This window comes from Lutra lutra, chromosome 7 (genome assembly GCF_902655055.1).
Source record: "Lutra lutra chromosome 7, mLutLut1.2, whole genome shotgun sequence".
Lineage (NCBI taxonomy): Eukaryota > Metazoa > Chordata > Mammalia > Carnivora > Mustelidae > Lutra > Lutra lutra.
Genome location: NC_062284.1, coordinates 137,324,234 through 137,468,412, shown reverse-complemented (window position 1 = coordinate 137,468,412; position 144,179 = coordinate 137,324,234). Strand labels below are relative to the sequence as shown.

General features: G+C 40.0%; 2 protein-coding genes across 7 annotated transcripts; one reads left to right on the top strand and one right to left on the bottom strand.

The window, feature by feature from the left end:
• Positions 1-6,513: 6,513 nt before the first annotated feature.
• On the top strand, positions 6,514-18,835 carry SERPINA6 (serpin family A member 6). Of its 3 annotated transcripts, none has more exons than XM_047737722.1 (5): positions 6,514-6,612; positions 10,866-11,266; positions 13,995-14,265; positions 16,504-16,654; positions 17,999-18,835. In XM_047737722.1, the coding sequence occupies exons 2-5, from the start codon at positions 10,885-10,887 to the stop codon at positions 18,182-18,184; spliced, it is 990 nt and encodes a 329-aa protein (XP_047593678.1). In that variant the 5' UTR covers positions 6,514-6,612; positions 10,866-10,884; the 3' UTR covers positions 18,185-18,835. The 3 variants fall into 3 exon arrangements, with proteins under 3 accessions (XP_047593678.1, XP_047593676.1, XP_047593675.1); XM_047737720.1 differs by having other exon boundaries at positions 10,866-11,497; positions 16,507-16,654; XM_047737719.1 differs by having other exon boundaries at positions 10,866-11,497.
• A 14,457-nt stretch (positions 18,836-33,292) lies between these two features.
• PPP4R4 (protein phosphatase 4 regulatory subunit 4) lies at positions 33,293-137,147 on the bottom strand. 4 transcript variants are annotated; one of them, XM_047738737.1, is made up of 25 exons: positions 136,873-137,147; positions 135,369-135,442; positions 101,708-101,810; positions 82,487-82,634; positions 81,911-81,984; positions 80,335-80,441; positions 79,438-79,545; positions 72,295-72,416; positions 70,539-70,661; positions 69,305-69,474; positions 68,853-68,972; positions 66,242-66,319; positions 65,292-65,375; positions 64,514-64,696; positions 59,705-59,810; positions 57,558-57,705; positions 53,725-53,869; positions 51,161-51,202; positions 50,991-51,065; positions 44,327-44,396; positions 43,806-43,892; positions 43,417-43,510; positions 41,873-41,943; positions 36,819-36,963; positions 33,293-34,342 (listed from the first exon to the last, which is right to left on the bottom strand). In XM_047738737.1, the coding sequence occupies exons 1-25, from the start codon at positions 136,990-136,992 to the stop codon at positions 34,318-34,320; spliced, it is 2,622 nt and encodes an 873-aa protein (XP_047594693.1). In that variant the 5' UTR covers positions 136,993-137,147; the 3' UTR covers positions 33,293-34,317. The 4 variants fall into 4 exon arrangements, with proteins under 4 accessions (XP_047594693.1, XP_047594694.1, XP_047594695.1 ...); XM_047738738.1 differs by lacking the exon at positions 50,991-51,065; XM_047738739.1 differs by lacking the exons at positions 101,708-101,810; positions 135,369-135,442; positions 136,873-137,147 and adding an exon at positions 86,265-86,365.
• Between the last annotated feature and the right edge of the window lie 7,032 nt (positions 137,148-144,179).

Below are 144,179 nucleotides of genomic sequence, written 5' to 3'. Positions count from 1 at the left end.
GCCAGCCCCCCAGCGAGAGCTGCGTAAAGGCTGGCTGCTGTCCTCGCTGGGCGCCAGACCCCATGCTTGGTGTTTTACACTCAGCGGTGAAATCAGAGCAGAGCAGGAATTGACAGGTAGAAAATCTAAAGGGAAATAAAAAGGAGCCAGCCGATGCAGAAGCTTACCAATGAATTAATGGCCACCCCTCTGGGCTGAATTCCTGCCTATCCAGGAGAAGGTGGCTCCAGAGAGGGTGAAAGTCCTGCTTGGTCCAGGAAAAGCCTGAAGGCTGAGCCTACAGGTGGAACAGGTGGGTCCTGCCATGGGGGCCAGCGGGGCTGTAAGACGGAGAGTCAGGCAGAGCCTCTGAGCTACCACAGTCAAAAGGCAGGCTCTGGGACCAGCCAGGGCATCTCAGGTTAGCCTGCAAAACCTGAGGTTTGGCCCATGTCACCACAACACTGGCCATCAGTGCAGGCTGACATCCTGCTTTGCCAACACAGCTCATGATTCCTTCGGTAAACAACCAGCGAGAGCTCAGCAAAGGCCAGCCAAGACTCCTGCCTAGTGATTCTGATCACCACAGGTCCCTGGGTTGACATGGCCTGTCCCACACCAGGCCGAGGTCCTGTTTACCTGGAGATGGGATTCCAGGAAGCACTGCCTTATCCACAAAGCTACAGAAGTTAGAAGGCCCTGAGCAATCCTGCCAGTTCCAGCCTTAGTGGTTGGCAGTGTTGGACAAGAGGAACCCAAGCTACACATCTGTGATGGGGTGATTTCAGTAGGGGGAGATGGTCGTTCTTAGAGGACCCCAGCCAGAAGCTCCTTCTAGGATTTGGGGTGAACCCTGGAAGACCAGCAGCTCTTTCCCAAATGAGACCCAGATGCATCAATGCTGAACCAAACCTCCTGGTAAGCAGGGAATGGGTCTCACTCACCCGAAGGCCACAAGCCAGGGTCTGGTGCACACAGACGAGCAGTTCAGGGAACACATGACTAGCAAATGGACATCTGACTCGAAAGTGCCTAAGAGAAATGTTCGTTTAGAAAATCGGTTTTCTTCATTAAGGGGCTCAGGTTTATGGTTAAAGACAACGTCTTCTTGTCAGTCACTAATAGTAGCCAGTCCTTGATAGGCACCAGTCACTAAGGAGATAAAATAACAATTTCAGCTCTGGCTCTCTTGATCGAGGTCTGACCATGCCCTCAGGGCTGTGCTAGGCTCACAGAGGCATCCAGCCTTCACCGCATATGATATATATGTACATGTATTTCCAGAATGCTTTCAGGGGTCCACTTTATATACCACGACACTTTACTCTTAAATACTTCCATGTCTATTTTCTAAGCATGAGGGGTACTATTTTTCAGTAAAACTCTCAACTTCAGGAAAGTCACCACTCCTATAAAACTTCTCCTCTAACATACTGTTCATATTCTAATCTTGTCGATCATCTCAGTAACATCCTTCGTAGCACGCATTCCCACAGTTAAGGAGGATGCATTAAGGAAACCATCAGGGATGACTTGCTGGTCTTTCTGGGGTCACCCCAAATGCGGGGAGAAGCTTCTTGATGAATCACTACTTCTGCCTCTGGAATCACACCGTTGCAGATGTTACGGCTCTCCGGTGTCCTCCAAGAGGTAACACATTTCGTCCTTCATGAGACAGACACTTTAACGAATGCAATCCTTCTTGTCACTAAATGGCACAGACATATGGGAAAAGATGAACTTGATGCCCACTTCACACCATACACGCAAATCAGATATAGATAGACTGCAGATCTAAATGTGAAAAATAAGGCGATCAAAGCTTCTAAAAAGAAAATATAGGAAGATAGGTTTCATGACATCAGGGGAGGCAAAGATCTCGAAACCAGACAGAAGCAGCACTGACCGCAGAATTAATAGGAGGATTGGGCTCCTCTGGAACGCTGCACTCTGTTCACCAAAAGATTCCGTACCGACAACAAAAAGTCAGGCACACACTTTGAGAAGCGTTTTCGCAATTTATTTACCTCTCTTCCCGGCACTCCTACCAATCAATAAGAAAAAGACAATCTGACAGAAACAGTCACTTCTCTTCCATCTTACTTAAATAAGGTACTTCTCAAAAAGATAATATCTTTAGCTTAAGAGGGAGAAACTTTATTATCTTTTTAACCCAGAAAGTTTAACAAAATGTTAAAAATGTTTAACATTTTTAGCAAAATGTTAAACACAAATGTTTAAGCTTATCTGGCACCTCCCACAGTTTACTCTAAGTAGTATGAATAAACCAGACCATATTTTCTCCAGTCCACCTTGAAATCTCATCAGCTACCAGCTCATTTGTGACATTTTCCACACTCATGTTACCGCAGGTGACAGTGTTGTGAAACTTTCTGCCTCTTCGTGGTAAAAGTCCTCTTCCTCCTTCCTATAGCCCAGTCCCCACTTTCCATTAACAACCTCTTCAAGGGTCACAGGTGTCAACTAACTGTCATTGTAAAGACCTTTCCAATTTGTCAGCTGACCCCAGGACTGTTGCCTCATTCCATCTCCATTATGCAGCACCCCACCCACTCCCAGGTACCTAAATCTGTTCTAGGTACTATGCCCTAATAATAAATTACCTAAAATTTTAATAGCTAGAAACAACCATTTATTATGCTCTTGTATTCTGAGAACGGGAATTCAGATGGGGCACGATGGGAGTGGCTTGTCTCTGCCCCAATGATGGCTAGGTCCTTCACTGAAGGTTTTTCAGTAAAGGGCAACCACCATAATACCAAAAACAGAACAAATATCTTTTGAACCAATAGGAGAAAATTCTGTCTTTTCAATGCAAATAAATAAAGGACACAAAAAGGAAAAAAAATAGATAGTAAATGGAATATATGAAATAAAATTGTATGTCAGTCCTAATACAATAATAATTAAAAATAAATGTAAAGAGGTTAATTTTGCCAATTAAAAGAGAATGTCATTTGGGCTAATAAAAATAAACTCAACTTGGGACACCTGGGTGGCTCAGTTGGTTAAGCAGCTGCCTTCGGCTCAGGTCATGATCCCAGCGTCCTGGGATCGAGTCCCACATCGGGCTCCTTGCTCGGCAGGGAGCCTGCTTCTCCCTCTGCCTCTGCCTGCCATTCTGTCTGCCTGTGCTTGCTCACTCTCTCTCTCCCTCTGTCTCTGACAAATAAATAAATAAAATCTTTAAATTCAACTAAATGTTGTAGACGTGAGACACTTTTAAAACAAGAAAGCATAATTTGGAAATGAGAGGATGGGATAGATCAGGCAAGTATGAACCAAAACAAAGTTAGGAAAATAATCTTCTCAAAGTAGAATTGAAGGCAAAATGTGTCACATGAAACAGAGATAAGAGTAAATTAGGCAATAGGGCAAGAGGATATAATGATCAAAATATACCTGCTTTAACAGCCTCAAAGTACATCAACCAAGAACCAAGAGATAAGTGGATGAACAATCAGGACTGGAGACTTTGACATTCCCCACTGAGAGACAGAAAGCTCAAGTGAATAGAGAATCAGCACAGATGCCAAACAAAAGAATAAGCTCAAGCAATTATACATACGCACATATGGACACACAGTTATGCATACCGAACAGACACTACCCACTGGTTTTTAAGAAAACATGGAACATTCATAAAGATAAAGCACATAGGATTGAAAAGCATCCTCAGTCAGTTCTACGCGTTCAATGTCATACACGGGCATCCTTGTTTTACTGTGTTTCACTCCATCCGGCTCCACAGGTACTGTCTTTTTTCAAATTAAATGTTTCTGGCAACCCTGCCTGCATCAAGTCCGTTGGCTCATTTTTCTGACAGCCATTTGCTCATTTCATGTCTCGGGGTCATGTTTTGGTAATTCTTGCTGTATTTCCAACTTGTTCATTACTATTACATTTGTTACGGTCATCTCTGATCAGTTATTATGATCTGCAGAAAGCTCAGAGGATGTTTGGCATTTTTTTTAGCAATAAAGTATTTTTGATTTAAGGTATATACATTTTTTTAGACATGATGCTGTCAGACACTTAGGAGATGGCTGTGTAGTGTAAACATGACTTTTATATACAGTGGGAAGCCAAAAATTTCATTGGAATTACCTTATTGTGAAATGCATTTTATTGTGGTGGTCTGGAGCCAAAGGAACAGTATCTGTTGGGTGTGCCTTGTAGATAACATTTGTTGACCAAAGTGAAATAAAAGTAAATAATATAAGGGGCGCCTGGGTGGCTCAGTCGTTAAGCATCTGCTTTTGGCTCAGGACATGATTTTGAGGTCCTGGGATCGAGCCTTGTCTTTGGCTCCCTACTCAGCGGGGAGTCTGTTTCTCCTTCTCCTTCTGCCTCTCCCCCTGCTTGTGCGTGCTCTCTCTCTCAAATAAATAAATAAATAAATAATCTTTTTTTTTTTTTAAGTAAATAGCAAAAGAGTATCCCAAGGTTCTAAATACACTAAATGACATATTACTGAAGACCCTGGGGTTAAAAATAAAACCATAAAGCGAACTAGAAACACATCAAAATATGACAATGAAAATAGTCAATATCAAAACTTTGGGGGGGCATCACACAGTCAGAAGTTAGATGAAGGCTTTTAACTTTAAATACATTTATATGGAGACTCAAAATGTTAAGAAGTAGGAAAGCTAGCTAAGCCTTTAACTCAAGAAAATAGAAAAAGAACAATATTTGAAAATGTAGGAATTTCAAAGGATGGTAAAAAATAAAAATAAAAGAAGAAATCAATTTTTTTAAAAGGTTTAAAAAACAGTAAGGATTAAGAAAACTAAAAACTAAAAACTGATCCTTTGAAAAGATTAATTAACTAGGCAGATTTCCCTAATAAGACTCATCGAGGGGAAAAGAAGGAGAGGAAATATGTAAATAAAATACAGAAAGAAAAAAATTACTGATATGACAAGATTGAAAAATAATAGATTCCTAGGTATAAATTCCAAAATTGCATTAATAAATTAAAAAAAAACTTTTTAAAAAAAGACCAATAAGTATTAATAAAACTGAAGTGCCCCCAGATTTCTAGAACCGGCCCTGGGTACAACTTTTCCTTTTTACTCCTAGAAACAGCTCCGCTCATCCCTGGAGGGAAGTAATAATGTTATCAACCAGCAGAGGGCACAAGACCCTGCCTAGGCTTAGCAGGCCATATTCTGTGTGCTGTGATCAAGCCAATGATGACTGATCATGCCCTGAGTCCTTTCAGGGACTGATATGAACAGGGAGAAAAAGTGAGTCTCTCTCTTTCTGATCACAAATAACCAGTTAGAAACAAACAACTTAGAGCTGCAATGGCCACCTTTGTCCTCACCATACAGGGTAAAGCATGAAAACTGAATAAAGAAGAGCTCAGAAAGAATTTTTTTTTAATTTTTTTAATTTACTTGACAGACAGAGATCACAAGTAGGCAGAGAGGCAGGCAGAGAGAGGGGGGAAAGCAGGCTCCCCGCTGAGTGGAGAGCCCGATTCGGGGCTTGATCCCAGGACTCTGGGATCATGAGCCAAGCTGAAGGCAGAGGCTTTAACCCACTGAGCCACCCAGGTGCCCCAAGAATTTTTTTTTAAAAAGAGACAGATATGATACCCAACTTGGAATCCCTGGATCCAGCCAAGCCTGAAGCCCTCCCCACTCTTCAGAACTCTCATTCATGAGATCCAATTTATATTCCTTTTTTTTTTTTTGCTTTAAAGAAATTTGTTATCTGTCACTTCCAACCAATAGAGAACTAATAAATAAAAATGCAGAGAATATGGAAGGAGCTAGACTTTTGAGTGGAATGTTCTTGGATATGAATCTCTTTTTTTTTTTAATATTTTCTTTATTTGTCAGAGAGAGAGGAGCAAGAGTGAGCGCAGGCAGAGGCAGAGGGAGAAGCAGGCTCCCCGCCAAGCAAGGAGCCCGATGCGGGACTCGATTCCAGGACGCTGGGATCATGATCCGAGCTGAAGGCAGCTGCTTAACCAACTGAGACACCCAGGCGTCCCTCTTGGATATGAATCTCAAGGGGAGCTTTACTTAAGCTCCATGGGCCTCAGTTTCCTTATCCAAACAAAAGCGAGAATAACAGCCTCTAATTCGTAATGTCTTTGGAAGATTACATGAGACAATCTGTGGGAAGCACTTGGCTGCTTTTCTTCCATGTCTCTTTCCTGCCAGACGGAGGTCCCGTTGAAAGCGGGACCTCATTAGATTCATCCCCTGTCCTAAGCTTAGCACTTGGTTCTTCACAGGAGTCTGCACCATTGGGCTAATTAAGGGCCAGCATTCACCTGGCAACCACAGGCGGTGATGCAACTCCAGCCTCTTTTTGATATTAAAAAGAAAACGTCAGAGAACTGAACGCAGAGGAAAGTTAACTTGCAGCATTGCTGTGTTTGCTCAAATATCCTGGAAAAAAACCCATTGGTTAATGTCCGGGGGGAGGGGACCACCGAATGGCAAAGGCCACTGGACCCCCTCTAACCATTAACCAGCAGGGAAGCTGGCAAACAAGATTTAGCCGTGGTGCCCCGCAGGCTTACTGTACACATACTAGGGCCCAGGACAGCCAGGTCCAGCCAGTGGTTGCAGCCTGAGCCCTCGGCAAACTGTGAGTAGCACCTGAACCGTGTCCATCCCTCCCGCTCCTGCCCAGCCGCCAGAATGAAGCCATGCGCACCTTGCTTGTTTAATTTTTGTAATGGACTTTGAGCATTAGGGCAGCCAGCAGTGATCTGAGGCCAGGTGTTTGAGCGGTGTTATGGGGAGGGTTTTGCAGTTGGTGGGTCACCCATGGGGGCTCGATTTGCCCCTGCCTCCAGCCTTGAAGGGGTTGACACTAAGCCAAGAGCCATTCCCATCTGTCATTCCACGGATGTCCCTAAGTCCAGCCAAGTAACACAAGGGAGTCTGACAGCTGGGCTGGACGGGCACAATGTAGCGCCCCTGCTGGGCAATCTTGTGGGAACTGAGCCCTTAACCCAGGGGGTCTGACATTATCTCCAGGAGGACAGTGTCAGAATTGAGTTACACTGTAGGACTGTAGATCCATTGTGGAATTGAGTGGCATTACCCCTCAGCTGGGGGCAAATTGATTGGTGTGTGGGAAACCCATATCTCTGGCGTCAGAGTAAAGCATGCAGTTATGTGTGAGGAAAGGAGAAACACAGGGAAGGTTTTCCTTATACAACCACCTTTTATTATCCATTCATCTACTGATGGACATTTGAAGTGTTTCCGGTTCTTTGGCTATTATGAACAACGCAATCGTGAACACTAGGTTGTACAAATATCTGTTCAAGTCCCTGTTTCCAATTCCTCAGAAGAAGAATCTCTGGATCACATGGTAATTCTATATTTAATTTTTTGAGGACCTGTCATACCCTTTATTTCCACCAGAAAGATACAGAGTTTCCAGCTCCTCCACATCCGGGCCAACACCTGTTTTATGTTTTGCTGTTTGTGGTTTGACTTGGTTTAGTTTTTGAAACAGCCATGCAAATGGGTATAAATTGTATCTCATTGAGGTTTTGATTTGTGTTTCCCTGAGGACTCTAATGTGAACATCTTTTCATGTGCCTGTTGGCCATCAGTATATCTTCTTTTGAAGAAATGCCTACTCAACAACTTTGCCCATTCTTTGCATTAGATATTTTTAAAATTTTTTAACTTGAGTTTTATGTAATCTGGATATTAACCCTTTATCAGATATGGGATTTTCAAATATTACCTCTCATTTTGTGGGTCGCCTCTCAACTCTATTGATAGTGTCCTTGGGTGATCAAAAGTTTTTGATTTTAGAAAATCCAATGTGTCTAATTTTCCTTTTGTTGTTTGTGCCTTTATTTTTTTTTAAGATTTTATTTATTTATTTGACAGAGATTACAAGTAGGCAGAGAGTCAGGCAGAGAAAGAGAGGAAGAAGCAGGCTCCCTGCTGAGCAGAGAGCCGGATGTGGGGCTCCATCCCAGAACTCTGGGATCACGACCAGAGCCGAAGGCAGAGGCTTTAACCCACTGAGCCACCCAGGCGCCCCTTGTTTGTGCCTTTAATGTCATGTCCAAGAAATCGTTCTTTTTTTTATTTTATTGTAAATAGCATAATTGTTAATTTCCTTTTCAGTTCGTTCATTGTTAGTATGAGAACTGATGTGTGGTGTGTATGTGTGTGTGTGTGTGTGTGTGTGTGTGTGTGTGTGTGTTCTGGTTTTGTAGCCTGCTGCTTTGTTGAATTCATTTCTTAGTTCCAGCAGGGTTTTTATGGAATCTTCAAGGTTTTCTACATGTGGCTATGATGTTGATCAGGTTGCCTATGGGCGGAGATCATTTTACTCCTTCCTTTCAAACATGGATATCTTTTATTTCTTTTTCTTGCCTAATTTCTCTGGCTAGGACTTCCAGTCCTGTGTTAAACAGAAGAGGCAAAAGTAAGCATCCTTCCTTGCTCTGGGAATCTTAGATAAAAAGCTTTCAATCTTTCACCATGAGCTGTGGCTTTTTACAATTTTTTTTTATATTGAAGTAGTTTCCCTTTAGCCTTAGTTTGTTGAGTGTTTTTATCTTGAAAGGATGTGTTGAATTATGCCAAATGCTTTTTCTGCATCAAGTGAGATGATCATAGTCTTTTTTTTTCTTCATTCTGTTATAGCATGTTAGTTGAGTTTTGTATGTAGAACCATCCTTGCATTCTAGAAATAAACCCCACTTGGCCATGCTGTATGTTGCTGAATTCTATTTGCTAGTTTTTTGTTGAGGATTTTTGCATCAGTGTTCATGGGCATTATTCATCTGTACTTTTCTGTCCTTACAGCATCTTTATCTGGCTTTGGTATCAGGGCAATGAACGAGTTAGGAAATGTTCCCTCCACTCTGGTTTTTTTGGAAGGAGGATTCATGTGATTTCTTTAATGTTTGGTAGCATTCAGTGGTTAAGCCATTTGGTCCAGGGCTTTCTTTTTTGGGTTTTCAATTCTGATTCAATTTTCTTACTACATACAGGTCTATTCAGATTTTCCATTTCTTGTGATCCAGTCTTGGTAAGTTTTGCATTTCCAGAATTTATTTCATTTTATCTAGGCTATCCAGTTGGTTGGTGTTTATTTTTTTTTGTAATATTTTCTTATAATTCTTTTTAAAATTTATTTATTTTTATTTTAGAGAGAGAGGGGGTAGAGGGGTGACAGAGAGAAAGAATCTCAAGCACACTCCCCACTGAGCATGGAGCCTGATGCAGGGCTCAATCCCAGGGCGCTGAGATCAAAACCTGAACCAAAATCAAGAGTCAGACACTTAACTAACTGAGCCACCCAGCAGCCTCTCTTATAATTATTTTTGTTTCTGTAAGAATTGGCAGTAAAGTCCCCATTTTCATTTCTGATTTTAGTAATTTGAGACTTCTCTTTTTTTCTTACTCAGTTAGCTAAAGGTTTGTCAATTTTGTTCACCTTTTTGAAGACCATATTATATTAATTCTATATCATCATAGTATATTATACTATATCAATTAGATATATTATATCCTGGTTTCATCGATTTTCTCTAGTTTTCCTATTCTCTATTTTACATATCTGTGCTCTAATCTTTATTGTTTCCTTCCTTCTCCTACCCCACTCTCTTTTGGTAACTATTTATTTGTATTATCTTTTTCCATCCTTCCACTTTCATAATGATGTCTTTGGATCTAAAATGTGTCTCTTGTAGTCAGTGCATAGTTGGATCATTTTTTAAATCCATCTGCCAATCTCTGTCTTTCGGTTGGGGAATTTTATCCATTTATATTTAGAGTAATTGCTAATAAAGAAGGACTTCTGCCATTTCCTATTTGTTTTCTAAATGCCTTATGGATTTTTTTTGTCCCTCGTTTCCTTCATTACTATCTTCTTTTATGTTTAATTGATTTTTTTGTAGTGAAACATTTTAATTCCCTTCTCATGTCCTTTTGTGCATACTCTGTTGCTATTTTCTTCCTGGTTCCCATGGAAATTATATTTAACATCCTAAAGTTATAACACTCTCATTTGAATTTACGCCAGCTTCACTTTCATAGCATACAAAAGCCCCACACCTATGTAGCTCGATCCCCATATTCTTTCAGTTATTTAAGTCACAAATTACATCTTTATTCATTGTGTATCCAAAAAACATAGACTAATAATTGCTTTTCATAGATTAGTCTTTTAAATCATATCAAAAATAAAAAGTGAAGTTACCAAGCAAGATTACAATAATATGAGTTTTTCTAATTGCTCATATATTTACCTTTACCAGAGATTTTTATTTCTTCCTATAGATTATATTTACTCTCTAGTGTCCTTTCATTTTAGCCAGAAGGACTCCCATTAGCATCTCTTGCAGGAGAGGCCTAGTGGTAATAAACTCCTTCAGCTTTTGCTTATCTGGGAATGTCTAGATTTCTCTCTCATTTTTGAAGGATGGTTTTGCCAGATCCAGGATTCTTGGTTGAGAGTTTTTTCCTTTCAGTTCTTTGAATATATCAATTGGTAGGATATTTCACCCCTCTGGGCTTCCATTTCTACCTACCTCAAATCATAATAATAATAGCTATTTTATTAGTTTGTTAGTGAGGGTTAGTTGAGAAAATATAAGTAAAACACATAGGTCAGTGTTGGGTATCTTGATACCTGGTGTTGGGTAGGTACTTGAAAAATCATAGCAGGCATCATCATACTTTCAGGTGAGGAATTTGAGTCCCAGAGTCCTGAGCTGTCCCAGGTCACACAGCCAATGTGGAGAAAGGAAGTGAGGCTTGAGTAGGGTGTTTCACAGGGTCTTCTGCCCACCATTTCACCATGCCTCACTGCCTTGGAGACCCTACATTATCTAATGAGAATTCCTGATTTTGCAGGGCCTGACCATCTTGGACAATGCTGCTTTCCCTGTGCACCTATTTCCTCTGGCTGTCCACCAGTGACCTCTGGACCGTCCAGGCTAAGGACCCAGATACTGATGTGAGCAAGAGGAGCCCTCACCGGGACTTGGCTCCAAACAATGTTGACTTTGCCTTTATCCTATATAGGCATCTTGTGGCTTCAGCTCCTGGAAAGAATGTCTTCATCTCCCCTGTGAGCATCTCCATGGCCTTAGCTATGCTGTCTCTGGGATCCTGTGGCCACACACGGGTCCAACTCCTCCAAGGCCTGGGCTTCAACCTCACCAATATATCTGAAGCTGAGATTCACCAGGGCTTTAAGCACCTCCACCACCTCTTCGAGAAGGAGTCAGACACCATGTTGGAAATGGTTATGGGTAATGCTTTGTTCCTTGACCGCAGCCTGGAACTTCTGGAGTCATTCTCAGCAGACACCAAGCACTACTATGAGTTGGAGGCTTTGGCTACAGATTTCAAGGATGGGGCTGGAGCCAGCAGACAAATCAATGAGTATATCAAAAATAAGACACAAGGGAAAATTGTGGACTTGATATCAAAGCTGGATAGTTCAGCCATGCTCATCCTGGTCAACTACATTTTCTTCAAAGGTACCCCCCTACTCACCCCATTGCCAAGAATAGTAAGAGCCATCAAAACCCAGGCTGCATTCTTGGACAAGGCCTTTGATCTTACAAAGCACACTTTCAACTGTAAATCTCCATCCTCACCATAATCCTATTAGGAAAGTAGAATATCTCATCTTATAAGCAATCAAAATGACACCCAAAAGAATTGAGCAACTTGCCCAAGCTCTTACAGGTTTTTTTGAGGCCAAACATGTAATCATGAACAGACTGGCTGACTCATGGTCAAAAAATATTGGCTGAGTGCTGGCTGTGCATCAGGCACTGGGCCAAGAGCTGGAAACACAGCCTATGACCAGACAGACATAGCCTCTGCCCCCCAGGAACTCCCCCCAGATGGACCCTATATCACACACTTCCCCAGCACTCACAGCCAGCTCTGACCAAGTCCCATCTTAGCCAAACTTCAACTTGTCCTCATCAATTTGAAGCAGGGTTTTCCAAAGTTCTTGTGTGTAAAAATCACCATGGCAACTTGTTAAAATTATAGATTCCAGAGACCATGCCAGACCCACTGAAGCAAAGTTTCTGCAAGAAAGTCCTAGAATTTGTGTTTTTAACAAGGCCCACCCCCAATCATTTTTATGAACACACAATTTGGGGATACATTGTCCTTGAGAAGAAAATCTCTGCTCCTTAGTTGATAGCACTGGTTCTCAACCCTGGGTGATCTTCAACCCCCTTCAGGGACGCTTGACCACGTCTAGAGATATTTTGGGTTGTCACAGTTGAGGGTGGGGTGGGGTGGGGTGTGTTCCTGGCATCTAGCAAGTAGAGGCCAGGGAGTGCTGCAAAACAGGACAACTCCCACAATAATATCTGCTCCAGAATGGCCATTGTCCCAAGGCTGAGAAACCCTGGCCTAAAGTCATCTAGTTCTCTGTCCTTTCCAGTCTCATATCTGGAGTGATATCCTCGTATCAGGAATCTTCTTTGCTCTCTCCAATTTGCCCCCATAAATTCTTAAGTTTCCCTACCACAAGGCCTTCTGGCTTGAGAATTTTCAAGAAGAACCTCTTAAAGTAGAGGTTAGACCCCATTCTGTATTTTGTTTTGTGCCCAACTGGATATGCTACATTTTCTTCTAGAAAAGATATACTCAGGAAAAAACAATAGCAAACGTTTAAGGATGAAAAACCTAACACTGAAAAATACTCACCTTTTTTTTTTTTTTTTTTTTTCTGTGAGTTGGACAAGTTAGTCACAAAACACCACCACCTTCGGCCCAGACAGCCAGACTGTGACATCACACTCAGTCATGGTGTGGAACAGGCACAGCCTCAGGGTCTCCAACTCCACATCCACAGCCCTTTCCCTCCATCCTCCCATCTCTCCCTACTGCCTCCCTTAGCAGCCCCTACAGGGAGGGTTGAGGCTGGGTCAGAACAAGAGTTCTGGCCTTGGGGTCCACAGACCCTGCAGGCAGTGGGATGGAGAAGGGTCTGCCTGGAGCTCAGCACTGGCCACCCTCAGGCAGCCTCAGCTGGGAAACAGAGACCTCATAAGGACTCCCAGGGACAGCCAAGACACCTGGGACCCCCAGGGGGTCCTCCAGACCTGGGGAGTTAACTTAGAGCATTGGAGGCCCTGGTGAGGTCCACCCATGTCTTTAAACATCCAGAATTCTGTCATCTGTGAGAAAACTCATAGTTGCTTAGAATAAGCCCAGAAGGGCCAAAGAGGCTCTGCAAACGGGCCTCACAATCAGGCAGGCTTTGGCTCTAAGGAACAATCGACCTTCCATGAAAGATGACCAGTAATGAAAGCCTGGTCTGTGAAAGTAGTGAGTTCCCCATCACCAGGAAGACAAAGAGGCTGTGTGATGTCATTGTGGAGCATGGGGGAAGGATTCAAGTCCAACTGTGGGTTGGAGCGTGGGAGCTTGAAGGCATCGTCTCATCCTGACTTTGCCTTGGGGCCACATAGAAGGTAAGGAGCCTCCCTCAAGGCAGTGGACACAATCTGCTGGGCAGCCAGGCTGCCTGATGGGCTTCTGTGGCCAGACGTCAAGCGTGGGCATGGAATGGGTGGTCCGTTTCTCCAAACCTCTCCCACCCCGACCTTGAATTTGCAGCCCAAGTTCCATCTGGCACCATTTCCAGAACCCTCCTGTCTAGGATCCACCCTAGGCTCGGGGGCGGGGGGGGGGAGGGCAGCCAGGCAAAGTCTGGCTTACTAAATTCTACCCCCAATTCCAAGGGTATTCTCGTTTGTCTCCCTCCTTCCATTTTTTAGAGGCTCAGAAACAGAGTTAATAATCCTCAACCCAGCTCAAGAAGTAGAGGACAGAATAGGCTTTAAATTTCTGGGCATTTCACAACTTACCAGAAAATTCTAGCCACTCTGGCGGGGACCTTCCAGGGAGCGGCTGCCATGACACCTGCTTAGTGTTCTGTGGCCACCCAAACTGTGTTTTCCTCCGGTTCTCACAGACCTGTCTCCTTTCTCCCTTCCTTCCCAGGCACATGGGAACGGCCCTTCAACCTGGAGAGCACCAGGGAGGAAAACTTCTACGTGAACAAGACCACCGTGGTGAGAGTGCCCATGATGGTCCAGTCGGGCCCCATCAAGTACTTTCAAGACCCAGTGCTCCCCTGTCAGCTGGTCCAACTGGAGTACATGGGCAATGAGACTGTCTTCTTTGTCCTCCCAGAAGAGGGAAAGATGGACACAGTCATCACCGCGCTGAGCAGGGGCACCATTCAGAGGTGGTCTGAGTCCCTGACCACGGGGTAAGCCCTTATCCTTCTCCCCCAGAAAGTGGGCATTTGGATCTGGAGTGAATCAGGAAGGTTTCCAGAGCAGGTGCCCTTCCTTTCCTTTCCTTTCCTTTCCTTTCCTTTCCTTTCCTTTCCTTTCCTTTCCTTTCCTTCCTTCCTTCCTACACAAATGGAACCGCCTGCTGTATACCATGTGCTAGGCTAACCAGAAAGGATAGAAGGTGAATATGACTTCAAAGACATGCAATCTAGAGCAGAGGAAAGGCTTCTGGTAGAAGCCATAGTGCACAATGACATCGGTTTTTTCATAGCAGGAGAGGAAAGGAGATAGGTGTGAAGCTGGGGGAAGGTGGAAATGCCTGGCTGCCCCAGGGGACGGGGGAAGGAGCTGCAGAACAGTCACTTTCCATTCAGACTGTGTGTTAAGCCTGAGTGGGAGTGGAAGGCGTTCCAAGAGCGTGCATGGAGGAAGGATGGGCACAAGCCAAATCCAGGGGGCCATGCCCAGGGCACCCGCAGAGTCAGACAGCAGCTGCAAAGAAGGAGACAAATTCTACTCGAATGAAATATGTAAATCAAGAGCTCTGAAGGCAGAAAATCTGGAAAGAAGCCCTCTACTTTAATATATACGTAGGTTTTTGTGTTTTGTGGTTTTGAGTTATTTTTATTTTGAGTTGTAGCCTCAGAGCACTGCTCAATCCTGGACCTTCTGGAAAGGTTAGTCCAGTTCCTCGAGTAGACGTGGAAGTGCCTGGGAGTTTGACCTCCTGTGGGGAAGAGCTGCGGAGGCTGCTCCGTGTTTCCAAGAAATCCCTTATAGCGACGTGGGGAGACCCAGAAGTGTTCTCAGAGTCCTGGACCCATTGCACCTGACCTTGAGCATGGGGTTGGGGATGAGGTGGGTAGGCGTGCATGTGAGCCTGTGTTTGGGTGACCTGAGGGGTCCCGTGGCTGGCTTCTCACCATTTCACTTGCCCCCACGCCTTCCAAGGGAGCCAGTAGTTCAGGAACCCTGTCGCCAGCTGGTGATTACACACCCGGGTTCACACCAATTTTGGCTCCTAGTCTGTGGAAAATGAGAAGGATGATCTTTCTTTTTACACCAAAAATAATCTCTTCACCAAAACACTTTAGCTTAAAACATATCAATAACACATGCCATTTTCTTCTAGATTTTTTTAAAAATAAACCTCCAAGGCAGACTCTTGCACATTTAAGCGACATATGTGATCGGGCACGAATTCTCTACTCCATCCCAGTGATGCCCCCTTAGCCCTAGAAGGCAGACATTATGGTTCCTCACCTCTAGACTTGTGTTACTCAACCCTTCTCCCACCTCACCCCTCCTGGGATCACCTACCCCCCCTCACTGGAGTGCCGCCCCTCAGGGTCGGGCTGCTGCCTACCGTCTGTGGAAGCCTCCTTGCCCCACGCAGAGCTTGTGGGCACCCTTTCTTCCTTTCTCCTCCCTCCCCCCCTACCCCCTTCTCCCTCCTTCCTTCTTCCTTCTCCCTCCTCCCTTCTTCCCTCTCCCTCCTCCCATGAGGCAAGGACACTTTGAAGCAACCAGTCATGGCCTCTCCACAATTCTGCTGCTTCCCAGTGGCGTGACTTTGAGCTTCTCGTGAGTTCAATTCTCTCCATGTGGACGTAGAAGATGTTGGCCCTCCTAAGGTTGCGGGCGCATGCGTGCATTAGACATCCTACAGAAGCTAAAGGACATCCACCAGGAGTCTGGTATAGGCCAGTCTCCCTGACTGCCAGTTGTCCTGCCCTGTCCAGAGCCCTTGTTGTCTGGTGCTGCCTTGCTGTGTCCGTGAGGACAAGCACAGAGAGAGACAGGACTTGGCTAAAGCCACACAGCGCTAGTGGCAGGGCTGAGGCCAGGATGCTGCTCCCAGCTGGGTGCTCCCTCCACTCCTCTACTTCTGCCCAGAGGTGCTTGGGGGACCACAGGGACTTGCTCAGGGACCCTCTTCTTCAGTGTCCAGTGACATAGCTATACCACAGGTGGAATCAGCTCAGAGAATGAGGTGAGAAGAAAAGATTGAGCTGTCCAGAGGCCCCGAGAGGAAGCTGCCTGTGTAATGGCGGGAGAAGCAAATCCTACGTCTTGATCTGTCCCTTCCCCTTTTCTGCAAGGATCAGGTCTGGCTGGGAGACAGGGTCTGGAGGGACCACAGGGGAAACAGAAGTCAGCTGGCCTGGCCCAGTCACAGGAAAGTCTAACCCCATCTGCTTACCCCCAAGCAGCCAGGTAAACCTGTTCATCCCAAAGGTGACCATCTCCGGAGCCTACGACCTCAGGACCATCCTGGGGGCCATGGGCATTTCAGACTTCCTCAGCAAGGAGGCAGATTTCTCCGGCATCGCCCGAGAGCCCCAGCTGACATTGTCAGAGGCAAGTGTCCCTAAAGTCCATCTTTTTTTCCCCACAAATTCACAGTACAAATAATAATAAGGAACACGGGGCCCCCCATGAGTAAGTCTCTAAGCCCCAGGTTGTCTGCTCCACACCCCTGCTCTTAAAATAGGGTAAATGGAGGCTCAGCGGGAAAATGTGACATCCCCAAGGTGACACGGGAACTAGTGACAAGGATCCCCTCCACACCAAAAAGGAACCAGGGAAATGGGAAATGTCTGAATGCGATCCCATCAGACAGTCTACCCACCACATTCTTTCCCTTCGTTCTTCAGCTTTATGCCTTGTGGGTCCCTCAGTCTTTCAGGAAACATTTACTGGACGCCCACTCCGTGCCCTGAACTGCTGGGCACCGGGTATGCCTCCCATTACTGAGACATGGTCCAGCCCTCACAGGATCTCACGGTCGTGTGGGTGGCCAAACAGGGGAGGGGACAGGACACAGCTGAGCAGGCAGCCGCCTCTCGGTCCAGCACTCAGACTTGGGCCGTGGTGGTGCCCAGCACAGAGTCTGCGCTCCGTGAAATGCCTGGTGTGCGAAGGATTGAGTCAAGCAGCCCCGTGTAAGTGGAGCCCCTCCTTATAAAGGAGGAGCCTCTGGCTTGGGAAAGGTAGTTCACTCACCAGGGCCATGGAGCTGGTGAATGTCAACCTGACGTTTGGCCTGGGGTCCATTTGACTCAAAACCTCATTTCCCAAGACACACCCGCTCGGCTTCTTCCTGCACCTGTTGGCGGAGCTTTTCAGAGCCTCAGGCTCCTCGCTGTCCGGTCAGGCAGAGCCCCTGCCCCCAGAGGATGTTAATAACGAGCCAGTTCTGAATTGTTGAATGTGTTTGATACAAGTATACGAGTGTTTTGCTGATTTCAGAATTCCTCCTAATTCTGAGCACAGCAAGAGACCATTCAACAGCCCCTTTCCATCGTGAGTAGGCAGAAGCATTTCGCAGAGATGGGCCCCTAGGGTTTGGCTAGCAAGGTGCAAAGGAAGTGAGGTCGGCCTCGCCCAGGACCCAGTAAGGAGCGCCTGAGGGGGACACTGAAGTCCAGTGAGTCCCGAGAACCCCCCAATCTCCCTGTGGTGGGCCCCATCTGCCCACTTTCTAGGGAAGAAGTCTTGGTGTGAGCTGAGTTCCGGAGGTGGACACACCTTGGCACTCATCCTGGGGCTGCCACTGAGATGAGGAGCCAGCAAGTGACCCTCTCTGAGCCTCAGCTTTGCCGCCCATCAAACCAAGGGTGGGAGGGATGGAAGTGATGAGGCATGGCAAGCTCCCGAGCTGCAGCAGGTGCTCAACGCCCACCTTCGCCCCGTCTCCAACAGGTGGTTCATAAGGCTGTGCTGCAACTCGATGAAAAGGGCTTGGAAACCGCCGACTCCCCCAGGGTCATGCTGCGCACGGTGCCCGAGCCTCTCACCTTCCGCTTCAACCGCCCGTTCATTGTCATGATCTTCAACCACTTCACGTGGAGCAGCCTCTTCCTGGGCAAGGTTGTGAATCCAACCTAAGGGTGCCCCCCACCCCCCGGGAGCCACAGCCCCGGCTGACCCTGCGTACCAGAGAGCACAGAAACGACTGGGGGGGGGGGAGGTTCCCCCTTGTCTTCTCCAGGTTCTTCTGTCCAAATAAATCACCATCACTGTCAAGGCCAGCAGGTGTGGTTGAAGGGATGAAATGGGACAGGTGACACGCTCAGAATGGCAGCGTGCCACCTTGAGCCCTTGACCATCATGTTGTGGTTACAGGGCATGTGGAAGCCGGGGAAGAGTATATGGAAGAGTATATGGAAACACTATGGTTTTTGTAAATTTTTGTTAGTTTGAAATTATTTCTAGAAAAGGAGGAATCATGCAAGCCCAAACACGACAGAATGACATATTTGAAGTGCTAGGGGGAATGTGGTGACAGCTTCAAAAAAGGAAAAAGGAAGAAACAAAACAATCCTTCAAAAATGAAGGCAAAATGAAGGTTCTTCTCCAGACAAACAAAAGCTGAGAAAGTTCGTCACCTTCCCTAAAGACAATTTTTAAGGCTGGAACGAGATGATTCTAAGGGAAAATTTGGACCTACGCAAAAGAATGAAGAGTGCGGGAAAGGGTATATATGCGAACAAAGAGAAGACGTTGTTTAAAAAAATCTTAAAAATATAATTAACTGTCTAAAGCAAAACTACTGATGGGTTTGTTGCTTCAAGCTCAAGGGCTTCCTTTATCCCTGCGCCGTAAGAACTCGGTGGGGACATGAGGTTAACTTTGTCAGTAGAGGGCGCTAGAGAAACATTGCCAGAGGAAGAGGCTTACCCTCCTCCTTTGGGGCAAAAAGCATTAACTGAGATAAAGAATTGGATGGATAGATGGATGGATGGAGGGATAGATAGATAGATAGGTAGATAGATCATTGTATATGGAATGTATAAACAGACCTGAATCCTAAAAGCATCATCTTGCTTAATAAGAAAACACTAAATGCATTCCCACTAAGGTCAAGACTAAGACAAAGCTGCATTATATTCCACACCATTTCCCATTGTCCTGTGAGTATTAGGCCATGAAGTTAAACAAGAGAAAGCAGAGGGGTGGAATAGGAAAAAAATGAAATACAACACTCCTTGCAGACGGCCTATAATCCACCTGCAGAACCCTAGCAAATTAGTGATAAAACAAATTCATGTGACAAATATATATATTTGTATATATGAGCCTTCATATATACAAATCATGACCAGTTAAATAATAGAGGAGAAAACCCAGTAGCAACCCCCTTCCCCCAAAAATATACTTAGAAATAAACAAGAAATATGCAAAATCTACATTGAGAAAATTATGACAGGACTCCTTAAAGATGTAAAATTAGACTTGAACAAATGGAAAGATACACCTTCTTACATAAGATGCCTCAGCATCACTGGGCTATCTGTCTTCTCTGGCTTCATTTAACAATTTGATGGTATTCCAATAAAAATACTAGCAAATATTTTTTTCCTCTGGAGACAGACAAGATGATCCTGAAGTCCATATAGAAAGATAAAGATAAAGAGCCAGGAAAACACTGACAAGGAAAAGGTGGGTGGGGGGTGGGGAGGAGAGGGGACCAGCCTGAGTAGATATTAAAGCAAACCACACAGATCCTCTAATTAATTCTGTGGCACTGGAACACAAATCCACGGGAGGTCCAGTGACACAGGTTCAGGAGACTGGAAATAGACACCAGTACACATGGAAATTTAATATTCAAAAAAGAAAGACTTTTAAATAAATGGTATTGGGACAACTCGATAGTCATTGGGGAGGGGGAGATACAGAAGACCGGTTCTTCATACCATACATAAGAATAAACTAAGAATCAGAGATTTATGTGAGAAAAAATAAAAAGAAGCTATAGGAGTACAAGAAGAGGGGTGCCTGGGTGGCTCAGTCATTAAGCATCTGCCTTTGGCTCCAGTCATGATCCCAGGGTCCTGGGATCCAAGCCTGCATTAGGCTCCCTGCTCTGCGGGAGGCCTGCTTCTCCCTCTCCTACTCTCCCTGCCTGTGTTCCCTCTCTCACTGTCTCTCTCTCTCTGTCAAATAAATTTTTTTTTAAAAGAGGAGTGCAAGACGAAAGCACCAGTTAATTCCTCTACAATGTAGGCGTAGAAGATTTTCTGCCCATGACTCATAGTCCAGATGAAATTAAAGATTTGCTAGTTTGACTACATAAGAAGTATTTTTTTTTATTGTCTGCTCAAAAACTCATAGGCAAAGTCAACAGAAATGAAAACTGGAGAAAATATATTTGCAAAAGGTCCGTCACTGACAAAGAGCAGCTCTTTCTCATCTGTGCTGCCGGAATACATGAAAACACATTCAACTTCATTTCTAATTTTAAAAAATGCAAATTAAAACCTCGCAGCAGTGCCATTCCCTGCCTGTCGGATCGGCCAAGCTGCGAGAGCTTCCCAGCGCACTGTGCTGACGGTGGGGAGACCACGGGCCACGCAGCGCCCTCTGTGCTGGAGGACATTGGCGATACATAACTTACTTGCTTCCTACAACTGATGCATACACGGGGTGGTTTCAGAACAGAAATAAATTCTTTTCACAGTTTCGGAGGGCCGGAGTGGGAGCGTAAGGTGTCAGCAGGGTTTTCTCCACAGGAAGCTGCCACACAGTCCATCCCGGGCCTGTCTCCTAGCTCTGGGGGCTGCTGGTGGTCCCTGGCGTCCCAGAGCTTCCAGACACATGTCCGAGTCCCCACCTGTCTTCCCCGGGCCTTTCTCTTGTAAGGATAGTTTGTCACTGCCGTTAGGCCCTTGATCCAGAAGGATCTTAAGACCTTTACTTTGGGGAGCCTGGGTGGCTCAGTGGGTTAAAGTTGGGGCCTCTGCCTTCGGCTCCGGATTGGATCCCCCATCGGGCTCTCTGCTCGGCAGGGAGCCTGCTTTCCCCTGCCTCTCTCTGCCTACTTGTGATCTCTGTCTGTCAAATAAATAAATAAAATATTTAAAAAAAAAAAGACCCTTGCCTTATTTCCATCTGCAAAGATGCTTTTGCGAAATAAGGTCACAATCCACAGTCACCTAGAGTTGTGACTTGGGCAGAGCTTTTCAGGGACCATGGTTCAACCCAACACATCTAACAAAAATACAGATATATTGACTTTGGGTCCAGAAATTCTAGGAATCTAACCTAAAGACGAACCTCTTCAAAATGTCAACATGGGGGCGCCGGGGTGGCTCAGTGGGTTAAAGCCGCTGCCTTCGGCTCGGGTCGTGATCCCAGGGTCCTGGGATCGAGCCCTGCGTCGGGCTCTCTGCCCAGCGGGGAGCCTGCTTCCCCCTCTCTCTGTCTCTGCCTGCCTCTCTGGCTGCTTGTGGTCTCTGGCTGTCAAATTAAAAAAAAAAAAATGTCAACATAACGACAGGTACAAAAAGAGCTGGAGAACCATCCCAGTCCGAGCAGACCAAGGCGATGTGCCACCAAATCCAACAGGTAGCCCGGGGTGGGCTCCTAAAGTGCAAACAGAAACACCAGGAAGAAAAAAAAAAGAAGAAGAAAGAAAGAAAGAAAGAAACACCATGAAGGACATTTGCGGGGCAGTTGGCAACATTAGAGCACAATCTTAATAGCTTCAAGCTTTGTAACAATATTACATTTTTTGGATTTGATCATTGGTTACCATTTATGTAAGAGAATGTTCTTATTCTCCAGGACACCTAATCATTTCACATGGTTCAGAACAAGGCAAGGGGTGGGGGGGGGGGCGCCTGTATGCACTGAGAGAAGAGAATTGTCAAACGCGTGGAAAGGGTTTAAAAGTTAGGGATTCTGGGTAACGGGTTATAGAAGTTCTTTGTAGCTACTCTTGCAAATTTACTTCAAGTTTGAAATCACTTAAAGGTTTTAAGGGGCACTTGGGTGGCTCAGTTGGTTAAGTTCTGCCTTCCGCTCAGGGTCCTGGGATCGAGACCCACATCAGGCTCACGGGGAGTCTGCTTCTCTCTCTCCCTCTGCCCTTCTCCTCTGCTCATGCTCTCGCTCTCAAAGAAATACATAAAATCTTTTTTTTTTTTAAGGTTTTAAGTTAAAACCGGAAATTAATAAGTAATGACCAGCAGCATAAAAGGAAAAGAGGGAAAGGCTATAAACCAGACAGATAACAGTTAAGAACAGGTGTGTGCACGCAGACAAGCTGTGGGTGCGCGTGTGTGTACGTGTGTGTACGTGTGTGCGGGTACGGGAGGGGTGGAGAGGGGCCGGATACGTAGTGAGCACCCTAGAAGTGTCCCACTTTCAGGCAGTCAAGCTCCCGATTGACCTAAAGTCTCTTTCCTCCTCCAGCCCAGGGTCCAGCCTATGCCCCTGTGTCCTGGGTGCTGAAGGCTGGACCGGAAACCTCCGGTGGTGGTGATGGTGGGATGGGGACCCTCCTGCCACCCTGGGAAGGCGGCCTGTGAGGTTGTGAGTCTGCAGCTCAGCTAGGTGAGCTCCCTCAAGATTTTTGGTAACCAGGCAACCATCCCTTCCCATCACCGCTCCCACCGAGGCCCTTGCACATAGCCCCTGGACTCCTGGACAGGCTGTCTGTCCATGCCCCTGTCTCAGGCAGGGCCGGGAGTCCTGCTGACAGCAGCCCCCGTTGGTCATGCCAGGCCCTGGGCTGAGTGCCTGGCACAGACATCCCGTTACTCTCGGGGCTGAGCAGCGTGGGCTCCCAGCGTCTGCCTGCCTTCCTGGCCCAGGAGAGAGGGGCCCGGGGCACAGGTGGGGGGGGCTGTTCTCCTAGGCACTGAGTGGAGGAAGAAGCTGAGGTTTGGAAGCCTTGTCTTCTCTATGTCGTGCCGCCCACCCACCCAAGCTCAGCTCTTGATCCCGTGCACACAGAGAAAACTCACAGCGGCCTCTCCCATGTCCTCCTCTGTAAAGTTCATATCTGGGGGCCGCATTACCACTGATGTTCCCTCTGGCCCCAGTGTCACACAACGACAATCATTCATTAGCGTGTCTGGACAGACCCCAGGCTTGTTACCCGCACTACGCCATGCACTACAGGTAGCAGCAGTAATAGCTCAGCCACGGGAGCCCATTTTATAGATGGGAAAACGGAGGTAGAGTTGCGGAAGTAGTTCAGGATTCACAGCTGGGAAGGAGCCCAAGGGACGGTGGTCACACTGAGTGTGGCCTGCTGGGGGCAGTGCAGGACTCATGCCCTTGCCAAAGGCACAGAGCTTCTGAGCCATACTTCCTGAGGGCCAGCTCCTTGCTGGTTCTGGGTGCTGCTGGAACAGTCAGAGCGCAGAGGCTCCATTCTGGCCCTTGCATGGCTGTGGGGCTGGGCGTGGGGGAGAAGAGAGCACGGAGAGGCTGAGCTGCATTCCCCAGTGAATATAGTGGGGGAGCCAGGGGAAACCTTCACACACTTTCCAAAACATTCTGCCGCCTTCCCTTGGAAAGAGCCATTCTGAAATCCTGGCAAGAGCCTCGCAGAAGGTCAGGGGCTATACGGTGACTTCTACGGGGCTCTGAAGCCCTCCAGGAACACCATGCTCTGGTGTTCAGCCCGCTGGTTCCTCTCAAACATTTGGCAAAACTGAGCAACCCCCCTCCGCCACACCCCCCCGCCCGGTCTGCAGGAAGGAACCCCTCCTCCGTCAGCTCCAGGACAACGCAGATGGGAAGGCCATGGCTAGCTCCCACACAGAGCCTAGAAGCCCATCTGCAGCTCTCCCCTGGACCTCATCAGGTAGCACTTTTCAACTAGCAGGTGCTGCTCCAAAGGAACACTCTGGAAACATGTTGGGGCACTGAGGTTTTCACAGAGATTTGAGGAAATGCAGTTGGCATTTAGTGCATGAGGGTCAGACATGCCAGACATAGTGCAACGCCCAGGACCGTCCCTCACAAAGAAGCCACCCAGGTCCCATGTGACAGCCGTCCTACCACACATCTGGACAGGGGAAGACCCCATCCAAAAGTCATCAGAGTCCAGAACTTCACAGTCCCGCGGATGTTTGACTTCACATGAAAACACAAATTTCCCCCAAGGTTTCCACTCCCACTGACACTCCTGTGAAGACAACTACTATGTAAATCAGAGGAAGATTTCACATTTTGTTTCTGGGAACTTTACCAAGCGTGATTCACGTTGCAAGAAACCTTATGGCTGCGATCAGCGGGGTAGATCTCTGCCCCCGCCCATGGGGCTCCCAGCCCTGGGTTGGGGGTCCAGGGGGCCACCATGGCCTTCCTTCACATGAGGAGCAAGTCCGCCCCACGAGGCACTGGATCCTTCCAGAACCACAACTGGGGTGGAGAGGCAGAAGCTCTCATGGTAGAATTCCAGTCCCATTCCGGGGTGGAGAAGCAGCTGGGGAACACAGGGAGCCTGTCTCTCTGTCTTTGATTTTGCAGAAACACCACCTCCAGGCGGGATGTTAATCATCAACAGTTCCTTGGGGAGCATCCTTTGGAATAGCAAATATTTGCTGCAAACCCTAACCTTTCCTGTCTTTTCTCTGAGTGACAGACCTTCCCGGGCACCAGGGGGCTGCTGTCTGGTAAGAGCCAGGGGATTAAAGGAGATCTTCAGAAGATCCAACCATCGAGGTATGGGAGAGAGATGTCCCTGTGGGCTCTGGGTGGGTTCCAAGGTGAGAGGGCGAGCCCTCAGCCCCAGACTGGATGGGAAAGGAGTAGCTTCAATGTGTATTCTAGCCCCAGGGCCCTTCCTTTGCAGGACGGTGGCCAGAGGAAGAGGCTTCCAAGGCTTGAGACTTCATGCCCACAACACTCACTGTGCAAACCACACTCACGTCCCTGGCTTTCTTCCCTGGGACTCTGCTGCCCTAGGGGCTAGCCTGCCCCTCCTCCAGGACAGGGGGCAGGGCTGCTACTCCAGACACAGGGCTGGGGAGCAGCAGGGGAGCAGTTGATTTCTTCCCTCTCGGATTTTATTTAGGTTGATGCATCCTTGGCTCACTTGAGGGCCCCCGGGGTGCCCAGAGACGGGAAGAACCCCTGCAGACGTTCTGTTCTGTTCAGCAGATGGACACAGGCTGTTGGGGTTACAGGCAAGTGTCCCATACAGGGATGCCCGTGTATCACGGGATGGCCACTCCAGGCTGGAGGAGGAGTGTCAAGGAAAGACTTAGCGATCGGATGGAGTGATGTCTGCTGGGTATGACGGGATCATCTCCTGATGACTGTCACCAAGAGGAGTGACTCAGAATTCAGGAGCAGTCTGCCATGGGGTGATGTATTCATTTACAAAGTAGGGCCGAATACTGTCCTATACGGAAGGCGTAAGCCTGGCGTAGGTCTGGCACACCGCCGCAGGTCCTTACCCTGCGCTTACGACACGGGAGTGACCCACTGAACACAGACTGCCATTTAGAATCGCACAACCTTCCCCAAACACACACATTTAGGAAGCACGGCAGAAGCATTTCACCTAGTAAGGGGGTGATCTTGCGGCTGCAGGAGGAGTGGGGCCCTGAGTTCTAGAGGTCTGGGTTAGCATCAGCAAAGAGCCATGTGCCGAGCCCCAGGGCTCACTGCTGTTTTCAGTCCTGCACGGATGTGGGCACAGTCCCCTGCATCAGGGAGGACAGGCCTGGGAACTTCTCTCGGGCACATTTTCTCCAGGTGGCCTGGTTCAGAATGAAGGTCTCTGCCGATGGGAGCTGCAGCCTCCCGTCTCCCTAGGGCACTGGGGGTTCCCAGAAGACAGCGAATGTTCTGTCAGCTGTGGAGACAGCCAGGTGGCACCACCAGGCCCACAAGTGTTTATTCGGACAGGAACCATGCAGGTGCTCCAGGGCCCGGGGAGCGTGCACGGGAGTGCAGAGAGGTGGGAGGTGGAGGCGGCTAGGGATGGGGAGTGTGGGGTTTGGAGACACACTTCCCTTGCTGGAGGGCCAACTCCATCCAGATGTGTGACATCCACAGGGTGTGGTGCGAGCCAGGGCCTGGTTCACAGGCACTGTGAGGTTCAGCTGCGAGCATCCCAAGGGAGCTTGGCCCTGACCTGCTGTGGCCAAAGGGAGAGTCACCTGTTTGTGTTCTGGGCTGCCTGGGTACAGTGGAGGCAGGGGCCGCACGTAACTGGGCCCAGGCTGGGTGGAATGCTGGAGGAGGGGAGCGGCGGCGGGGGAGGAATTCTGATCACAGCAAGGCTCAGGCAGGTTGCTGTCCAGCCCAAGGTTCAAGGGCAATGAACGAAGTGGATAAACCCAAGTTTGACCTCCCCACTCCCCGGTTCTGCTGGAACACTCACCCCGTCAGGCTGGGCCCAGACCTCACCCTCGTTAATCCCCACGCCTCCTGGGAGCCAGTGGGAGGAGTGGGGAAAGCTGGAGGCCCCTGAGATGCCCCTGGCCTGGCTGGGGACCGGAACAAGAGATTTTGCTCAGGGAAATAATGCCACTCCTGGGGTGAGCAAACGTGACCCCCCACTGGCTCCGGGCAGAACTGCAGCGGGAGGAGACAGACATTGGGACTTAAATACAATCTGTGCCCTCTTTTCGCCAGACGACGACTTGGGGCTGAAGGGAGGCGTTCCGGGGGCCTCCCTCGCTGCCCCATGGAGGCCATGCTGAGCCTCCTGCTTCCCTGCCTCCTGGCTGAGATGTGGCTGGTGTCGGGCTCAGCCCCAGGTCCCCAGTTCCCAGAGGCCCAGATAGTGTTGGAGGCTCCACAGACCTGCCACTCCACGCCCTGGGGCTGCCAACAAGACTGGCCAGAGAGTGGGAGCTCGGGCAGTGGTGGAGGGGGCCAAACCCTGGCTCACGGGCAGAGGGCAGCAGCTCTTCAAGGAGACCTCTAACTGGATCCGTCTGCGGCGCCAGATCTCCGCCCCCACCCCCCACCCCGCCCATGCACAACTAGAGACAGGGTCTTTCCCCGGGGAGTCAGACCCCTCAGGGGAGTCTCACCTTCCTGGCCAAGGATCATGATGTCAAACAGACCAAACTCAGGGTATCCAAGAGTCACTTCCGTACAAGTCCATGACTGAATTTTCTCAACGCCTCACAGGCCTTTATGTTGACAAAGAGATGGCGGGGGGGGGGGGGGGGGGGGCGGATAAAATTCCCAAGCTTTTTGAGATTGATCCCAACCGCGAGTTAATTCCTGTGGCTTACATCTTGCTCCGAGATCCCTTGACACAATGCCATGGTGCTCTCTCTGTCTGGCTGCTCCTGTCCTCTGTCCCGCCAGCATCTGGCTAATGTCAGATGATTGTCTCTGCACGAGCTTTGTTTCAGGAACAGAATGCAACATGCGTGAAACTGCACAGTGCACCGGGCACAGCGCTGGACAAGTTTTCCTTTGCCGCCTCTGCCCTGGGGACCCCACCCTTCCAGCACCTTCCTGGCACCTGCACCCCATCCTCCCCTGACATTCAGACGCGGTGCATCTATTTGTCCTTGGAAAAAAGCGGGCCTAGCCTCTGAGGTTTAGGGTTGTATCTTTGCTCCTTCTCTGCTTTTGTGACTGGGGGCAAGTGACAAGGTCGCTGGTCCTTGGATTCTTAGTATAGAACATAGGGTCACCCCCCTACTCTGGCAATGAAAGCGAAGCTTGGAGAGATTAGCTTGGGCCAGTGATCTATGGCAGAGCCCAAACTCAAACCCGGGCTCCGACACTCTTGGGCTGGCTTCTTCCTGTCCCACCTCCCAAGGGGCCAGGGGATGGGGGAGGGGCTGGACACTTGTGGGCAGGGCAGCAGCAAAGCCTGGTGTGACCTTTTTAGTGTTCCGAGTCTATGGGTTTTGTCTACATTTCGCCATTCTGTGTACTTGTCCTGCAGAAACATGGAAGATTTCTTCCCAAAGTTCCAGCCAGATCTGAAGTAGGAGATGTGCGAGCTGCTTGAGGGATGGAAATCAGCAAGAGTGTTCTCACCACAGGCTGACCTCCATGAGCTCTCAGTTACTTCAAGAAACCTGAAAGTCCCCAAGGTTAAGTCAAGATCCCTCAGCAGGGCCCAATCCCTAAGTATCAAATGTGACCGAAACCAGCAAATACTTTTGCAAACCATTTAACATCGATAAAATACCATGCTATAGTCGAAAAGTTGTAGAAAATGATTTAAAATGCAAAAAAAAAAAAGGACTCAAGTTGGATGTTTTAATAATTTTGAGCTACTTTATTAAAACATTTCACTCATTTAATTCCTCATATGTAGACTTCTCCCTCTTCCCTCCCAACACTCAATATTTGACCCCACAATAGAACTGGGTCACAGACTCATTAAAATTGCATGAAATGACGCCACTTTCAAGATGAAAGGATCCCCCCCGAGGTCATGTGGCCCAATTTCCCACCCCTCGTGGGAGTCCCTTCTGGAATATTCCTACAGAACAGCCCCCTCGTTCTCTTTCAGTGCTTCCAATGGTGGAGAACTCCCCAATTCTCTGGAAAGCAGCTCAGTCCACAAACAGTTGAAATTCTTTCTGTTCTACACGGCCCCTCCCTGTAATACCTCCCTAATGACCCAGACTCAGACTCTTTGGCCTTAGTTCTGCATCTGGAGCTCTTAAGGGCAAGGTTAGTTGTCTTCCACATGGAATCCCTCAGAGAATCCATTTTCTCAGGGGAAGCGCTGCTGGTGTAGAGGGAAGCGGTGGTCTGCTGTCCAGAGCTGTCCTGTGCATCCCAGGGAGCTGGTGAGCTTGCCTGTCCTCTCTGTTCACGGAGGCCAGCAATAGCCCCCACCATTGCTACAACCAAGATGCTCCGACATTTCTAAATGGCGATGACATCTGACTACGGTCTTGGCCTTATGGAGTCTGATTCCTGTTTTCCTCGTGCGACTGCATTTCCCGAAGCTGAGAGATGTTTAAAAGGGCCCCCAAGGAGGCAGGACCCGGTGGGGTCACCAGGGCCTGCCTCCGGCCTTTACCCGCTCAGGGAAAGTCAGGAAGAGAAACATGACCAACCCGCACAGCGGCACCTGAGAGAATTTCTGCTGTAAACACGTTTAAAAATGAAGAAATGTGCTGTTTTACTGTCTAAATTGCAAATCATGAAATGATCTCTCCCCTCCCCCCGTTTACTCTGGAAATTTGCATTCCACGAATTGAGAGGATTTCCAGGTGTCGGGACACAGATGTTCCCACGATCTTCGCTTATAAAAAAATTATGTCGGTACATCAGTTGCCTCGCATGCGGGTTCTGGACAAGAGGTCGTCCCCACCACGACAGGCACCCGGGGGCCAGGGAGACTCCAGGGACCCGAGGTACTGCCTCAGAGCAGTACGATGGACCAAGGAACTTCTACAGAAGAGTAACCCAGCCCCTGTCCCCACTGTGCCTGCCCAAAGGAAGGTCAAGGTATTCAGGGGTCCTAAGCGGTGTGGAAACTTCATGGGGGGTGGGGGGAGCATCAGATCGTTCAAGAATCATTAGGACAAAGCCCATGCTCGCTAACTATTTGATTTGAGGCGTGTGTGCTCGAACTGGCTGGTGGAGTCCCCTGGGTCCACACCTGCAATATGGTCTGGGGTCCCCTGGTCTGGTTTTGGGCTCCTAAGGCAGTCCCTTGTACAACCTCAGGTGGTTCCTCTCAGCACAGATGAGCCTGTACCATGAAATCTCGGGAAGGAAGGGGGGAATGGCCCCACGGGTAGGACCACAGCAAAACATGTCAAGGGACTCCGTTAATTCCCTCCTCACCACTGCCCCACAAATGGTCTTGCACATCATTTCATTTTCTAGGTTTTGCACAGAGCGGTGATGAAGGCTGATGAAAACAGAACTGAGGCGGTGACAGGAACCCTGCGGGAAATTATTGCTTATTCCAGGCCTCCCCTCACCCAAGTGGGCCAGACATTTCACTTCATGATCTATAAAGAAACCTCTAGAACGCTTCTATTTCTGGACAGTGTGGGGACTCCAGCTCTCCTCTGATTTAAGAACCTGGGTAAGTACTTAGTGCTCCAGCCGAGGCGGAGTCTGGCTGCCTTGGGTGGCTGAAGAAGCTGTCCCCTGTCCTCTGCTGGTCTGAGCCGTTGTCAGACAAACCCAACTATTAAATCCAGTTATTTTAAGGAAAGGTCTTAGCATCTGTCTGGTGTTTTAAGCCTGTCTCTCTGAGCCTTTGTTATTGGCTCAGGACTAGCTCAGTAGATACTTTTACCTTTGTCTGTTACTCACGTATCTGACTTAAAAAAAAAAATGGTAGACGAAGCCTTTGGGAGGAAGACACATTCTTCAAGTCTTGGGCTTCGCTCTCTTTACTTTCCTCCGGAGCAAAGGAAGTGCTTTATTTTAATCTATTACAGAACCATTTCTTGCTGACTAAAATAAGAAAACAGCTGTAGGCAGTCCTGACCACGGCCCCAGCCTCGGGGCAGCCCTCGCTACCTCGTGGTGGGCCCAACCCTTTGACAGAGGCTTTAACTGAGCCGCAGATCGAGCTTAGTACCTTCATTTCACACAGGAAAGAACCGGGGGACACAGACTGGGTCATGGGTCGTGAGGACATGCACAGGCCCCAGGCAAAAATCTCATCTCAGAGAAAGGAGAACACTTGCCCAAGGTCGCCCCACATGGCGTGGCATGGCAGCCAGCGGACTGCCTCTCCTGACCCCAGCCCCTGGCCCATTTCACTCTTTCTCCCTTCTATCTAAAACACTGATCTAAATATATAGGCACCATGCAGTTCTCTATGTTACCACTTTGCTTAAACAGAACATAAGCATGGGCTTTGTCCCAAGGTTAAAAGGAAAATAGCAAATACCTCCAAAATTTTCTTAGTCATTTTCTGTTACAGACACAAGAAAATATTTCAGGAGTTAATTCTGAGAAGCATGGATAGAGCTAGCTAATTAGGAGTGTCAAATATGTTGACTAAAAGCCTAACTGGATTTCTGTCTATTTGCTATCCAATGTTCAAATATGCCTAAAATGAATTTATTAGTCATCTTGATTAAGAATATAAATCAGAGTAATGTGAATCATACTTAAGGTAGTACTATTAAGCAGCAGTCTAAAGGCTGACATTTTGTCATCCTAAAATCTGCACATTACCTCCATCCTGAATTCCTCCCACGAGTACTGGTTGATAGCTGATAATGACCTAGCAATGCTAGGACCTAGAAGGAGGCAAACTGACATTCTTAATTGACTTGTTAGTATTCCATCAGTCAAGTGTGTTTGTGGAAAAACAGTGAAAAGAGAAATAAAAAAGAGTTCAAATTATCCACCTTTGTAAGAGATGAAATCTAGAAAAGAAAGTCTATGAGAACATAATATCCTCTGAAATAAATATGGCCAAACCCACCTATAAAAAGTTTCATAGTTATTGAAGGACTCCTAGAACGTGCAGATCCAACTAGTCCCTCCTCTCCCCTCCCCATGTACACATAAAACAAGGACAGCACATACAATTATATCTAACCCATTGCCCTGGGAGCCAGAAAATGGCCATATTCCCTGCTTTAAAAAAAAAACTTTTGAAAAAAATTAACCCCCCACATATGCTTGAAGAAGTCCCTAAGGCACTTAGGTTTCAGCTTTTCCAAGTATCTTGTGGTTAAAAAAAAAAAAAAAAATGCAGACTAATGAAAACTGTAATAGATCTTACCCAAAAAAATTCAAGGTTTCAACCGAGGGGGGCTATCGGTCGGAACACGGCAACAAGTCTTCACTATATTTACGCGTCAGGTTTAACAACTGTTTGGGCACAGACACAGACACTCACCCATACTCACACACCATCACACACGCTGTCACAACTGAGAACAGACTACAGGGTTGATCCAGTCATCTCATCTTCCCTGCAAAACTCCTACTCAGGCTGCGGAGTCTGGTCTGCTTCAGTCTGAGTGTCTCACAGACGCGCCCTGTCTGCTGGGTTAATGGAGCCGTCCTTCCAGAATAAGACTTCTGAACTTAGGAAGTCAAATAATGGAAATGACCTTGGAATGCGTATAAGGTTATGTCAGAAAGGCTCCATAAGCTCCTCTCTAGTAAGTACAATCCTTTGTGGCCCAGTCTCCATGTCTGCCAGGGAAACAGAGTTCTGCTGGGTCTGTTATTTCACTTGTAACATGAATTGTAACATTCTAGAACCTGTCCTTAAAAATGCAAGTTTCCATAACGAACAAGAAGATAAAGGAGCCAGCCACCCCTCTTTTGCTGCAGTGACAGATGTCACACAACTAGTCTGAAGGATCTATGTGGGGAGTTTTTACACAGAGAACTTTTACCGAGAGTATCAGTCTTGCCTCTGGTGTAAATTGAGATATACGCGGGTATCCATAACTGCCACCAATTTGTTTTTTACTGTTTTTGTGTATCTGTCCACGGAAGTATAATCTTAGCAAATAGGTCAACGGTTTTAGAAATCATGCTCTGTGGGGAAAAAAAGAAAACTCCCAAAAGCAATGCTGATTAGTCATCTTAATTGACAGTTTGGTAAGGAGGAACAAGACTGCAGCTGCTGCCTTGCGTGTAATCCTGAACTCTACACGCCGTAGTGACAAAGCACTTGACTCTTCTCCCGCGCGCGTGTTGGAAAACGAAGCCCCTAACTCTGCTATTGTTATTATTAGTTATTATTGAACAAATAAACTGAAATTTTCCATTTTATTTAAAGCAACAGAGTCAATGCTGAGTATGAAGCAAATGCTGGCTGTGCCATTATACACCACATATCGTCCCTCCTCATCAGACACTCAGTTCCATGTGACTGGTGCTGACAGTTACATGAAATCCACAAAGAATACTGAATTCACTGAGCCCATATTGTCCAGTCTCTCAAATCTACCCAAGTTTTAACTACTCACAAAATGAGTAGTTCATCAATTCCATTTCTTGTCCTTAAATGAAAAATGCCAAGAATCACTAAAAATAGCCCAGAAGAGGCCATATGAAAGGAAAAGGGGAAACAAAATGTCCTGGACAAGTCTCCAGCTGAGTAGCTGTCCCCTGAATAATTTATAGTTGATGTTGGTGTGCTTCTCGTTCATTACTTAAAAATGAACTGTCTTACTCTTTACCTGTAGAATAAAAGCTTCAGGAAAGTATTTAAAACTTTTTTCACAAACACTGGTATCTCATTAACCTATGTTTTATTTTGAGTAAATTCATTATTCATTATTTCACATTATAAAAAGTAACCACACACGCATATGCATTCACAAATTAGATCATCTTTATCATACATCAATATATTTTAAAAAACAAATATTTTCTAATATCAATATAGTTATATGCTGATTGCATTTTGAAATAGAGAAGCTGACAATAGCTTCATACAGTATATCTCAAGAACCGACATTTTAAAATTAAGAATCATATATGTTCCACAGGCAAATTTGGATGGAAATATTAGCATTAGTACAAATAAATGCTGTTGACATAGCTTAAGCATGATAGCTTGGAATAACAGCTGATTCAAACTAGATTCATCATTTTAAATTAAGTAAGGACAAATACAATCTAAAATGTAAACAAAGTATTTATAAAATAAATTCTTCTAGGAAATGAAATCATCAATCTATTATTTTTAAGGTAGTTGTAGCTAAAAGTTATCAGAAATCTTGGTAGAATTTTCATTGCCAAATTGAAATTTCAGAATGTCCAGTTACAACGTTGTCACCACAATCGTAGGACTGATAGAATTGCGGACAGCTGTTCGTCTCCTTTGCAGTGTGACTTTTCAATTGGGCTTGGAGATGTGCGAGAAGATGCAATGTCTTTCTTACTCCCCAGGCCCTTTCAAGTGATTAGCGAAAGCAATTTCAGTTGATTTGGACTTTCATGTAATTTTTGAGTGCTAAAACTCTAGAACAATTAAATCAATGGTTTCCTGCACCGGTGAATGCCGACTGGTCTCATCTGCAGTAGGGCTAAAAGCATATTAACTAAAGTTGTTTTTTCATTGCCCTTCACTATGACATTAGAATTCTGTAACCACATTATTACTCAAGAAATACATAGTATACCTCCTAGGGAATCTAATTTCAAATACGGAAAGTTTATCAACATCAGCTGCCATTATGTGTCTCTCTTTCATTCATTAACCAAAAAAAAAATAAATAAGTAAAAATAAAAAAGAAAGAAAGAAAAGAAAAAAGCCCATTGCTTTAGCTTTTGTCCATCAATCACATTATCTCCAGTTGTCTTTGTTTTGCTTCCTTCATCAAGCAGATGATTTAAGGATTGGATTTTCTCGATTTTCTTTGTCAGGAAAGAAAAGAGGGAGGGGGAGAAGGAGGGAGAAGGAGGGAAAGAGAGAGAGAAGAGAAAAAGAAAAAACAAACCATGAAAAATTTTATCTGTTTAATGCTCACAAATTAAATAAGAAATAAAATCTACTTTAAATAAACGGAATATATAAGGATTCTGATTAAGTGAAAAAGAAATCACACACTAATGATGACTTGGAACTCTTTAATCACCAAACCCTACATACATCTAACATAGCATTCACTTCAATTCACATGACTTTTCCCACTTTTTTGTGTGTAATGACAAGAGAAATGAACACAGGCTCAAATATATCAATAGGGCCGTGATGCCTTCCTGTACCTCCTTTAAGACACTGGTACTTTCGAATACCAGAAGGCTCATCTCTAGGACACTAAGAAGCTGGAGAATGTGTTGTGTGAAATTTTTTGGAGAAGCAACATTGAAGTAATACTTCCCGAAATCACTTCATATGCTTATTTTAAGGAAAACGGAGAGATTTTCATTTGGATATGGCACGTCACCGAATCTTGCCTAATACTTGACAGAAACTAGACCAACACAGGAGTCAATCAAGCTTTTCCAGTCACGCGGCTGTGTGCTTTCAGGAGCAAGTCCAGACTAGAACCACAGCATATGGAAACAGGGTTGTGGACTCGACAGCCAGCGTCCTGCTAAAAAGCAGCAGCTATAATACCAACATTTCTTCTCCTTCAGAATATTCAGAAAAGAAAAAAAAAAAAACAAATGATGTGATTTTTTAGAGTGTTTCTAGATTCATTTTTTTAAACTCTCAGTTATATGTAATTGATTATATAATTCTATGGATATAATTATATGTTATATAAAAGATATATCCTGAGCCAGAGAAAATTGAGTCTATAAAAAAGAAAAATGTGCTCAGCAAAGAAAGAACAGATGAAGATAGTAATCTGAAATACAGGAGTATTTGTCTAAATACTAGGTTTTAGCCATCTCCACTTTAAAATGTTCCTATGACATTTAGAAAAATAAGAGAAAGAACCACATTATCGTGTTATTAAATATGTTCTTCGATAGAAGAATTCGTGTTATTAAATACGTTCTTCGATAGAAGAATTCCAGGCAAACTTTTGAGAGGAAGAGGGCCGAGTGGTGACAGACAGAAGGCCCCTTGAGGGAGGAATCCACCCTCTTGTTGCACAGATGGGCTCCGTGAGGCCCAGACACCCACCAGACTATACAGAGCACTTCGCTGCCTGCCCTTGACCAGAGCACAAGGCACCAACTCCAGCTCCAAGTTCTCTAGAGACCATTACCCCGCCTGCCCTCAAGCCTCAGGACTTTGAAATGGAACTTCAAAGCATGGTCATCTGAGCAATAATCCTAAGGGCAAAGAACATTCTCTGCAAATAAAAGTACCCTTTGTATTAATGCGCCTAATCTAGAGCATCCATATCATCTTTTATATTTGCTATTGCCTTGTGCTATTATAGTGTCCTTTAGCTCCATTCAGTAAACTTCTAAGTTTTAAATGAATTTGGAATACATCTACATATATATATATATATATATATATATATATATATATATATATATACACACACACATACCAAGGGCCAATTAAAATTTAGAAGAAATTATGATATAGTTCAGTTCCTTGAAGGGACTAAAGCTTGCAGTTTCTGCAGAAAAGATGCATTTGAGAAATTTCATGAGAAAATCCTCATGAATTCAGTGAAATATGTTTAAAGGAAACCCGAGTCCTATTTAAACTCCATTCTCATCAAAAGGTTCAGGTGTCTTGTAGGAAAGCACAAACCTGTCGCTACGGTTTGGGCTTCCTGGCCGATCAGTTCCCCCTCGATACGACCTCTCACCACGGAGATTTGTAGACTCTACCCTGCTAAGTGTTCCAACCACAAGCACCAAAGGCTTCAACAGTTCAAACAGGATATACATAGCGCCCGAAAAGGAACCATGAGGGAAAAGCAGAACAGCGGCCCTTTATAACCACAAGGTGAAAGTGTGAGTATGGTCTGCAGAAATCTCCAGTTTGCTGGGCCCACAGCCCTGGGCTACAGGCTTCAGGAATGCCTCTCCAGGGGCATTAGCTGTAGCCTGTCTCTGAGCACTGGGTAAGGACATACTGCATACGCGAGCCGGATACAACTGTACCCAGCGTCTTCTCAGAGCTAAATGGCCTGAATGCAAACACTTCACAGGAGAACAATGGATCTCTGGTACTAACGGAAGCCATTTCAAGTTTCTTGTTGATTCCCTAGAGTTCCAGGGTCTTTGTCACATCCCTATCATCTCACATAAAGTAGCCGACATAACAGAGGCACAGGTGAAAATAGTTCCTTTTAATTTATACCTTTTCCTCATTACGGACATTGTCTCTTCCTTGGAAAGTATTTAAGTGGGACCGAGAGCGCCTGAGAAAAGAGTAGGACGATCACCCTGGCCCATCACTGCGTTTACTTACAAGGTAGCCTTTCGTGGTTGCGTGTCTTTACTTCCACTGCTCTTTGGATCAACTGAGTTCCCTGTCCGGGAGGTGCTCGGTAGGGAAGGACTGGGAGAAAAGGAGGTCGGGGTGCTACTGGCATTGCGAGTGCGGAATGAGTCATCTGAAAGGAATTCAACTACAGTCAGACATGCTGAATGTGAAAGATTACCATCAGGGAAGGTTAATGATAGCTTTTTTCTTTTAAAATCCATTTTAAATAATAATACACACTGCACAAATCTAAAGTCTGACGTATGTATACACCCATGAAGCCATCACCACCACCAAGAGTGAACACACCCGCCCCTCCCTCCTGTACCCTGGCAGCCCCTCTCCCACACTCCAGGCAATCTACCTCAGGTCACTAGAAATTAGTTCGCATTTTCTGAAATATTACATGAATGGAATCACACGGTACGTCTGTCTTCTTTCACTCAGCATAATTATTTTGAGATGCATCCTTGTTGTGTATATCAATACTTCATTCCCCTTTATTGCTGACTGATACGCCATTGTACGGATATGCCAAAATTTGTTTCTACATTCTCCTGTTGGTAGACACTGGGATAGTTTCCAGTTTTTGACTGTTACAAAGAAGGCTGCTACGAACAATTGTGTACAAGTCTGTGTATGAATATATGTTTTAATTTCTTGTAAATAAAAGCCTAGGAGGGAACTTGCTGGACCACATAGCAGGAATATATTTAACTTCCTAAGAAACTGCCACGTTGTTGTCCAAAGTGGTTGTACCATTTCACACTTCCACAAGCAATGAATAAACGTTCTGGAGACTTGCTCTGTGTCTTTACACACACGGGACAGTGTTGACTCGTTAGTTCTAAAGATTTCTTTGATGATTCCTGGATGTAAGTCCTTTGTCAGGTATACGTAATACAGTTATTTTCTTACAATTTGTGTCCTGCCTTTTATGTTTTCATGCTCTATTTCAAAGAGCAGTTTCAAATTTTGATAAAGTCCAATATGTTAACATTTTCTTTTATGGTTTAGAGAAATATCTTTGTCTATTCCAAAATCACAAAGACATCCTTCTGTGATATTTTCTTCATAAATGTCATGCTTCGGTTTATCGTGCACGTTGAGATAATTTTGTATGTAGTGTGAGATAAGGATTAAGGTTCAATTTGGTCTGTTTGTTTGTTTTTCTAAATAGATATCCAAAGGACACAAACTTAGTGATTTGAGGGGCACGTGCACCTGAATGTTTATAGCAGCAATGTCCACAACAGCCAAAATATGGAAAGAGCCCAGACACCCATCGACAGAAGAATGGATAAGGAAGATGTGGTATATAGATATATAGATACAGAATATTACTCAGCCATTAAAAAGAAGGAACTCTTGCCATTTGCAACGACATGTATGGAACTAGAGGGTATTATGCGATATGAAATATGTCAGTTAGAGAAAGACAAATACCGTATGATTTTACTCATATGTGGAATTTAACAAACAATACAAATGAACATAAGGGAAGGGAAGGAAAAATAAAATAAGATGAAAATTGAGAGGGAGGCAAACCCTAAGAGACGCTAAAGTCCAGGAAACAAACTGAGGGTTGCTGAAGGGGAGACTGGTGAGGAGAAGAGATCATTGGTGATGGCATTAAGGAGGGCACTTATAACGAGCACTGGGTGTTATATGCAACTGAGGAATCACTAAATTCAACCTCTGAAACTAATTTAAAAAAAAAAATGGATACCCAATTGTTCCAGAATCATTTTTTGAAAATACTAACCAATTACTATTGATTCCTGTTGGAGCCTTTGTGGAAATTCAACTACCTATGCGTGACAGTGTAGACACTCCATCTTGACTACTGGAGCTTTCTAGCAAGTGTTGAAATCAAGCAGTTCAAGCTCTCTAAATTTGGTTTTCTTTTGCAAAATGGTTTTGGCTATCCGCAGTTCTGTGCATTTCAATTTAGATTTTGGAATCAGCTTATACATTTCTACAGAAAGACTACTGGAATTTTGATGAGGATTCCATCTCTGGATCAATTTAAAAGGAACTGACATCATAACAATGTTAAGTTTTTCCATTCACGAACATAATATCTCTATTTATTTAGGTCTTCTTTAATTTCATTCAGCAATGTTTTGAATTTTTTAGTGTATATAGGATATACATTTTGTTAAATTTATCCCTGAAGACTCAGTTTTTTAAGTTACTAAAAATGTTATTTTTAAAAATACTTTATTTTGTAAAATTTAGATTTACAGAAAAATTGAGAAGATAATTTCCAACCACCCCCTTAACTCAGTTTCCTCTCCTAACACTTCACTCTAGAATGCTACACTTATTACAGGGAATGAACCAGTAATGAGACATTATATTACTTAACTAAAATCCATAGCGCATTCAGATTTCCTTAGGTTTTGCCTACTGTCTGCTTCTGTCTCAGGATCTCATTCAGCAGACAATGTTACCTTCACTTGTCAGCTCTCCTGAGGCTTTCCTTATTTTTGGTGACCTTACCAGCTTTGAGAGGTACTAGCCAAATGTTTTCCAGGATGCCTCTCAATTAGAATTTAGTGGATGCTCCTCTTAGTATTAGACTAAGGTTGTAGGTTTGAAGAAGGATGATGGAGGTAAAGTGCCATTTTCATTACATCATACCAAGGGTTCAAACTATGATATATTTTATGACATTTAATGTATTTTATCCTAGTTTCATGACAGGTCACTAGAAATAGGATTGCTTGAGTCAAAGACTACTTCTTAAAACTAGGATTCTTGAAGAACTTTACCAAACTGGTTTCCCAAAGGGTTCCATGGAGTTTCATACCCACTAACAACGGATACATTGCAGTTTGTGTCCCTGAATCCTTACTACCGTTCTCTTTCTACCTCCCCCACACAGCCTTGGATGAATGTCGGAATCAATGACAGGCAAAAGTTGCCAAACAGTTAACGATGGGTTCATGTTGAGTAAAAACTACTCAATTTGACCTTCCAAGTGATAACTCTGACCTTTCATTTCAGCTTTATTTACCCTGCTCTTTCACACTCAACTCCGTGCTCCAGCTGAACTGGCCTCCTGCTGCTTCCTCAAGACACTGACCGTCTTCTTTATGACCGGTACTCTGAATAGGATATTGTTCCACACCCTTCTCTGCCCATCAGAAATCCCAGCATACCTTAGGCTTCATCCCAAATGACTTAAACATCTTGGAGCCTGCCTTAAGTCCCAAAGTAAGTACAACCTCTTCTCTATGTGAACATCTCATACTTTTGTTAAGAGATGTTTTGCTCCCTTTTTCTCTTTGTAGATGTGTACTTGTGTGTGACTTCTTCCTCAGTCTGTACTTCATTAAGCAATATATAACAAACTAGAAGAGGTTCCAATCAACAATACTACCTCTCCCCCCAAATAATATTGAACCCTTAAGACAGAATATTTTCTGAATATTTTAATATTTAACCTTATACAAGATTTACCGTTATAAAATAAATGATCTAAGACTCTGGATGTCAAGTTTTAGGATCCGTAGATCACATACACACTCTTGACTCTCAAGATGACTTAAGAACTAGCAAAGTAAAAACTGAAGAAATCAGTGCACATCATTCAAACTTGTAAAAAAAAAACCCACTCTGAATCATTCTTAATGACTTAAGCAAAGAAGGTCCTTGGCAAGAATTGTTACAAGTTCATGAATAAACGTGCTCCTCTGAAGTCATCTCTAAGAGGCCAGATTGGATCCATGCAAGTCTGAAGAGCCACTGAGGGACAGCGATAATCATCAGCACCATTGAGCTCCAAGCTGAGGTAATTCAAACTAACTTTCCATGTATATTTATAGTTCTTAAAGACACTCTGTATTATAAAGTTTCGTCAGCCCTGAATGTTCCCTCAGTGTCTCCTAAAGAATTCACTGATTTGCTATGATAAAGAGAATCAATCGTTTTATTATGTACAGTCCTCACTTCAAGAATTGTTGAGAACTTTAGTTCAGAAACTTCCTATTATCAAATGTGTTCAGGTTTCTTAAGCTATTCGTATTCTATCTTGTAGAACCGCTTTGTGTACAGCATGTGAATGTCGACGCTTTAATATTAGAAAGGTCTTTCTGATGTGGCAAATGAAAACATACCGCTCACAGGACAGCCTGCGGGCGCGTATCTACTCTTCATGAGAGTAAGAACACAGGAAGAGGTAAGAGGAAGACAGAATACTCAAAACATAACCTGGAAAGGAAATGTGACCAAACTTAAAAGAATTTCAGACCTTTAAGTAGATGTGCTGTTCTTTACACTAAAAACTGACCATAGATCAATACTATTAATTTTTAGCCAATATTCTAAGGCAAAAACTTAAAAATAGACTTAGAGCCACTAGCAACTTTTAGCAATGTATTTTCCCTTATTCATAGTATAATTCTGTGTTTTATTATATAAGCCAGAGGTCAGCAAACTACTAGTCTGTGAACCAAGTCTTGCCTTGCCTGCTGCCTGCTTTTGTAAATAAAATGTTATTGGGGCATAACCACACCTATTCATTATGTACTATCTATGGCTTTTTGCTCAACAGCAGAGTTGAATAATTGTGACAGAAACCGATTTGACCAAAAAAGCTGAAAATATTTACTATCTGGCCCTTTACAGGAAAAGCCTGCTGACCCCTGGTATAAACATTCAAATATATAATACTGTAAATGTTTGGTTGCATATGATCCACATGAAGTCCTACTATTTTTAACTTCCTTAAAAATTATGGCAAAAACTTTTCATCTGTGCCCCAGGAGGCCCTTGGCCTATGGAAAAACCTACCCTATCATTGTCCTTTCTCTCTTTCAAAAGCACTGAATGCTGACTCTTGGCTGTGAAAACAATATGGCATAGTCAAGTATTTTTTCAGTTGCTAGGGAAAAGTTTAATTATTTGGGCATTTGATAAAGATGTAAGGTTAGGGAAAACTCTGTATCTAGAAATAAAGAAGTAGGTCATTTAAAGAAAATAACATTTCACTATATGTAGCAATTTTTGGAAGAGCTCAGATTTCTACTTACCAGTCAGTGAAATCACAGAAGTCTTCCCTAACCCTGAGACAGAAGGCGTATATCCCGCTGTAGAACTTTTACTAGAAAAGAACGTGATTTAGTTTAAAATACAAGTATATGCTTCTTTCACTCCAGTCATTAGGCACTTGGTCTTTTCTAATCTTTTTTAATGCTTTCTGCTACTTCTGATGACGCACATTTGCTACTTAGAGTTCTCATTTATTGTTTACATCCCATGCCTCACAACAATTCCTTTGTCTTTAACTTAAAAGCATTTTCTTAAACTTAAAGTTGTTCTCTTGATACTTAGCTAAGACAGAGAATATGGATAAGTTTCACTGGAAATAACTTGTGTTCAGTTCTAATCTCTTTTGCCCATCTCCCGATCACCCTGTTGACTAGGAACTCCAGACAGGTCTACTGAGAATGTCCACAAACATAGCTGAAAATCTAGAGTAAGCTATTTTTTTTTTTTAAAGATTTTATTTATTTATTTGACAGACAGAGATCACAAGCAGGCAGAGAGGCAGGCAGAGAGAGGGGAGGAAGCAGGCTCCCCGCTGAGCAGAGAGCCCGATGCGGGGCTCGATCCCAGGACCCTGAGATCATGACCTGAGCCGAAGGCAGTGGCTTAACCCACTGAGCCACCCAGGCGCCCCTAGAGTAAGCTATCTTTAACAAAAGAAAAACATATTCTTCCCATGCCATGTTATTTTTGTCAATAAATACTTTTAAAGACAATTATGTTTACTTAAAATTAGTTTTGTTGATCGGTATGCAGCTATTATGTTATATATGTACAACACTTATAACAAATTGTGGTCACTGGATTTATGCTGATTCTCTCCTAACCTTAACTGTTCATAATTCAGTCAGTGGGGCCAAAGGGGAAACCAGACATTCATCTGTAGTAAGAACTGTTGTGATCACTTTACCATAGAAACATGCCAGTGGCTTCTCCATAGAAAGAAACAGTATCCACAGCATGTGGCTGGATGTCCACATCCACCAAGGGAAAGGGACATGTCCACACCCACTTAGCAGTTGGGTGGCACATGAAATAGAGTACCACCTCCCTCATAAAACAGTACATGGATCCCGTGATGTCACCATATAGCACCATGGTGATAATTTTTCTAGGATGCCACAATATCCATTCTTTTTTTTTTTTTTTTTTAAGATTTTATTTGTTTGTCAGAGAGAGAGAGAGCACGAGCAGGCAGAGTGGCAGTCAGAGGCAGGGAGAGAAGCAGGCTCCCCGCTGAGCAAGGAGCCCAACGTGGGACTCGATCCCAGAACCCTGGACCATGACCTGAGCTGAAGGCAGCTGCCACCAACTGAGCCACCCAGGCGTCCCCACAATATCTATTCTTACACAGATTGGTAGACTATAGTTTTTCTCATAGAGAATCTTATAGAAGAAAACTTCCAATTTACTGACCTATACAAAACCCCAAATTAATCCTGATTTTATACAATGTAAATATTTCACATAAATAAAGACATATAACTATAAAAATTGAGTAAAAACATGAAAAGCTGACAGATCATACCTAGGACACTTGTCTAAGTTGCCATACTTTGCATGAAAAGCTTGATTATTAAAAGACTGGCTTCGAATCAGTTTGGATTTCTTGACTTCTTTGCCTGGAATGATAAGCAGAAGGAAAATGCAGCTGCTCAGTGCATCTTCAGCTGCTCCAACCCCATCCCCTCGCCAACCCCCTATCGCACTTTCATTAGGCACAAATGTGTCCAGCTTCCTTTCCTTAGTCTGAGCTAACTGGAGTATCCCCTACCCCTACTGCCCATCAAGAACTCCCAAAATAATGAATGATAAGAGGTAAAAGGCATTTTAGAATTTCATTTCATGGAGTGACTTTCCCTGTAATTAATTTTTAGAAAAGGAAGACAGGAGACATAAAAAGAAGTTGCTTCTTACTTGTTGATGGGGTGCTTGTTCCAGAAGGTCCAGGAACAGAAATAGGGATGTTCTTGGGCAGAGTTGTTGGTGTCTTAGTGTCTCTACCTAAAACAAACTCTGTTTTAAATTCTTTCATTTTCTCTGAGCTCCTAGTCTCCATAAACACACAAGACAGCACGGAGAACATGAGTCACTGTCCCTAGCTAAGCAGCATGCTCTTTCCCAAACAGTCTTACTTTATATATTTACATAATTCAAACTTAGCTATCAGTGACCAATCTCACAATCTTATTGCTGTTATCAGACTTTAAGTTTTCCTTTGAAGAATCCGAAGGTCCACACTGACTCGCACAATTTATTCATGTATTCCTACGTCGGTACCAAAAGAAGCAGCCAATTTTTAAAAACAACTTTTAGAAAATGGAAGAAAGAAAAGCAATTTCCCACATCAAATCTGAAAATCAGCATGAGCTTTCAGAGTGGCAGGATGCAACATTAATTGTATGACTTAGCGGTGAAGACACAAGGAAACCACTTACGTTTCTTTTCAAAGGTTTTATCACTCATGGGCCTCCCATCATTCTGTTGTTTCTCTTTCTCTAATTGTTCCTATTATGAAAACAGTATGTTAGCATTAAAGGTAAGCACAAATAGATTCAGAAAACTCTTCTAATGAGAAATTATTCTAAGCTTTACAGATGCAAATACAGTTTGCAAAAATGCCTTGAGAAAGAATTATTTTCTCCAAATTACTGTCAAAAGAAGTCAAGGTTCTTTTGGATTTGTGTTCTTTTACTATCTACAGACTTATAGATAGTAAGACTCTTGGGCATCTGTCAGGCTAAAACAATGAGTGTAGTGTCGTTGTCATGAGCTTTTATATTCTAGAAGACATCTGCTAATTCTCACCAGCAAAATATTAGTCATATTTTAGTAACATTTTTCTTTAAAAGGACTGAGAGAAAAAGAAATGGCCTTTTGGATATTTTTAAATGTTTCATTGAAGTATAACATACATAAAGTACATAAATTATAAGTGTATAGCTCAATGAATTTTCCCAAAATGAACACACCTATATAACCAGCTTCCAGATCCAGAAACAAAATGTTACCAGAAGTCAAAGGAGTCCTTTATCCCAACAAACAGAACAAGTAGGCGAGAAAATCAATAAACATACCAAGTTCTGAGCAAACTTAGCTTAACTGACACATATAAAGCACTACCCTCAGGGTGCCTGCCTGGCTCAGTCAGTAGAGCATACAACTCTTGATCACAAGTTCAAGCCCCACATTTGTTGCAGAGCCTACTTAAAATGTAAAAACAAACAAAAAAACACTACATTTGACAACTGGAGAACACACATTCTTTTTAGTTGCACATATAAAGAAAAACAGGGAGAAAATAGACAACAGATTAAAAAAAAATTCCATTGGCCTGCATAAAAAAAGAACCAAATGGAATCTCTAACACTGAAAATAAAACATGTAAAACTGAAAAACAAAATGTCATTAAGTGGACTCACAAGTAGTTTTATCTATTTTGTTTACTTTTCCCTCTTGATCATGTTGTCTTAAAGTCCTTGTCTGCTAACTCTAATACCAGTATCATCTCCGGGTCTCTTTCTATCACCTGATTTTTGTCTTGGGTTTAGGTCATTGAGTCCTAAACATTTTTAGAGCCTGCTTATGCTCTATAACCTCTATCCTGAACTTCAATCTTTGTCTCAGAAGGCTGCTAAAGCAATGTGATTGCTTTTCAAAAGATTTCCACTTAAGTGTTTAATCTCACAGTACAATTCTTCACAGAGAGATAGAACATATAAAGAAGAAATAAATGGGAATTTGAGAACCGAAAAATACACAGTGGGAATAAAAACAATGGATAAGCCCAGAAGCTAAAATGGGGAGGACAGGAAAGAGTCATTGACATTGAAGACAGATCAATAGAAATTATTCACTCTGAGTTAACAAAGTTTAAGGGGAAAAAACCTATGAGCAATATCAAAAGATTTTACATGTGTAATCGAAGACCCAGAAGTAGAAGAGTGAACACATATTTATTTTTTAAATGTCCGTTATCACCACTGCTATTCAACATAGTACTAGAAGTCCTAGCCTCAGCAATCAGACAACAAAAGGAAATTAAAGGCATCCAAATCGGCAAAGAAGAAGTCAAACTATCACTCTTCGCAGATGATATGATACTCTATGTGGAAAACCCAAAAGACTCCACTCCAAAACTGCTAGAACTTGTACAGGAATTCAGTAAAGTGTCAGGATATAAAATCAATGCACAGAAATCAGTTGCATTTCTCTACACCAACAAGACAGAAGAAAGAGAAATTAAGGAGTCCATCCCATTTACAATTGCACCCAAAACTATAAGATACCTAGGAATAAACCTAACCAAAGAGACTAAGAATCTATACACAGAAAACTATAAAGTACTCATGAAAGAAACTGAGGAAGACACAAAGAAATGGAAAAATGTTCCATGCTCCTGGATTGGAAGAATAAATATTGTGAAAATGTCTATGCTACCTAAAGCAATCTACACATTTAATGCAATTCCTATCAAAGTACCATCCATTTTTTTCAAAGAAATGGAACAAATAATCCTAAAATTCATATGGAACCAGAAAAGACCTCGAATAGCCAAAGGAATATTGAAAAAGAAAGCCAAAGTTGGTGGCATCACAATTCCGGACTTCAAGCTCTATTACAAAGCTGTCATCATCAAGACAGCATGGTACTGGCACAAAAACAGACACATAGATCAATGGAACAGAATAGAGAGCCCAGAAATGGACCCTCAACTCTATGGTCAACTCATCTTTGACAAAGCAGGAAAGAATGTCCAATGGAAAAAAAACAGCCTCTTCAATAAATGGTGTTGGAAAAATGATTTATTTATTTTAAAGAGAGAGCATGTGCACACATGCATGTGCAATTAGGGGGAGGGGCAAAGGGAGAGACTCTTCAAGCAGACTCCCCACCGCACCTGGAGCCTGATGCAGGCCTCGGTCTCACAGCGCTGAAATTATGACCTGAACTGAAATCAAGAGTTGGATGCTCAGTCAACTGAGCCACCCAAGCATCCTGAAGAGTGAACACAAATTTAAATAAATAATGGCTCAAACCTTCCCAAATTTGGGAAATAATACACGTTTACAGATTCAGGAAGCTAAGCAAATCCAAAAACAGATAAATTTGAAGTCAATTATGCCTACACACATCAAAAGCTAAAAACAAGAACAAAAGAAAAAAAATCTTCAAATAGCCAGAGAAAAGCAACATTACACACAGAACGATAATTTGAATGAGAGCTAATATTTTATCAGATGTTCTGGAAACAAGAACACAATTACAAAGTACAGTAAGAGAAAGGTTGTCAACCCAGAATTCTCTGAAAATATGCTTCAGGGATAAAGGCAGATAATACTGTATTTCCGATTAGGGAAAACTAAGAAAATACGTCAGAAAATACTATACCCCAAGAACAACTAAAGATAGTTCTTCAGGCTGAAGGGGGGAAAAAAAAACAGAGGGAAATGTGGATCCTAAGCAATGAATAAGAGTATTAGAAATGGTAAAAATAAGACACACAGAAGTTCACTCTCTTAAATTCTTCAAAGGTACGTATCTTACAACTTAGAGCAAAGTTTTGAATCAGTTGTCATGAGACGAATGGTGGGTACAGATATAATTCACATAAAACTTTTAACATAAAGAGAGGGTAGAAAAGATCTGCGTCATTTTTAAATGAAGTGATACAACATTAATAATAGGTAGACTCTGAAAGGTTAAGTATATTGTAACCTCTAGAGAAACCACTAAAAACAATTCTGAAACAGAGAGAGAAAGAAAAAAAGGGGAAAGAGAGAAAGAACACCAGCCACTAAGTAAGAATGAAACGGGTTTTATCACCATGGGTCTGATACACATTAGAAGAATATAAGAGTATAAACAACTTTATAGTAACAAATTTGACAGCTTAGATGACATAGAGAATTTTGGGTGGGAAGCAACTTAACAAATTTATAAAAGAAGAAATAGAAAATCTGAACAGTTCTAGATCTATTAAAAAGTAGTTGAATCAATTATCAAAATCCGTTCTAAAATGGGCACTTTGGACCTCAACTGTTTCACTAGTGAATTCTATCAAACACTCAAGGAAAAAATAAGACCAATATTATACAAACTCCATCAGAAAACAGAGGGAGTAATAATATTACACATTTCTTTTATAAGGCCAGAGTAACTCTAATACCAAATTTTAAAGACTCCAAAAATGACAAAAAAGGAAATTATAGACCAGTTTCACTATGAATATAGATGAATATTAAAAATTAGCCAAGAATCTAGCAAAAGAAAAAAGGATAAAATATCATCACCAGGTAGAGTTTATCCCTAAAATATAAGATTGATTTAAGCATTGAAAAAAATCAACGTAATTCAATGTTTTAAGAGGATGAAGTAGAAAAAAATAAATATTTCTAAATATGCAGAAAGAGCATTTGACAAAATTCAATAATCATTCATAAAAACCCTCAGCAGACTAGGAATAGGAGGGAATTCTCACAATTTGATAAAGGGCACCCACATAAAACTTCTTTGTAATAACATATTTAATGGTGAAAAATTGAGCCGTTTCCCCTTATAATCAGTAAAATGACAAGGATGATGTCTCCATCACTTTTACTGAACTGGAAGTTTTTTAAAGATTTTTATTTATTTATTTATTTGACACACACACAGAGAGAAATCACAAGTAGGCAGAGAGGCAGGCAGAGAGAGAGGGGGAAGCAGGCTCCTTGCTGAGCAGAGAGTGCAATGCAGGGCTCAATCCCAGGACCCTAGGATCATGACCTGAGCTGAAGGCAGAGGCTTAAGCCACTGAGCCACCCAGGATCCCCTGGAAGTTTTTTATTATACTGGAAGTCCTAGACCTTGCAACTAGACATAAGAAATAAAAGGCATAAAACACTGAATAGGAAGAAATAATCTTGCTATACTTAAAGAGGATGTAATGGCTCATGTAGAAAATCTTATTAAATCTAAGAAACAACTCTAGAACAAATACAAGACTAAGATACAAAAATCAACAGTAATTGACAGCAGCAACAAAATTCTAGAAAGTGAAATTAAAAATTATAATTCCATTTATAATAATTCCAAAAACATAATACACCTAGAAATAAATATAACAAAATACTTCCTAAACTCTACATTTAACACTACCAAAAATCATATAGAAAAAAGTAAAGAAGATTAAATAAATGGAGTGGTAGACAATGTTCATGGACTAGAAAATTCATTGTTAAGATGGCAATTACCTAAATTGATCTATGGATCAATCCTAATTAACATACAACCTAATAAAAATTCCAGCAAATTTTTATGTAAATGGACAACTGGTTCTAAACTTTATATCAAAATGAAAAGGCCTAGACCAGCCAAAGCAATTTTAAAAAGAACAAAGTTGAAAAACTTAACTGACATGATTTCAAGAATTACCATAATGTTACAGTGATAAAAGACAGTTTGGAATTGCCAAAAAGATAAACATACAAATCAGTGGAACAGAATAGGGAGTCAAAAATAAACACATACATATATAGGCAATTTTTTTTAAAGGCGCTAAAGCAATTCAATAAGACAAGTTTTCAACAAATGATGCTAGAATAATAGAATATTTAGATAGAAAAAAATAGATAAAACTTTTTGAAATGGATCACAGACCCAACTGTAAAACCTAAAACTAAAATTTCTAGAAGAAAACATAGGAAAAAGTCTTTGTAATTTTGGGATAGACAGAGGATTCTTGTAACAAACAAGCACAAACAGTAAGAGAAAATACTGATGAGTCAGACCTCATCACAATTAAAAAGTGCTCTTCAAAAGGCACCATTAAGCGAAAAATAAGCCACAAACTCCAAGAAAATACTCATAAAATGGATATCTGAAAAAGTAGTAGTATTCAGAGTATATAAAAACCCTTATATGCCAAAAATTGGAGAAAAACCACCCACTTTAAAAATCTAAAAAGGGAAACCCCTGGGTGGTTCAGTCTGTTAAACATCCTGCCTTGGGCTCAGGTCATGATCCCAGGCTCAGGCTATCTGTTCAGTGGGAAGCCTGCTTCTCCCTCTCTCCTCTGCTCGTGCGCGCTCTCTGGCTATCTCTCTGTCTCTAATAAATAAATAAAACCATTTTCATAATTAAAAAATTAATTAAAAAAATTAATAAAAATCTGAAAACAGACTTCATCAAATAAGAGATAAGGATGACCCATAAACAAACAAAAAGGTGTTCAATATCATTAGGCATCAGGGATATGCAATTCGAAAGTCCAATGAGACACGACTATGTACCCACCCTATCAAGCTGAGAGGAGATGGGGTAACTGAAGCCCTCCGCCATAGCCAATGGACATGTCAAATGGCCCAGTTTTTGTTTGTTTTTAAGTCAAGCATACCCCACCATATCACCCAGCCCCTCCATTCCTGGGTATTCCCCCCACCCAAAAATGAAAATATACGCCTCTCCAAAGACTTCTTCATAAATGGTCAAAGGAGCTTTATTTCTAACATTCCCAAACTAGAAGTTACCTAAGTGCTTATTAAGGGGTGGGTAAGCAAACTGTAGTATGTCTGTAATAGGGGCTACTACTCAGAAATAAAAAGGAACGACTCTCGATATATACAACAGCATGGATGACTGTCAAAACAATTATGACAGTGGAAAGAAGCATGAGCAGAAAATATTACATATGAATAAATTTATACAAATTCTAGTTGCAAGCTAATTTATTGTGACAGAAACTAGATTAGTGGTCTTTGGGGACTGGGGTAGAAGATATGGATTACAAAGGGCCATGGGGAAACTTCTGAAGGAATGGAAATGGCTGGCATTTTGATTGTGGCAGTGGGTTCATAGATTATCCATAAGTTAAAATTCATCAAAATGAACACTTTATATATACAGTTAATCAAATGCCAATTATATGCTTTTTTAGGGGCTCTCAAATGTAGTTTTCCTTCTAGTTCATAAAAGAGATTTCAAAGGGTCGGGACTCTTTAGTTATTTAGGAAGAAAAACAGCAGTGTGAAATTGAAGGAAAATACTAATAAGTAACTCATAACAAAGCCCAGCTAATACTGATCAGAAAAATGTGTGTGTGTGTATGTGAAAATAACGTACCATTTCCATAAGAAGTAGTTCTTCTCTTTCTTTCTCTTGATCCAACAAATCTTTTTCATAAAACTTTTTCTGAAACTAAGTTTAAAGTTTAAAATGAAATGATGAGACATTATGTGAGTTTCTGCCGATTTTAAAATATTCTTTCAGCATAAGATAAGATGTGTGCTTACCGCATCCATGGACATTTCCATTCTGTCCAGCTCTAACACGGTCTGTAAGCGAAGTGGTAAAAATCATTCAGCAGGAATTAAATTAAATCAACCAATCATTTCTCAAAAATACTCCTCTTCCAGAGGGAGGTTCAAAGAGGAGACTTCTCTACTCTGCGGGAGGCTTAATTAGAAAATCTAATTCTTCCCAATTTTAATTTTTAGTTTTTAAGTTCTTCCCAATTTTACACTGTATTTTTAACCAGCCTCCGAAGGCCAGGATCCGTTTAGACTTGTAAAAGACTTTGACTTTAAGAAGAGCAAGTCTCCAGGTGAACACACAAGTCTCACCGTGAACACACTAAACACACGCAAACTAACAAACTTCTAACTCCCAGGGCCCCTTCTCTGAATTTTCGGAAACACAAGATAATTCTTGAGTTTTTTTAAAAAATTTTAACTAACTATATATGAAGCAAACTCTCATTTGGCTTTAAATCCTTAGTTCCTTCCTGCAGAAACTTTTGACGATTATAACATTGTAGCCATTAAGAAAGACTTTGCCCTAAAAGTATTTCTTGATTTAGTATTTCTCCTTCAGAACACATTAGTCTGAAACAAACTGTTCCAATCAAACAATGATCCATCTAACTGAGGATTCTGACTCTGATAGAGGAACAGTACTGCTCTCCAGGAGTAACTCTGACAGCTCAAATAAAGTACATTTATATATTCCTACATCCAAAGCTAGCCATTGCAAGTGTAATATTTATATGAAGCATTATTTTTATACTGCAATTTGTGAAAATATTACAATATATGCCAGGAAATGTCCCCTTTAAATACAATTACTTCTCATCTCAAAAAACTGACTAGCAAAAAGCCATACCATTTTTATCCCAAAGCTTTGTATGGCTTCCTCAGACGTTCCCATGCCAAGATTTCAGTTTGATAAACATTATTCTATAGAATTTTCATGGGATTGATTGACTTCCTCATGTGACATATTCCTAAAGAGCGCTAGTCCAGAATAACCCATTGTAGATTAATAATCCACGAATTTTATCATTTTTGTGCCTACTAACAGGGTTAGTTTGTATTATCTTTTTGATAAATTAATAAAGTTAATTAAATTAATAAAATTAATAAAGTTAATTTTATTAAAATTTATTTTATTTTTATTTATTAAATTTTATTTTAGTTAATAAAATTAATAAAGTTAAATACTTTTTTTTTTTTTTTAATTTGACAGAGAGATCACAAGCAGGCAGAGAGAGAGGAGGAAGCAGGCTCCCCGAGAGAGCAGAGAGCCCGATGCGGGGCTCGATCCCAGGACTCCGAGATCATGACCTGAGCCAAAGGCAGCGGCTTAACCCACTGAGCCACCCAGGCGCCCCAAATTAATAAAGTTAATAAATTCTTTCAAAAAAGTAACTCACCCTCTTATGTTTATTATTTTGAAAGTTAACTCCATTGCCTAAATTTTGTTATTAAAAGCAAAGTTTTGTTATTAAATGGTATTAAATGGTTATTAAATGGTAAGGACAGAAATACCTGATGTAAACAAATACATGTAATGCATTTTATTTACATATATATAAACATTTATCAGACTCTGGGTATTTCTGGTTAGTTTGGTTGGTAAAAGAGGAATTCACGTTTCTGTAAAACAAAGAGTACACTAATACTACGTCATCAAATCATTTTATTAAGAAGTTTCTCGTGTGACATCTGGCAATGATCTCTAGAAACAAAAGAAAAAAATCAAAAGATCCTTTTTTTTCTCATCACTGATGCTAAGTTAAAGACATTAATAAATTAATTCTTCCCAGTACAAATCAGAAAGCTGAAATTCATGTTCAGATTCATAAAAATAACCACTTTAATTTGATTTAATCTTATAATAATATTAGTTACACATTCAGCAAAAAGTTTTTGATATTCTCAGGTTTGACTTCACCAACCCAGATTTTTACTGTTTTAGGTTCTAACATCCCCCAGCAATTCATTTGAGATCCCATGCTAAAACAAAGCAACAAAAAACCCCGTAAGACCTGATGATACATTAATGAAAAAGGAATGCCCCTCAGGGTAAGAGATCTCTATTCCGGCCCCAATTCTGCTGCTTGCTAATATAATCTCAAGCAGACGTTTACTATCTCTAGACCTAGAGCTTTTGCAAATCAAACAGATCATGAGGGCCCTCCCAGGGCTAAATTTCTATGAAGTGTGAATTTTCCAATTTTACCAACACAATTTTCCTGGATTATAATCCCTTATAAATCAAGTCTGGTGGATGAAGCATTTGGTTGACCCGTACTTACTAAGAACCTCACGTGTTCCAAGCTCTCTTTCATGGCGCGCGTATCACTAGTAACAGAAGCTGAATGTCTGAGTTCCCTTTGGAAGGAACTTGAGCGGCTGTGGCACACATCAGCCCAGCCAGTTAGTTACTAATACTACTCGAGCAACGATGTAAGTATTTTGACATATTGCTATCCTGCCAAGCTAAAACATCCTGGAAGCTAAAATGGACACCCTCTTCGTGCCAGACATGCAGACATGGTGGTAAGAGTGATACTTACTCTTTTGACAATAGCCAGGACATCCTTATCTTTTTCTTGGCAGAGGAGTTTCCGCACACACATTTCTAACTGCTGAAGTAGGTGCTTATCTGCAGGGATCTTCAGGGTAGATTTCACTTTAGGCAACAAGCAGCAAAGTTTCATTCTATAATAAATTAAATAGTACTGGCTTTTGAGCGCATTTAATAACTAAGAATAAGAGTAACATGAAATTGAAAGAAAGTTCAAAATCTGGAAAGCGTGGGAGTCTGTTTCTCGCGTAGCCCATGGTTATGGAGTGCCTGGGATGAGTCGAGCAGGCATTATTCTGGGTGCGGAGATACAACAGTGAATAAAACCAACAAATCCTCTGCTCTCGTGGAGCTTACACTATATGGGGCAGGGAAAAAAGAATAAGGAATTAAGTAAAGTGTCCATCGGATAGTGCTAAGCGCTGTGAAGAAAAAGAAATCAGGGAAAGATGAGGGAGGACCAGAGAAGGGGCATTACAATTCTAAAACACGTTTCAGTGACGGTTTCACTGAAAAGATATTATTCAAGCAGAGACTCAAAGAAAATAAGGGAATGAGTAATGTGAACATCTGGAGAGCTTTACAGGCAGGGGCCTGCAGTAGGTACGAATGCCCGAGAGGGGGCGCTTGCCTTGGGTGTCACCCCAAATTGGCCCAAACTGGCAAGAGGAGACCAGCTGGTTTAGGACCCTGTGGGCCACTGCATGGAGACTGGCTTTTCTTTCGAGCACCACAAGAAGCCACAGAGAATTTCGCACAGAGGAGTGAAGTGATCTGACTTAGCACGTCGGAAGTGATCTGAGTACCGGGCTGAGTGAGAGGAGACGGTAGGTGGCCGGCGACGCAGGGAAACAACAGGGAGGCTCTAGCGGTAACTGGGCAGGGGATGGTGGCCACCTGAACTGGAGTGGTAGCAGTCAGGCGGCGAGAAGTGGCCGGACTCGTATATCTGCAAGCAGCAGGGCGTGCTGAGGGACTGCAGGTGGGGTGGCAGAAAGGAGGTTAGGCTTTGATCTGAGCTGGCAGCAAGACACAGTGGTTGTTTGCTTGGATGGAGACCACTGCAGAAGGAGCAAGCGTGGGTGTGAGTGCAGGAGACGGGGATTTACTTTTGGACAGACTGAGTCTGAGGTGCTTGTGGAACATGCCATGGAAATGCTCAGTGGGCAGCTAGCTCAACGTGGCTCCCGGCCAGGATGGACGTCCATGCTGGAGACGTAGCATCGGGAACCTTCAGCACACAGATGACAGGCAAGCCATGAGACTGAATGGATCGCTGAGGCCGTATGTGCACTTTGAGAAGAAAAGGAAAAAGGACAGAGTCTAGGCACCATCCCAGTCTACACCACATGCATAAGGAAGCAACACAGAGACTGAAGAATACCAGAGAGGGGAGAGGGGAGAGGAGAATGCCAGGGAGAGACTGAAAAGCCAGTGCAGAAAATGTTCTGCTTTGCTAAGCTACTACTCTACTGCTCTGCCAGGGCTGGTCTTAGAGAGGGATGCTGGGTGGTTCTCTATGTTTTGGCTGCTGTATTCATTCGTTCATCTGAGTGCTCTCCAGATATTATTTTTTTACTCCTATGCCAAACCCGAGACAACCAAGTCCAATTCCTAGAGTTTCCAGGACGTGCTGTCAGCTAAGCTTACAGTGAAGGATTCTTCATACACAGTAAGATTTGCTTTTTATTCAAGCAAAAAGGTGAAAGAGGCTCTGCCTGCAGAATTTTCAGCTCCGTCCGGAGCAAAAATGGTCTCAAACTCATTCAGAGCTCACCACGGATCCTGGTGATGCTTTCTCTAAATTAAGAATCCCCAGTTGCCCCAAAGAGAATTTTTTGCATTTCTGGCCGAGAGGAAGACTCCTCTGAATGCCAATAGTCTTTCCAGCCTCCATACTGGCTAGACTCAGTGAATTCAAATTTTAAACATTCACTTACAGAAAACCAAAAACAAAAGACTATGCATACTTCATTCTTCATAACTCAAGGCAGGTCTGGAAAACCTACTATATTCAACAGAAGGTACAGAAGCCACAGGGGTGATTATCTCTGTGAGAATCCTGGGCCCATGAGATGATAAAGATTTTAAGATTAGGTATCACATCTTTCCGGTAATCTAAACTCTTTATGTACATTATCTCAGGTGTTTATCCATCAGAATACCCTATGAATTGGGTAACTAAGGAAATCAGTGCACAGAGAGATTCTGTAACTTGCCCAGAGACACACAACTAGAATAAAGCTGGAAATCAGCTCAGGCGGTGAGGCTTCCAGAAGCCCTCCTCCTAACGGCATCATCCCGACGCTTTCCTTCTATCTACACATCTCTATAGAGTTGGACAAATGCTTCTATATCCAAAATCCAGTTAGGATATGGTGTTGCTGGACCCATTTGTTGGGCTGGCAGCTGCCTGGGCAGAAGAGTGGAAACAGACAAACTGCTATGCAATGATCTCTTACCCCCAAAACCAACCAACATTCACAGAGCCATGTTCAATTAATCTTCATTTGGTTTTTGAATTGGCAGGTTGCTTTCTCTTGAGGTTAATGCTATGCTTTTAAGTCATATTCACCTGAGTAGAGATGATGTCATTTCCTTTCAAATAATTTTTGTCGACTGCTTGGTAAGTGAAAATTCATCACCCCAGGTGCTGCTTTACTAGAGTCCCAACATTACTTTGCAAAATGTTAACAACGTAGTTGGACTCATAAGAGATTTAACACAGATAAGATGCACAAAATACTGCAGCCAATGCAGTGGCATTTTCTGTACTTTCTTACACTAAAATATAAAACAAAAATGAATCATTTGATTGCCCCTAAAAATGGACAGAACTTCACCAAGCCAACTTTGAGTTGTTTTTTCTTTAGTCTTAGATGATCCATAAATTAAGAATAGCTACTCAACCTTCTCCTGATGCCAACATGTCTGCCCAAGTGGCAGGAGAAGCCTGCCAGTCTGGCTTTGACTCCTGCTCTCTCGACCCAATAAACAGAAGACCTGGGACACTGTGAAAAAAAGATTATGCTTCCAAGTCCTACTGAGGTGACAAACCATAAGTGACTCTTAATCTCACAAAACAAACTGAGGGTTGATGGGGGGAGGGGGTTGGGAGAGGGGGGTGGGGTTATGGATATTGGGGAGGGTATGTGCTATGGTGAGTGCTGTGAAGTGTGTAAACCTGGCGATTCGCAGACCTGTACCCCTGGGGATAAAAATATATGTTTATAAAGATGTAAAAAAAAAAAAAAAAAAAGAAAGGATGAATACCCAAGTTTTGTAGCAACAGGGACGGGACTGGAAGAGATTATGCTGAGTGAAATAAGTCAAGCAGAGAGAGTCAATTATCATATGGTTTCACTTATTTGTGGAGCATAACAAATAGCATGAAGGACAAGGGGAGATGGAGAGGAGAAGGGAGTTGAGGGAAATTGGAAGGGGAGGTGAACCATGAGAGACTATGGACTCTGAAAAACCATCTGAGAATTTTGAAGGGGTGGGGGGTGGGAGGTTGGGGGCACCAGGTGGTGGGTATTGTAGAGGGCATGGATTGCATGGAGCACTGGGTGTGGTACAAAAATAATGAATACTGTTATGCTGAAAAAAATTTAAAAAATTAAAAAAACCAAGTCCTACTGAGGCTCATCAATTAGGATTACTAGGAATTTCAGAGTAAGTATAAATTATTTACTTGGTTTTTTTTTCAATTGACTATGAAAAAAATTTGCATGTTTGTTATAGTACATAAGTAGATATATTATAGTAGATAAATTTAAAAGTACAATTTTTTCAAGTTATTTCCTTGGACTGGTACCATACCTCACATTTGCCACAGGATCATGTGTCAGTTCAATAGCAGGTAGAAAGAAATATTTACAGAAAAATGATTTGGAGAAGATTTCTATAATAAATTCACAGGTATCCAAAAATCGAAGTCTGTTCCAATAACTTTTTCCTTGGCCCAGTTCTAGAAACAACAGTAACAAAAAAGAGAAGTTTAATTTTTTCCTACACGAAATTCTATGTGACAAAATCAAACACACAAAATCCATGACAAGTTTCTTTGTATCCACAATTTGTTTAGAAAATAGAAGAAGAGAAAAAAATCATATTATACACTCCAGATTAGTAGACTCCCAAAATAATGACATCTTAAAAACCAGAAAAAAGGTCATTTTTAAGTATTGAATATATATACTATTTTTGATCACCCATTATGTGCTGAATACTTCACATGTATTATCACATTTAATCCCGAAAAGCAATCCAATAGGATAAGCATAGATTTATCCAACTGAGAGGAGAGTTTCAGAGGTTAAAGTCACAGAGCTGGTAGGTGCAGGATTGTAATTCAAATGCAAGTTTGTGTAATTTCAAACTTTGAAGTTATATTTGATCAATCAAATCAACTGCTTTCTTTGTCTCATTTCCATAAGAACCCTAAGAAGTGGTTAAAGTCATATGTAAACACTGGATTACTGACAAAAATTCAGGTTAACATGTAAAGGATTATTTTCTCTCTTATCACAACAAATGTTCAAAAGCAAAATTCTTAAGATTTAAAACCAAACAGAATGTCCTTACAAAATAAAACTGATTCTATGGGGCGCCTGGGTGGCTCAGCGGGTTAAGCCGCTGCCTTCGGCTCAGGTCATGATCTCAGGGTCCTGGGATCGAGCCCCGCATCGGGCTCTCTGCTCGGCGGAGAGCCTGCTTCCTCCTCTCTCTCTGCCTGCCTCTCTGTCTGCTTGTGATCTCTCTCTGTCAAATAAATAAAAATTAAAAAAAAAAAATCTTAAAAAAAAATAAAACTGATTCTAATTGTGAGGTCCTACCACTGAGAAATGAAAATTAAATTAAAACAGAGTAAAAAAAGAGAAAGATTAAAGTATACTGAGCGCCTGGGTGGCTCAGTGGGTTAAAGCCTCTGCCTTAGGCTCAGGTCATGATCTTAGGGTCCTGGGATAGAGCCCCGCCTCCGGCTCTCTGCTCAGCAGGGAGCCTGCTTCCCCCCCCCCGCCCACTGCCTGCCTCTCTGCCTACTTGTGATCTCTGTCTATCAAATAAATAAATACAAAATGTTAAAAAAAAAAGTATACTGAGCATAATTTTTCTTAAATGGAATTTTATATACTCTCATTTTTTTGAAAAGTGGTGATCCACACTTAAAAAGGTAAACTTCAGTAACCAGAAAATCCCATTACTCACCTATGCTGGATAACAGAGTTTAAGAAAAGCATTAAGACATTATGTTAAAGCAAGTAATTAAAAAGGATATATATGTGTGTGCCACTATTTCTAGAATTAACAGTTCAACTAGAGGTTTCTATCTTGATTTTAGCCCTTAGTAAATTAAAATAAATTTGCATTTGTTAATTGACTTAATCTTTGAAGACATTATGAACCACCTAAGCTTACCAGATACATATTTATAGGTACTATCAACTCTGCTCAAGGAAACAAACCAAAAATCCCTTGATTCTGTTAATATTTAAAATAAAAACATAAAATAAATTACTACATTCATGGACAATCTACTCATATTTTAGTTCCAAATGCTATTTATCAGGGTAGAAACTAGACTCTCAACATAATTATTTTAATTATTTTTATTAATTAATAATTATTTAATAAATTTAAATAATTTTAAACTATTTAAATAATATTTTGATATTAATTTTAATAATATTTTAAATGATTATTTAATTAATTATTTTAACTTCTCAAGTGTAGAAACTCACTAAAGTAGGCCCAGACTAATTATTACTTCATTCATCATAGACTGATCCTGTCATACAGATTTCTAAAACCAAAAAAAAACTAACCTACAAAACTCAAACACAAACACACTCTGGATATTTACCAATATCAGCCTAACTATTCATGGCAAAATGATAAAGCCAGACAGAGCTAACTAAGGCCAGTTTACTTTCTGTTTTTCAAAATGAGAGGCAATGATTACTTACGTTCAATTAATTTTTGAATGACCTCATGTCTCTGTTCTTGTTTACGATTATAACGTAGAAAAACACATAGAGTCCGTGAAGCTGCCTTTTGGACAGGTAAGACATTCTTGAAGAAATAGGTAAGAAAGACAATTAAACCAATCAAACAGCATAATTTTGCTTCACAAATCAATTTTCAGTTTTGGCTAAAAGCAAGAGCAGGGAAGTCTGCCTCTCAAATCACTGTGGAAAGTTTCTTCATAATTTCATGTTAATATCACTCAGGCAAATCAGCTAAAGTATCACATTACAAAGTTAATGCAGTTTGGCACGGTCATTTCCAAGTCATCCAGACCTGATTTATATTTGACTTTCTTTCTCTGCTACTTCAGCTTACAAGACATTTTCTCCCCAAATACATCTCCCCAGCCATTCTCTTAGCTTTTCCCCAGCCTTGTGTTAGGTATTGCATGTTCTTGCAAATATTCACTGAGTAAATGAATATTCTGTGCCCTGTGTCAGATACATCACCAAAACAGAAATCTAGAGATCCTGTGACCAGCTGTACTTTTCAGTCCTTCTGGCTTCTGTCTCTTCAGCCTCAGTGTCATTCACTGAGATCCCTGGTCTATCCCACAGATAAAGCTTAGAATCCAAAGGACACCAAGTCAGTAACTCTTACTAGTGTTCTGTATTCCTTCGTCTTTTGAATTTCTGTCACACCACTGGGTACAACTGATATTTAAGTGAACTCAATCATCTATCTTTACTGGGTTTGGGTTCAAATTATGTATTAGAGAAAAATCTCTCAAGCAGATATACTATGTCCAGTATAAAATTCACATTCACCATCTTGGCTTATGTAGAAATACTGTAATATTTAATTCTTGAAGATGCAGGTATTATAATGGGGATCCTTGGAATTCGAGTAAAATAAAACTTCACATTGCTGGGAGTGTGATGCCTGCTACCTCCTCTCGTGTTTTATACACTATTGTGTGGTGTTTTTAATGTGTTAAATGTAAAAGGAGAATATTCATTATGAATTAGAACAGAAAGTTTAAGAAATGTACATATAAACAGAAGCATCACTAGAATTTTAAAAAATGAATTTTAAGTAAATGAATTAAATAAAAACATGTCACTCTTTTCTTTCATTCTGTGTATACTAGTGGAATTTTGAATGCATAAATACTTTAGTCATAAGAAAATATGTATATTTTGTACCTCACAGTATAACATAAGTTATCTTTTGGGCCAGAAATCAAAGATAAATATATCAAAAACACCTAAGGGGCAGCCTGAGTAAGTTGTGAAGACTGGAGCACACTAAGAACGACTACAGTTGATTCAAACCATATTTAACATTAGAGAATGAGCCTGAAAGAGAGAACAAAACCAAAAGAAAACTCAGCGATCTCCACTGCAAGTGGCTCCTGCACCAACTCTCAGCTCTGAAAATTGATCATTGGAGGAAAAAACTAAGGATCACATGAGGAAATAGATTTCAGCATCATCAAATTACCCACGTGGATGAAGCAAAGCATCTCTTCATAGAAGAATGCATGAAAAATGTAGAAGGGATAGAATTTTTAAAAATCACTCTTCTGCAAGTTCTAATGAAAACGGATTCAGGAAGGATCATCAGCGGATGCCAACCCTAATGGGTGTGAGGTTGATGAGAAACTGGTGTCCAGAGGGTTCCAAGGGTCAGCTCGCAATGACAGTGCCCCTTGCAAGGGAGAAGTCAATTCTGCCATGGGCTAAGAGAGCTGTCACCACCTGGACAAGCACTCCAAGCTCACTTACAGAGGAATACATGTCCTCTGTTCCCAAGATGATGCGAGAGGACGCGAGATAAAATACGAAGAGCATTTATGAAGTACGCTTGGCAAAAATGTTTAAACCTAAAACTCAGCAAGCCCTTAGATCTAATTTTCCGTTTACAGGAAATACTGAGACTAGGTGAACAAGCTAACCCCGTGAGGCAGCAATGTGACAGATACAGAACGGGAATATTTTACAGGATGACGAAGTCTCTTCCACAATTCAAGGTCGTGAAAAAGTGGGGAAAGGGAAAAAAGGGAGTCTGTCCTGAATTAAAAGACAATTAAGAGTTGTAACAGCCAAAGGTAATGCAAAGATCCTAACTGGATCCTATATGGAATATAGGAACATATAAAATATGGTCGGGAACAATGTCATCTCCATGGATGTGAACTTACACTGAAGAATAACCATCCATTTTGTAAAATGCAATGATTCTATTGTGATTATACAGGCGGATGTCCTCTCTTAGAGATGAACATTGAAATGTTTAGAGATAAAATATAATGATATCTGTAATTTAAAATTCCTCAGTGCAATGAAATAGAAACACAAATACAGCAAAATGTTAACAATTGTTCCGTCTAGCTGGGTTCTGCAAGAGGGTTCATCATAGTCTTTTCTCTGCCTATCTGTATCTTTAAATTTTTTTCACAACAAATGCAGAAAAAAAGAAGTTAATGTCATTCCTCAAAACCTTCCAAAGATTCTCCTTGTTTCAGAGACCACAAGCTAGACCCCACATCCCAGTCTTCAAAGTGTGCCGCCCAGGCACCCTACTCCCCGCCACTCGCCACCCCAGCTTCCTGGCGCCTCACACAACCACATTACTCCCTTTGCCCTTGTCCTTCATCCACATGGTAACTCCTTTACTTTGTTCAAGCCTCTGCGTGAAGCATACTTGATCAGAGAGGGCTTTTCCCTGACCCCTGTCCCCACAACAGCACCCCACTCCCCTCTGTCACGCTCCTCACCCTCTACCCGGCTTTGCTGTTCCTCACTGTACTTTTCAACCCTGACATATTATGTACGTATGTTGCTTGACGACAGCCGGTCTCCCAATAGCATCTCAGGCTGCGTGATAAGACGTCCTTTGTCTCTTTGTTCACTGTTGTATCCTGGTACCCAGAATACTCTGCTTGGCACATAGTAAGCACTCAATAAATTTTGCTGAATGAATGAATGGGTATTATCATTAGGTATGGAATTAAAAATATAAATCTTTTCTCCAGAGGATATTGAAGCAGAATAATGTATCCCTTTGATCATGGGAAATGTGCTATAATAATCATGTATCTCCTTTTAACTGGGGAATTACTGCCTTGTAAAAGAAAACAGTAAAACAAATCTCTTAGGCTTACAGGTACTTTGTTCACATTTTTGTGATAAATCATTTCTCTTTCTTGAGAAGTGAAATTAAAAATACAGAATAACTATGTGTTCTTAGCTTTGTAAACACAGCCTGCCTACTAAATCATTGGGCTGAGATAAACAATTAAGATCAAACGTCACAGCACCTACTGGCATCTGTGAATATATTCACTCCTCCTGTGGGACTATGTATCCTGTTACCACCCTTTAGAACACAAGCTCCCTTAAGAGCAGGAGTCCGTCTGTCTTATCCGCTCCTATATCCCTAACTCCTGAAACAGTGCCTGACACAGAGCAGCCACTCAGATTATTTCTGAATAAAATAATTCATCAATTCTGTGCAATTTTACGTGAAATTTCCTATGTGGCACACTCACAGACTTTCCTCTGATAAGGAGTCATTGATGTCAAAATCATTTCTTAAGACTGTTACAGCTATAATGTGACCTTCAGGCTCTAGGCTATGCTTTGATGAATGAAATTAACCTGTAGAAGTGTTAGTTCATGAAACGTATCCTTATTTTTTTTACTTACGTTATAAATGACACCAATAATGTTATTTTGTTTTTCTTTTAATCTTTGAAGCTAAACCTGATTTTGGTTTCCTGAAATGACTATTCGAATTGATTATCTCCCTTTCACTGAGAACAATGAGAATATAAAGCACTTTTTCAACAGTTTCTAAAATACACATGTTATATAGAACTTTTTCATACCTCAGAATTGGTAGGAAGACATATTAAATGCACAACGAACTGTGAGCTAAATAAACCTCTGAAATTGTTGTGTCAAAGGTAGACAACTTACTCTCTGGAGGATTTGAGTACAAACCTTTTCCTTCCTCGCCGCCTCCCCCGCCCCCGCTTTTGACTCTAATTTTAGGGATATCCACAGTAGGCTATCATGTTTTTAATATAAGCTTTAACTGTTATACAGCCACTTTTTAGAGATCCTTTAAAAGAAAAAGCAACTCCACTAAGATTTAGGGACTTACAGGATGTCTCGGCAACATGGCATAGCTGAGGTAGGTAGGCTCTGAAGCCAGGACACACAAAATGTGGATGCGAGAGCACAAGGGACTCCACAATCAAGATTGGACTCCTGCCAACCTGCCTTTTGAGAACTATATCAAGTCTGAAGTGAGTCTATTCACACTCTCCTTGGCAACATGTGGAAAAAGCTAAGTAAGGGTACCTCCTGTTCATTCTTCAATCCAGCTGTGTAGGCAATGTTCAAACATAAGCATTAGTGAAGAAGCAGAGGGAAATCTGAGTCTCCCCCTTGGGGACCTGGGAATAAAACATCCTTCTAGGACCAAATGGAATCTACAGAGTTTGTTGTACTACTCTGAGAATGGGAAGAATCTGGCAATTCCAAAATCAGGTGTGAGTTCAAAAGAATTAGATGAAAGGGAGGGCACCTGGGTGGCTCAGTGGGTTAAGCCTCTGCCTTCGGCTCGGGTCGTGATCCCAGGGTCCTGGGATTGAGCCCCACATCTGGCTCTCTGCTCAGCAGGGAACCTGCTTCCTCCTCTCTCTGTGCCTGCCTCTCTGCCTACTTGCGATCTCTCTCTGTCAAATACATAAATAAAATCTTAAAAAAAAAAAATTAGATAAAATGTACTGTGCTCACATTTGTCATCATGATTGTGAACATTCTTTGTAAGAAACGATAATAAATCTGATCACTTGATATGATGTGTGGCAGACAGGCATATTTCTGGAGTAGCTTCTCATGAGTTCTCCATTTCAAGGAGGCTGCCGCTCGCTGCTCAGCGGCTGTGAGGGCTGGGATCAAGTCAGGCAGAGATGATAACTGAAAAAAAGCACACCAGAAGACTAATGATAACAAATCAATTGCAGCATTCAGTCAAACTACCCAGTCTTATAACACACTGGGGAGAGGAAATATTCTCACTCACTTCAGAACCTAAGAGGATCTTAGCTGTGACAGGGAGATAATTATCTGGCAAAATCAAATATATTTCAAAAAATCCATAAGTAAAATTTATGGTTACTGAAAACAAAATTTTGAAATAGAGAATGAGACTCAATCCTTCTAACCTACAATGTGTTCTATTTCACTGTTGGAAAATTTTGGCTTTCTACATTCCTACTGTTCTGTCCTCACCAGATGCTATGCTTGGGATAATAATTAATACTAATAAAAACTGAAAATAAGAATGTAAACTCCAAGGACAATAAATAAGAATCATGGGGGATTCTCACTCATGGGGGAAATTCAAGCTGTTGAAGCTTCCACAGATATTTACTAATAAGCACCTGCTATTACGGGGCAAGCACTACTTTAAATGTTTTCCACACATTATCTCATTGATTCCCCACAACAACTCTGTAGAGAAAGATCATATTTAAAACATTCAGCAACTTCTCTGATACATGGGATTTACCTTGTTTTCTTGAACACTGCTTTCTCCACCAGTAGACATAAGTTCAAGGATTTCTGGAAGATGATCTATAAGAGCATCTAGTACCTTTTAATAGAAACATCGATCACTGTTACGGTAACTACTATTTTTCTAATCTTGTATTAGCCTCGTATGTCCATTTCTGTGCAGAAATAGTATTATTTACCAAACAAAATTTAGGGACTTTCTATTTTCCTACATTGCCATCTTCTTGCTGGAACATTTTAGAAACATAGTCAACTGCCCCGATCGAAACTACCTTTTTGAAAAGAGATTAGTGTATCTGCCCCTTGATCTAGATCTAAGGCAGCTACATCTATACAACCAATATGCTGAAAACTGCCTCTCAACTTTTACAAAGCAATTTAAGTCAGGTAACACCCTCAGCAATGTGCAAATATTGATGAGTTGAGCTTTGGCAAGCTAGTAGTCATTTGGGTGAATAGGATACACTAAATGCATCCTCAAAACAAAGAATTTCAGTTTCCCCAAGTACACTCCCCAAATAATACTGACAGAAAAAAAGATACAAAGTGTGATATAAAACAGGACTGCAATTATGTAAAATACAAACATTTTCATAGCAAAAAAATAAAAGAAAAACTTAAAAATATAACAAAACAGAAACAGTGACTGGAACTTTTGTCTGTCTACTTTCTGGTATGTCCTAAATTTTTCTTAATAAACAAATATACACTATTTTAAAACCTAGTATTTTTTTTTTAAATATCTCAACTTCCAGTCTATGATACAATGGCACCTTGTCTTGACGCTTTTGGGGCTAGTCAGTTGAATGAATTCATGCAATTCTGAAGAAGTTTGGGGGGGAATGGGCATTAATAATATTCAGATTAACATAATTATGATAATTATAATAATTAACATAAAATTAACATAAATGAAGTAAAAACCAAATAGTAAGAAGATATTACCTCCAGTGATTCATCTTGTAATAATGTTATTAGTTCTTTATGAATTAAATATACTCCAGAATTTAGAAGTTTAGATACCTGAAATGGAGCAATAAAGTCTCTCAGATTTAAAACTATTAGACATCTAAAGGATATAATAATAATTTTACAAAATGCACCCCTTTTAGATACTTCTTCTAAAACAAAACTAGGTTACAATATAAATGTAAAAATTAAATTTCTAGAAAAAGTAATTGCATAGAAAACCAGCTTTTTTAGTCTGCTTTATAACACTGTGGAGTGTGGAGACACAGGGTGGGAAAGCCAGTGCCCACCAGGGTGTAGAAAGTACAGGATGGATTCATCAGAGTCATAATTTTCATATCACAAGCAGTAAGTCCTTAGACACCTCTAGCTCATATTTTAAAGTCTTAATAGCAGCCAAGAGGGTCTGGCAGAACATCGTGGGCATATGAGCTTTCATCCTGGTTCAGTGCCTCCTGAAGAAGGCAAGCACTGCAGAAGGTCGGTGTGACACAGGGACAGAGGGGACTCTGAAGCAAGAAAGACACTGAAGATATTTCCCATCAAAGACTTTAATCAGCACCGGAGGAGTTGGAAGGGTCTAATCTAGCTTCCCTGTGAACAAATTTATTTTTCTTCCTCCAGGCAAACTCAGAACCCCCAGTGGTAAATTTACCAGTTTCTACTTCATCTTTTTTTTTTCCTTTTCTTTTTTGGGTTTGGTGTTTTGTTTGTTTGTTTGTGTTTACATATTGGGCTTCTGGGTACGATTTTATTTGGTGGGGGGGAAGGTTCCTGGATAAAGAAAATGTTTTTAAAAATTTTGCTCTACAGTGTTGTTTCTGACTTGTTCAAAATACTTTCAAAATAATGTATTTCTGAAAAACAAGAATGAAGTTAGGACATGGTAAAATAACTACCAGAATTTAACAATAACACTGTGAAAAACTGCAAATCCACCAGTGGATTCTCACTACTCAAAAGGATAAACCTAGACTAACAAGCTTTTTATGAGTAACAGCAACAATCTACCTACAAGGTACAACTGAGAGAACATGGCAATTAGCTATCCAACAAAGAGCTAGATCAATGATCCAAACTTCTGCCAGTGAAGTATTTTTAGGGACACATTTCAAGATGTTTATTTATAGGGTGTTAACATATTACATCTACTATAAAACGCAAAAAAATGAAATCATTAAAGGGATGAGATAAAAATAAACATCAGTAAAACCTCTAATATATAAATACTGCTTTCTCAGATACTAAACTCACGAAACCATCTCTAGACACCACTCATCTAACAAGTACAAGCACGCACAGTAACCAATCTGTGTGCCCACTTAACACACAGTGGGGACTGACGGTTTGAGTGAACTAGGCCAGCCAGAGCGCTCTGTCCTTTCCCCTCCTCTGAAAGTGTGTTTCTATCGCTATAGTTTCAAAGATAACTTAATTCTGTAACACTGGAATTATTTTAATTAATTATTCCATTTAAAGGAAATATTTCCTAGATTTTGCACAGTGACCAGAAAAACTGTTATTCAAAAGAAGCAAAGACTATCAGCCAGCAGCCAAGAGTTATTTATTATTAAGCAAAATAATAGTGAGACTATAGACGCCTCAGGTACTTTTAGCTAATTAACGATGCTCTGCTTGCTGTAGGAACACAGTACAAGGAAGGGATTGAAATCTTCTCATTGAGACTAAGAATATTTAGGTGCCTCTTATAAAGAAAGGAAATATTTTATTAGGCCAATTATAAAGAGGTATTTCTGTTTTGAAGTTCCTAAGTTATAGTTCATACATCTTTACTACAACTATAGCATACATGTGCTTACTGGGATCATCTAAGACACGAAGTCAAATTTCAACCTCAAGCATTGAACAGTTAATGACATTCATCATCAAAGTTTAAATTCATTTTTGCTCTTACATTACAGAGAGTTGTTGTAATAGCCGAACCTAACAGCTATGTTCATGACACATGATCCATTTGCAGTAGAAACAATAAATTTAGGGTGCCTGGATGGCTCAGTTGGTTAAGCATTTGCCTTTGGTTCAAGTCATGATTCTAGGGTCCTGGGATTGAGCCCCCCGCTCAGCGGGGAGTCTGCTTCTCCCTCTCCCTCTGCCCCTTCTCCTGCTCATGCTCTCTCGCACTCTATCTCTCAAATAAATAAATAATATCTTTTAAAAAATTTAAATAATCTGTCTCTCTATTTTCCATTTATTCTCAAGTTCTTGAGTTTAGACGCAAAGTTAAATACAAATACTATAAAGCATATAAACACTGATTTTATTTCCAAAGTTGCAATACCCGTATTCACACCACAATGTCTGGCTTAAAGTAAGCATATAGTATAGGAATGGGTTAATAAGTGATAAATGATTATAATGTGCTTATGTAAATGAATTCTACAAACATACTAAGAGAATTATGGGAATTTTAAAATAACATTAAGAATTACAATATGAAAGACATATGGAGTCTATATCTTGTAATAAACCTTTATAAATAGAAGTGTACACAGTATCAAAAAATCATCTAGCATACATAAGTGGAATTAACAACAAACGTGAAGTCGTATTACTTAGTCAGACTTACTTCATAAAAGCAAATAGCAATAGTGTATCTGACTGGTACTTCAGGGTCATGACAAAGGCAGAAGAATGTAGAATAGAGTTCCATGTGGAAGTTTTTAGGATCAACAAAAACAATCATGGCCTGGTGAAGGTGGAAGGAAGAAGATGAGTGGGAAGGAGAGAAAAACATGCATCAATACCTAATATTACAATCATTTATAGTGAAATCATGCCCTCTGAATAATAATTTAGATAGAGATCATATTTGGGAGATCCAAATGCATGCATACAGTTCTAGTTTATATATAAAGGTAAATATAAATTACAGCAATATTACATAGAACCTACTGTATATACCAGACATAAGGTTAAGCAGTAGGTGTCATATATGCCCATATTCTTTAATACTATCTACTCATATATTTTAAAGTTATAATCAAAATGTTTATTCCATACAAATACATAGTTTATTACCGGAAAGTTATAAGCACAGTTCTTCCGGACTGAAATATACTTCTTCTCCTGCTCTAGGATTTGGGGTGGAATCTGATTTTCATTGTGTCCATTTTCTTGTTGCAAACCCAATGTACAGAGTTTCTTATAAAACTCCAAAAATCTCAAGTGTTGATCTGGAGTAAAAATTCCTAAAATAAATGTAAAACCTTTGTTTAACATTTTAATTGAAAACAAAAATAAAGAGAGAAAAGCAAAGTACAATATATACATAATTGGAACCAAATAGTCAAGTAAACAGCTAAAGATCATAAATAAAGGCATCAGTGAGGAAAGAGTACCTATTATGAAGAAATCCAACAGATTTTTTCACCTGATGTTAATTTTAAAAGTATTTTAATTTTGATTTTGATAGCATGACCTACACAATGCAGGAATTACAACTGCATTAATTTCTGCCGCATATAACATACCACAGACCTCTAACAAGTCACTATTATAGTAATACATCAGGGTCATTACTGCTGTTTATTGTAAATATTCTAAAGCTGTCTGCAGAAAAGACACATATACATTTCTGCAGAAAAGGTGCTTAAAAACTCAGGTCTAAAAGATGACAAAGTAAACTCAAAATATTTTTGATCAATGGACTGGTTCCATATTCATAAACTATATTAGGGAGCCAGGAACTCATCATATACTGAAGTACTTATTTTCAACAGCCTATTAAAAGTCTACAATATACATTTTCAAAAATGTTTTACTATGCCAGATGGTTATAACTTAATTTGTGCTTACATTATTATAGTTAGCTAAGAACTGAGTAATGCTCAAAATGCCAAGTTGTATTATGTTGAGTAATATTCAAAATGCCAAGATGTATTATGCTGATTCTAAGCTGAAACACTCACATGATATATTAATTATCCAGCAAATAGTTAATAAGGGTATACTTACTATGTACCAATAGTTAATATAAATGAACTTCTATTATCATATGCCAACTGATACATATTCAAAAAAAATTTTTTTTTCATATTCAAAAATTTAAAGGGCCATGCCTACTTCATTCTGTCACTGTTCTTTCAAATAGGTTCTATTGGGGGAGAAGTCATTTTTAATGTGTTCTAAATTAAGCTATTAAAAATTTAGGTCTCTTAAGTTTTACAACTAGAGAGCTCAAGCTTAGTAGACTGATATAAAAGAAAAAGGAAAAAATTATCTACAATCTTGAAATTCTTAAGATACATCATACCATATAGTCCATGGCATAGTTTTCCTAAATGGAAAGATAAGGAAATAAGAATTGATTCATCTGCTTTGAAAGATTTTTCACAAAATGATTTCACTAGGGGAAGTATAGTTTGACTTCTGTCATCTGGAAAACAAAACAAAACAAAACAAAACATACTTTAGATCAAGTCACCCACACTGCACATGTAGAAATTAATACATACACACAGATCCCAGAAAGAAAAATTACTGTTAGCCACATAGTAACAGAAGATTTCTGCCAGCAGTGGTGGGGGGTGTGGGGCATAGAAGCAGAGAGAGGAGAGTTAAGATCATCAAAAACTTCAATGCCAGGTGGAGAAGCGCAGACTTTCTGTATGCCTGTTTACTGAATTTCTTCACTTTTACTTCTTAGAAGACACTTCCTTAAGAAGCTAATCAATTTTTTTTTTAAAGTAGGCTCCCCACCCAGCATGGAGCCCAGTGCAGGGCTTGAACTCACAACCCTGCAATCAAGATCTGAGCTGAAATCAGGAATTGGACACCCAACTGACTGAGCCATCCTGGCACCTCAGAAGTTAGTGAATATTTTTAAATAAGTCTGCTGGCTATAAATTTCTGATATATTAGCAATATTTACATCTTAATTCTAAATACTCTGAATTTCCCATAGTTCTCTTAAACTTTCAGAAATGCACCACTACTTTATTAAGGGTCTGAGAGGACTAAGTAAAATGCAGCAAGAGGCTTATTAGTATTATTATTCCTGTGACTCTCACCACAGTTCGGTACAACTACTGTTTTAACTAAACAACACTCATCAGACAAACACTTACTGTATTTCATATAGAATAAAAGCATTATATTAAGTAAACAGAAAAAGGAGTAATACATGGTCTCTGAACTTGAGAAGCTCAGACCAGCAAAGAAGCCAAGGTGATGATGAGTGGTATTGGGAGCATCGTGTACCGGGAGCAGGAAGGAATGGCAGGGAAAGCTGAGAACACAGGTCAGACCCAGATCTGTGACAACCAAGTGCGGGCAGTGAAGGGAAGAGAGCAGAGAGGATGCCAGGATTCCCAGACTGAATGCCCAGGGGTACCCCATAATTAGGACAAGGAGATTCATTCATTCACCTCTTTTCATGTATCATAGTTTTTCCCCCTCTGGCCCATCAGATAGCCTAAATGATTATTCTGTAGCAATCATATGTAATTACTGTCCACGCTGCAAAAATCTTTAACAGGCTCTCCTAGTTCAGTAAAATGCTCTTAATCCAAGTAAACGTAATCCTATAATTACACAATAGAGTTTTGCACCAAAGTACTTGATATTTACTCCTCCAAATTTCACCATATCAGCATGGTTAATGTTTACTGACAAATTAATGTCCAGCCTTAGCCGAAGGTCTAGTCATACACTCACAGAGCAGCCATCTCTGTGATTTGACACAATACTAAGAAACACCTCCTTACACAGTCCCGCCCAAGTACCTCATCCCAAATTTCTCTTTCTATGGCCATGAGATTTTTAATATTAGAACATTAAGGAAGGGAAACTAATTTAGACACTGTTCTGGTCAGCATCTTTCCTACGGTCAGTTAGTTGAGCAAGTCAGAGGCTAATTACCAAGCCAAATTCTTAGGAAGGCTTAATGTTCATCACGAAACCCAATGTAAGAGATTCTGTCCTTTATCTTCCTTTACTCCCTATCAGTGATACAAAACAAGGAAAAACACTGCTTTCAGAAGCAAACAGGTGTGCACGTGAAGACGTACCTGCATCAAATACATCAAGCAGATTAACCAAAGTTTCAAAAGCTGCGAGACGTACGCTGCTGCTCTCATCCCTAGAGAGCTCTATCAGTTCAGGAAGCACCACGCTCTTTGTAAGTTCTGTCCTGCACAATAAGCAACGGAAGGAAATAGCTCAATTCAATAAATTATAGCAAGAACTTATTAAGAACAAGTCATGGGGCCAGATGCTGCAGAAAACAGGAAAAATCACAAGGACGTGGTTCCTGCTCTACAGAAGCTTGCAATCTGGTTGGAAAGAGTGATATAAACACAAGAAACATTCATAGTAATTGTATAATTACTTAAATCAATTCTAGTTCTACCAGGATAATATTATTACCTACGGAGATCCTAATGACTAGAAGTTTATACTAGACTTTGTAAATTTTAAAGTAGTTTTCCATTTTAAGCAACAAGCCAACAATCTGGACTAGTCAGAAAAATTTAACAGTAGTGATTATAGAAACCTTAACAAAATCTTTTTCTCCAGATTTCGAAGGATAAATTGTTTTTTCTTTCACCTAAAACATAACATTACAGGAACTAAATTCTATATAGAAGAATGATATATGATACTAAATATTCCCTCTAAAAGAATGAAACACAATAAACATGCTTTCAGGACATACACAACATTTATAATATAATCACAAATGGTTCTTATTCAAGACTTTACGTTTCTGCTTATTCACCACGAGATGTTATTACAATGACACACACTGATAAAATGGAGGCATATAATGTGGCCAGCTTTCTTGGACACATCACAGAAGACGGTATGAATTATAATCTGATAGCATACAAGAAAGTCAACCAGAGCTGCAGAAAACCTTAAAAAATTCAGGGCAGAACACAAAGACTCCAAGACAGCACTGTCAAGCAGAAGGTGTTGCTATGATAGAAATGTCTACAATCTGTACAGCAGCCACACGTGGCTACTGAGCAGTTAAAATAAGGTCAGTATAACCGAGGAACTGAAATTTTAATTGCATTTTTACTTTATTTAAATAGCCAAATGTGGCTAGTGGCTACCATACTGCAGCACAGCTCGAAGGACTTGAGTAATTAGAAAGCCAAAAACTGTCTTTAAGAAATTAATCTATGAAAGAGGGGAAGGTGGTCAGAAGTTGCAAACCTCCAGTTATTAAATAAATAAGTCATGGGAATGGAATGTGGCAGCATAGTGACTGTAGTTAGCAATATTCTACTGCATATCTGAACGTTGCTAAAAGAATAAATCTTAAAAGTCCTCATCATAAGAAAAAAATATTCTGTAACTATGTAAGGTGACAAGTGGTAACTAGACTTACTATGCTAATTATTTATAACGTATACAAATATCAAATCATTATGTTGTACACATGAAACTAACATAATGTCATATGTCAATTATACCTCAATAAAATTTTTTTTCTAAATAGTATTACTCTTTGTATATAAAATACTCATGTGAGATTTTGAGTAAATTGCCAAGAAAATAACAAATACCCATTTCTTTAGCATAAAATTAAGAGAAAGAAAAAAAAGAAAAAAAGGGAAAAAAAAAAAGGAATCTAGATCACAGATGTAGAGGTTAGCATTACCAGTAGTTCACAAACATTCATCAAACATAGGAAGTAGGGTAGGTAAAGGAGTAAAACAGGAGAGAATATGTTCTGACCCAAAGGTCATAAAAATTTATTTCATACAAATCTTCCTCAGAACTATTTGTTTACCATTGAAAACCTTGAATTTATTAAGAATGAAAAATAAGAGTTTAAGATAAAGATTTCATCACTATTTACAGTCAAAACTTATCTCCATTCAATCTTTCAACAGACTTTCCTTTTCTTCCCCAAAGTAGTACACTGATGCAATCCCAGCTTAATTATCTGGATGTTAAAGATAATCAGAAGCAAGAGGTCTTTAACGTTGTACAATGATTTCTTAATGTTGAAAAGGCAAAGAGAATAAATCAAATCTGTATTTCATTAGTGGTTCCTAGGGCCATTTCAATTTCAACCTACCAACACAAATGGGGACTTCTCATCTCCAACTAGGTTAAAGCCATGAAAAACTACTGCACTGTGTATTAAAACAGCACTTTTATATGTTTATTATCAAAATTTTTTAAATATAGGAAGTATAAAAATAAGTTAAAATAACCTGTAACGCTCTACTTAGAGAAACTTTGAAAGTTTCTGATAATGTATGGTCTTTCAGACTTCTTTCCTGTTTATATTATATAACATCATCTTTGGGCTTCAGCTTCCCCACCATCTGTAAAAATGGAACGATACTATCCACCCAAGAGGTGTTTTTGAGGATATTAAGTTCATACACGTGAAGTGCTTAGAACATACAGTAAATATTATCAAAGTGTACACTTCGATTATTCATCAATTTTACTATAAACTAGTTCCTTAGACTCATCTCTCAAAATCCGATAATACAGGTAAAAGATAAGCAAAAATTTTCCCTATATTGTAGAACTCAAATGGACTCTAAGTTTATGCTTTCCCAGTAGGACATGAAGATGTTCCCTGTGCCTTTGCTAATACGGAAGAATTATCATTAACTTTTCCAATTTCATTGGCAAAGTAGCATTTCACTATTGTTTTTGTAAATATCACATACTATTCAATAACTGTCTGCCTACTTGACTACATCTGTTATCAAATTCCAAGCACCTGGAGACAGGACTGTATCTTTTTCACTATTACATCCCCCATATGTAATCCAGTGCTTACGGTAGATGCTCAATATATATTCATTAAATGAATACATCTCTCTTCAACCAATGAGTTTGAACAAAGAGGTTGAATCTACTTATTAGACACTTGTATTTCTTCTTTAGGATGTATATATATGTTTTCTTTGCCCGTCTGTCACATTATAAAAGTTAAGTGGGAATAAGGCATCATGGCAGACCCACACTAAGATGCAAATACTCTCTATTAGTTCTTCTAAACAAACTGGATTATAGCCGAGTAACTTTTTCAAGAAGTAGGTGTGGGTTTTTCACCGCCTGTGCTACTGTATCTATGAGAATATCTTTCTTGATTTTAAATGTAAACTCCACCCCAGCTAGGGCAGAATTCTAGGTCATTATCTTTCTACTAAAAACCCTTCTGGCACTTCAGTAATTGGAACAAAAATCTTGGGACAGCCTGATCCTATGATTTGTGTAGAAGTCTGTTTTTTTCAGCCAAGATACTAGCAATTACAACCTCGCGCTCCCGTGACGTCAGAGGAGAGGTGCCCAAAATATAGGGTGAAGGATAACAAGATGAAAGAAACAAGCAAGCTTGCCCCGACAGCCAACCCGGAATTTGGGGTCTGGCTGCACGATACACATTGACCCAGGTGCTGGCCATGATTCAGCGTCGTCTGATGGCTGGTCTGCTTCAGCGAAATACTAATGAAGATAATCCTGAGTTCCACGGTGGGCCAGGACAGCAACAGCAATTCAAGGAAACTTCTCATTTGTTTGTGCCCTTTCCACTGGCCTGTTTTAAGAAGCCTAGGCTTAAAGAAATACTGGGGACCAATCATCTCCATCTCTTTGTTAAGAAGATAGAAGGTGCTTCTAGTGTTCTTGCTTAGCCCTCCCCCTACGTGGCTCCCCTTCATCATTGACCTTCCAATCTGACAAAAGAGAAAAATCATGGGCAGAGGACAAAAACCAATCATCAGTCCCATTATATCTGAATACTACAATCCACCTCTGACAAAGGCAATCCTGGATCTGCTTTTTGTCACTATGTTTGTATTTTATATTACAGTGTATACTCTTTTGCATCAGGGTTATTTCCCTTAACATACTGATTGTGAGATGTATCCATGATGTCATATTGCATGTATCAGCACTACGTTCCTTTTTCTTGCTAAACAGTATTTCACTGTATGGACATACCACATTTATTTTTCCCTTCACCTACAGGTAGACATTTGGAATGTTCCAGTTTGGGTTATTACAAATAAAGCTGCTATAAACATGTATATATAATATAATTCTTATTGTGGACATAAATTCTTATTTGATTATATTCAGGAATGTGATAAATTTCAAATCAGTCTTTATGTAGGGTGTGAGGTGAGAATCAACGTTCACTGTTTTCTCTCATGAATATTATTATCCCAGTACTGTATTTTGAAAAGATTTTCTTCCTTGAACTGCTTTGGCACTCTGCTAAAGTCAACTGGCCATGTATACGTGGGTCCATTTCTGGCCTCTCTTCTGTCCCACTGATCTATTTTTTTTGTATGTATCCTGAAATACCCTTAAATCCATTTGTTAGTTCTAATAATTGTTGTATAAATTACTGAGGATTTTCTATATAAATGGTGATGTCATCTACGAGTAGAAATCATTTCACTTCTCCCTTTCAGATCCTCAGACCTTTTAGGGTTTTGTTTTCTTGCCTTATTGCAATAGCTGGAACCTCCAGAACAGTGTGAGACAGAAGTGATGAAAACTACCCTGGACTAGTTCTTACCTTAAGGGAAAAGCATTCAATACCTGCCATTAACTATGATGTTAACTGTAGGTTTTTCATATCTGCTCTGTATCAGATTAGGGAAGCGCATTTTACCCCAGCTTCCTGAAAGTTTTTATCATGAGTGGATACTAAATTTTGTCAGATGTTCATAAGCAGCATTTCTAAGTTATCTCATTTGCCATATCATCAGAATTAGAAGTTTGAGCAACGTCTTCAAAAGTGTGTTCCTCCTTTCCAGTCTGAGGGCTGTGTATGTTCTTCCCCTCTAACACTGAAGGATATTTTTGTAGGTCCCATATTTGTCTCTTATTTTTCTCTTTAGTCATCCCTGTATTCCATACAGTTGTTCTCCTACAAACAAATGTGCATTATCTCTTCATTATACTATTTGTTATTCATCTGATTATTCTAAGAACTGTCCTCTTTGACCCTAAGCTGGTGCACAATCCACAGTTAGCTTTCTAGTGTTGTGTAGTCTTTATTTCATATGGATATGCTAGCTTGACAAGAATCTCTTAATTTTGCCTCCTGATTACCTTATTAGTGGATACAATTTCTGGTGCTCATTTCTGATTAAACTAAAGTTGTCAGGGTGCCTGGGTGGTTCAGTGGGTTAAAGCCTCTGCCTTCAGCTCAGGTCATGATCCCAGAGTCCTGGGATCGAGCCCCGTATCAGGCTCTCTGCTCAGCAGGGAGCCTGCTTCCCCCTCTCTCTCTGCCTGCCTCTCTGCTTATTTGTGCTCTCTCTCTCTCTCTCTCTCTCCCTGTCAAATAAATAAATAAATAAAATCTTAAAAATAAAATAAAGTGGTCAGTAATTGTTCTCTCGCCAGCCGCAGCAAATAGGAGATTACAAACCCACATCTGCACCGTGCTTGGGCCTCTTCCCAGCACTTCTCATCCCCAAATGCCTTAGAACACAACTCCCAGTGCAGCGGTGGGCAGCCTCTCTCTTCAATCAGTAGCAATCTCTGAAATGTCTGTTCCCACCTCCTTTCACCCATCTCAGAGATTCTTCTAGCCTTGAGTGTAGGAATTTCCTGTTGGTGGTTATTAGATCCTATCAATAGTCCTGATTTCCAATGCCAAAAGAAAAGACCGTGTACCTCTCTTTAGTTTCATGTACTTATCAAAGCGAGAATAAAGAATATGAATCAGATATTAGCAGGGTTCAGCCATCACACCATGGAAGTCCTATGATTATGTTCTAATAGTATGTGAGAATTCAAATTAAAATGAATATGCATTTAATCAGGCAAATTAGTTTATTACATGAATTCTAAGTTAACAAGCTAGGTAGAGTCTAATTTTACTTTTGTAAATTAATCCTTAAGCAATAATCCAGTATTAATTTTCAGAAGACTAATTGGAACTTACTTGACCCGGATGGGTTTTTTTGTTTCTTTTTTGGGGGGGAGGGGTTGTTTTTAAAGATCTTATTTATTTTAGAAGGAGAGTGAGCAAGCTGGAGGAGGGGTAGAGGGAGAGAAAGAACTCCAAGTAGTCTCTCCACTGAGCATGGGGCCCAAGGCAGGGCTCAATCTCAGCACTCTGAGATCATGACCTGAGGCAAAATCAAGAGTAGGACACTTAGCTAAGCCACCCAGGCACCTAACTGACCAGGGTGTTTTTAACAGTGGCAAAATGTCAGATGACAAAAAATGAAATACAACAAGACAGTGGTATATTCTCCTGATAGGTTCTGATCCTGGTTAAGGAACACAGAACTGGGCAAGACTGAATTATTCATGGTCCCCAATGATCCAGAGTCAGCCTAGCTTTGAAAGATCTATCAGAAAGAAGTTGGTTCTGAAATCAAAATTAGAGAAATGATTCCTCTGTTGAAATGTTAAGCTTCCCACACAACACTTAAATCCAACTCAGCAAGGTGGAGAGGACAGAGGACCTGAATCTGTGTGACATTCTGAGGGCATCCTGAAGCCTTAAGTACTGGTCCCCAATTGTTTTTTTTATTAACAGTTGTGCAAATGGCAATAACCTGATTGTCCCTGCTTGTGAAACAAAGAACCAGATGAAAACAGTGCAACTTCTATTAAAAATGAGTGGTCCAATGTTTTTTGTATCAATTTAGGATCCTTTAAAAAAAAAAAAAAAAACTATTTCCCAAGATGATTCTTAGATAAAACTTCCTTTAATATATATTGACATGAAATCAGTTTTTATGGAGAAGAGACTACCTGCCCTATTGGTCTCTTTCCTAAGCTTCACACTTCCAAAACGCAAAAAGAGCAACAAAGCAGACAGTGCAAGTGCAGAGTGTACAGGAAACAAAGACTTCAACTGAGTAATCCCATCTGAGATCACCCAATAATACGCTGCTAGCCCAAAGAAATGCTATTGCAATAGACCAAGCATGGTTTGTATCAGGACATTTTCCCTTCCTAAATCTGGGAAGCTAACAAGCAACTGAAGGTAAGAGAGAAATTAGCATGAAATGAATGCTAAGCATCTTCACTTTAATCTCTCTTAACCCAGACACATCAGGAGGTACTTGTTACAATCATTTTTAAAGATCATATAAAGCTTAGCCTTTCAACACCATGTTTTCATGGAATACAAGAATAGGATATGAATATTTGACAAATCAGAAGAATATGAAATAAGTTATTAAAAGTGTACTTACCCAATGCCCTGAGCTATGTTTTCTAATTGCCGACACATACAAGACCGAACTTCATATTCTACATCTTGACACAGTGATTTTACCAGAGGAAGTATTTCTCTTTTAATGCTTAGAAGGGAAGGAGAGGTACATGCAAGTGGGTGTTTTAGAATAATTAAAATTTTCAAACAATTATTGTCAAAATCTTAGCTTAACTTAATAAAAACAAATATGCTTTAATAGAAAGCTTTATACTTTACATGGTATTTTTACATATCATATTACATTTCGATGTTATCTTTTTGTGATTTGTAAATTATATATATGCCTGGCTCTTTCTAAAGTAATGGTTAATTTTGGATTGACAGTTAAACATCTTAGCTAAAATGAAAGGCTACAAGGAAATGGAATGGTCTAACAACCATCGACCAAAATATTCTTCAATTTTATATTTTCCTCTTGCATCATAATTATACAACATTTCATTCTTTCCACTTGGGATTTATCATCTGGGCAGAGAGTAACATATAAACTATTAAGATTCTCCATAAAACCTCAAATTTTTCAAATTCTAAATTAACAATAATGGAAGAAACCAGAAAGTCTATCTTTAGGTCAGGTTTGACAATTTTTGAAGTCTATAGAATAATACCATTTTATGTTCAAAATTACATTAAGTGTGTGAAAGAAGATTAAGATGAGAAATAGAAAAAAAGTTAACCATATTGATTTTGAAATGCCATGAGAGCAGAAGAAATGCATCTGAATAAGTACACTTTTAAGAATTCTGTAAGTTAGAACTAAGCTTATATGAGTATGAAATGATTTGTCTAATATAATTATTAATCATATGATCATCATACATTTTAAATCAATTTAATTGAATAAAGCAAACAAAAATTATATACAAATACTCACGTATGGGCATCAAATTTGTTGGTCAATTTTCCTAAAATTTTACAACTAACTAAACGAGACTGGACTGTTTGGGAAAGTTGTGCCTTGGAAACAAGTGGGTTCAAAATCTAAAGAGAAAAAATTCAGAGAACAAATTCACAAAGTTTTATATATTCTTGCCACTAATATCAGCTATTTTTCTCAAGAAATATTTTAGGGTCTTAAGTGTTTTAAAGGAACCTGAATTATAATGTGAGGTGCTCACAACCTGAATCATCTTGTTTGCCTTCCGGCTTACTAAGGTAAAGTTGATGAAAAATTATATAATTAAAAACCAATCAGGCACATAAAAACTGAATTAAAGCTTAAGGTGAATTCTGCAGTGCTCCGTATGCATATAAAGTATCATTGTGAAATGTACATTTTCAAAAGAAAAAAAGAAGAAAATTACCACATATCTGAAATTTATTTTTATTCCATATAAAATTTTTATATTTATCTTAAAGGGATGCAAAACAATATAGCTTCAAATACATTCTATTAAGTAATTCTGTCATTTGAATGCAATTCTGAAATTGTATTATGTACATGCTGGACATCCAACAACACAACACGATGAAAGACTGTAAAGAACTATGAAGGTCAAAACCATTATTCTGGGGTGCCTGGGTGGCTCAGTGGGTAAAAGCCTCTGCCTTCAGCTCAGGTCATGATCTCAGGGTCCTAGGATCGAGCCCCACATCAGGCTTTCTGCTCCGCAGGGAGCCTGCTTCCGCCTCTCTCTCTCTGCCTGCCTGTCTGCCTACTTGTGATCTCTGTCTGTCAAATAAATAAATAAAATCTTAAAAAAAAAAAAAAAAAACAACCAACAAACAAAAAAACCCCATGATTCTGGCCCCCGCTCTTTAATTTGTCCAAGTAATCCTCTTACCCTCCCCCTTGCTCATGCTCTCACTCTCTCTCAAATGAATAAATAAAAAATCCTTAGAAATAAATAAATAAAATTGGAACACTATTGCTGAGTAAAATCCAGGGAAACAGGCATTTCCACATATTGCTAGTAAGAGTCTTAAGAATATGAATGTCCTCTGACTTCCTAAGTCCACTTTTTTGGAAGGTAGAATTAAGAAAATTATCCGAAAAACTTAAAAAGTTCTACACAGATGCTTGCTAATACTTTATTTTAATAATAAAATGCTGAAAGTAGGTTTAAATGTTTAACAAGTAAAATATTTTGTATCTACTACCAGTGAGTTTAAAATAACATAGGAAAATAATGCTAAGTGAAAAATAACCAATCACATACAAATTCACCATGATTACTAATATGTCCAACAAAAAACATGTATAGGGAAAAAATCTGAAATGATTTTTCAGATTTTAGTTAAGTCCAGAACCATGCTTTTTCTTCCTACTGTTTTCTGTATTACTCATATTTTCCATAATGAACCTGTGTTGCTTTCAGAGTGGGAAATAACCTTATTTTTCTTTTTAAATGCGACTTTTTATCAAAAACAAAAACAAAAAAATCTTAGAGTGGCTTACTTAATAGTATTTACCAAAAAAATAAATAAATAAATAAGAAAGAAAGTATTACCTCATGTCTTAGGGTTTCTTTGGGCAATACTTCTATCACAGACAGAAGAGTTTCCAGCCATGCATTGCTGACACCTGATTGACACAGAAAAAACACACCCAATTAAATGTCTTACAAATTTAGTTTCAACTCAGCCATTAAGTTAAACAATACTTAATGATAAAATGGGATAATTTTTATTACTATTTGAAGAAGTTCCTCTATTTTTTTTTTTTTTTTGCCTCACCAACATCTAGAAAACATCTATATCTTTAAAAATAATATGGGGAGGAATATCTTTCAGCTAAAATGTGTATTTTTCGCTGTACAATAATACTATTGCATAAATACTGTAAAATTCAAAAATTCTAAGAAAAAAGTATAGCTCATAAGATGAATTAATGAGTCTTCAGCTTTCAAGGACACTGAATTTCATGGGCTTTGGAAGGAAAGAGCCATGGCTGGTTTTAGTCACACTAATGACCACCATGGCCTCATTCAGTTATTCTCATCAGGCTAACAAGATTCGAAAACCATCATGGGCTGCATCCAAGGCACGATAAACAGGTACAGAATGAACCCCGCCGGGCTGCTGACCTGCATCCCTGTGCTCCAGGTGTAGCAGAATGACTTGGAGGAAGGCGTGGGCATACGTATGAATTGACACCGATTCTTCCTGTAGAATGGTCAGGAACGACACTGCAGCTGTTAACTGCATTTCCACTCCTGCACCATGCAGGACTTCCTGCGTAATCACAAAGAGTTTACGGAGATGAGAGATCAGAAACTCGAAGTTTTAAAATCCAAGGTCAGAGAAACTAAACATAGTCACATTCCACAAAATAACTGTATATGACCTATAAGGATATGTGCTTCCTCTTATTACTTTAAGAAAACTCTATTAATCTGCTCCTTATTGTTTAACTCATTACACCACAAAAAAGTTTAAAATGTCTTAGGCATTTACAAAATAAGATAAGATTCCATTTTCTTTTTAAATGAAAACTATAAATATAGATAAACCTCTGAATAATAGAATAGGGATTTTTGATAGCTCTCAATGTCTAATTTTGCTATTTGTCTTATACAGTTTGCCATCATACCTAGAACAATAATGTCAAAGGTCAATCACATGTGTCTTCATTACTTGTATTTCGGCTTCAAAAAATAAACATTATGCATTTACTATAAAAAAGGAATACACTTAAGGTTATATAAATATATTTTCCCCCTTAAAAACACTGATGAGTACATAAATGACCATGCAGTAAACTGTTTTTATTTTTTTTTAAGATTTTTATTTATTTATTATTTATTTGACAGAGAGAAATCACAAGTAGGCAGAGAGGCAGGCAGAGAGAGAGGAGGAAGCAGGCTCCCTGCTGAGCAGAAAGCCCGATTCGGGGCTTGAACCCAGGACCTGGGATCATGACCTGAGCCGAAGGCAGCGGCTTAACCCACTGAGCCACCCAGGCGCCCCTGCAGTAAACTGTTTTTAAAAGTAATTTTTTAAATATAAGAATGCTTCTAAAAATTAACTGAATTCATAACCACCTCCATTCAACATTTTTAAAAAATTATCATATATTCAAAGTTAAAAACCTATTAGTTTTCAACACATCAAAAAGTAAAAAAAAAAAAATCTTTCATATAAACCTCATCAAAGATATTACTTCTCTAGAAGAGAAAGTGTATGCGTGTGTATGTGTGTGTGTGTGTAAAATATAAAGTTAGTTAAAAGTCCTACTTTGCTTAATCAGTTATGTCAATTATGGGAATTGCCCTTGAACACCTATTTTATAACTAATATAATAAAGTTGGTAGAACAATGTAGAACTGGCAGCCATAAAACAAAGTTTCATATCTGTGACCTTAAGAAAATTAATCTCTCGGGGCGCCTGGGTGGCTCAGTGGGTTAAAGCCTCTGCCTTCGGCCCAGGTCATGATCCCAGGGTCCTGGGATCGAGCCCCACATCGGGGCTTCCCCTCCTCTCTCTCTCTGCCTGAATCTCTGCCTACTTGTGATCTCTGTCTGTCAAATAAATGAATAAAATCTTTAAAAAAAGAAAAGAAAATTAATCTCTCTATATTACTTCCTAATCTATAAAATGTGAATTATAGTTGAATTGTAGTACCATCTTCTCAGAGATTTAAGTCATATAAGCCAAGTTTTTATGACTTAGCAACTCGTGTAAACTGGGCATTTAAATAATGACCACTGGCCATCCACCGGTCTCCTCCGCATCTGGTTATCTAAGAGGAATCTCATCTTGTCCACACCTGAACTGATCTCTTCCCCAAACCTGCTCCTCCTCCAGTCTTCTCCTTGGTCAGCAGTGAATGATAGCCCTGCCCTTTTGGTCGCCAACCCCAAAACTCTGAGGCTAGTCCTCAGCTCCTCTCAGTCCCTCACTCGCCACAGATGGCCGACCAATCCTGATCCGGAATCTGACCACTTGCTACCTCCGCGGCCACCACCCTGATCCAAGCCGCCATCACCTCCAGCCTGAATTATCCCAGTAACCTGTTAACTAGTCCCTGCTGCCATCATTGCCCCTCTACAGTCCAGTCTCTACACAGTAGCCAGAGAGATTCTTATAAAAAATAATTCGGATCATGGCACTTTTCAGCTCAACACTCTCCAGGGGCTTTCTGGCACTCTCAGAAAAGTCAGTCCTTGCCATGATTTCCCAGATCTGTTCCCACTTTCCACTTTTCCCAGATTTCCACATGATGGGCTTCCTGATCTCTCCCAAGCCTCTATTCAAGTATCGCCTTTCCAAGAAGCTCCTCCCCAGTGACCCGAATTTATACTGAAAGCCCCTCCCCCACTCACGCTCTCACCACCTCCGTTATACCATGGATGCATTATCTCTACTCTCCCAACATGCTCATGTGCTTATGGCCAGTCTTGCACCCTGAAACCCCAGCTTCAGGACGGCAAGAGTCTCTGGCTGCTGTGCTCATTAGCTGCGCCCACCTCCTGGCACACAGCAGCCATTCAGGAAGAAACTGCCAGATGACTGAGTAGCTCTTACCCTTTGACCTAAACTTCCTGCTCTTGACGTTCTCTCCCTTCACAAACATTTTCCACATCTCCTAATAGGTGGCTTCAAGAGATTTTGAGGCGAGTCCTAAAGATTAGGGATTGGGAGAATGAGACAAAGGCAAAGCAAAAAAGGATCACACACAAATGCACTCTCTATCCTCTCTCTATCACGTCAATAAGGAGACATTCCTGCCACCTTCTCCCCCAGCATGTCTGCAGCCAGCTAGGATGCACAACAAGAACTCAGACATCTCGATTCATATGGTGGGCGCATGGCCAGTGATTGTTCCGGGACATAACATGTCATTTCAAAGCAGAAGAACCAGACTCGGGATGGTCCATGTTCTGTGAGCTAGTGACTGGCAACTCTGAAGACTTAACCCTCGTCTGCCTGATGCCAAAGTTAAGCTCTGAAATTCTTCCTCATGGATTCTGCACTTGCGTTCGTCACTTACTAAGGCCTGGCTAAAATCAATCCCAAGCCTTCACGCGACCGTGCAGGAGATCAGGCAGTGGCTTTCCCGTGGCAAATGTTGAAGCGGAATGGTTAATTCCCAGGAAACCTACTGCACATTCAGACTTTGGTATCACACACACACAAACGTCACTTTACAAGGTTTTTCAACCAATAGCCAATTACATATCTTAAGAGTTCTTGGCTGAAAGAAAAAGAAAAGGAACGATGGGCGTGAAGCAAAAGCAGCGTAAAGCAGCAACTGGTCTCTGAAGTCAGCCCTCCCATGTCTCCCGGTTTTACTGTTTCTAAACCAAACATCTGTTCCACAGTAATCATTCTGGATTTGAAAAACACTCTTAATTTAAAAGATTTGATGTGGCCAGTATACATCACTTACAGGTTTCAGAACACACAGCTTTTATTTAGAAACACAAAGTATGGTGCAGGGAAATATTAAACTATATCATGAGGGCCAGAGTGTACATTCCGGGTCACAGGAGTCTGCAGTTTTAAGTTCCAAGAGATGTAATTCTGCCCCTCTGAAAGCCATTAGTCTTGGGTTTTGTGCATAGGCAAACTTTATGCAAAAGAAGAACATGAGAAGCTCTCCAACTTCATATCTTCTTACTGCATTATTTAGTCTTGACTCCCGCAGGAACATTTGCCCCAACTAGTCTGCATTTAATTTTCGAAAAATCCTCAAGTCTTATCAGGATTTGGGTTTTTCTCTTGTTGTGCTGACTTCAACATCGGGGACTGTCCACTGTTAAGAAACCAGCACAGACTAAGAGATTTTATCACTGCTAAAAATCAGTTCATTTCTAAACATGTTTTTCTGAAATATAATACAATAAGAGTTTGACACTTACCAGTAAGTGTTCTCCTCCACAGAGTCACACCCTCTGGACAAACATAGTGAGATCCATACTCTGGGTAAATAAGTGTGCATCCTCATGGACCTTGGAAGACACTGAAAAGGAAATTCCTCTATTGCTTAAGTGCATGCCTTAGTGCCAGTCAGGCTCCTCTTATAGAATACCGTCTGGCTGGCATTCCAACCTGAAGTCCTCAAAAATGAAATGAGACATTTGATAAATGAGTACATGGTACATCTCCAAATTTTAAAAACTATTCCCACTCGAGGAAGGAGAATGTCCTAGACACTTCGCTGTTTAAATTCATTCTGTAGTTAGCATGACTAGTACGAGAGAGCGTTTTGTAAAACCGCAGAATACAGTCCTTGCCTAGAGGGCAACTGCTCTGTCTCCAGCAAACCCACACTGTATACATCAGGAAGATATTCCTCCTTACAAGGCACAACATCGAGAAACATTAAATAAATCACTGGCGTATTCCAAAAGAACAAATATTTTGGATTCACACATTTGGAGACTAAACTTACTGATTTAAACTGGTAAATATATTTACCACAAATGGTGCTGGCTAAAGGTAAAGGAGCCCTAACATTATAAAGTATCTTTGTATATTTTTTAGAGAGAATATCATTGATTGTTTTGAAATTAAATAATAGGAATCTAAATACAAAACACTGAAGACTTGGGACATGTAAAATACCTGGGTTTTGAGGGTCACAGTTGTGAGAACTTTTATGAATAACAATAATGGTAAACAACTCTTTTCACTATCAAATGATAATATTTATGACTTTAAAACTGAGTTAAATATGAATAATTGGAACATGCCAACTTGGGTACCTTTAACAATTCACTCTACCTTTTTTTTTTCCCCTATCACTGGCTGCCATGCTGTACTCTAAAATAAAGTGGGGAGAGAACTAGTTGAGAGGCCCAAAGTCAGACTCTGAGAGGGAAAAATGGGAAAATAAAGTGGAGACAGGAACAGGACTAAGAGGGATATGTTTTTCCCTTCTTTAAATCTGTGTTTCAGTGATTAGCAAGGTTCATGAGGAGGTACACGTAACAATATCCCAAAGATCTCTTTCCGTAAAGGAAATACCAATGCCAATAGTAACTCTCATATCGTTACTGATATGTGACCACATATCCTTCCCCGCAAAATCATGACAACACCAAACAAAGAAAAACATTTCATGACAGTGGTTTTAAAATTGAAGTTCTAATTGGGCTACTCTGCCCAAAAAAGTCATTTTTACATATAATAATTAGAATCATGTAATCTTACAAGTTAGGCCTAGAATGTAAATAAAGAGCTATATAGGGGGCCCCAGGTGGCTCAGTCAGTTAAGCATCAGCTTTCAGCTCGGGTCATGATCCCAGGGTCCTGGGACTAAGCCCCACGTTGGCTCCCTGCTCAGCAAGGAGTCTATGTCTCCCACCCTCTGCCCTTCCCCACCACTTGTGTGTTCTCTCTCTCTGTCTCTCTCTCTCAAATAAATACGATCTTAAAAAAAAAACAAAACTATATAACACTGCAAAGAAATGATGTGCTTATCAAAGAAATATCTATTTGCTAGGTATAGTACTGTCAGTAACCATATCAAATGATCCACTGTAGCCATATTTAATTAGTCAAATATATTTTGAAAAATTATAAGTTGTTTTCTTGGATGCGGGAAGCAGCACTGGAAAGTGGCAAATGTCCACGAGAAAGTGGAAATAGGGCTTTCACTCTTGTCGGTCTATCCTAATCTAGTCCCTTCTAATATTCTTCTTAAAGCAGCCCAATGAAGATCTAAACCTGATAACAATATGATTTTAATTTCATTCACAGCTATTTATTAAGCATCATACAAAGTATTCTGTGAAATTGGAGAAAAGTCAAACATTGTGCCCCTACCTTTGAAGGACTCCTCTTGTTTCTATATATTCACAAACATTCAACAAATATTTAGTGACATTCGAGGCACTGTGCCAGGTGCTGGAGACTCAGAAATGAGCAGGGCTAACAGTGTGCCTGTTAACACCGTAGTTACAACTGTGACAAGAGCTGAGGATAAGGAGCACGGATGGTATAGGAACATCTAACAGGTGACCTGATCTCTTCTGAGAGGGGATCATTGAGAAGTGACAACTGACTTGTAAGAAAAGAAAGAGATAATTAGACAAAAGTTGGGGTAAAGAGAGGTAGACAAGCAAGAAGAATAAGCAAGCAAGCACTAAGAAGTAAGAAGGAGCACGGCAGATTCAGAAACTGAAAGATCGGTGTCCCTAGAGCAGAGTGAGAGAAGGAGCTGAGGAGGGTAAAGTAGAAGGAGCCCCAATCATGCAGGGCCTCAGATGCATTCAGCAAGAGAATACTTTTAGTCTTAAATGCTTCAAAATAGCATGCTGACTTTTGAGAATGAGTCAGAAAGTAGTAAGGTATGGTGGAATGGGAGGGAAGTGGTAGGCAGGGATCACTTGGGAAGCAATCACCCTCACCCGAGGAAATCCACATATTTGGACAAGGGCAGAGCTGGTGTGGTTGGAGAGGTGGGTGGATTCAACAGAATACCGAAGACCTAACATAACAGGACTGCAGAAGCGAGTAGTAAAAGAAGAGATGGTATCAAGGACGACTCCCAAAATTCCGCCTTGAAAACCAGGGGGATAATAATGTTACACGTTAGGACAGGGGACACTGGAGGAACCCAGGTGGTGAGGGGAAGTGGCAGGAGCTGAGTTTTGGATTTGTTAACTCTGAGAGGCCTCTCAGGCATCCAAGTAGAGATTGGGAACAGAAAATTGCATATACAGATCTGTTGCTCTGACAGGGTGCTGTAAATAGGAGAATTTATATAGATTAGATGCAACGGTCAAAAAAAAAAAAAGAATAGATGCAACGTATATAGATAATATATAAAGACTTGGGCGTAGATGAGATTGTAGATGACACTAAAAGTGGAGATCTGCTACTCTTAACATAATTTCATCCCAACAAAATAAAGGGATTGAAGAACTCAAAGTTTAAAAAAAAGAGATCGATCACAAATGTTTTGGCGAATATTTAAAGTGCAAGATTATTCCTAACACATCACTGGAAAACAATCAATTTTTTTTGAGCAGGGGTAAAGGTGATGGCAGGTCGTGGTGGAAGGGTATATACAGGTACATGAACAGAAACATTTTAGTTAATATCATTTCAAGATTCAACCAAGAAGAAGAAAAGTAAAGGGAACTTTGTAATGGCAGACTAGATCATTCTAATCACCTCTCCTGATGATGACAATTAGTAAAAAACTGGACAAAATACAAAATACAAAATTCAAAATACAAAATTCATCTGCATAAAGGTATATGGAAACTAACAAGGCTCCCCATGCAAAACTAAAAAAATTACCCACACTATATTACCCATCACTGGAATAATTACCCACCCAAGATCTAAGAGACAATGGCGTTCCAGGAAGATAAGCATGTAATTTGGGGCCTGTTTTCCTCTAGGGTCACTTGCTAATTTGAGAAAAGGCTCCTAAGAGGCTAAGAGCTTAAGTGACTTTTTTGAGTCTTGTGGAGGCCTCAATAAGAGCCCTGGGAATGGATAAGAATGATCCTGAAGCAGATTGGCATTTGTAGGATGAGCAGCCCAGCTGTAAACCATCCACTATCTGTCACTGGATTAACTGCGACTGTATTGTTAGTGCAGGTAAGTAGCTCCCAGAAGAAAACATATTCCTTTCTAGAGGAAGGTACCACCCTAGGGCTCAATCTATTTCTATAAACAATTTATCAAATACAAGATCAAACACACAATCAAGAATATGCAGACACATGAAGAGATAAGATTACATGAATGAGAACCAGCAGAAGCAGAAAACAGAAATGCACCAAAAAGTGCTCTGGGTATTGGTGTTAGATATCTAACACATATGTGGTTCAAGAAGATGAGGCAGATTTTTTAAAGAGCTAATTAGAAATTCTAGACCTGAAAAGTATAATAATCAAAATCAGATTAGACACAAATGAATTGATGAATTAAACCATGGGTCAGGATAAATCAATCAGACTGAGTCACAAAGAGAAAAGAATGGAAAAGAAGGTAAAAGACATAGAAGATACCATGAATGCGAAATTCAAGTCACAGAAGAAGAGCAGAGAGAGGATTAGGCAGAAGCATATTAGAAAATGTCTGAAAAGATAAGGGTCAGGGTTTTTCAGTGCAAATATTCTAAAAAGTGTATAGCTTTATCTGCATGTATCTAATGAGACGGAGCACCTTTTCTTATGCATACTGGCCATCCATATATCTTCTTTAGTGAAGTATATGTTCAAACTTTTTTGCCCATTTTTTTTAATATCAGGGTTTTCCCTCGTTTTTATTGAATTTGGAGAGTTGTTTATGTATTCTGAACACATGTCTTTCATCAGATATGGGATCCATGAGTATTTTCTCCCATTCTAGGTTTTCTCTTTTCATTCTGTTAACAGTATCTTCTGAAGAGCAGAAGCTTAAAATTTTCATGAGGTCAAACATCAATTTTCTTCTAGGGATCACGCATTTAGTGTCAGATGTAAAAAACCTCTGACTGACCCAAGGTCACAAAGATTTTGTTTTCTTCTAGAAGTTTTTTTTGCAATTTTAGTGTTTAAGATTTAGGTTTACAGTCTATTTTGAGTTAAATTTTTGTACATGTTGTGAGGTATGGACTTTTCCCCCAATTAACCTAGTACCATTTGTTGAAAAGACTCTCTACACTGAACTGCCTTTTCACCTGTACTGAAATCCACTGGCAATGTGTACATGGGATTTATTTTTCCTCTGTATGTGTCACACTGATTTATCTTTATATAATTATCACATGGTCTTAACTGCTGTAGATCTATATTGTATCTCAAAATCAGACAGCAAAAAGTCCTCCAACTTTGCTTCTCTTTTTCAAAGCTGTTTTGGCTATTTTTGGTCTTGTGAATTTTCATATGCATCTTAGTACTGGCTTGTCATTTCCCACCAAAAACAAATAAATAAAAACAAAACATAACCTGTTGGAATTTCTATTATCTTACATTAAATATATAGATTGATATGGGAAGAACGGACATCTTAACAATATGGAGTCTTCTGATCCATGAACATGGTGTTTCGATTCACTTAGTCCTTACATTATTTCTCCCAGCAATGTTCTACAGTTTTCTGTATACAGGTCTTACATATCATTTATCCAATTGATCTTCAGGTATTATGTACTTTAATGCAACTGTGGTAGTTTAGAAAAACTTCAGTGTCCAGTTGTTTGCTGCTTGTGTAGAAATACAATTGATTTGTATATTGATCTGGTATCCTCCAACCTTTCTATACTTATTTAGTTCGATTGTTTTTCTTTTGTAGATTCCATCATAGATAATGTTACTTTTTTAAAGGCCATTATTACTTTTTTCTCTGCAATGTGAGTGCCTTTTATTAATTCTATTGCCATACTACATATGTCCAGTTTAACACTGAACAAGGCGGTAAGAGTAGACACTCTTGGCTTATTCCTGATCTTAGGGGAAAGAATTCACAGTCTTTCACCCTTAAGTGAATTCAGTCTTTTCACCCTTGCCTATACATTTTTCAGAGAAAGCCCCTCTCTATTCCTAGTTTGCTGGGTTTGTTTTTTTTTTCTTTTTCCGGAATGACAGATTTTTATCAAATGCTTTTCTTAAATCTACTGAGATGATTGAATGGTGGTGTATTTTTTTTTCTTTTTAGTTTGTTGATATAAAAACTCACATCGACTCATTTTTTAATTTTGAACCAACTCTAAATTCCTGAGATAAACTCCAACTGGTCATGATATATTATCCTTTTTTATGTTGTTGAATTTGATTTGCTGTTTTTCAGATGTTTCATGTAAGCTCATGAAGGATATGCATCTATAGCTTTTTGGTTTTGTAATGTCTATGTCTCATTTGGGTATCACTGGGTGCAGATTTCTTGTTGACATTTTTTTCTTGATTTTAGTACTTCTAACATTCCACTGCCCTCTAATCTGCATTATTTCTGACCAGAAGTCTGCTTTATTCTCACATTTATGCCTCTGTTTGTAATGTTTCTTTCATCTCTGGCTGCTCCCAAGATTGTCTCTCTTTTCTTTTTATATTCAGCAGTTTGATCATGATATACCTAGAGGTGTGTGTGTGTGTGTGTGTGTGTGTGTATCAGCTTCAGATCCTCTGGGCTTTTGGATCTTTGGGTTGTTCTTGTTCATTAACTTCAGAAAAGCCTTGGCCATTACTTCTTCAAATAGTTCTTCTCTGTTCTCTCTTTCCTCATTCTCCAGTTGCACATATATTAGATCACCTGACTCCAGTTGCACATATATTAGATCACCTGACATTGTCTCAAGGCCATTTGATGCACTCTCCTATTTTTTCATTATTATTAGGACAGGAGTAATGTTTTCTTGCACATTTCCACACCTTAGGTAGAAGTGGAACCGACTGCTTTGTTTCTGAGGCCTGAATAGTCCTTCCTCCCTAATAAGCTTAACTAAACATTTAAAAGAATGCTTGCTGTATTTTATCTAGAGCTTCTAGATATTCTAATTTGAGAAATTTCTAGGATATTTAGTTCACCACTGCCGAAAGGTTAGTTAATCCATAAAGTTTTAATCAAACATTACAGATCCGTATTACAGTATAATCTGCAAATATTTTCTAGGTTTTATACTTTTGCAAGGATTGTAAATAAAAATATCTATAAATGATCCTAAATATTACTCAAATGCCTTAAATAGAAACAATATTCAAGTAGTAACAGTGGTCCCACTATCATAGAAATGAAGGATTTCCTAATTAAGAATTTTAAAAGTTCTAGTTCATTTTTATGGTAAGCAATATAAAAATAACAAATGAATAACTAAGAAACTCATGTCTCCAACAGAATTTACTGAAAGGCAATATTTTTAGGTTTATTAGGAATATTAGCTAATATAACATTTTATATATGCCCAGAAAACGATACACTCAGTGAATGTTTCCACTGAATTTAATTACTGTAAAATAATGAATGATATTAATCTAGTTTATCCTTAAGCACAAACAGATAAAAAAACAACATAAACATTATTTTCAAAATGAGTGTGGGTCAATGTACTTTTATTTTTGAACCATAAACCCCAGAAGAAAGAGTGCTTTGTATCGTCTGTTCATATTCCCTAACTCCTTTAGTTAATACTGCCTCTCTCTTCCTTTTTCTTTCTTTTTTTTAAATGAACTAGAAAAAAAATGTTATATAATTTTATGCTTCCTAGCCCAAAAAAACCTCCTAGTAAGGTCAATTCTAACCCTAACAGTTGTTTTCCATTAGCTTACATTAGAGGCATTATTTCATTTTCTTCCTTTACATTAGAGTATCACTAAATGTTTAGCCTGTCAAGACACTTCTACACTGTGCACTTTTTAGGACTGGTAGGGTGTCTGGAACACCATGTTCTGTTTATTATGTATAAATGTGTTGCTTCCACAAAATCCTTTTGCTTTTCTCAGGATGTAACTTTTAACTTATCTCAGAAAACATCACCTTCCGTGAGGAAGACAAGTACTTTTACTTTTAAGCTGCAAATCAAAGAAAAAATCAATTTGTATCATCTGTTTATGCTCTTTAATACTTTTAGTTAAGAGCACCTGGGTGGCTCAGTGGGTTAAGCTGCTGCCATTGGCTCAGGTCACCGTCTCACGGTCCTTGGATGGAGGACCCGCATCAGGCTCTCTGCTCAGCAGGGAACCTGCTTCCCCCCTCCCTCTGCCTGCCTCTCTACCTACTTGTGATCGCTCTCTCTCTCTCATATGAATAAATAAAATCTTTTAAAAAATTCTTTTAGTTAAAACTATTTCTCTTTTTCTTGGTGAACTTTTCTTTTTTTCTTTTTTTTTTTTTAATTTTTTTTTTGAACTTCTTTTTATCCCATTTCTTCCCCCCACAATTTGGGGTCTCTTCTGATTTGGTTAACACACATTTTTCTGGGGTCTTTGCCACCCTTTTAGTATTTTATTCTCTCCTTCGTATAGTCTTCAAGTAAATTATGTAATTTCATGCTTCTTAGAAAACTCCCAACAAAATATTCATAGTCAAACAATGAATTTTTTAAGCCTGGATCTTATCAATTATGAAATGAGAATAAATACATCAGGTAGAGTTGTGACGAGATGTTTAAAAGGGCATGATAAAGCAGTAAGTACAGTACCTAACCCACAGAATGTGTTCCTTATGTTATTATTGGTTATCCACACCTCTGTGCCACTTGAAATAAGAATTTAATAGTAAGTAAAGCTAAGTTTTTTATTTATATTTATCTATATTTACACAGTAAAGGTTTTCCTCAAAAATCTGAAAATGAAATCTTTAAAAAAAAATCTACCTACATTCAGTAGATACAAAATACTCTAATAAATGATCTCATTGCCAGAAACTTATGATATTTTTCTATTATTTCCATTAATGAAAATAATGCCATGTAAAATTAATAAAAGTAAAATGAACAAATTTTTTCTGAATCAGATTGGTAGACCACATCTGCTAATCTCAAATGACTAAATTTCATCTTGATTATGTCTCTGTCATTCTTTCCTTATTATGCATCTTTCTCCTACTTCCCAAAAAAGGTCTCTCTGGGACTGTAAGTCACCATCATATCACTGTACTGATATCTGTTTTTACTTTTCATCCAAGAATGCCATCAGTGGATCAGGCCAATGTGTCACTGGACTTTCAGACAGATGCTTACCGTCTTAGAATATTAAGTTCAAACAATGCTCATTTTTAAATCATTGTTGAGTGCCTATTGTTTGCCAAGCACTGTTTTAGGTTCTGGGAAGACTGGGATAAATCAGACCATTAAGGATACGACCATTAGGGAAGAAAGAGAAGAGAATGGTAGGGGATGAGTTTAGAAAGCTGGACAAAGTCCTTTAAGGACATAATAAGGAGTTTTATTCTACTTAAAATGGGAAGTTACTTTTATTAGTTTCTTGTGGCTGCTATAATAAATTACAATAAACTGAGTGGCTCAAAACAACAGAAATGTATTTTTTTCATGGTTCTGAAGGCCATAAGTCTTAAATCAGTATTTTTTAGCCAAAATCAAAATGCAAAATGTTGGCAAAGCCATGTTCCTTCAGGAGGCCCTAGGGTAGAATCCATTCCTTGCCTCTTCCAGCTTCTAGTGGTTGTGGGCATTCTTTGGCTTGTGGCCACATCACTCCTCTCTCTGCCTCCTCTTCACATGGCCTTCTCCTCCCCTGTGTCACATCTACTGCCGCTTTCCTCTTGTAAGGATGCATGTGATGACATTAGGACCTACCCAGACAATCCAGGATAATCTTCCTATCTCCAAACCCTTCACTACATCTGCAAAAATTCTTTTCCTAATTAAGGGAATATTTATAGGCCCCTGATCTCTTTGGGAGGCTGTATTCTGCTTGCCACACCACTTACTTTTCATGCAAGAAGATATTATTGATGATTTTAAAAGATCTCTCTGAAGGAAAAAAGATAACTATGTGAGATGATGGATGTATTAATTAACTTGATTGCAATAATCATTTCACAATGTATAAATATATTAAATTGTTATGTTGTACACTCTATACACAATTTTATTTGTCAAAAATTATATATTGTCCTACATAAATAAATAAAATTTATTTATTTATAATTTATTGTAATAATATTATAATAATAATATTTATTATTTAAATAAATAAAATTTTATTTAAATATAAATACAGGTCCTTGCTGGATCTTGGTGGACCTGTAGAAAGGACAGGTCCAGCAAGGAAGCTTCTGTGTAACCAGACGAGAGATGGCTAAGGCTTGAGAAGTAAAATTACACATTATATATCTGCTGCAGTCATGATCAGCTAATGAGGAGGTTGCGTAATAGTTAAGAGGGAAGACTTGGAAGCCAGACTTCCTGTTCAAACCTGATTATTCCACTTGCTAGCTTTGTGACCTCCGGGAAGTTATTCAACTAAGTTTTTTCTTCCTTTCTCGACTGACCCTTATAGAACTGCTATGAGCATTCAAAAAATAAAAATGCACTGGGGTGCCTGGGTGGCTCAGTGGGTTAAGCCGCTGCCTTCGGCTCAGGTCATGATCTCAGGGTCCTGGGATCGAGTCCCACATCGGGCTCTCTGCTCAGCAAGAAGCCTGCTTCCCTCTCTCTCTCTCTCTGCCTGCCTCTCCGTCTACTTGTGATCTCTCTCTGTCAAATAAATAAATAAAATCTTAAAAAAAATAATAATAAAAATAAAAAATAAAAAAATAAAAATGCACAAAGTGTTCCACAGAGTATAGTTCCTGACACATAGTAAGACATCAAAAAATGTTAGCTGTATTTATTTTTATCTGTTCCTGACATGGCACATTTTCTAATATATAATTTTATACCATAGATTTGGGGTTCCCAAAATAAGTAGAAAAACAATTAAAAGAATTCAATAACTCAACAGGCAGAGACATTTTTCACAATTCATTATAAAAGGAGTCACTGGAGCACCTGGGTGACTCAGTCGTTTAGCATCTGCCCTCGTCTCAGGTCATGATCCCAGGGTCCTGGGATAGAGCCCAGCATGGGGCTCCCTGCTCAGCAGGAAGCCTGTTTCTCCCTCTCCCACTCCCTCTGCTTATATTCCCTCTCTCAATGTCTGTCAAATAGATAAATAAAATCTTTTTTTTTTTAAAAAGGAATCACGGATGTTACATGGTATGATTATATCACTACCACTTCAAATTTTATAAAAGACCATAGTATTTTAGAAATTTATCTTGAAAGCCAAATTCTTTCACTTCTAAGTAACCAGAAGTTCAAGTCAAATATTGAAATCTAACATCTAAGATTCCAAATTATTATACTGTGGAAAAGAATTCAGACTATTTTAATAAAGACCACAGGAAAAAAATTTCTTTACAAAAGCCTCCCTATGATTAACTCGTAGAACATGAATACATTATAACAACTATATTTAAACGTTCTCCAATCTAGGAAATTTAAGTTGGAGGTCAAAATACTTCCTTCCTGGATTCTTATTTAAACTTAACCTTGAGATGAGTGACCTGGTAGCATTATCATTCATTGTACACTTCAGATACAATTTACAAAGTAAATTGCAGAAATACTATGGATTAGCTCAATTCTAGTCCTGACTCTGTTTCTGCCATTTTTTTTTAAAGATTTTATTTATTTGTTTGACAGAGATCACAAGTAAGCAGAGAGGCAGGTAGAGAGAGAGGAGGAAGCAGGCTCCCTGGTAAGCAGAGAGCCCGACATGGGGCTCGATCCCAGGACCCTGGGATCATGACCTGAGCCGAAGGCAGAGGCTTTAACCAGCTGAGCAACCCAGGCGCCTTGTTTCTGCCATTTTTAATTTTAAATTCTTTTACCTCTAAAACAGTGAAAATAGCAACCCGTATTAAAAGCCATTGTTCAGGAACACCTGGGTGGCTCAGCCGGTTAAGCGTCTGCCTTTGGCTCAGGTCATGATTTCAGGGTTCTGGGATTAAGCCCTGCATTGGGCTCCCTGCTCAGCAGAGAGCCTGCTTCTCCCTCTCCCACTCCCTGTTGCTCTGCCTACTTGTGCTCTCTATCTCTCTATCAAATACATAAATAAAATCTTTAAAAAAAAAAAAGATGTTCAATTAATATATTATTTTAAGGATGAAAAGCAAATGTAATTACAACAACAACAAAAAATATCACCAGTGAAATTTTATAAGAGCTTCCTCATCACTGTGTCTGATGCTCTTTAAGGTGAAAATAAGCTAAAGGTGAGTTCTAAAAGCTGCTTATCCTCCTCTTGTGAATGTGCCAACTATCTCAGGAATGATTAGTTTCTTACACACAGAATATCGGTTGTTTGTATCTTTAAATTTTCTAAAAGTAAATCATCCACAGATTAGTAAGTATGCAAACTACTGTTCCCATGGATTTAATAAGCAACCAGCCAAGACACTCAGAACCAGCAGAACCATACAGATGCTCAACCCAGAAATCCAGAAGGTATCTCTCACCTCCCAACTTTCCATAGAAAGTTGTGTTCATTTCACCGCAGTAACTGTATCTCTAAGATAGCCACTACTCCCCTCTGTCCCAGCTAGCTGGCCTAATCCAAGCCACCCTCACATATCACAAGGACAAGTGCTGTATCTTCCTAATTCTCCCGCTCCAAGCCACTCGCCACACAATTATCAAAATGATCAGCATCGTAAAACGTACACGGAATAGGCCACCGCTCTGCTCAAAGGGTTTCCACTGTCCTAAGAAAGAACGCCTCCTGCGTGCTCTGTCACTGAGGACCTCTCTAACTTCTTTTCGAGTCACACCCTGCCCATGCCCGCTGCATTCTCAACCACAAGTGTCTTCCAGTTCCAACCTAGGGCTCTCTGCTACCTCGTCTGCCTGGACCATTCCTTCCTGACTCTTCAAATGGCTGCTTCCTCCTATGCCTTTGGTTTTCAGCTTGGAAAGAGGCTTTCTTTGACTTCCCAATGCACAGCAGATAAGCCTGTCCCTTTATGCTGTTCTTCAAGTCACTTAAGTGTTTTATGTCTGTTTCCCCCACTCTGGACGGGACGCTCTTTGAGGGCAAGTTCTGTTTTGTTCACCTCTATCTTCCAACTGCTTACAACAGTGCCTGGACTCAGTCAACATTCACAAACGAATGAGAATGCCATTATTTCTAAATGCTCACTTTGGGATATGGGACTGCTCTTTTTCTTTTATAAAATCAACTAAGGACTCATGGTCATAGCAAAAGAGAATAAAGTGGCTAAGTGTGATTTTTGTCACAGTTTTATCACTTGAATGTAACCATTCACAGAAGCAAGGCAGAACTGAAGAAGGTGCTAACTATTAGTACCAGTAAATCTGAACAATATCTGAATATAGTGATTTAAAAATGATTTACACAGGGGCACCTGGGTGGCTCAGTCATTAAGCATCTGCCATCGGTTCAAGTCATGATCCCAGGGCCCTAGAATCCAGTCTGCATAGGGCTTCCTGCTCAGCGGGAAGCCTATTTCTCCCTCTCCCAACACCGCCCGCCCCGTGCTTGTATTCTCTCTCTTGCTCTCTGTCAAATAGATAAAATATTTTTTTAAAAAATGATTTGCATGAAATATAAGTTTTACAATTTGAAATGGAGTTGCTTAAATGTTTAGCTGCCCATAATATATATTAAACCTTCTATAAGTCATTATTATTACTCTCATAAAGTCTTTCAAATATACTTAATTCTTCACTATTTTTACACAAAGTCAGAATCACACAATTAAATATTCTCCTATGATTGTTCTTTAATTGTTTTCCATAGTCTTTAGGCAGCCCTGACATAGACTCTAATCTGGGATGTCTTCTACTCTTTTGGTATCTTTTTTAGGACAAAACAGGATAAATGAGAATCCTAAATAAATGGCTGTTTGTTGATTGAAGAAAGGAATGAAAACTGTCAGCATAAATAAAGGCTTTCTTAGTACATATTCATCAATATACATTTTCTTTATATCCATTTATTTAGTTAACCTTCTGTATTATGGATTAACTTTAATTACCTTAAAAGCTGATTAAAATCTTATCTTCTATAACTCAGTTATATAGTTTCAGCAAATACATTTGATTCTTTGTATAAATATGCTATATATATGAGTGTATAATATTCTTTACACAATCCCATGAAGTCAAGATTTTTCAGGAGTTATACTTGACTTTATTATGAACTCATTAACAAAAGGATTTTTTCAAAATAATTCTGAAACCTCTAAAGGCCAACCTTCATCTTTTATTCTTGCTTTAAGAAACTATGGATGCTCAGTAGACTGTCCATGAACCAGATTTAGCCTGCTCCGCAGACTGTATAGCAGGCTCGGTATTTTTAGCTTTAAATCGAATTCACTTACCTACAATAATTTCTTAGTCAAGGGGGCCTAGCCACTTGTTCCCTTCTACTATCATTTAACTGGCAACTTCCAGTAGTCATGCCAAGAAGCTTAGGTCAGCTGCTATCATTGAAATTGAATGTGAAATTAAACCTGGATGGGGGACACTTAATGCCATTGAAAATACAGCATGATTCTGGGAAAAATAGCTATGAAAAACTGATTCACTGTTGAATCACATGCAAAGCCAAAAGAAACATTTTCTCAATTTACTATCGTAACCAGTAAAAAGAAATTCATAATGCCTGCATAGAAATGTGGGCATCTTGTAGAAATAACATGCTATATCCCTAAATCACAGCGACCAGAACCATGATGCGTGGGGCTAAAAATGAAACTCAAGAACATGATCCCAGTATTTTAATTACAGTATTTTAAACACATAAATTAATAAAAAATTATGAACTTATAACCAATCAGAGAGCTAACGCAAAGTATACAAAATTCACTATCAGCAAACATAGTCCCCATTAGTCTATAACCTCCCTGACCCTAAATAGTGGGTAAGTTCCCTGAGGACAGGTAGGCTGTTATCCGTGTTGCTCATTCAGGTACAAATAAGAAAAATACTTTGTACACAGCCACAGATAAATAACAAAAATGTATTATTATGTATTATACAAATATGTAATATTATATATTAATAATCAATAAATATTAAATATCAGCGAAAAGAATGTTTGAAAAAATCAAAGATTTTTGTTTAAATAGGCAAACTAATTTGGAGGGAATTTAGGAAGCAATAAATGAATACAAAACTAAAACTGTGATGGCCGCAATTCAATCTTTATTTGGTGATTCTTTAGAAGTCACCGGAGTGGTTATTAGGAATATTAGTTAAATTTCATTATCTGTGTTGTAGAACTGCTATTAATATAAATTTAAGTCAACAGAATACCAAATAAGATAGCTATGATTTCATAAGACTAATGAAGTTTTGGTTTGTTTTTGGTTTTGTTTTTTGTTTTTTGTTTTTTTGAGCTACTGAAAAGCTAACTTTATTAAATAAAATGTCTTGGGGCACCTGGGTGGTGCAGTCAATGAAGTGTCCAACTTTTGATTTAGGATCAGGTCGTGACCTCGGTCATCTGATCAAGCCCCACATCTGGCTCCACACCTGGCAAGGAGTCTGCTTGAGACTCTCTCCCTCTCCCTCTGCCCCTCCTCCCTCTTCCCACCCCCATGGGTACATGCACTCTCTCTCTAAAATAAATAAATCTTTTTAAAAAATAAATAGAATAAATAAAATGTCTCTACCGAGAAAATGACTAAATACAACTTAAGATCTGGATTTTCCCATTTTCATTAGCTAGTTTTCCTAAATATTTTCAATATAATTCAAAATGTGTACCATAATACTTCCTCCATGCCACAATTAGAACAAAAGATCAGCCATTCAAAACTCTGAAATCTCCTCTTAATAATGACAATGTGTGACTGGAAAAATGGTAAATTCAAACCTTATTTTGCACCAACTTACTCTAACTTTCGGCAAGACTCTCCGAAGTGTCTCAGCAGGATTCTGTCGCATCAGAAATGGAAGATTTGCGATCACACTTGTTCCTTGAATATCTTGGCCAGCACTTACAAAGAAAACACAAATTCAAAATTTGTAATTACAAGCCAAATGCCTAGTTCACAACTATAAAAAGCAGGGATTAATCTGCTTTTAATGATACATGCTCAGACATCTGACAAAGTTTTAAACTTTAAACACACATTTAGATATAAAAATAAAACCAGACCTGAAACTTCATTAAGTAAATCTTATAACAAATGCATGAAGATATTAATTATGCTAATGCTAAAACAGGACTCTACATATGTGTCTTAAGTCTAAAAGTCTCAAGGCAATTTTCAAATACTTCCTTTAAAACACTACCTTATTTTTTCCTGTGATCTGCCAGTTTGCTGTATTTTATTTTTAAAAAGTATGGATGTTGTAAAAGTTCACTATGATAAAATATTAATAACCATTAACAACAGCAGGGACAGCAACAAAATCGACTACCACAGAGTCGCACAACTTTCTTCTGGTCCAGTGAAACCACTGTTGGACTAGCTGGACTCTAAATGTTGCCAGAAACTTCTTAAAGATTATTCATTATCCCCAAAATTCAGTGAGGTATATTTACGTGGTACCTTTGGATATAACATTATTTCATTAGGTCAGTAAGACTTTCCCAAAATAATCTCGGTGATACGGTAGGGGCCTAACTACCCGGAAAAGGTGTTCAAATTCTTCTGAAAAACTATTTCCACACAGAAAAGTCTTCGAAAACATTAGCTAAGCGACCTATGCACATACTTGAAACATACATTAGAAAGATACTAATCAATGTGGCACCACTTGAGATGGAAATGCTACTTTTTCTTGACTGACTGCAATACCAATTTAAATGTTAATTCCGACACCATGATACTGATTTTAATTAAAATTATTTTTATTTACCATCTCAAATATAACTTTTGTGATTATCTGTACATAAGACCTTAACATGTTTTCTTAAAGAATTTCATAAGGTATTACATTTATTGGCTTCAGAGTTTAATAACGTCTGTTAATAAGAAGCATATCCTAAGAAAATGCCATATGACTTCACTTATATGAGATAAGCAAAAGAGAAGGGGAAAAAAGAGAGAAAGAGGGAAGGAAACCATAAGAGACTCTTAGCCATAGTGAACAAATTGAGGGCTGATGGAGGATGGGTATCAAGGAGGGTACTTGTTATGATGAGCATTGGGAGTTATATGTAAGTAATGAATTACTAAATTCTACTCCTGAAACCAATATTACACTGTATGTTAACTAATTAGAATTTAAATAAAATTTTGGGGGAAAAACAAAACAAAACAAAAAAAAAAGAAGCATATCCTGATGCTAAATGGAGCTCCCCCATTGTGAAGAAAGGCTTTTCCCTCTGTTGCAACATGGCAATGAAATACAGGTCAGTACAATCTTTTCACATCCTTGACACTCTCAAAGTGAATACTTGAAGACAAACCCAAAAAGGAAATGAGAAAAGAGTAAAAGAGGAGACCCATGCCACAATGGGAAGAAGATCAAAAAGGGGAAATTAAAGTTGCATATACTACAGGTGACCCTTGAACAACATGGGGTTAGGGGGTGCTGTCCCCCCATGTAGTCAAAAATCTGCATGTAACTTTCAACTCCCCCAAAACGTAACTACTGCTGATGGGAAGCCTAACTGATAACATAATAGATTAATAAATATTTTGTATACATATCATATACTATAATCTTACAAATAGAGAAAATAAAAGGTTACGAATAAATCCTTAAGATAAAAATACATGTATGCACTGCATTTACTGAAAAAAAAAATGCATATAAGCCAACTTGTTGTGCATATAAGCCATCAAACCCATGTTGTTCAAAGATCAACTACCTTCTAGCAGGTCACATGGCAGCCCCTCCATAAGATATGTCTGCATCCTAATCCCAGAACCTGGGAATGTTACATTAATTTGACAAAGGATCTCAAAACCAAGAGATCATCCTGGATAATCCAAGTAGGCTATAAACCTAAGAACAAGTGTCCTTAAAAAAGACACTTAGAGAAGGTGGCAGACCAAACAGAAGAAGGGAATCTGATTGCAGAGCAGAGATGGGAACGCAGCCGCCAACAGTCACGGAATGGCAACCACCACCAGAAACCGGAAGAGACAAAGAACAGATTCCCCCTTAGAGACCCACTGACACCTTCATTTCCACTTGGTGATACTGATTTCAGACTTCTGGCCTCCAGAACAGTGAGAGAATAAATTTCTGTCGTTTTAGGCTATCCAGGTAGTGGTGATTTCCCACGGCAGCCAGAGGAAACATGCTACCAAAGAACTGGGATAGAAAAGAAATATCTGAGAAAGTAATGCTTCGTAAGACAATTCCTGCCCAGAGCAGAGGTTCAGTGTCTCTTGAAAGGATGGATGAAAGGATGACTCATTAGATGAACTAATACCAGGAATATTTAATATTGAACAGAACATTGGTGGGTTTTATCCACTAATTTTGCAATTAGGCAAAAAACAATATGCTATTAGAAATCTAATAGATGTGAATACCAAACATTGCATTGAGGAAACATAAAAACAAACAGAAAACAAAAACTAAATGGCAGATTAGCCCAAAATATCAATAATTACCTAAGATGTAGTAGTCTAAATTCATCAATTAAAGGACAGGAATTGGCAGAGTGGACTTAAAAACATGACTCAACTAAATGCAGCCTACAAGAAACTAATCTCCAGTAGAATAATAGCAGCACGTTGAAAATAAAGGGCAGAAATACAAAGCAGAAGAAAGCAGGAGTATCTAGATTAGTACCAGATAAAGTAAACTTCAGAGGAAAGAAAATCACCAGAAACATTAACACTGTGTCATGATAACAGAGGCCATCCACCAGGAAGACATAGCAATCCTAAACATGTGTATGCCAAATATGGGAAACAAAAGTCTACATAACTGAAGAGAGAAATAAACACATTACACAGGTAGATGGACATTTCCACAACCCTCTTTCAACAATCATGGGACAAGGAGACAGAAAATTATCAAGGACATAGGAGAACTCAACAACAGCATCAGCCAACAAGACCTAACTGATACTTATAGGACACTCTGTCCAACAACAGATTACACATTCAAGTGCCCAAAGGATGTATGTCTAAAAAAACCACATCCTGAGCCATAACACAATCCTCAACAAATATTTAAAACTTGAAATTAGAGGCCCTTGAATGGCTCAGCTGGTTAAGCATCTGCCTTCAGCTCTGGTCATGATCTCAGGGTCCTGGGATCCATCCTGGTGGCCTGGCGGGCTCAGTGGGGAGTCTGCTTCTCCCTCTCCCTTTGTTTCTTCCCCTGCTTATGCTCTCTCTGTCTCTCTCTCTCTCTCTCAAATAAAATCTTTTAAAAAATTGAAATTATACATCATTTTCTCTGACTACAACAGAATCAAACTAGAAATCAATAATAGATAACTTAAAAATCTAAAACTCTTGGAAACTACCACACTTCTACATGACGCATGGTTCAAAGAAGGAGTCCAGGAAAATAAAAAAATACATCGCAGAATGAAAATGAAAGTACCACATATTAAAATGTGTGGGACACAGTGAAAGCAGTGCAGAGAGGGAAATTTATAATACTACATGTACACATTAGAAAAGAGGAAAAATCTAAAATAATAATCTAACTTCCAGCCATGAGAACCTAGAAGAACAAAGAAATCACAATACAAACAGAAGGAAATAGTAAATGGAAGAAAGTAATACATAAATACAGAAAATGACACAGAAAATAAATAAAGACCTCATTCTTTTAAATGATCAATAAAATCAGGGCACCCAGGTGGCTCATTCAGTTAAGTAAGCATCAGACTCTTGATTTCAGCTCAGGTCATGAGATCAGAGTCATGAGATCCAGCCCTGCATCAGGCTCCATGCTGAGCTTAAGATTCTCTCTTTCCCTTTGCCCCTTCCTCCTATTCATTCCCTCTCTCTCCCAAGGGGATAAACGGGGGAATAAAGGGTCAATAAAATGGACTACATTCTAGTAAGACTGGCAAATTAAAAATGAGAGAAAACACAAATTATCACTCTCAGGATTGAAACAGCATATCACTACAAACCCTACAGACACCAAAAGGATAATAAGAGAGTGCTACAAATAATTTGACATACATAAATTTGAGAACTTAGACCAAATGGACCAGTTCCTCAGGAAAAAAAAAAAACCACAAACCATCATAACTAACCCAATTCAAAATAGATCATTTGAATAGTCCTATAACCATTAAGGACATTGAATTTTTGTCAAACTCCTTAAAGAAATCTCCAAGTCCAGATATTTTCACTGGCGAATTCTACTAAACATTTAAGGAACAACTAACACCATTCTACACAATCTCTTTCAGAAAACAGAAGAAGGGGGAACATTTCCTAAATTACTTTATGAAGCTAATATTATAGAAATACCAAAACCAGGCAAAGACCAAAAAGAAAAATTACAGAACAATATCCTTCATAAATACAGATGCAAAAAAATTTTTTTCAGATGCAAAAAATCTTAACAAAATCTAGCAAATAAAATAGTGATATGTAAAATGAAAAGTTATACACCATGATCAAATGGAGTTTACTCCAGGGATGTGAGGCTAGTTCACTATTCAGAATCAGTGCAATCCATCATATTAACAGGTTAAAGAAGAAAAATATCCATGACCATATCAAGCAGTGTATAAAAAACATTTGCCCAAATTCAACACGAGAACACTGAAATTACAAACACAATGCCACTTGAAAAATGAAATACAAAAGTAGAGGTTTAACACAATTCATATAAAAAACCTAAAGATTTTGGGAGACACAGACATTTTTCTAAAACTTATATGGAATGGCAAAGGAACTAGAATTCTTGAAAAGACAAAAATTACACAAATGGGGAAGCAGATTAGGGGTTTCCAGGGTTTGTTAAAGATGGGTGTGGGAAGAGAAATGAATGTGATTAGGCAGTGATAAAAATCCTACCTATCTTGATCACATCAATATCAATATCCTGGTTGTGCATGTACTACAGTTTTTCAAGATGATACTATAGGGGGAAACTAGGTAAGGGGTGTACACGGGTATCTCTATATTATTTCTTACTACTGTATATGAATCTATATTATCTCAAAATAAAAAGGTTAATTTTTTAAAAAATCAATATGACAGAATTCTTTAAAAACACATATGAGCATCTCAATAGATAGAGAAATCTGACCAATCTAGCACTGACTCATGATTTAAAACTATCAGCAAACCAAAAATTCCTAGGTAACGAATGCTCTTTAGATAAAGGGCATCTATGAAAATTGTACAGCTTTCTTCATATTTAATGGTAAAAAAATGAATGCTTTCTCTCTAATCAGGAATAAGACAAAGATGTTCACTATTACCATTTCTATTCAACACAGTGTTGGAGGCTTGGTTTGTGCCAGGGAAATAAGCAATAAAAAGAAATTAAAGGCTTATGGATTGCAAAGGAAAGAGTCAAATTGGCTTTAGTCACAGACGACATTATTGTCTACAGCAAAAACAAAATTTATATGGAAATGCAAAAGATCTAGAATAGCCAAAACAAATTTGAATACAAATAAGGTTATAGTAGGGCAAATATTATCTTATTTCACAACTTATTAAAAAGCTAAAATAATAAAGTTAATAAAAATAAATAATAAAGCTAACAAAAAAGTGTGGCACCAGCATAAAGACAGTCCTATCAATGAAAAAGAATCAAGTGTCCAGGAAATAGACTCAAACATAAATACATGATTGATTTTTGACAAAGGTGACAAGATAATTCAATGAGGAAGTGATCATCTTTCCAACAAATGGCGCTGGAACAAATGGATGGCCACATGCAAAGCATAATGAATCTTTCCCCAACCTGAAGCAATACACAAAAAATTAACTCAGTGTAGATTACAGGTTTGAATGTAAGAGAGCCAATACTATAAAACTTCCAGAGCAAAACTTAGTAGACAATCTTAGTGACCTTGGGTTTGACAAATATTTCTTAAATGGGACACAAAAGACGTAAATTATGAAAGAAAAAATATAACCAAAAGAAATTCATCAAAATTAAAAACATTTGCTGGTATTAAGAAGGGCACTTGTGATGAGCACTGGGTGCTATATATAAATGATGAATCACTAAATTCTGCTCCTGCAACCAATATTACACTGCATGTAACGAGAGAAAATAAAAACTTTTTTTATTTTTAAAAAAATTTTTTTAAATTGAAAACATTTGCTTTCCAAAGACATTGATTGCTACAAAAACAAAAAGGCAAGCCACAGCCTGGCATAAAATATTTGCAATATATATATTCAACAAATAACTCATATCTAGAATACATAAAGCCCTCAAACTAAATAAGAAGAACATCAAATAAAAAAAAGTGGACAAAAGATTTCAAAACTTCACCAAAGAAAATATACAAATGGCAAACAAGCACAAGAAAAGGATGCTCAACAAAATTAATCATTACGTAAATTCAAGTTATAACTATAATAAGATACCACTACACATCCACTAGAATGACTAAATTTATAAAGATCGAACATACCAAATGTTGGCAATCATATACTACTAGTGGCATCACATACTACTGGTAGAAATAGAAGCTGGTACAATACTTTGAAAAAGATTGACAATCCCTTAAAAATTTACACCTACCAAACAACCTAGACATTCCACTCTTATTTACTCAAAAGAAATAAAAGCATATGTTCACAGAAACGCGTGAACACAAATAGTTATCACAGCTTTGTTTGTAATAGACAAAAACTGAAACAACCCAAATGTTCACTAATAAGGGGGTAGATGACCAAATTCTGATATATTTATACAGTGGAATACTTTTAGCAATAAAAAGGAATGAGCTATTGATACACACAACAACATGGGTGAATTTCAAAGTAATTATGCTGAATGAAAGAAGCCACAGTACTGTAGGATTCCACTCATCTAAAATTACAGGGAATGCACATTAAACTATGGTGACAGAAAGCAGATCAGCTGTTGCCTGGAGAATGAGAAAAAAATGAATTTAGGATTACAAAGGGGCATGAGAAAAGCTTCAGTGGTAATTGATAGGTTTATTATCTTGATCATGGTGAGGATTTCATGGCCATATACATATGCCAAAACTCATGAAACTACATTTTAAATATGTGCAGCTTCTTTGTATGCCAATAATACCTCAATAAATATGAACAAAATAAAGGCGGCAACAGTAAACACATGGCTTTTGAATTTTCCTGAATTCCCCACAAAAACAGAGCAACAAGGAGAGTAAAATTAAAAACTCAAACACAACAATGACGACATAACCAAGTGATAAGATTTCCCACATGAAATCGTTGAACACTACATCAAAAATTTATGAGGCACTATACGTTGGCTAATCGAACATAATTTAAAAAGATTTCCCACATAAACCCAAGATCTTGCATGTATGGACAGCAGTTAAAACTATAAATGATTTTGTGCACTCCAATAATTGAGAAGTTCAATGTGTCTACAATAATATCTGAAGGAGCTAAACCAGTCTTATCCCTATGAACTCTCAAAACAACTAGAACAAAGGGCCACTCTGAAGAAAAATTCTAGGAAATAGTATCTGAACGGAATGGATAGAAACAAAATACCACAAAGGGAAGACAAGGTCCAAACAAATGTAGAGAAATAGAGCCCAGAAACCTTAGAAAGTAAAGCATCTTATTTTAAAATTAGGTATAAAAGGTAAAAAAATAATAATAATAAAAAAAAATAAGAAGGAGCTCTAGAATCATGAAATTAGAAAAGCTACCCTGAACTACACTGCCTTCTAGGCTTTATGAAACTAGTTTCACATAAAAAGGAGAAACATAGACGGATCATGATATAATTCCATATACAGCTACCAAAAGAAAAAGAGCATAAAGAATGGACTAACATCCCTAAAGACAATGAAAGACAGACATGCCCATAAAACAGCAAACTATAACTATTATTTCCCCCACAGATTCTGAGGGAGCTGTCCAAAAGAAAGAAAGAAAGAAAGAAAGAGAGAGAGAGAGAGAGTAAGAGAAGGAAGGAAAGAAGGAAGGAAGGAAGGAGGGTGAGGGAGGGAGGAAGGAAGGAAGGAAGGGAGAGTATAAGATATTGAAAAAAACACATCATAATTATGAAAACTTAGAAATAAGGTGATAGAATTCAGGAAAGAAATGAAGAAAATATTTCAAAAAACACTAAACTTGAAAGAACACAAGGGTGAGTGAATATAATAAATAATGCCTTAAGAAAAAAAAAGGTGAAAAGAAAGAAATTTCTTAAATATAAAAAGATTTGAGAAAGTGATATAAAAGATAGGCAAAAAAAGACCAGCTCCTACTTTTTTTATTATTTTATTTTTTCAGAGTTCTAAGATTCATTGTTTATGCACCACACCCAGTGCTCCATGCAATACGTGTCCTCCTTAATACCCACCACGAGGCCCTCTCAATCCCCCACCCCCCTCCCCTCCAAAACCCTCAGTTTGTTTCTCAGAGTCCACAGCCTTTCATGGTTTGTATCCCCCTCCGATTTCCCCCAACTCACTTCTCTCCTTCACCCAATGTCCTCTGTATTATTCCTTATGCTCCACAAGTAAGAGAAACCATATGATAAATGACTCTCTCTGCTTGACTTATTTCACTCAGCATAATCTCCTCCAGTTCCATCCATGTGATACAAAAGTTGGGTATTCATCCTTTCTGATGGAGGCATAATACGCCATTGTATATATGGACCACATCTTCCTTATCCATTCATCTGTTGAAGGGCATCTCGGCTCTTTCCACAGTTTGGCGACTGTAGCCATTGCTGCTATGAACACTGAGGTACAGATGGCCCTTCTGTTCACTACGTCTGTATCTTTGGGGTAAATACCCAGTAGTGCAATTACAGAGTCATAGGGTACCTCTATTTCTAATTTCTTAAGGAATCTGCACACTGTTTTCCAAAGTGGCTGCACCAACTTGCATTCCCACCAACAGTGAAGCAGGGTTCCCCTTTCTCCACATCCTCTCCAATACTTGTTGTTTACTGTCTTGTTGATTTTGGCCATTCTAACTGGTTTAAGTTGGTATCTCAATGTGGTTTTGATTTGAATCTCCCTGATGGCTAATGATGATGAACATTTTTTCATGTGTCTGTTAGTCATTTGTATGTCTTCTTTGGAGAAGTGTCTGTTCATGTCTTCTGACCAGTGGAACAGACTAGAGAGCCCAGATATGGACCCGCAACTCTATGGTCAAATAATCTTCCACAAAGCAGGAAAAAAAAATCCATTCAATAAATGGTGCTGGGAAAATTGGATAGCTATATAAAGAAGAATGAAACTTGACCATTCTCTTACACCTTACACAAAGATAAACTTGAAATGGATAAAAGACCTCAACGTGAGGCAGGAATCCATCAAAATCAAAATCCTAGAGGACAACACAGGCAGTAACCTCTTCAACATCAGCTACAGCAACTTCTTTCAAGACATGTCTCCAAAGGCAAAGGAAACAAAAGCAAAAATGAACTTTTGGGACTTCATCAAGATCAGAAGCTTCTGCACAGCAAAGGAAACAGTCAACAAGAGGCAACACAGAGAATGGGAGAAGGTTTTTGCAAACGACACCACAGAAAAGGGGCTGATATCCAGGATCTATAAAGAACTCCTCAAACTCAACTCACACAGAAAAGATAATCACGTCAAAAATGGGCAGAAGACATGAATAGAAACTTCTCCAAAGGAGACAAACAAATGGCTAAGAGACACATGAAAAAATGTTCAGCTCCTACTTTTAATAGGAGTCCTCAAAGAAAAGAAATCCAACACAAGGGAAGTGTTTAAAGAAGAAAAAGTTATAAAATGAAAACTTCCTTTAAATTAAAAAAAGGGGGAGGCGTGCTTGGGTGGCTCTATTGGTTTAAGCAACTCCTTCTGCTCAGGTCATGATCCTGGAATCCCAGGATCAAATCTCGCATCGGGCTCCCTGGTTGGCAGGGAGTCTGCTTCTCCCTCTGACCCTCTCCCTTCTCATGCTCTCTCTCTCTCTCAAATAAATAAATAAAATCTTAAAAAATATATAAAATAAATTTAAAAGAAAAAGATTTAAAAGAGCACACCATATACCTGAGAAAAGCGATCTAGCATAACCAATGCTGAGATATACTAGACTTTAGAGAAGAAGACATTCCTTTGGCAAAATCAGCCAATTACTGAGAAACAAAATCAGAATGCCATTAGACTTTGACAGCAGTAAGATATTAGAAAACTAAGTAATAGTGTATAGGTAATACTGCTTACCATAAACAGGACATGAAGAAACATACAAAGAAAGTGAACTTAAATTATAATTACCATAATCTCTATCAAATATAAAATCTAAATTTAATTTCTATAGCTAATATATGTCCAGCCCTTCTCCCTCTCAGGGAGAAAAATATATATATCATGTATATATTGAGCGTTATTGCTTAAAAGGAAAAGCGGCCGGGTTAGCTAATGGTCCTCAGTAGGGAGTGATCCCCGAACCACCCAGCACTGGTACACATATGACAAAGTCTGGAGACATTTTTGGTCATCACAACTTCACAGATGCTACCATAATCCAGTAGGGAGGATCCAGGGATGCTGCTAAGCCTTCCACAATGCACAGGACCGCTATCCACAGTAAGAATATCAACAATTCAACAAAAAATGTCTAAGAACATTTTGGTTGGTTTACACAAAGTAGCTCTTAGCTGAACCCATATGTGATCACCAACATTAGATAATTGTTGGCCTACGATAATGGCAATTTCATATTTTCAACTTACACACTGAGCTTAGCAGAAGTATATTAAGTCAAAGACTTCAAAGAAGAGTACTGACCTTTACAGATTGGTAACCACAAATACGCTAAAGCAATGGTTCTCAAACTCTACCATGTACCAGAATCACCCAGAAGCACCTGTTAAAACTAGTCCTTACTCTGAGAGATTCAGGTTCAGAAGATCTTGGTGAGGCCTGAAAATCTGATTTCTAACGAGTTCCCAGGTGACCCTAATGCCGTGGGTCAGGGGACGATACCATGAGAGCTACCACAATAGAGAAAGAATTAAAAAAAAAAAAAGTAGACTGCAAAGTTCTTTACATTTTTAGGACTAATGAGTGAATGAGCCAAGTGCACAGTAGCGGTTTGCCCAAATGAAGCAGAAGGTCCATCTGAGGATGAATGCATTTGATCGCTACCACTGTCAGTCCTGGCAACAGGGCTCCCCACCACAATAACAATGTTCAAAGCGATGTGGCAAAGAACAGTTAGCAGAGGTGGAAAAACACATCATCTGCTCAAACACACATTAAAGAAAAGCAGGAGAAGGAGCATGGGAAGAGGCCGTGCATCAGACAAAAGAGACACTGACAAGAGTAGATGTGGCCAGATATTCAAGTGAGTTACTGAATCTGCGTGCCTGGAAACTTCCTGGGTGCCGTGGCCCTCCTGCTATCTCCTGTTTGGTAAATAAACCAAATATGCATAGATCTCCATGAGCATCACTGATTGAAATGAACCCAAAACAACCTGCATAGGCTGAAATCGATAGTATAAAACTTACTTTATTGCTATTTGATATAATAAATGTAATTTTTTTTTCCAAAGATTTTTTATTTATCTATTTGACAGAGAGAGATCACAAGTAGGCAGAGAAGCAGGCAGAGAGAGGAGGAAGCAGGCTCCCCGCCGAGCAGAGAGCCCGATGCGGAACTCGATCCCAGGGTCCTGAGATCATGACCCGAGCCGAAGGCAGCAGCCTAACCCACTAAGCCACCCAGGCGCCCAATAAACGTAATTTTAAAATAAATGTTTGACTCAAAGTTATACTTTTTTTTTTTTTTTAAATCAAGTAAGCTTCCTAGACTTCAAACCTACAACTTTCAACTGAAAGGCACACGGAACCATCATCCTGGCTACAAAATGCACTGTTCCTTTTTGCTCCAGTTGTGCTATTTCTTGGGACGTGCTCCCTTTCTAGGATACTTGCTGAGAAAGAAAAAGGACGCAAGCCCACGCAGCAAACCCTTCCTCTAAAACTAAAAAGAACTAGGTTAATCATCTAATATGTACACTAGTGGCTAAAAGGAAAGAGGAAGGGAAAAAAGGACTAGGTAAATAAGTGGATTTAGGACAGTGACCTTCTAAATTCTAAATTAATGTCACTAATTATTTTATTCCCATTGGGAGATGTCCCTATTTTAAAGAGCTATTTATAGTAATATCATCAACCAATGAAAAAACAAGTCAATCCACTCAAGCATTTTTCACTGTAATAAAGTTTCAGTCTTCCTTGTCACCCGAGCTCCTGCCATTGTCATGCGTCACCTCAGCATTCAGGTAAACAGTGAACAACAAGCTCTTGACCCCTCTAATCCAGTGATGCTTTGCCCAAATTTTACATTCCCCAATGCCTAGCACAATACTTTACATGCAAGAAAGGCTCCATAACTCTTTGTTGATTTAAACTGAATTTGTCTCCACATCAGTAACCACTGTCACCACTGAATCTTACCCTCACCTGGAAATGCTCATCTCTAGAATCTCAAACTCTGGGATCTCACTTGCTGGCCGTAAACTCTTTATCTTTCTATTTCTCTGTCACTAAATCCATTTGTTTTTTAACTTTCATCCCATTTCTATCCTATCAATTCCTTCTTATTCTCTAGTTTCTAATATTCCATCTTGTGCCTCTTTCTCTCCCAGCAGCCTGAATGTGCCAGGCTCTATCTCCAACCACATTCATGCTAATCCACTCCTTCTTCAATTCTCCTTCTCCTTGACAGCAGCAACAACAAAAATACTATCTAATACACTGCATGCCAGGCATTATGCTAAACGAGCACTTTACTTATATCATTTAATTCTCATAACATTATGAGGTAGAGTAGATACTTTTATTAGCTCCATTTTATAGATGAGGTTAACTAGGGCTTAGAAAGATTACTGCCCAGAGTTACCCAGACTTACAACTCCACCAATCATGCACAAAACTGCCACCTCTCTTCCAACCTAGGTGCCCAGGCAATACCAAACCCATCCAGTTGTGCTTTCTATCCCACTCCTGCTCCTATGCTATGGAGAATTATGAGAGAAAACTGTACAACGATGCTGTGTAATGCTTTTAAAAACGTGATTTCAAAAAGAGCTGGTCCTCAGCGAGGCTGGGGGGAAACAAAATAATCATCAATTAGTGGTAAATCAAGAAAAGAACCAGAAATTCTTAGTACATCATATAGCCAAAGCAATTTCAGAGACATTATCTTAGGTCTCCAAAAATGAGGCTCCCTGTGCTAGTTTATGAAACCCATGCCCTTCCCACAAAGAAGAGAGAGCCTTATGTTAGAACAGATCTGGAGACTGGCAATACTACCTTTCTCTATCCTTGTACCTTTGTTCAACCTTCAAAGAGTTCAAACTCTAATGAGGAAGACAGATACAAACACTAAGAATTCTGACTAGCAAAAAGTCTCCTTTCCTAGCAGGCCAGCCTCATTGTTTATTTAATCTTAAGCCATCGGGGAAAGAGAAAGGGAAAGAAATAGATACTATCCAAAAATGATGACGTAACATGGTCAGTCACTACCAGCGAAATCAATCTGAGGACTCTAGCTTCACTACTGTTAAACTACGTGGAGGATGTCAAATGATTTGCGTATACACAGTCTGTGATCCTAATCCTAGCAGCTCTCATTTCAAACTCAAAAATATAAAACTGCTGATGCTGCGTTTGAATTTATAACAATGAAGAAGATGCCATACGGGCTATGTTCTGAGTTTGCAATGAAAAGTAAACTTCAGGTAGTTGACATTTAATTACTTCTTTACTCAAAGTAAATTATAAAACAGTATATTTTAATGAATGGAGCAAAATAAATTAAATGGTTAGCTCAAGGAATTAAACTTCCAAGAAAGACAAAAACTTCTTTTAAGACAAAGATGACTCAGGAATCTTTGTCAGAAGATACAGAATACCAACCCACAATAGCAGTCATCTTTCAAATGTGGCATATTATGTTAGTACCAGAAAATAGAATCCTGAATAATGTTAAGTCTTCTAAGTACTACCTTTTATGTCGATGGGGAACCATTCAACCCTGTTTAATCATTATGCTTAGAATCATAAAGAAAGGTATTACATTTTTGAATAGTACCAAAGGAGGGTTAAAGAAAAATTAACATTTAAGGATTTACAATGTACCAAGCAAGATACTTCACATAATCACATTAATCTTTGCAATATATGAGCAATATCTTTCTATCCTTACTTTACAATTAAGGAAACTGAGGCCCAGAAAAATAAAATGCAACTTACCCAAAGCCAATCAACTACTAAAGATTAGAGCCAGGCAGGATTCCAACTATGATCTCTAAGCCCATACCTAACCTAGGGCCACTATACCCAGGATAACGTCATATCATAAGAAGTGGCTAAACTGGGCGCCTGGGTGGCTCAGTGGGTTAAGCCGCTGCCTTCGGCTCAGGTCATGATCTCAGGGTCCTGGGATCGAGTCCCACATCGGGCTCTCTGCTCAGCAGGAAGCCTGCTTCCCTCTCTCTCTCTGCCTGCCTCTCCGTCTACTTGTGATCTCTCTCTGTCAAATAAATAAATAAAATCTTAAAAAAAAAAAAAAAGAAGTGGCTAAACTGTCAGCCTAAAAATGTCTCTAGTTGAAAATGCTGCAAGACAAAAATTCTCAGATAATTTATTTAGTAACATTCCTGTTACAATAAATTAGCTGACAATTTCCACACTGTATCTTTTACTATCACAGTGTCACATCAACAGAGCACGCACAAGGTGTGTGTTCACTGTGACAAAAAGAAGAACTCCTCTCGTGATTGAACTCGAATACACAGAGAGCATTTCCTCTTGAGTAGCTCTCCAACTTCATGGATCAATGAGTGAGCTCCTTTCCCCTTCAATCTACCAACAGAGGGACAAAGAGCCCTCTGACTCTCCAGGTATACATCTTGGAATTACTTTCACTTCCCTTTCTCCCTCATACCCCACAGCAAATCTCACAGCTGTTTACAAGATGAGCATTATTATCCTCACTTGTCCTGGGGCAGAATGAAATGATTATGAGGCAATTATTAACTATATCAAGACTCTCTTTGATGCTAAGTTTGGTATGGTTTTATTTTATCACACATAGAAGGATAACGATTATTAAAATTTAGTTGCCGTTATATACATACATACGTATATATTACATATACACACAAAGGCAAATGTGTGTGTACATGCCAGGTCACAATTTTTTTTTAATTTTTTTTTAAAGATTTTATTTATTTGACAGAGAGAGATCACAAGTGGACAGAGAGGCAAGCAGAGAGAGAGAGAGGAGGAAGCAGGCTCCCTGCAGAGCAGAGTCTGACGTGGGACTCAATCCCAGGACCCTGAGATCATGACCCGAACTGAAGGCAGAGGCTTAACCCACTGAGCCACCCAGGTGCCCCGCCAGGTCACAATTTAAAGTTATTGTAGGTCATGGTTAAAAAAAAAAAAAAAAAAAAAAAAAAAACAGTAGAAAATCACTGCTCCACAGTATTTTGCAAAGAGTAAAAGGAAAGATTCCCAAGCTTTCCCCTATATAAGAAACAAGTTACAGCACTCATGTCAAAAGGTATACAAAATATAAGTTCAGGAATAACTGTACAAACTTGGAAGATTTCTGCAAACACTGAAATCTCTGATTATTTTTGTGATCCATCTTTCCATTTCCCCATTAACACAGTAGTAAAAACCTTTTAAAAACTCTTTTTAAAGACTTTATAGACATATCAGGACACAGCGGGGGAGAAGGGATAGCGAGGAAGATTCAGTTTACATAGGTGCCAACCCAGTAAGAGAGGAACCCAGGAGGGAAAATAGAAGAGATAGAAAGCAGGCCAAATCCCTGGTACCTACAGGAAGAAAAGATGATAAATTGCCCTCATCGGAAGGGGAAGAGACCTGATTACTTAACCCCTAGAACACAGGAGGACTGATATGTTCAGTCAGTCAGGGAGTCCTAATCAGGACCTGCTGGTGCCAGGCACTGGTTCTGGATTCTCCACCACGATCTAATGATGCTTTATGCCTAGCCACAGACCTTGTCAGACAGCAAGGACTGACTAAGTGCCTATTACAGACTGAGCAGTGAACTAAGCCCTGGGTTGTGACGGTGCAACAGACACGGCCCTTGCCTTATTAGAGCTTCACAGTCAGAGAAGACAAGTATTCAATGACAATCAATTAAATCATCTCGAGTGTGCAAAGACCTATCAAGGGAACAGTACATCTGAGAACATCACTTAATTTAGAGGCCAAGGGAGGGCTTCCTTGAAGAGTTGAGACCTGAAAATGAGTAGGAATAGGTGAAAAGAGAGAGTTGAAGGAACAGTGTGTTCAAAGGTTCCACGCCAGATGGGATTCAGGCAATCATTTTATAATGATGTACTGAACACTTATGATTTGCCAGTCACTGTGCTCTGGAAGTAAAAAGAAAACAATAAAAACAAAGCATTCGTGTTCTGTGTATCTGAATTAGAGTGGAAAAAGAAGAAATGGCTTCTTGCAGAAATAAAATCAATAGGACTTGATATAAAACCAATTACTGAGCAAAAAAGGAAGAGTAAAAAAATCATTCCCAGATTTCCCTCCAGGATGATTTTAAAGGATGGTCAGGCTCCAATGACAAGTGAGGGCACATTTAGATAAAAAGTGATGAATTCGGTTTTGGGCACACTAAGTTTGAAAAGCCAGCTAGGCATTCTGGTAGAAACATCCCAGCGGAGACACCCAGCAGGGAGACCTGGCCCAAAGTTCACAAGAAAAACCCAAAGCTATAGTTACAGATATGGAAAGTATGTCACAGAGATAATCACCGAAATCTAGGGGTGGGTAATATGACCCAGAAAAAGAGTCTCAAACAACAGACAGGGACTCCTGTCTGCTTGATGGATATTACTGCAAATGAAGCATCACATCAGAAGAAATGTAACACAAATCGATCACAAAATGTAAAGGTTAACCCAAAATCAATATGCAAAATCTGCCTGAAATGGCTCCTTTCCTCTCATGCAAATGACAGGACAGAACGGAGTGTGCTGAAGAGGGCCTAAAGCAGTGATCATCTCCGTGACATAATTTCCAAACCTGTGGAAACATAATTCACTTTCTCATGTTGTGACAATGAAGACACCAACATCTGTAAAGACTATGGAAGTTGTTCAAGTCAACCAGGTAATTACTGGCAGGGTCAGGACAGGATCTCCATAAAGCAAGAATCTAATTTAAATAAAACAACAGAACTATTGGTCCTAGAATATTTCTTATGAGTTCCTAAATAACTACTAAATTAATTTCAGGGGATGGGGGGTGGCTGGCTAAATCAGTGGAACATGTGACCCTTGATCCTGGGATTATAAATTCAAGTCCCACATTGAGTATAGAGATTACTTAAAAATAAAATCTGTTTTAAAAAATTTTAATTAATTGGGGTACCTGAGTAGCTCAGTTGGTTAAGTGTCTGCCTTTGGCTCAGGTCATGATCACGGAATCCTGAGACTGAGCCCCAAGTCGGGCTCTCTGCTCAGCGGGGAATCTGCTTCTCCCTCTCCCTCTGCCCCTCTGCCCCAGTTATGCACTCTTAATCTCTCTCTCTCTCCTCCTCTCCCTTAAATCAAGAAGTAAAATATATTTTAAATAAATAAATAATAAAAATTTTAATTAACTAATTAATTTCATGCATATATTTTCTTCTTTAAGAGAACCAAAGTCAATTTTATCCTTGCTATTCCTTAAAGAATTATTTTAGACATTCCTATCATTCCTTCTAGCAATATATGAATTACCAGTCCTCTAATTATTTTAAAAGGCAAATACTGTCTAAGGAAATATAACTGCTAATTATACCACGTGTAATTCAATGAGTAAATATGGATACATATGAGTAAATTTACTCATATATATGAGTAAAAAATGATATACATCTTACCTAAATTATTTTAATATGTTGTCCACAAGACTAGGTCCATGTGCTACTTATGTGGAAATCATTGACACTAAGCAGTAAATGGACTTTTAAAATCACAATATGTAATGATTTTTACTACAAAATAAAGATTTGGGGCACCTGGGTGGCTCAGTCAGTTAAGCAGCTGCCTTTGGCTCAGGTCATGATCCCAGGGTCCTGGGATGGAGCCCTACATAGGGCTCTCTGCTTGGTGGAGAACCTGCTTCTCCCTCTACTTCTGCCGGCTGCTCTGCCTACTTGTACTCTCTCTCTCTGTGTCCAATAAACAAAACCTTTACAAAATGAGGATTTGATGAAATAAAAAGTCATTCTATTCTTTTTTAGTATCTTTTAAAGATTTTATTTATTTGAGAAAGAGAATGAGAGAGAGAGAGAGACAGTCTGAGAGGGGAGAGGGTCAGAGGGAGAAGCAGGCTCCCTGCTGAGCAGGGAGCCCAATGTGGGACTTAATCCTGGGACTCCAGGATCATGACCTGAGCTGAAGGCAGTTGCTTAACCAACTGAGCCCCCCAGGAGCCCAGGTCATTCTATTCTTATTTATAACTCTTTACCTGCACAAAAGGATTTAGAGAAGCACACATTTAAACATGCAAAATATTGAACATATAATTTTTTTTTTAAATATGAGTCAAAAGAATCAGAGTTGATTTGTATACCCTGAGCTTTTTTGTTTTTTAAAGATTTAAAGAGAAAGAGAGATGGCACAGTGGAGGGTGGGGGGTGGAGGTGTGCGGAGCAGCAGAGAGAGAAGGACAAGCAGACTCCGTGCAGAGTGCCAATCTTGTTGCAGAGCTCGATCTGACGACACTGAGATCCTGACCTGAGCCGAAGCCAAGAGTCCGACCCTGAACCAGCTGAGCCACCCAGGCGACCTTATCCTGAGCTTTTTTAAACTACAAATAAGTAAATATTTTTGAAGGAATAGAGAAATGAAGGTAAGCTGATAACTGCACTGAGCACTGAATTACGTATACAGTCACGATGCAAGAAAGGGTCTTAACAGCATGACTAAGCGCATCTCCCTCACTTTACTAACAGAATAGAGATGCTAAATGATGTTCCCAAGGTCACACAGCTGGTTAGAGACAGATCTCTTAGCAACGAGGATTAAAAGAAAAACACAAGTTTTATAGCTCTCACTGCTTAATAAAAAGAAGCAAAATTAGGCTCAACTAATTTTATATATACATGTAAATACATATATTTAAAAACATATATATATTCCTGTATATATATGTTTTGGAGCATTAAGAAAATTCTTCCTGAAGAAAAAAAGAGGCCATATCTATTTACCCACTAAGGTACCAAAAGAAATGACTAAAACACTGGAATTCTGACCCTTCAGCAGGTTTCTACTAATCCAGTATTTAAAAACCATCTTGAATAAAGAAATGTGGGAGTTCTTTAATGTCTATATCAAAAAACTACAGAAACCTTGTGAACATTCCTATTTTGTAAAAGAAAGATTTAATTTGCTTAAATATCAGATGAGGAACAGGAAAGACTGAGAATACTCACAGGTTTTTAACTTGTGACATGAAGCAGAGGATGGTGCCATTTATCTGAGATAAACAAGCAACCCACACATGTGTAAAGATGTGAAGGAAATAATAAACCTAGCAGTGCAGATATGTGAGGAAAACATATTAAAAACAGAAGGAACAGCAAGTGCAAAATCCAAGGTAGGTGCATACCTGGCATGTTTAATGAATAGCAAAGATGCTGGAGGACACATCAAGCAAAGAAGGGAACAGTAAGAAATTAAATAAGAAATTACGGGAAAGGAAGAGGTAGTCACAGAAATCAGGTGAAGTACATTCTTAAACTATAATGGAACTAAACAAGAAATCAGTAACAAAAAGATACCTGGAAAATCCCCCAATATTTGGAAATTAAGCAATGTACTTCTCAGTGACTCATGAGTCAAAGAAGTCTTGAAAGAAAGTTTGGTTGTTTTTTTTCCTTTTTAAAGCTTTTATTTAGAGAGAGAGAGAGAGAGCACATGTGCCCAGATGAACAAGGGGAGCGGCAGAGGGAAGGGGAGACGGTCAAGCAGACTCCAGGCTGGGCTCGGAGCCCAAGGCAGGGCTCAATCTCAGTACCCTGAGATCATGACCTGAGCTGAAATCAAGAGTTGGACATGAAAGCTTTACCAACTGAGCCACCCGCATGCCCCTGAAAGTTTTTTTTATTTCAACTAAATGACAATGAAGACACAAAACATCAAAATTCGTGGAATGCAGTTAAAGCAGTCCTTAGAGGGAAATACATAGCATTTAAATGCTATTGATCTAAAATCAATAAAAATGCACATACTAAAATAAAAGATCTAAAATCAATAAACTGGGATTCCACCTCAAGAAATGAAAGAAGGGGGGGCGCCTGGGTGGCTCAGTGGGTTAAGCCGCTGCCTTCGGCTCAGGTCATGATCCCAGGGTCCGGGGATCAAGCCCCACATCGGGCTCTCTGCTCCGCAGGGAGCCTGCCTCCACCTCTCTCTCTGCCTGCCTCTCTGCCTACTTGTGATCTCTGTCTGTCAAATAAATAAATAAAATCTTAAAAAAAAAAAAAAGAAATGAAAGAAGGGAAAACTAAATGCAGAGTAAACAGAATGAAGGAAATATTGAATACAGAATAAAATCAATGAAATTGATATAGAAAACATTACAATACAGAAAAACATTACAGAAAAATGAAACCAAAAACTGGTTCTTTTAAAAGACCAATAAAATTGATAAACTTCAAATGTAAACAAGAAAAAAAAAAAACAAAAAAAAAAAAAGTGAGAAAACACAAATTACCAGTATCAGCTATCAAAGAAGGGACATTAGTTCAGATCCCACAAACATTAAAATACTAGCCTAATTCAATAACTTTAGATGGAATACAGTTAAGTACTTGAAAGTCAAAAACTACCAAAACCCACTCAAGAAATAGACAACCCACATAGCCCTTTATCTATTAAATAATTGAATTTTTAGCTAAAGCCTTTCAAAAAACAAAATCCCAGGCCCAGATAGTTTCATTGGTAACTTCTACCTCATATTTAATGAAGAAATATGGGGCACCTGGCAATTCAGCCCACGGAACTCAGGGTTGTGAGTTCAAGCCCCATGTTGGGGGTAGAGATTTTTTTAACATTTAAGGGAGAAATAATACCAATTCTACACAACCTCTTCCAGAAAATAGGAAACTACTTCCCAAGTCATTTCATGAGCATCCTCCAAAAACCAAAACTGACAAAGATATAAGAAAACTGTAGATCAATATTACATTAGATGCAAAAATCCTCAAAAATGTAATAGCAAATAGAGCCCAGAAACATTGATAAAAGACTAATATATCATGATCAAGTAAATTTCATCCCAAGAATGTAAGGCTGGTTCATCATTTGAAAACTGATCGATGTAATTCAACATATTAACAAAATTAAGTTAGAAAAGCCATATATCATATCAATAGATTCAGAAAAATAAATTTTTAAGATTCATCACCCATTCATAATAAAAACTGTCAGCAAATTAGGAATACTTACATCATATTTAATGATGAGAGACTGAACGCCTTCCCCCTAAGATCAGAAACAAGGGAGGTCCTCTCTCACCACTCCCACAAGGGAGGAACCTGGCAGATACTACTTTAACCAAGTAATCAAGATTATCACCCCCAGTGATAACCGTGTTACTAGCATGTAACCCCCCCAAAATGATGGGATGAGAAAAGCATTTCACCTCTATGGTATTCTTCCCAAAAGCCCATAACCCCAATCTAATAATGAGAAAAACATTAGGAAAATAGAACTTGGGAAACTCTATGGAATACCTGACCAGCACTCTTCAAAACTATCAAGATCCTGAAAAGCAGAGGAAGACTAGGAAAGCATCACAGCCAAGAGGAGACTAAGGAGATATGGCAACTATGTGCAATGTGGTATCCTGGAGGAAAAGAATGTTAATGAAAAAAACTGGTAAAATCCAAATAGTCTATAGTTTAGCTAATAGTGATGTACCAATGTTAATTTCTTAGTTTTGACAAAAGTACCAAGGTTATGTAAGATATTAACTTTAGAGTAAACTGGTGAAAGGCATATGGGAACTCTCTGAACTATTTTTATGACTTTTCTGGAAACCTAAAATAATTCCCTCCAAAATGATCTTTTTAATAAAAGCAAAAGGTCAGGGGTGCCTGGGTGGCTCAGTCAGTTAAGCACTTGCCTTCGGACTGTCTGCTCAGCGGGGAGTCTGCTTCTCCCTCTCCTTCTGGGCTCTCTCTCTCTCTCTCTCTGTCTCTCAAATAAATAAAATTTAAAAATCAAGTTAAATTGTTTGAAAAAGCAAAGAGTCAGAAAAAGATACACTGTGTACACACTAGCCAAAAGAATGCTGGAGTATATTAATATCAGATAAAGAATACTTCAAAACAAAGACTATTTCTAGGGATAAAGACAAATACTACATAACTATAAAGGACCTAAATCACCAAGAAAACATAGCAATCCTAACGGTGAATGTACCTAAATACAGAAATCAAAACATCCAAACTACTACTACTACTACTGACAGATTTGAAAGGAGTAGGCAAATCCGCATTTATAGAGACTTTAAACTGGAGTTTACTTCAGTCTTCGTCATCAGTAGAATAAGTAAATAGAAAATAAAAGAACTCTTGAAAAATACCATCAGCCCATGTGATCTAAGTCATATTTATAGTACCTTATACCCAACAACAGAATGCACACGCTTTTCTAGTACACATGGAATATTCACCAAGGTCAACCATGTTCTGGGCCATAAAACAGACTCAGAAAAGTTAAAAGAACTTAGGTCAAGCAGACTAAAGTATGTCCTGTGACCATTACAGAATTAAACTAGAAGCCAATAACATAAAGATATCTGGAAAAACCCCAAATAACTGGAAAATTCTGTGAGGCATACATGTAAACCAACCACACATATAAACCACCCCCCTTCCTCCCCACCATTATCAGAACTGCAGGGAGAGATGTCCTCTCCCGCACAAGCCCAGTCTGCACTTTTGTGAATCCTTTCCCTCTTCAAAACTACCTACTTTCCAAGCAAATATTTTTTTAATTTCATTACCAGAGAATTTCTAAGCAAATACAGTTTATAAACTTATTACCAAGAGAATTTATATGACAATTCTAAGCCAGCCAGACTTCTCAGTCTGATTTTTCATGCATAAACATGTAAATATTTTTACACTAGCCATGTAACTCTCATTCTGCCCAAAACAGACTCAAAAGAAATCTAGAATGTGCAGAACTCTTAAAGAAAAAAAACTTTGATATCTTTTAGTTCAACAAAATGAACAGTATTTTTTCTTTAATCATAATATTATTGCATGCAATCCTTAATGAAACACAGGCACTTTCTGAATTATGACTATTTGCCTTGCAAATGACACTTTTTATTTAAAAAGGTTGTGGAACTCTTCACCTCTCCAAGGACCTTCTACCCTACAGGGATAACCATTAGCACCACCTAGTGGATGAAATAATAAACTGGGATTCAACATCTCTTTATCTTAGAATGGAGGATACCCCGCTGAAGCAAGATATTACCTTAAATTCTGTCAGGCCCAACCCATGGTATTCTATGGAGGGAATAGGGGGGAAACAGTGTCTGAAGAACTTAAGTGACTTGAACGTGATCACAGACACAAACGCCACGTCTGCTCACTCGCAAACTAGCCCTTTCTACTGCATGTTATAGCCATGTGCAAAAAAAGTAACCTCAAACCTTACCTTCGTCATATGCAAAATTTGCCTGGAAATGGATCAGAGACCTAAAATTAAGAGCTAACACCTTAAAACTGCTAAAAGAAAACAAAGGAAAAAAAATCCTCCTGACCTAGAAGTTGACAAAAATCTCTTAAATGTAACACAAAAAGTACTAATTATAAAGGGAAAAAAATCAATAAATTAGACCTCATCAAAATTAGACCACAACAAAGCAAATACCCTTTGCTCTCTGAAAAATACTTTTATAAAAATTAAAAAGCCACAGACTGGGAGAAAATATCTGCGAAACACATATCCAACCAAAGGGCAAAAGCTTTGAACAGATACGTCCCTAAACAAGGTCTGAGGTTGGCTTATAAACACATGTAAAGAAGCTCAACGGTCATTGGTCATTTGGGAAAGCCAAATCACAAATACAATGAAACACAATTACACCAGACCACCAGAAACACCATCCAATGGCTTAAAACTAAAAAGACTGATCATACCAAATGTCAACGAATATTATGGAGCAAGCTTTCATACACTGCCTGGAAATTTTAAGTTCACTTTGGAAACAGTTTAGCAGTTTCTTAAAAATATAGACATACATTTACTATGGGACTCAACCACTGCACTCCTAGCTGTATACCAGAGAAGGAAGAAAGCATGTGTCCACCAAAGATTTGTACATGAATATTTATAGCCACTTAAGTCAGTAGTAGCCAAAAACTGGAAATTACCCAAATGTCCATTAGCAGATGAATGGATAAGCAAAATATATTATATCCTTAAAATGTAATAATTATCAACACCAAACAGAAATAAACTATTGACACATACAACATTATACATGAACTTCACAATAATTAAGTTGAGTAAAAGATGTCACAAAAGAGCAGATATTCTAATTCATTTCTATAAAATTCTAGAAATTGCAAACTAATCTATAGTGACAGAAAGTATATCAGTGGTTGCCTATGTGGGAGATCAGAGGAAAGGGAGAGGATATTAAAAAGGGACACAAAGTTACTTTTTTTAAGATTTTATTTATTTATTTGACAGAGAGATCACAAGTAGGCAGAGAGGCAGGCAGAGGGAGAGGGGCAGCAGGCTCCCTGCTGAGCAAAGAGCCCGATACAGGACTCAATTCCAGGACCCTGAGATCATGACCTGAGCCGAAGGCAGATGCTTAATCCACTGAGCCACGCTGGTGCCCCTACAAAGTTACTTTTAAGGGTGATGGATATGCTCATTATCTTAGTTGTGATGATAGCTTTATGGGTGTGTGTGAGGAGATATATGAATATTATATATATGTCAAAACTTATCAAATCATACAATTAAATGCAGTTCAGTGAATATCAATTATACCTCCAGAAAACTATAAAAAATGAAAAACCATATATATTTACCACATAACCCAGCATCCTATTTTTAGGCATTCATCCAAGAGATATGAAAACGTATGTCTACATTCTAGAACAGGAAAAACCAATCTATAGTGACAGAAAGCAGATCACTGGTTGCCTAGGGTCACAGTGGAAGATTAATTGCAAAGAGGCACCATTTGGAGAGAAAACATTACAACTACAGGAAGTTTCCAGATGGGAATTTTCCCATACATTCTATATATATACCTATAAAATACATTCTGAATTACAAACAGGTGATTAAATAGACCAATAAACCCTGAAACAAATAATAAATTATATGTTAATTAATTGAATTTAAATTTAAAGATAAATAAAAATGAAATTTAAAAAGACCAATAACAACTATCCTTTCCTAAACATAACCCTGCACCAAGCACTGTGCCTTCCACAAACATCTCCTCCAATCTTACTTTTCTGTAGTCTAGCTATTATTATTTCCATTTTAGGAAAGGAGGCTTGAACTAAAAGAAGCTAAGGAACTTACCCAAGGTCTCTCACTAATTAAATGAGTGAGCCCCAGCCTCTAAGAATAAATCTGGGTTTGTCTTAATATCAAGTATTTCTGACACAATGTCCTGCCGTCTCAACATCCAACACCCTTGTTAACCAGGGATGAACTCTATTCTACTGAACTCTAAGAAAAATGCTTTTACTTCCTTTAACAGGTACTTCCTTGAACAAAAGTACCTGCTGGTACAATGTCATTTGTTCCCCAGGTGATGCCTAACGCATAAAAGTACTCAATAAATATTCTGTACCTTTTAGCTTAAACTCATAAGATTTATTCTAAAGTAACTATTAGTTGCATTACAGATCTTTTCCATTATTAATATCTCCAACTATACTTAACAAGATAAGAACTGCCCAAATCTCTCATAATTGTGTCATTAGTAAGCTCAGAACTTTCCAGTGACAAGATATGGGTCACTTTTACATTGATGAAAATAGTTTACTCTTTGTTAAGCTTCCCGTACAGATCCCATGAGAGCGTTCTGCTTTCTACTGATGTCACAGAGAGAGCCTTCTGAGACTTCAGTAAATAAGAAAAAAGAAGTAGATGCCATTGTTACACTCATAACAAAAAGCAAGGAAAGGGAGGTGGAAATAATCGCCAAACCCCTTATAATCAGTGACCTAGTACTTTTCCAAAACAGGGAATTCAAGGTTTGCCAAGGACTTAAGTAACTTGGCCTGAGCAATAATGTAAGATATACAATGGGGATCCATTATATACTGCTCTTTATATGTGAAGCACTAGTCTATCTTAAAACATGAAAATGGAGGTGCTTGCTAGTTCTCTGTAGAAAGGCAAGTCATTCAAGCATCACCTTCACCAAGTAAGATAATTTGGGCAATTTTTTTTTTAATTGGGCCTCTCATTGGGAACATTCTTATAGGAAAAGAAAAACGTTCAATGGTATAAGTAAATCCAGCGCCAGAAAAGAGAAACCTCTTCAGGCTATTAGGAGGCAGTTCCTTATAAATATGCTAGGAAATTTACATCCTAGAGGGTTTGTCCCTTTGTTTCCTTAAAAATAAGGGCTGGACCACTCATACACTGCAGATAGAAGTTTAAATTGGCACAATTTGGAAAATTGTTTAGCCATATCTTTTAAGCTAGACATATGCATATACTAATGACCAATAATTCTACTTTATGAATTTAACTAAAAGAAATGCACACACATATTCATCAAAAGACTTGTACATGAATGTTCCTAGCAGCATTATTTATAGCAGCAAAAAACTGGAAACAAGCCGAATGTCCATCAACAGTAGAAAGAATAAATTGTGACTTATAATGGAATACTATACAGCAAAAAAAAAAAATGAACGATCGATTTCTCCATGCAACAATACGGACCAATCTCTTTTTGAAAAGGTTCAATAAAAGCTAAGCACAAAACAGTACATTCCATGGTTCCTACTCTACAAAGTTCAAAATCAAGCAAACTAATCTATGATGTTAAAAGTCCGGATGGTAGTTACCCTTTGCAGGGAGCAGGAGGAACTGGACAGGGGTACAAGGGAGGTAATAGAGTAATACAGTAGATTGTGTTCTATTTCTTAATTTTTGTGCTGATTACATGAGTGTGTTTACTCATGAAAATTCAACAAGCTATATATTTAGGATTTGTGCACATTTCTGCAGATGTTCAAAAAGCTTGTTTTAAAAAAATAAAACAAAAAATATGTCTCTTTGGGGAACCCAAGTGGCTCAGTCAGTTAAGCATCTGGTTTTTTATTTCGGCTCAGGTCATGATCTCAGGGTCCTAGAGACTAAGCCCCACACTGGGCATGAAGCCTGCTTAAGATTCTCTCCCTCCCCTTCTGCTCCTCCATCTTCCCACCACAAAAGGAAGGAAGGAAGGAAGGGAGGAAGGAAAGAAGGAAGGAAGGGGAAAGGGAAGGAAGGAAGGAAGGAAAAGGAAATGGAAGGAAAGGAAGGGAGGGAAGGGGAAGAGAGGGGAGGGGAAGGAAAGGACTCTTCACCTGAGATTCCTGATTAATTTTTTTTTTTTTAAGTATACAAAAGTAAAGGAATAACAGACCAGACCATGGTTCAAACTCAATGCAGAAACAAAAGAGAAATATCATGGGCAACCAAGGACGAAGAAAGGTCATCACAGTGCATGCTTTGAAAAAGGATAATATCTCTCTCAACACAGTATTAAAAGACTCTTCCAACTAAACAACACTCTCCACTCCCTTGCCAAAGGCAGACTGAAAACTCATAGCTAACAGGCTACTTTCTAGAATGTTCACAGGCTTCTGCTCTAGCAGATTTATAACGAAGAGTCGGCTGCATCTGTTCTCAGACCAGTTTATCCCAATTTCAGCAATTACATATTTAATTAAATACTACAGAAACATATAATGCAAAAATAGAGTTATTTCTATGAAAGGTAAATTGGAGGTTTAGAAATACTCAGTTAAGACAACTTACCAAAGAAAATTGCTATTGAAATAGGAAGAACTAGACAACTTGCAAAAGATGAGTAGAAAATCACAAAATTCTAAGACCATGCTTTCCAAAAGCTTCCTAAGCCATCTTCAAATTCTCACTCAGCTTTAAAGAAACATAAACTTGACATTATAAGTGCATTACGGGGGTAATCAGTGCAAGAAAGCAGATCCTGAACTGTAATCAGCAGACCTATACTCCAAGAAAAGGCAGTGGACCTACAACAAAAGAGTGGCAAACAAATACATTTTTTTATACACTAAAATAAAATGTTGAATGTAGGCATCATTTTTATGATTCCCCATGCTGGCCAATTTTTTTAGGATGAACTAACTAACTATCCATTCCACTTGTGAGGGATTAAAAAGGTTCTTCTGGGGGGCACGTGGGTGGCTCAGTCATTGAGCATCTGCCTTTGGCTCAGGTCATGATCTCAGTGTCCTGGGACCAAGCTCTGTGCTGGGCTCTGCCCTCAGTGAGGAGTCTGCTTGGGATTCTCTGCCTCTCCCTCTCCTTCTGCCCCTCACCCGGCTCATGCATGCTCATGTGCTCCCTCTCTTGTAAGTTCTCTGTCTCTCTAAAATAAATAAATAACTCTTTTAAAAAAACCCATAGTGTAAAGTGATGATAAAAGTAATCGACATAAAAGTGAGGTTAACACTAACCAATCCACAAAATGCATACATAACATTAAGAGCAAATATTACTTAAGATAAGGTAAGAAAATATAAATCTGTAAAACTCAAGCTTAAAAATGCTTAATTATTGGGGCACCTGGGTGGCTCAGTGGGTTAAGCCTCTGCCGTCAGCTCAGGTCATGATCCCAGAGACCTGGGATCGAGTCCCACATTGGGCTCTCTGCTCGGCTGGGAGCCTGCTTCCTCCTCTCTCTCCCTTCCTGCCTCTCTGCCTACTTGCAATCTCTGTCAAATAATTAAATAAGATCTTAAAAAAAAAAGCTTAATTATTATTTTTGAAGATTCTGGTTTCTGATAGATACTATTAGAAAAGGAAGTTAATAGGTATCTTTCATAAACTTCAGGTGACATACTTTATTTCCCAGTTGCTTTACTAAATACTTGAGAGGCAAAATTAATATTGTTATTTTCTTTTAAAAGTTTGAAATGTAGCTTGAGAACCTAAGTAACAAAGAAGTAGGGACGGAGGAAAGAGACAGAAGGAAATTAACATTAATTGGGTACCTATTCTGGGTTAGGGCTCTAATCATAATACAACCTTGGGAAACAGGTATTGCTATTTCCATTTTACAGATGAAAAGAGAGAGCTTAACCACCATAAATAATGTGTTCCTGGTCACATAGATAATAAAGAGTAGAATAAGCTATGACCTAAATGTCTGATTCTATATCCTCTAATACCAAAAAAAGAAAAAAAAAATCAGAAGTATCTTAATTCATCTGGCATTTTGGTCATCTTAAATTAAATAATATACTTTAGAAGAGGTATATACTTATATCACAGCACAAAACAAGGAAGACAGCAAGCATCCCTCCAGGAGCTTACAGTTAAAGAAAATGTGCCTGTGCGCACACAGTGAAGAAATACATTGTAGTGATTAATCCCTTCTTGAGGGAGGCCATCCGTAAGTGATATGGGAGCGGCTCCATGTGGCTTCAGCAGTTCAGAAAGGCTTTATGAAAGATGCAAGATCATAGCTGGATCCTGGTGATGGACAATGTTGAACAGGTGTAATGAAAGGTCCTCCAGGACAGGGAAAAGCAGAGGTAAGGGAAGAGGTATGTGAAGAGGCCAGCAGGACGGCTTCAAAAAGTAAAGGACTAAGTAAGTGGAAACAAGCCAAGTAAGTGTCCATCAACTGACAAATGATAAGCAAAATGGGATATACCCACGCCACGTAATACTATTCAACAATAAAAAGAAAGGACTGACACCTGCTACAACATGGGTGAGCCTTGAGAACATTATGCTAAATGAAAAAAGTCAGTCACAAAAGGCCACATACTGTATAATGTCATTTACATGAAATGTCCAGAGAATAAGCAAATCCACAGAGACAGGAAGTAGACTAATGATTCCCAAAGGCTGGAATGGGCGGAAAGAAGTGAGGAGTGACTGCTTATAGGTACAGGGTTTCTTTGGGGGATGATGAAAATGTTCTCAAATTGATTGTGGCGAAAGTTGCACAACTCTGTGAACACGCGAAAATCCACTGAACTGCACACTTTAAATGGGTGAAGTGTACGGCAAATGAACTACATCTCAATCGAGCCATTCAAAAAAAAAAAAAAAAAAAAGTTGCGGGCCTGAGGCTAAGATGGAGTCCCTTATGCCAAGTTTGAGGGTCTGGAATTTATGTGGTAGGCAATTAGAGATATGTAAGTAAAGACTTAACCTAATGAAAGCCCAGTATACAAACTTAGGGCTCTTCTCTAACAAAATTATTCACATATTTTCAGTACATTCCTAAAATATATGCCCAAGTCACAAAAATGACAGAGAACAGGAAAAAGATGATGTGATCGGATTTTGACGAAGCCACAAGCTGTAACTATTAGGAAAGCTGTTTTGCTTCAGCACTAAATGGGTGTATCAGCATCGTATTTAGGCAAAACCACAAATTCATCTGTGTCGTGTCTTCAAATACCGTAATGGTCTAAGCTTAATTATAGAAACTGCATTAACAATTGATCTGCCATATTTTAGAGTGAGATAATGAACTGTGTAGTTTGTTTTTCATTGGATGACAATACTCTACAGATAATGTTTTATATATTAGATTCAATTTAAATGCTATCAGAACCTCCACTGAGATAAAGCATGTGTGTGGCAAACACATTTGTCTGAATTCTAATTTAACCTAAGATTCCAAAAGAGTTTTAGTATACAAAATAAGAAAACTAAAGAGACAAATCTGACATTCAAAGATGGGGGGGAATCTGGATATTAAATAATCAATACAAAGGAAAAGGCAAAGCATTCAAAAATTAATCTGAAAATCAAAGAAAAAAAAAAAAAAGCAGGGGGCACCTGGATGGCTCAGTGGGTTGACATTAGACTCTTGGTTTCGGCTGAGGTCATGATCTCAGGGTCCTGGGACCTAACTCCACAGGCTCTGTGCTCCATGCTCAGTCCCTCTCTCTCCCCCTCTGTTCCTCTTCCTCTCTTTCTCCCCCCACCCTGATCCTGTGCTCTCTCTCTCTCTCTCTCTAATAAATAAATAAAATCTTAAAAAAAAAAAAAAGGCGGGGGAACAGGTCTCAGTATGAGGTTCTATAGCATAGCATTGGGAAGTACAATGAAAAAAAAAAAAGGAACAGAGTACATTTAAAATAAAAGGCTCAATATAAAACAGCAGAAGAGTCTGCAACAGAGGCCAAGTTTGGAATCCATCTATAAGGCATTCCCACACCTTCCCTGGAATCCCAGGGAAGAAAGAACCTTTCAGTGTGCATATGTTATCCCTGCAGAAGCTGGCCTAAAAGTGAAATCCCCCTTTCCCCCAGGAGGTGGTGAAATGGTAGGAATACAAAGAACTCCGCCAGAGAACCCATACACAACCAAACTAGTATTCCTGAGTCACCTTGCAAACCTCCTTCAAGGTAGACAAGCCACAAGAAACTAAAGGAGATACCAGATCTCTTTGAAAACTCCCGTCTAAGAATGAGAGGACCCATCTGTCTCTGAAGGACTTTATAAATTCCAGAAGTGGATGAAAATTGTGTTGTGTGTCTGAGAAATATAGACAACTTAGATGACCCAGTTCACTAACAAACAATAAAAGCAAAATAGAAAACAAGTAAGCTCTCCTAAAAAAAAAGTCTTGTCACTGATATCTAGAATAAGGTAATAAGGTATCTGCTGTCACAAGTAAGTAGAGCAAGACTCTTCATTACCTAATTGTAAGCCAGAGTTTATGCGAAAGAAGAGAATTCAGTAGGAGTATCCAGTAAGAACTTACTACAAATCATTAACTGCTGTATGTTAAAAGAAACTTATCCAAACTCTCATGAATTGTCTACCTACTCCAAACAAAAGAACTCAGGGAAAAGGCATAAGTTTACAACCATTGTTCACCGTATTGGACGTGTTAATTACTAAGGAATAAAGTACTTCAAATATAACAAAAGAGGTTAAACACTGAATTATTCTCTATGTAAACATCAAAAACATATTACTACTAATTTATACATAAATAAAAGTGTTTTTTTTAAACAAATAGGGAGAAATAATGATAGCATGCTACCCAAGATCACCAAAGGAGGGTAAATAACACCAACACAAGATCTAATACCCAGAAACATGTTCAAGTGATAGAATTATTAGAATGGTCTAAATTATAAGCATGCTACAATTCTGACTAAACTAAGAACAGAAACCCAAGAAGCCATGAATAGGATAAAAAATAATTAAGATAATGGAAGTCATGGGGAGGGGTTTTTGTTTTTTTTTTTTTTTTTTACAGAATCCTCCACTGAAGAACATGGAACCAGAAGCATGACCTATAAATTAGAAAGGAGAACAAGAAACTTGCCAGCGCCTGAAAATGGCAAAGCTGACCTAAGCTAAGGAAACGAGGAAGATAAATATCTCAGTAGGTAAATAACACCAGTTCTCAAAATCTGTTCTAAAAAACAAGTGAAAACTAATTGGCCAGAGGGAAAAGCATGTGGTTGTAAGTTAAAAATTTTAAAACAAATATAAACAAAGTACCTTTGGAAAATTTCTGCTTCTGCAGTATTTTCACAGGTAAGCTCATCAATGTTCCCTGCATTAGCTTTTGAGAAGTTAAATCTAAAGTTTTTTAGTTGAGAGAAATTTTATAAATATTTGCAATAACCACCTGCATTAAGCAAATCTGCAGAGCTGTGAGATTAAACGATAGTAGGCTCAATTACATTTAAAATCTTTCAGACAGAATTACAAAGTTTACATAGCAAAACTAATATAAACAGAATATCCTGAACAACAAATTGAGCTACTCGATTTGTGTGGGGTTTTTTTCCATATAGTAAATAGCATATCAGTTCATATTCTATGATTAACTTAAGTCTCATCTAAACTTGCTGATCTAAGGGAGAACCACCAAAGCTGGAAAATAAAAAAAGAATGAGATCCGATTCAAATCCTTTGCTGTTCTCTTCCTCCTCCCGCTAGAAATATTCTTTTAAGTTGGTGGTCTTACTTGATTTCAGCTCTCAAACATGTAAGCCCATACGAAAATCTTAACTTATAACATAATTAAGTGCTATGCATGCCAAAGTACTCCGTTCAAGCCGTTCAGTGAATCTGAACATAACCGTAACGACATTTCACAACGCGTTCATCCATGCTGCCACAGGGAACGAGCAACAAATTCACAGAAAGACTTGGAGCAATACCTGAGCAGATAAACAGCCCTTTCAATATCACTGAGGTCTTCATCAACTGTCAATCTTTCTATTTCTTCTGGTGTCTGTCAAGTGTAAAATACAAATTATGCATACAAACGTGGATTAGTCTTGCCACCCCCCACCCCCAGCCCCCCCAGTGACCCTCCGGGAACCCCATATGAGTAGAGACTAATGTAAAAGTTTCACAATTAGCAGTATCATTGAAAACTAATCAAGAGGACTCCAGGTGCCGACCTCAACCACAGAGGTCTCCTCGAATTGCTGGGTTGGAGTGGTAAAGTCTGGGGGTTTGGGGGGGTTTGGGGGGGGTTGGAGGGGTTTGGAGGGGTTTTGTTTTGTTTTGTTTTTTCTTTCTTTCTTTCTTTTTTAAACTGTTCTAGCTTGAGAATTACATTGTGGCTTCAGAATATTGCCGAACTCGGTTTTATATGCACGTATGAAATACATACGTACTTTTAAATCTCTAATACCCCAAGGCTGTTTCTCCAGCATTTTCCACCCCAGGAAATGCTAGAAGGGGGGATGGAGGCAAACTGCAGCCGTGAGAGAATGAAAAAGACGAAATGTGGAGTGGGGGAAGGGAAGGGAATAAACTCTGGGGCTGGAAGGAAATCAAAGATTCGCGATTTTGCGGCAGGTGGGAGTGAGAAGAGCTCAACAGAGCTTTGGAGAGGACGGCGGGGGGAGGGGGTGGTCCGCAAACTAGGTTTGCAGGCAGTGAGGGTTGGAGGCTGGGACGAAGATGACTCTGCGGGGTGGGGGAGCGAACTGAAGGTTGACTCCCTCAAGGCGGGGAGTGGGGATCAGGGTCCCAGCCTGGAGTCCTGGAGGGGCTGGGAAGAAAGGACGTGCGGTGACTCAGGATGGGGGTGAAGGGTCGAGAGGGCTTTGAAAACCCGTAGTGGGACGACCGTAGCCTGGGTGCTGGGTGGGAAATGAAGGGAGGCCTGGCGGACGAGGGGGCAGAGGCACCCGAGCTTGCTCGGATGGAGGAAGGGGAAAGCGGGATCCGCCGTGTCTCTGGGAGGGGGATGGGGGCGGAGCTGTGTAGACTGAGGAGTGGTACGGGGTCCGGTGTGGGGGGGGGGCACTCAGGAGGGGACAAGGCGGCGGCGGCCTCGAGGGGCAGCTCCCGTAGGGCGGAAGGAAGAGGGGCCACGGCCGTCCAGGAGGGGTCGCTCGGGGGACGACGCTGGACCGGCCGTTCCTGGGTGCGGGTTAGGGAAGGGGCCCGTGCGGGGCTGGGCCGGGGGACTAGGGAGCCCAGGGCGTCCGAGGGGCCAGTCCCTCGGCGATGGGGGTCCGAGCTGGGAGAACCGAAGCTGCGTCGAAGCAGGGTCGGGCTTAGGGTGACACGGCGACCGCGGGAGGACTGAGGGTCCAGCCCGACTCCGAGAGGGTCCCGGGCCGCCTCGGGAAGGAGAAGGGGACGCGACGGGGTCGGGGCCCGGGCCAGGCGCCCTGCGGACAGTTGCTCCTCCCCGGGGCGCACCTTGAGGCTCCGGCGGACCGGCCTCTCGATGATGGTGAGCTCCTGCAGGTCCTCCATGTAGCCGAACAGGCTGTTCTGACAGAAATCCATCGCGGCAGCGGCGGGCGGCGGCGGATGCATGGACCGCCGGGCCCCCTCGCCGCCCGGGCCGGAGCGGCCCCGGGATGCCGGACGCTCGCAGCCCCGCGGCCGCCCACCGGCAGGACTTTCTCCCGCTCTCGGCCGCGGGAGCTGGGCGGGAGGGTAGCTGGCGGCGGGAGAAGGAGCGCGGCCGCCGGTGGGGGGCGGGGCGGGTAAGGCGAGGGGGCGGGGCGAGGGGCGCGGGCGGCCTGCGGGGGCGGGGCCAGAGGCGGGGGAGGTGCCACAAGCCCGCCTCAGCCCCGCCCCCCGGCTGCGAGCGCACGCGAGCCCGACGCAACTGCCGCGCCACGCCGTGGCTGCCCCCTCCGCCCCTCTGCGCCCTCCTCTCCCCGCCCCCGGCCGAACGCGCCCCGCCCTATGGCGCGTGCGCAGAACCTTCCGCCTACAGCAGCTTCTGGAGGCGGGCTGGGGGCGGGGGCGGGGGCGGGGGCTGGGGGCGGGGGTTGGGGGCGGGGGTTGGGGGCGGGGGCCGGGAGCGGAGGGCTGAACCATTGGCTGCGGAAGCGAAGGAGAGGGAGGTGGGCTGCTGTCGTGTTTAACCTGCTGTAATAACCTAACGAAAATTCCTAATTGCCAACACCAGCAGGCGAGCTGTGTACGTGGGGACTACCCTAGCTCAGCCTTAGCCCCGGGGGAGGGATAGGTACCCTCAATCAGCGATTACTGCGTGATGTGTGCTCGGGTAATAGGGGAAAGGGTGTGTGGGTATACAGTCCTGGGGGGGCTAGCACTTGGGTAAGGCTGCAGCCAGAAAATGACTCCCGGAGGGGAAACACTTAAACTGAATCTTAAACAATCGAACTTTCCTAGAGAAATAAAAGTAAGCCCACTTCGAATCGCAATCTGGGCTTGTTTTGATTTGATTGTGGGACGTACTGCCAGGAGTGCGAGGAAGCAAGTGCTTGGCGAGGTGGATGGAAGGGAGAGGAGGTCCCTTTTAGAGAAAGGCCCGCTCCGGGCAGCCACGCCGAGTCGCTTGCATCCGATTCTGCTAAGAATAGAAAGCGATGCGAAGGGGATCGAGGCGATTTTTTTGGACCTCAGGGACAAAAGTTATGTTGAGCATACTCTTCAGCTCCTAGAAGAGCTCTTTTTAATTTTATTTTATTTTCCACTCGTTCCCTCCCCACCTTCTCGTTTCACTACCGGCCATGCGCACCCTCTCTTGTATGTTTCCGTCCCAGTACATGTGTATATCCTCCAGAGAGACTGCTAGTTTCTGTATTGTTTTTAAAACACATGAAAGGCTTTGTGCGAAGAACTTGTTCTGTTTCTTGTTTTTCCCTCAACATAACGTCTTAGAGATTTATCCAGGCTGCGATCTATATATTCTAGGTATTCATTAGTCCTGACCACTAATAGCATTCAGTTTGTGCATCTAACGCATTTTACTTATCAATTCCTTAAAAAATGGAGAGTTAGGTTGCCAGCAGTTCCTTGTAACCGCAGACAACACCGGAGTGAGATTAGACGTGTCCCTGATGGACCATTAGAAAGAAATGCAATTGCCCGGTCATGGAGTCTGCAATGCTTGTTTTCACTCTGCCAACCTGCCCTCTAGAGTGGCTTTCTCAGTTCGCCCTCCCACCAGTGGTACATGAAGACTGAAAGATTGCTATTTTCCCACTTCATATGCTAACATTTGGTATTATCTGATGTCCTAACTTAAATCACTCGAGATACCACCAAAGTAGTATCACATTGTAATTTCATTTAATTTTATTGTTAATAAAGAGATGTTACCCATTTTTCTGTATACTGAAGAACCATTGAGATTTTTTCCCTTCTGTGAATTAACTACATCCTCTGCCTATTTTTCGGCTAAATTTCCTATTATTTTTCTGAATGAATTAAAGGAGTTTCCTATATATTCTAAATTCTATTCTCATGTCAGTCTTGGACAATGCAAGTATTTCTCCCAATCTTTCACATGTCCTGATAGCTTGGCCTTTGCTATCCTACAGTATAGGGGAAATCCTTATTTTGATGTAAACAGATGCATTTAATTTTAGCCTTTAGTGGAGTGGGGTTTTTGGGTCTCATTGAAGAATCTTTTCCTACTCAAAATATTGCCCTACACCTTCCCCTACTTAATAACTTCATACCTTTATCTATCACAGTTAGGTCTTTTTTTATTATTATTATTGATTTATTTGACAGAGATCACAGGCAGGCAGAGAGGCAGACAGAGAGGCGGGGGGGGGGGGGGGGGGGGGGGGGGGGCGGGGGGGGGGGGGGAAGCAGGCTCCCTGCCGAGGAGAGAGCCCAATACAGGGCTTGATCCCGGGACCCTGGGATCATGACCAGAGCTGAAGGCAGAGACTTTAACCCACTGAGGCACCCAGGTGCCCTTCATAGTTAGGTCTTAATTCATCTGTAGTTAACCTGGCATATGGTATGACCAGGAATACAATATTCTTTTCTCTGCATAATGAGCCAATTTGCCCAGCAGTACCCACCAAACAAACCATCTTTTCTCTGCTGATGTGTAATGGCATCTCTGTCCTACACCAGGTCTTAATAGACACACATCCCTGTTTCAGGGCTCTAACTACTGCTCTGTTGATCTAGACCTGTTCCTTACACCAGTGCTACACTGATTTTCTTGCTACGTCTTTGCTATATGTTGTATGTTTTTGTTACATGTTATATGTCCTAATATCTAGTAGCGTGAGTCCTTCCCCACTCCCCTCTCTTTTTACTAAGTATTGCCTCTGAAGTTCAAAACAAAAATGGTCAGTGGTTACCCCATCACTAAAATCCAGGTATTCCGATCCCTGCTCCATATTAAGGAAAAAGTGGGAGGTTGGAGAGATCAGGATGGAGAAAAGGCAGAGACGTGGGGGAGGGAGGTGGTTTTCCTTAGCAATACCTTGCAGCCTCCCTTGCCTGTCAATTTCTGAAATTGTCCTCTTTTCCCCTTGATTTGTAACTGATAGATCATATTTGTAAACTTCATCCTGTTTCAGCTAAGAAGTATTATCTCATGTTTAGCTTTTGTAACACCATCATTTGAGACTTGATGACATTCTTAAATGACAAATTGGTTAAATACACAGATATAGCTTTGATGTTGGCTGCTACAGGGCAGGAGACTGATGAAGTCAGTTTGGTGACTAGACTCTGTAACTGTTGTGCTTACTATCCTGTGCTAGAAATAGCCTACCCCAGCCTGGCTGCCAGGAAACCTTGGTTTCAGTCCCAGCTCTGCCAGTGACATGCAATGGAAGGAGTCTTGCCGCCCTGTTTTTCTTATCTGAATTGTTTTCTTATGACTTGTCTCAATGTATCCAAGAAGCAACCCCATGAAGTACAGATGAGATGCACCACTATTCCAATACTATAGATAGTGAAAGTGAGGCTCAGAGAGGTTACATGTCTTTAGGCATGAGCACACAGCTAAGAGAAGATAGATTTATTCATTTCCTGTATTCATTCAACAAAAGCATGGTGGTTAAATGCACGGACTTCTGAGTCCAACTGCCTGGATTGGCTCTGGTCAACCCCCTAGAATCCTGGCTCTGCTACTTCCTGCTGTGGGCAAGGTACTTAACCACTCTGTCGCTCACTTTACTCATCTCTGAGGTCAGAATAACAGTGGTACTCAGCACAGCCTCTTAAATGACTTAAATGAGATAATATGTATACAACGCTTAGAGGAATTCCCGGCATATACCAAGCATTATTACCATCAGTGTTCCCCTGTCCCCGGGCTCAGAAAAGATTTAATACACTTTGTGCTGAATCTGTTGATTCTTGTGCTTGAATCTGTTGAATCTATGATTCTAGAATAATATTCTGCCGGAAAAGTCCAGGTCCTTATCCCCCCGAATCTGTGACTATGTTACCTTACTTGGCAAAAGAGGCTTTGAAGATGTGCCTCATTTAAGGATCTTGAGATGGGGAGATTATCTTGGATTATCCAGGTGAACACAATATAATCATAAGGGTCCTCATGAGCAAAGGAGGGAGGCAGAAAAGTCAGCACCACACCTTGAGAAAACTTGACTGGCCATTGCAAGCTTTGAAAACAGAAGCAGTCCACAAGAAGACAACCTTTAGAAGCTGGAAAAGGAATACAAGAAATAAATAAACTCTCATACGGCCCTTTGATGGGAATGTAGCCCCGATGACACCTTGATTTTAGCCCACTGAAACCCAGATCTAGCTTTTAGAACAGTAATAAAATAAATGTGTGTGCTTTTAAGCCACTACATGGGTTGGAATTTGCTAGAACAGCAAAACTAAAACTAAGCAATTATCCATATGAGGAAAATGTTTAAATTAAATGACTACTTCAGATCATACGTAAAAATCAATGTCCTATGAATTAAAAACCTAAACAAGGCTCTCTGGGCTTGGACCTATAGGTATCCCCTCAGCTAAAAGCACCAAGAAGGTCAGAAACTGTCAGAAAATAAACAGGATGCATGAGGGCATCTCCCTCAGGAAAATGGTGAAGAAAACAGAAATGAACTAGCACACCAAATGCATTTCTTCCTTCTGTGGCAAAACCAAGATGGAGAGATGAGCTGTGAGGCTCTGGCACTGTGGCTCCTGAAGGAAAATGGCGCACGGACCTACCTCACCTATCCCGCCATCATGTGATCAGTTGCAAGACCAGCTGAAGGTAGCCTAAGCCAGTTCATTAGGTCACCGCGACAGCAACAGTAAAACCTAAACGCTAAAGACAGATATTCCAAACTTTTCCAAGAAAATACACAAGGGAAGTTTTATGACATCCCAAAGACTGGGCATTTTCTTAAACAAAACAAAATGCACAGGCTATAAAATACAAGATTGATAAATCTAACGACTCAAAAATTCAGAACTGGTATTCATCAGACGAGACACCACAAAGACAGTGTGACAAGACAAACGATCGACTGGGAAAAGATATTCATAACAAATTAATCAAAAAAAGAATGCTGCCCAGAATTAAGAACTCCAAAAAATCAGTAGGAGGACAACTGATAGAAAAAGGAGTGAAATACACAAACAACCACTTTACAGAAGGGGAACCGCCCATAAACCTATGAAAAGAAGCGCAACCTTATGTTAATAATCGGGAAAGGGTAAATGGACACACCTGGCAAGTGGGCAAAAATTTTCAAGTCTGACCATATCAAGTGTTTGAAGGAGATAGAACAAGAGCAAATCTTGCAGAGCAATGGTGCTCATGCAAACTGGTACAACCACTTTGGAAGTCATTTTCAAAGATAATTTGGCGTTAACTTGCCTAATGGAATAAATCTCTTCAAGGCATATACTGTACCACACCTGCAGAAAGGGACCTGCACGAGAATGTTCACAGCACCAAAATCCTGGTAGCAACTCAAATGCCTCTCTTACAGGAGAATAGATACATTATTTGTTGCATACTCAAATCAATGGAAAACTGATGGTGAAAATGAACCACAAGTACATAATTCAACAAAGATAAATCTCATGAACATATTGAGCAATAAATGCAAATTGCCCAAGATTATCTGCAGTATGAAACTCTTACATAATGTTCAAAAGCAGTAATATGTATATAATACCCCTATGTGGTTAAAATGGCCAAGAAAAGAAAAGGAGATGATTAACACAAAAACATAGCATATTGTTGGGGATGCGAGGTGGCTCAGTGAGTTAAGCCTCCAACTCTTGATTTCAGCTCGGGTCATGATCTCAGGGGTCATGAGATCGAGCCCCGGGTCAGGCTCTGGCTCTGCATGGCACCTGCTTGAGATTTTCTCTCTCTCCCTCTCCCTCTGCCCCTCACTCTCGTGCTTGCACACACTCTCTCTCTCTCTCTCTCTCAAATAAATGAATAAAATCTCTAAAAACAAAACAAAACATAGCATATTGTTAATCTCTAGAACCAAGATGGGATTAGGGAGGGGCAGAGAAGTCATAGGTGTTGTGTTCTTTTCTGAACTAGATAGTGATACATATTTGTTTTATTGTTATGCTTCAAATATACATATGCAGTCCGTATAATGTTTTATGCATGAAATATTTTAGAAGTCTTTACATCAGGGAGATTATGTGGTTTCCAGTTCTAATTTAGCACTGCTTTCCATCCATTCATTCAAAACGTATTTCAAGAATTCTGGCTATATGATAAGCATTGTTCTAGGCTAGGTCTACAGATATGAAGCAAGCCAGGTACAGGCCCTCCCACCACAGAGCACACATCCTAAGAACAATGGAAATTGATCCGGTATTCATCTATTGGGATTAAATATCTGATACAAGCTATGATAACTGCTATGGAAAAAATACAGGTCCTGGGATATTGATGGAGAAGGACCTTTAGGAGTGGGGTGAACAGGTGCACATATTCAGGGGCTGCTCCACCCATGATATACTGGGGGCGGGGGTTGGGGGGTGCGGTGGAGGTCAAGGAGGCAGAGGCAGTAAGGATGAGTTCCACGTTTTTGGCTTGTGCTGTTGGATGGATGGAGATATTACCCACCCAGTGCTCGCCCTGTGCCTTCTGCAGTGTCTGAGTAGAAAGCAACTTCTGACAACAGGCACGGAACAGAGCTCTACCCACTGCCCCAAGGGGATGGGCCAGCATCTGCTCCCCCAACCCTGGCCCAGTCAGGGACCCTGTAGCTCCCTCCTCTTCAGCTTGGTTCTGGGTGAGCTAGATGAGGTTCCTAGTGGACCACATCTGCCAGAATCTACCCAGTGCCTGACAGGATGGTTAGCACCCACTAAGGGCTCTGTTCATGTTTATTGAGAAACAGAAAGAGGCAGGAGGCAGGGAGGCTGGAACAGGAGGAGATCAACCACTGGGGTCCAAGCCACCCTTATTTCTCACCTGGATAACAGAGCCTCCGTTTCTGTCCTTCGGCTTTTAAAGGCCTTATCAACACAGCCAGAGTGATCCTGTTACCACGAAAGTCAGACTCAGTTACCTCAGGCTCTAAAAAGAGGCTTTTCAACCTTGTTACTCTGTGGCCCCTGGTGATTCTTTGTGGGGGAGGGGAGAGAAATGCTGGCTTGTGCCTTATTTAGCAGCACCCCTGGCCTCTCCTCGCTAGATGCCCATATCCTGTCCTGACTTCTCCTCACCTACCCCCTCCCAGTTGAAAATGGAAGTGTCTTCAGACATTGCCAAATGCCCACTGGGAGCAAAATGACGCCCCCCTCCGCCCCGACTGGCCTTTGAA

What these genes read in the sequence shown, in the direction of transcription:
- SERPINA6 (XM_047737719.1), top strand. Translation starts at nt 10,885, where the DNA reads ATGCTGCTTTCCCTGTGCACCTATTTCCTCTGGCTGTCCACCAGTGAC. An exon ending in CAACTACATTTTCTTCAAAG is followed by an intron (nt 11,498 to 13,994) that starts GTACCCCCCTAC and finishes CTTCCTTCCCAG; the next exon opens with GCACATGGGAACGGCCCTTC. An exon ending in CCCAGCTGACATTGTCAGAG is followed by an intron (nt 16,655 to 17,998) that starts GCAAGTGTCCCT and finishes CGTCTCCAACAG; the next exon opens with GTGGTTCATAAGGCTGTGCT.
- PPP4R4 (XM_047738737.1), bottom strand. Translation starts at nt 136,992, where the DNA reads ATGCATCCGCCGCCGCCCGCCGCTGCCGCGATGGATTTCTGTCAGAAC. An exon ending in GCTTGATGTATTTGATGCAG is followed by an intron (nt 70,662 to 72,294) that starts GTACGTCTTCAC and finishes TTTGTTTTCCAG; the next exon opens with ATGACAGAAGTCAAACTATA. An exon ending in TCACAATCATGATGACAAAT is followed by an intron (nt 59,811 to 64,513) that starts GTGAGCACAGTA and finishes TATTTCTTCAAG; the next exon opens with AATGTCTTACCTGTCCAAAA.